Source organism: Cyrtonyx montezumae, unplaced genomic scaffold (genome assembly GCF_038088225.1).
Source record: "Cyrtonyx montezumae isolate F1298 unplaced genomic scaffold, pur_monq_1.0 scaffold_8, whole genome shotgun sequence".
Classification (NCBI taxonomy): Eukaryota; Metazoa; Chordata; class Aves; order Galliformes; family Odontophoridae; genus Cyrtonyx; species Cyrtonyx montezumae.
In genome coordinates this window covers 32054067-32197667 of record NW_027072089.1, presented here as the reverse complement: position 1 = coordinate 32197667, position 143601 = coordinate 32054067, and the positions used below count along the sequence as shown (strand labels likewise).

General features: G+C 42.0%; 4 protein-coding genes and 1 non-coding gene across 9 annotated transcripts in view; 2 read left to right on the top strand and 3 right to left on the bottom strand.

Moving 5' to 3' along the window:
• The window catches only part of VXN (vexin), a 14109-nt gene extending 2275 nt beyond the window's left edge, over window positions 1-11834 (top strand). The window contains exons 2-6 of the mRNA XM_065753310.1: window positions 876-931; window positions 6159-6309; window positions 10192-10256; window positions 11394-11476; window positions 11648-11834. Of these exons, the coding sequence (XP_065609382.1) occupies window positions 876-931; window positions 6159-6309; window positions 10192-10256; window positions 11394-11476; window positions 11648-11834 (542 nt within the window). The remainder of the gene's footprint in view (window positions 1-875; window positions 932-6158; window positions 6310-10191; window positions 10257-11393; window positions 11477-11647) is intronic.
• An 11201-nt stretch (window positions 11835-23035) lies between these two features.
• Window positions 23036-45824, bottom strand: MYBL1 (MYB proto-oncogene like 1). Of its 2 annotated transcripts, none has more exons than XM_065751906.1 (16): window positions 45454-45824; window positions 42207-42309; window positions 42015-42086; window positions 39101-39193; window positions 37895-38115; window positions 36022-36211; window positions 35723-35797; window positions 34136-34240; window positions 33212-33445; window positions 32531-32899; window positions 31972-32114; window positions 31442-31556; window positions 29639-29755; window positions 29448-29552; window positions 27450-27629; window positions 23036-25688 (listed from the first exon to the last, which is right to left on the bottom strand). In XM_065751906.1, exons 1-16 carry the CDS (start codon window positions 45651-45653, stop codon window positions 25560-25562), a joined length of 2451 nt encoding a protein of 816 aa, XP_065607978.1. In that variant the 5' UTR covers window positions 45654-45824; the 3' UTR covers window positions 23036-25559. The 2 variants fall into 2 exon arrangements, with proteins under 2 accessions (XP_065607978.1, XP_065607979.1); XM_065751907.1 differs by having other exon boundaries at window positions 31442-31535.
• A 434-nt stretch (window positions 45825-46258) lies between these two features.
• Window positions 46259-46348, bottom strand: TRNAY-GUA (transfer RNA tyrosine (anticodon GUA)). The gene is given in 2 exon segments: window positions 46259-46294; window positions 46312-46348. It is a non-coding gene; the product is annotated as a tRNA-Tyr (tRNA).
• Window positions 46349-58170: 11822 nt separating this feature from the next.
• VCPIP1 (valosin containing protein interacting protein 1) lies at window positions 58171-74366 on the bottom strand. Its single transcript, XM_065752982.1, has 3 exons — window positions 71612-74366; window positions 65907-65993; window positions 58171-63315 (listed from the first exon to the last, which is right to left on the bottom strand). Exons 1-3 carry the CDS (start codon window positions 74304-74306, stop codon window positions 62447-62449), a joined length of 3651 nt encoding a protein of 1216 aa, XP_065609054.1. The 5' UTR covers window positions 74307-74366; the 3' UTR covers window positions 58171-62446.
• Window positions 74367-88766: 14400 nt separating this feature from the next.
• SGK3 (serum/glucocorticoid regulated kinase family member 3) lies at window positions 88767-142525 on the top strand. Of its 4 annotated transcripts, none has more exons than XM_065751916.1 (18): window positions 88767-88858; window positions 112454-112549; window positions 116798-117002; window positions 120965-121048; window positions 122425-122497; window positions 124929-125004; window positions 130181-130268; window positions 130667-130716; window positions 131963-132020; window positions 132666-132749; window positions 132839-132970; window positions 135113-135225; window positions 135444-135480; window positions 135594-135680; window positions 136719-136814; window positions 137557-137712; window positions 140244-140333; window positions 141101-142525. In XM_065751916.1, the coding sequence occupies exons 3-18, from the start codon at window positions 116925-116927 to the stop codon at window positions 141269-141271; spliced, it is 1473 nt and encodes a 490-aa protein (XP_065607988.1). In that variant the 5' UTR covers window positions 88767-88858; window positions 112454-112549; window positions 116798-116924; the 3' UTR covers window positions 141272-142525. The 4 variants fall into 4 exon arrangements, with proteins under 4 accessions (XP_065607988.1, XP_065607986.1, XP_065607987.1 ...); XM_065751915.1 differs by lacking the exon at window positions 88767-88858 and adding an exon at window positions 110299-110383; XM_065751914.1 differs by lacking the exon at window positions 112454-112549.
• Window positions 142526-143601: the final 1076 nt, after the last annotated feature.

The following is a 143601-nucleotide window of genomic DNA, read 5'->3' as shown; positions in this document are numbered from 1 at the left end:
ATCAATCTGGAAGAATCTTTAATCAGTCTTTGAAATGACCAGAAATGACTATCCAGAACCAATCACTGCAGTGTGAGTGCACTGTCCAGTCAGAAGCCTGGGTTATGATCCTGGTATCTCATGTGTCTTGTGGCTAATCTTTCCATTTTGCCTGGGATTTTGGTGTCTTCATGGGTTTAAGAAACAATGTTGAGAAAAAAACTTCAAGGAAAATGCCTCGTAAAGTTAAAGAACGGGATAAGTAATTCTGTGAAGTGAAAAAAATGAGTGAATGAAGTGCAAATGTTGTGACTTTGACATAGTGCAGTAAATCTGGAATGAAGCAGTCTGCAATTATTGGAAGTCTGTATCTAGATAAAATGGTGGGCCACTCCAAAGTTAATGCAGATACTAGGCACGGTCTAAGCTGACTGGATGGAAAAGAAGCTTTCTGCCAAAGACCTCCCATCCTAAACATGTCAGCAGAACACAAGGCCACAACCTCAGGTAGGAAATGGCAGATTCCTCCTGGAAACCCACAGGAGAAGCACAGAAACTTTGAGAAAGCTGTCTACTAGCTGTCTTCAGCCCTCACTTTTTCTATGCCCCCCAGCACAGACTTCATGGGAGCTAATAGAAAAACCAACATACCCATGTGCAGGGCCTCCAGGCAAGTGCCAAACACCAGCATCCTCTCTGGAGGCTCTCTCCCAGTGCATTCCCTCCTGCAGCAGGGCAGGAAAGTCTGCCTGAGGTGAGGGTCTGCTACTGGTCTCCCAGCACCACAAAACAGCAAGATCTTCACCAGCATCTTCAATGGGCACTACTACGGAGTGCTACTTGAGTTTGTCCACCTCTACCCACCCCTGACCACATTTCTGTTGTTCTTTTCACAGCATGTAGTCCTGCCCGGAGGAGAGCCAAAAGTGCACATCACGTCCTGACAAAGAGCGTAAGGATAACTTCTCTCCCTCTCTTTTGTTTTCATTCTAGTTGGTTAAGCTTATCCTTCAAAATGCTATGGAGAAATGGGAAGCAGACCTTTCAGGGCAAAGAAACGCACCAGCACCTGGCATGGGGAGTGGGGTGTAAAATAGAAAAGGCAGCTCCTGTACATCTACAGATGATTCAGTCTGTACTTACAGATTGTCACACGAGCACTTTGAAACTCTTAAAAAAATAAGGTCTTTGTGCAGAGCTAGTCAAAATGAATACAGCTTATCAACACTGGTCATCTGAGGGACTCACAGACTTAGTTCTTATCCACAAAGCACTAATAACACTGCCAGAGGGACAGCAAGCAAACTGTAGCAATGCATACACAATCAAGGAGCCAGTATCACACAGGGAACGTGGGAGGAAAACACCATATGATAGGCTGTAACCTCCTCCCAGAGAAATGGCTCTGAGAGAGCCACAGGAGGATGCTTGCTCCTTGACAGTGGTGGCAAAGGGTTAACCTGGCACACACGCTGCATGTGGTCCTCTCCTCTCTCTCTAACCCACCACACAGCACAGTGCTCTCTCTTGTCTCAGGAATGAAAACAGCTGAATATTTCCCACAGCCCTCTACCATGCTATCCCAGCATTTTATTCTCCTTCTCAACTTTCCCTTTACTGAATGCTTCCTTTTAATAGGTTTGTAAATATTTTTGCCCTGATTACATTTTCTAGACATAATTATTAGGTGACAATAGCAACACTTAAGGAACTGAACAGTGAGAAAACATTCTCCAAATTTAGACAGTCATACACACAAGTTTGGTTCAAGTTTTCTTGTGTTCAGAGCCATTTTTTCCTCTTTAAATGCTTTTAGCCTACTCACAACCCATTCCATGATCCTTTTATCTCAGTTTTGTCTTACAAGGATGACAGCCACGCTTTCTCTTCCACATGCTAAAGCACTTCTTATAACCTTTGAGACCCTCCCATCAAAGTATTCTCCTCACAGACACATGTAGTTCTCCAGCCCTTTGTTGAAATGTCTTTCTCCATGGTCTTTCCCCTTCCCTGGTCCCATTTGTAGATACACTCCTCTTCACAGTCCACATTCCCTAATTTCCCTCTGGCACAGTAGGTTCCTCTGCTTATCACACTTACCTGTGCGCCAGGAAAAGCCTTGCCACATTCAATACCATCTCCTGGTTATTAAAGCAGATCACAGGATAATTCACAGAATGCCTGAAGTGAACTTCAGAAGAGTCAGCAACACATCTCTGGTGCCTGAGTGAAAAACACATGTATCTATTTTCTCAGTTTGCAAAAATCTTATTTTCATCACTCAATCTGAGGTTTCAAAATGACTCTTCATCCCAACAGAGGACAATATTCAGTGTCCTAATGTTGCTCAAAATAAGCCACTTTGACATACTCCTTTCTTTATGTGTTGTGTCCTCAATATATTTTGTCACATAATGTAAAACTAGCATAAGAATGCAAAAAAAGAACAATTCTGAACAAATAAAACAAAATGTTTAGATAACCACTCATATATATCTTTTTATTATTTTATTTTATTTAAGAAAATAAGTACTTTTCCAAACAAATGCCCAGATTTCTTCTAATCAGAACTTTCTCATAATCCCATTCAGGTGGAAATTTTTCAGCCAGTTCTCATCAAAATCCAGGACAGCCATAGGTCTGTTATGTTTAGAAAGTTCTCTCTGTCATGTGAGAGCCTCATGTATTTATTGGGTTGGATCAGTGTAGTATACTCACGAAAGTCTAAGAAAATAAGAAAGTCCCTGTTTTGTTGCAGCATTTCTATGTGATTTATTTTTTCCGTTGGGGCTTTCCTGACTTCAATTATAGATATCCTTTGATTGGCCCTTAGTCATCCCCATGCACACAGCATCCTATTAGCAGCAGTAGCACCAAGCCTAAGGAATGGTTTGCAGATCCAGCTAGACAAGGCTTGCAAACCAACAAATTTGCACAGTCAACTCTTTGCTGAGTGTGTTCTGGTTTTTCAGTGCTTACAGCTACTGTGCAATCATTCAGATAAATTGCACATACTGGCATATAGATGCCTGTGAGGAAATGGGGATTGCCAGTTTCTAGACCCACACTCAAGTAGCAGAATGATGATTTGTTTTTCACTTTTACTTTTGCACCTGCAGTCAGTGTTGTAGAAAGGCCTCAGCTAACCTGAGAGCTTCTGCTTTGGCGATTGCAGTGGACATAATGCTGATCCTGAGAAGGGCAAAAATAGCTAGCAATGTGGACATCTGCCAGACGGTTTGTTTTGTTTTTTTTTCCACAACAGAAATACTCAAGTGGTGTAGCATTAAGTGATTTAACATTCGGATGACTGACACTGGGAGGTAACTTCCGCAACATTTGAAAATCCATCCCAAGAGCACAGTCTTGTGGAGAAGGAGGAAAGAGAAGGGGGAAACACCTTCTTTTTAAAAACTATTTCACCAGTATTGCTATTTGCAGTCCCTATTGTCCTATTAAGAGTTATTCCCAATGACAGTGGATCCTTCCTTTTTATTTCCTTCCATTCTTATCCTCTAAATCAATGTCTGGAACTTTAAAACCACTCTTGATGTCAGTACAGGAATGCTCTGCAGAAAACTGACAAATACCTCTATGTATCCTTGTGCTACCATATTAAAAATGAGATTAGCATTAGCCCATCAGAAAGAGCCTAACTCCAAAAATATGTCATTTCCTGCACTAATAATAAAATAATCTCATTGTTCAGCCTCTAAACCTCTAATTTTACCCAGATTGAGATGATTAATTGTCACCTTTCTGAGGCTTTGATTCCAGGAGTACTGATGGGGTTGCTGGAGCAGCCTCTGCAATGGAAAATAAAAAGATGTTTTATTGAGTTCTGAATTCAGAGTAAGCATCCTGCGAACAGAATGAACAAGCTGAGTGACTTACAGATTTAAATCGATAATTATTTTAAGAGTATTTCACTAATTCTGCAGGGTTCAGATGACTCTGCTATCCACACAAGATTTGAACTTCCTGGTACATTTAGAAAAGAAAAGTGACTTCCCACTGATCCTTCTGCCTTACCCCAGGTACCCTAGAGAAATGTCAGCTCTACTTTAGATCAAAACTGTGCTGCAGCAGGTTTAGATTCCTGACCCAGATAAGTCTTAATGTATTACAGTAATGTGTGAAGTGGTCAAAGTCACGGTGAAGTCTTGACTTAGGAGATAAGAAACTCCCAAACTGTACTACAGCCAAATGCTGCAAACAAACACGCTAACTGAAGCTGTGCTGTGGAGATGGGGCTGCTGTCGGTGACTGTAGTGGCAAAAGGCATTGAAACTTGCTGGAAGGTGGGTGGTATGTAACAAGAGGCCTTGAGAGCATAGATAATGTGCCTAAATGATTCCTGCAAGCAGCGGAGTTCAAACTAAATGTTATCCTTTGCAATGCACAGGCAGATTGCTAAGTTTCAAGTCAGTGGTAGTTTATGCTGATCAAATAAGCCACTTTCAGGATTAGAGGATACTGCCTCCAGCATCCTACTTACCAAAAGTGCCCTTTCCATGATCATGCAAAAGAGTGAAGCTCATGTTTTGGTAGGAGAGGGCTGCATTGTTTTTTTGCCATGCACCAATAAGACAGCGTGAGCAAGAGTACTGCCATGTGTTTCCAGAGTTGGTGGGAAAGCTGAGCTTTGCAGCACTCCTTGAAAGCCAGAAGAGCCTTGTTTCATACAGCAGCCCCTACAGCAGTGGGGCTGTCATGAAAACCCCCCGCTGGTCATGGCCACATCGTTCCTGTAATGAGGACAGGTGCCTCCACTGCAGTCACTGTGGTGGCAGAGGGATGCCCCTGCTAAGTGACTCACAGCTTTGGCAGTGCAGTGGGCTGCTGAGCCAGGTCCCAGCAGAGGAGCTGTACAGGGAGCTCTTGGAGTTCCTGCAGGCGCAGGCCTCCCACCACCAGCCTCCCCCTCCTTCCTGAGAGACCGACAGGGGTGTGTGGCATTGCCAGATTCATGGTCAGGAGAGCTGGGCCCACCTCTAGCACATGTTTATCTTCAAGGACACCAGCGGTGCCTTAGGCTTTAACTTCACATTGGGCACATCCCTAAGTAGCTTACAGAGAAAGCACTGCGTTAGGCCGTGTGCCAAGATCCACTGAACTGAAAGAAAACTCCTCTTAGGGCTCAGATTAGGCTTTGGTTACCTCACCACACCTTTCCAGCAGCATTTTTGCCTGCTGCTGGGCCCTTCCTGCTCCTTGTCCTGCCGGTTGGTAGGACCTACATATGTTTCCAGGCTGCCAACCACACATGGAATCAAAAAGTTAAACATCATCGGCCTTGAGCAATTTTTCCTATTTTGGGAAGTATCTGTTTGCATGAGTTTTTAAATCTGCCTGAAAATTCATGCACAGAATATGGCAGATTAACAGTAAACCGAATTCAAACTTCTTTAAAGAAAAAGAACCATTTTATGAATACAAGGTGACATAATGGAATGCAGTTTTGTTTTTATCTCAAATGAATGTTAGAAGGCAGACCAATAGATGGAATAAGGCCTTTTCTGTGTCAGTAGCAGGCTGGGAGATTTGCTGGTCTAAGCCATCCTAAAACGAAATAACTGTGTTTATACATAAAACAAGTATAGGGCAACTGTCAAGCATCATGTGCACGTCTAATAGCAATCAATCTGATGGTTTGCCATGCACCTTGTTTCCTCACTGCTTTGGATCTTTGCCTGCTTAACTTCTCTGAGTGACAGCAGCAGATCTTCAGAGAAGAATGTAAAAAATAAAGTTTGAAACTCTTTCTCTGCTGCCAGGACATTAATCTTCTTGAGACAACTGTTCCTGGACCATCCTGGATAACAGTCACCAGTGTGTCCATCTGCTTGATGACTACCCTGTTTTCCTTAAGATACATTAGCTCTGGCCAGCCCCATTTGTTACCCATGGCACTGCACTCAACAATGTAGGAAAGTATCTGTCTTTGTTCAGACTCATTTTCAGAAATGCTGTTCAAGTTACATAGAGCCTAATGTTCACATACACACACCCGGTGAGTCCCACTCAGCAACCCCCCCTCAAGTAGATTGGAAAGCAGTCAGAAGAGCAAGCATCGTGCTGCTCTCACCTGGGGTTGCTTCAGGTGACTTTAACAATGACAGTTTGGTGGCCCACTCCCTGGCCAGCTGTAATGTGATGGCTTTGCATCTTCACCACAGGTGGTAGCGGTGTCTGACTGTCGACCCCACCAGCCAGACAAGCTACAGCCCCACCACGGTGACCTCTTCCAGGTGCTCTACAGAGAAGAAGAGGTGCGCAGCTTGGGCCGCCTGCAGGGCGGGCAGCAGGGACCCTGCAGCCCCAAGCACGGTAAGTCCTCAGTGATGGCTTTGCTGTCTCCATTGCTTCAGAACAATTTGAGATATTGCAGTCTCCTGGTCTGCATCAAACCAGAATTGTTATGTACATAGAAAATATCTCCCAGCTTAAAACTCTCAGAGGAATTTATGAGTTGAAGACTATGGCGTTGCAGAGCTCTGCTCCCTGCAAAAGCAAGCTAATAAAGCAGTGCTTGCTTTATTCAGAAGCATAAATACACCTTTCCAAGAGCTGACAGTACTGTAGAGATGATAGATTGCTTATAACTGGGCTTGCCTGACTCATCTTTTTATTTAAGATCCCTGTTCAAGTACTTAAAATTTGCCAAAATGTAATCATTTGAGATGAATTTTTAGATTCTGTATGTCAGTCGCAGACATGATTTTGTTTTTTTCAACCAGAACCCATTCAACATATTCTTGAGAACCTGTGAAAGAAAAAATAGAATTTGCCAGTGTAAAACCAAGGAAATGAATAAACATAAGCAGGCTGCTTGTTCGGTTGGTTCAAAGCTGTGGTGTTATGCTTGGAAGGAGGAAACTCAAGCAAGGACATGGAGTTTGGCATGGGATGGCCTTTTAATCAAAACTACACCTTTTGTTCTCCCATGCAAAACCACCCAGATGCAATTAAGCATAGAGACATAGGAAGTTTATTTATTAGAAGTTGCCAAATATGTAGAACAGATTCTACTATGAATGAGCATGGTTGCACAACAATAATAAGCTGCTGTCTTGCTTGTAAGGCACCTGATCTGAACACAGAGTGGACAAGAGCAGGGCCTGTGCTACTGGGAAGGGACAAACTGAGCTTGGGACCATGGGGAAAGACCTGAAACCAGAGACAAAGCCCAGACGTATCTGAACAACAACTTGGGGCTGAGGAGGAATGGAGGAGCAGCAGGTGGCAGAGAGGCACTGGGGGACAAAGAAGTCATCTGTTGTGAGGGGAAGCAATAGGGAAAAGGTGACAGATAGGCACTGATGGGAGAAAGGATGTAGTAAACAAAAAATAAAAGTGAAAAATCAAGGAAACAGTTCTCATAACAGGAGAAAGTCAAGTGACTGGGCAAAGAAAATGGGATACCAAATGCAATTATAGTTAAGTTAGATTGGGTTCAGCAAAAGAGATCTGAGAACAAAAGAGAGGCAAAGGGGTTTGCTGGAGGAGTGGAGGAAGAAAGCAGGTAGCACAGGACAGGACAATTTCATCAGGAGCATCCTATAAGGCTCCACCAGGGCCCTCTAAGCTTATGTAGCATAACATTGTTTGTACGATGCCAGCCCAGAAGGTACTCAGGGAACTTGGCAGGGAATCTCCAGGATCCCATAATAGCTCCTTAAGCTCTGTCCATCCCTGTCTCAGTGATGCTGATACAGCTGACATATCCTGTTTTCTGAGCGCCCATTTCACAATTCTGATGTTGACACGCAGGAGTGCTCATTTCTAGCTGCCAAAAAAGCTGTATGGAAGAAGTGCTGCATCTCACAAAAGTCTTCTGAAAGCCTCATCCTAGGAATTTCTAATCTTAAACTCAGTGCTTTCTGTTTCCCCAGTACAACCTTCTGTACTCCAGGACGCAATGAAACTGTTTATCTCAAAGGCTAGATCTTTGGTGGATAAAATAACTGTGGTTCAGTTCTTGTTATCCATAACTCTTGATTGCTTGGCTTTACAAATTCAGTGTTTTAAGGAAATCAGAAGTGTTTGCAAATATTTATATGAGAATTAAAATAGCCCTTTGCAATGGTGTGCTACAGCTTCTGGTTTCAGTTTGCATTGTACTAACAAATGCCTTCACAGAGCATGAGGTACCATGAAAGAGTCTGGGAAGGTTTCTTTCTGCAGCTGTTTCTCAACAGTTGGAGAGCCAGCATAATGTGATATATAGCAATATATAAATATTTGTCCCAAGATATGTCCCGTTTCCATTGATTTCTATATAAATGTGATCTCTACATAAATCTCACCTCTCAAAAGCAATCGGCAACATCTCTACTGGAAATGGTTCCATCCTAGTTATTCTCCATGCATGTTTCATAGGCAGTTGTTGAATATTAAGGAGACTTCAGACTTAGTGAAGTTCAAATTGAAATCCAGGTTATAGTGCTAACAGTTACTTTTTCACAGCAAGTAAGAAATGCACAAATAGTACAGATGAGAACATCAGCATGATTATTGCTAGCATTAGAAACATCATACAAATACAAAAGCAAAAGAACACTCCATTCTAGCATGCAGGAAGCCTAGTGTAGAAGACCAGAACAATAAACTCCTACTAGCACACAAAGCTGCACTTTGATTCACAGGGTTATAGATTAAATTTCTATTTATGTGTATACATGCATTTGTTCTACAGGGAACAAATAGTTTTGTACAGGTACTCATCTTGGAAATACAGAACAAAGTCAGAGTAAAAGATGCAGAAATCCCTGGTCCCATGCTTGAATACCCACAGCACCTGCTGGAAGTGGCATTCACAGTGCACCCCACCACCACTGTCCCAACGTGCACTTACCAAACAGAAGCCACAAGGCCTTACTTTTGCTTAAATATTTTGCAGAACTTGGCCAGAACATTTTTCTGGATCTAATAAAGAAATAAATGCTGAAGGGAAGAATCAGATAATATAAAACAAACAAAAAGCTGGAGCACTGATGCCTGGAGCCACTTTCTGAATACTGTTAGTACTTAATACACAAGATGAGAGGAAGCAATTGAATTAAAATTTGACGTGAGGGATACAGTTAGGTACCTAATGGAATTACTGGTGAGGGACAGTGGGAGGAGAAAGGTTAGCTAAGATATTTATCACAGTCAACTATTGCCCCCAGAAGGACAAGATAATTCTGACTGTTAAGTCTTGCTGGGGACAGTGCTATAAGTAGCATCTCTATTATTTCTGATGCTTCCAGCCATTGTTTATACTCCACTGGTAACAGCAGATGTGAATCTTGTTGCATTGTCTGTCTCGGTGAATCCTGGTGTGAATCCATCTAAATCCCCACTCTTCTTTTACTTGAATATTAGTTTTAAAAAGGAGCAGATAACTCAAAATGGCCAGGAACAGAAAGAAGGGAAAAGAAGCAATCCACATTCCTGCAGCCACATGGGAGGATTTGGCTCCATGAGAATAAATCTGGAATCCCTCCTTCATTTATTTCCTTGGCACAACTAGCAGGAATGGCAGTGAGCATTTCCACATGGATAAGTTCTTGGCTGAGCACTCACTCTAACAGCAAGCTAACCTCTGGGCCTGAGGACAGCAGAGACGTCCCACCCAGACACAGGCAGACAGAGAGGTTAAAATCCTTCCCTGCTGGATGTAACACCCTGCTGTCTATGACTCCTTGGATCAGTCCAAAATGGAGAATGACTCCCTGCTCCTACACAGGACAGACCTGGCAGGGAGCTCCACAGAGCACAAAAACTGCATTAGCTGATGGTCACCTGCAAAGGAGCAGCAGTTGGGCCTGCCCTTCTCGTGTGTATGCACACTTTAAATATATATAAGTGTATACATTTGCGTACACATACACACACACACGTATATAGTGTTAGCAGCAGGGAGGGGCCTCCAATTGGCCTAAGGACAGTTCCTTGTCTCATATGAAAAGTCTATGGGCAACTAAATGATCTTCTGTAATTACTAAGCAGTTTCAATATCACTCATTTTGACATCATAGCATATGATCAAAAAAAAAGACAATTTTTGCCCCTTTGGTCATAATCAAATCTGGTTGGACTATAACCTGAATCATGGCTGTTTTCATACTTGTCCTAAGCACATGGAAGGACGCTTTTATTCTTTTAATACCAGCTGTGCCAATGGGATACTTACACTGATAATACCCTGTTTCTTATGTTTGACAGTGGGAATAACTGAACGAGAGACATACAAACCCTGTAATCACAATCAGTCAAATGGGAAACCTCTGGTAAGTAAATATAGCAAGATGAAATACCACTGTCTGATGCATCTTAAAGCCTAGCACCTGCTAACACATCCCACAGTAACAGTGTGTTGGTGTCAGCACTTGCAGGTTTCCCAGTCTTCTTTACAGCTGTGAGCGGTGACTGATGCCAAGAACTGCACAGCTGGGGCAGGACAGCTGCCCCATGGGATGGGAGAGGGCAGGTTGCCTTGCTGCATGCCTAGCAACCTGCAAGACCTGGGAGGAATCAGCCTCCTGCTTCTCAGGGAATCTCAGAAACTGGGAAAACATGGATTTCTAAGATGGAGCAAGTGTCAAATAATTCATACTCTGCAGAATGTAATGCTGAAAAGATGAACAGATCAATTGAATACATCAATGGGAAAATCATCATACAAAATCTGAAAATTTGTTTCTTAGTAGTGACAAAATGTTTTGGCTCAGAATGACTCAGATTGAGTAAAAGACTTTCCTCCCCTCATCTATTTATTTATTTAGATTTTCAAGCAGAAAATTGTCTTTTGAAAAGTTTCTAACCAACTACTTGGATGGTTACAATATATGAGGTAGCCTGTAGCTGGGCTGTGCTGGAGGAAAATGGCCGTTCAATATTGAAGGATGGTCAAAATTAACAGCATTCAGTGTAATGAAACTAACTGTAGCTAACAACAATTAGCCTAGTTAAATTTCAAAGGGTGTTTGCAACAGTAATTTCAAATACCTCCAGATCCTGGAACGCTTAGCACACCAAAAAGTATCCAGTTCAGTAAGTAACATTCCTTACAGCTCCAGAAATGGTGAAAGCTGGGAAAGCTGCTTTCTGTCCAGCCTCAGTACCCTGTACAAAAGCCTTAGTTCCTCAGGAACTTAGGCATAAAAAACAAGGAATGAAATGCTCTGCAAAACTCTCACTTTATTTTGTTAAGAGAAATGCATGCTCATACAGGCACTGTGCTGAAGCTAGGGTGACCATTCATGTGAGCAGTGTTTGTGTGGACAAGGGTACAGCAGTCAGGACCTAACTTTTGTTCTCTTGCTAAGAGGTGTACAGTATTCATTCATTTTTGTAAAAAACAGCCTCTTTCCTCAGACTAACCTCAGGTTTCCACTCACCAGTGCTGTTGCTTTTCCCTCCAGCAGCCTCCATCATCGCTAGCCCTCCCCATCACAGCAAAGCCAGCTCTCACAGGCTCAACCATGGATGACCACCCGCTCGCAGAAGAGTGAGTCCCGTGCCATTTTCTCTCTAAAACATAATTAAGAAACGGTTTGACCATAGTGTAGATGCATGTCATCAGTAGATGTTTAACTCAGAAATGGATCTAGGTGATTCACAGTGTCACAGGGACAGTGATAAATGCTTTATGTCAGCACTCCTGTGCTTTATTTGCCAGCCGTAGGCAGCGCCTGAGGAAGATGGCAGAGTACGACCTGACCGTGACAACGGGAGCAGAAGCTTCTCTGCCACTGACAGGAGGGAGCCTGTATGGGACACCCAGCTTGCTGAGGAAGATGTGGATGAAGCACAAGAAGAAGTCAGAGTATCTGGGGGCAACAAACAGTGCCTTTGAGGCAGACTGACAAGTCTCAGCATCCCTCAGAAAGGCAGAAGTTCCTTTAGCCAGGACAAGGTGCTCTAGGATTGATGAAGGAACAGACACGGCATAGTTTCCCCCAGGAAAAGTATATCCTTTTCATTACTTGATGCCATTGCCTCAGAATGGTAGGAGAAAGGCTAATTAAGGTAAAAATGGTGAGTATGATGCAACATATTAGCCTTTCTTTGTTGCGATACACTAGAAACCCAAATATCCCACTAGATTCACATCTTGACTCAGCTATGCTGAAACTACTGCTGACCTATTGTATGCGTCCAGTCTGAATCAGCTCAGACACACAAGAGAAGCCAACCAAGATGTTGGTGTGCTTCTGCAAGGTTACAGTTCTCTTTTGTTATTGCGTGCCATTAAGTGCCGGGGCTTTGTTCATTGTGTACCACTTTTGTCCTCCTTCCCACCTTTTGTATCCTCTCTTCAGAGATATGAGATAAAAAACACATCTTATGATGTGTTCAGTGCTAAACATCTTTTTCCCTCAGTTGTGATGTTTCAAGGCAGGAGTAAAAGACAAAGAAATTTAAAAGAATGGGTGAGTCAGAACTTTTGCAAATAGACATTTACCAAACTTACCTACGTGGCCAGAGATTGGTGTCTTAGTGTCCTACCAGATCAAACTATGAGCAACTGAATAACCTCAAGAAATACCATAGAACACATATACTAAGTCAGCAACTTACAGTCTGTCTGTGTGGCACAGAGTATTTCTTAAAGTGCACTAATGACAGTAGAAAACACATAAATGATGCAACTAGACAATTACATGTGAAATATCTGCTTATAGGATTTCACCAATACTACAGACAATATTATATTAGCCAGGAACAATATTCGTCCCATATGAGTGCTCCCCTGCACTTACAGTATGGGATTGTGGTTTGCCTAAGCCTACAGAGCAGCAGATTTCAGGAGGGATCCACAGCCAGGGGCCACCAAATCTGGGCAGGAGAGAAAGGCTGCAAAAGCAACCAGGTCCATTGGCTTTGGGTGTGTAGTATGGAGAAGCACACAGGAAAGGTTCACAGCTTGACAACCTAAGAAAGGAAAGTCTATGTGATGTGAAAGCGACTGCAGCAGGGTTGGCACTTAGCTTGCTCTAGAGACAGCACATGCCCCCAGCAGGGATATGCAGGAAAAGGCATTGGGACAGGCTAAAAGACCCTGTTTAAAAACATACTATGGCTTATCGTGCTGACAGAGCCATCTCCAATCTATCAGTCTAGAGGTTGCCAAGAGGAGTGAGGAATCAGACCTTCATAAAATACTTCAGCTGCCCATCAGACAGCACCATGGCTATAAGTCACACTGCCTCTCTCCTTCCTCCTTCTTATCAAAAGCAGAAGCCCTGCTCTGGCCCAGAAGCCTGACAGAGACAGCCCAGAGCAGTGAGCTCCTCTCCTGCTTTCTTTCACCTTCCTGGGAGCAGGGCAGCACACAGCTCCTCCTGAACTACACCCTCTCACAGAGGCTCACCTCACCTTTACTTTGGAGCCTGACCCCAATGCCCCTGTACTGCACTGCGTAATCCTGCCAACATCAAATCCTCCACAGCTGAACAGAGCTGCAGCCATCCCCAAAATTTTCCTGAAATGTCTTTTACAAACATCACCAACCATGCTGCCCCTGCCCCCTGAATCCCTGTAGGCACCTGCTATTTTTTATGTGAATCAAGTAAATTCAGTGGGACTACTCACTTGCACAGCAGTGCAGGCACCTAAGGAGTAGAGAAGATGGTAATAACTGTGTTGAGTTATTCCCTAAGCAAAGCAAAAATAAAAAAGCAGACAGAGGGAAGTGTCCATCTGCCGTATTTGGGGTAATTACGACTGAGCATTTGTGATACCTACCTGTGTAGTTAATGTGACCTGAAAAGCATAGTCCAGGGCAGCAAGAATTTTGTCTATTGAGAATTGTATCCTACTAGTTCATTCTGTTAATCAATAGCTTTAAGTAGTATAATGATGGAGAGATACCTGATATTTCTACATCACATTTGCTGTATCTTGACATGTGTATTTATGGTTTCCTTATTTATTTAATTTATAATTTGGGTCTGCAAGCAAAGGAAAGATTTTACAGAACATAATTTCTCTGTGTTGCAGGAACTGTATTGTAGTAGATACTATTTTATTGATTCAAATAAAATATGCCCTGTTCATACAAAACAAAATACCAGTACTGTGGTGACATATGTGTCTCAGTGACTTTTAGGAAGGATTCAGCGGGACATAAAGGCAGGTTTTGTGATGCTGAAGAACATGCACAACTGATGGCAAAGAGTACAAACTTTATTCCCACAAAGGAAGAGACCAAAATGTCAGGAGTTAGACATTACATGCAGAACAACTTCTTTGTGGTAAGGGTGACAGAGCACTGGAACAGGCTCCCCAGAGAGGTTGTGGAGTCTCCTTCTCTGGAGAGCACAAAGAGAGATGCTCCTCAAGGGTAATTAAGGCTCTAGTAGAAACTAATACCAAGTGCTCTCTATTTTCAGTCCTACCAATTGATAGCAAATTCACTCAACTCACCTCAAACAGAGCACAGCCTTTGGAAATCATACACTGAACCATGGAAAGCACAAGGCCCAACATGAGATAGGTGGAACAGAGACACTGGAGCGCAGGCTGAAAGAGCTGACTCAAGCCTGTGAAGGGAAGGACTTCAAGAAACTGTTGGGATAGAAAATATATGGGATTGGCATCCTTTACTAATCTGGAATTTGGATGCCCCGTGCTTTAGAAGAGGCCTAATCTCCTCAGCTTCCATAAGGAGGCACAATGCTGCTGGTACTTTGGTTATACACAGCACCTACACTTACAATTACCAAGACAGGTGTGTGTTCTTGATAAGCACCTGCAAAGAGCTCATCACACTATTTCTGCAGGTGGTGCTGGAACAGCCTGGCTTCTGCTGGGAATCCTACTGAGAATGCCTGATGCTTGGTCAGCTCATAAAAACAGCAGCACGAGCAGGGCATACGGATGGGCATGGGATGTGGGTGGACAATGTCATTTCCAGATGAACCCGTACAGGAAATGATGCTGGATGAGCTGCAGCACACCATCAGAAAAATGTGAAACAGTGATCACAGCACAAGCAAACCATGCCATTGTGCCCAGTGACAGAAAGGCAGCTTACTGCAGCTCAGGGCACAGCTGCTGCCACTGCCTGCACATGCGCGTTGTCACACTTCATAACATCTATGGGAGGATGCATTTTTCAGACACGTTTCTTGTTGTTTCATAGTTTTTCTTTTTCCCCAAGAAAAGAGACAAAAAGAGTTTTTCTTTTTCCCCAAGAGAGACAAACTGGGACACAGACACGACCGAAATAGCATGAGGATAGCCTGCTACGTTTAGCATCACACTTGCAGTAATTTGTGTTTTATTTCCAAAAATAGTTCCTGATTTCTACTCACCACTTCAAAAACATCTTTGTGACAGAGCTACTCCTTAAAATATCCATCAGTTATTTGCATACCACTTCATTTAAATAAACTGTAGTGAAAGCTAGGCTATTACATACAGCAATCCTTACCGATGCATAAAAAATCTCAGATATGCTTTGCTTGCCTTCCTTCCCCTTTTGCTTTCACTCTACAGATCGTATAGCAAAGGGATTCATCAGAAGTGCCACTCGCAGACATCTTTGTTCAGGGGAATAACACACACTTTTCACAGAAAATGCCTTTAAATCGAACACTGGCGTCTGCATGACGGATTTCACATCTTGGAGTTACCCAGCCAGAAGGGTTACGACATCATGACTCGCACGCCAACGAAAATAGAACAAGTCAGATTTCATATTTCTCAGATGAAATCCCAGCTCACAGAGCTCTATGCAAACTCCATAAATGATACAGATGCCAAATAACCATGCATATTTTATGAGAGCTTTTCAAAATCTCAACACAAACCCTGCATATATTCACAAGTGAGCAGCACAACTCTATAATATTGAATTTTCTTTGTTTTTCTTCTCAAGTGTCAGAACTATAATTTAAATGAATGGCTACACAGATTTGCTAAAATGAAATCAGAGTTTAGAGTTTAGAAGGAAAAGAGAGGTGAATGTTTAATCAAGTTAGTTGAAGGCCCAGAAGAATAAAACAAACAGCTGAGCTCAAACAAGGACAAATCAGCGTGAACCGGACACCCTTCTTTTCAGCACCCACGTTGGCTCCCCCCCCAGAAAGGAAACATTTTCAGCAGCCTTACAAACAAGACTGATGCAGAAGTAGACAAGAGGCCCCGACACCCCACGGGTGCCAGCCTGGGCCAGGCACTCTGCACACGGGGCCCATCCTCTCACCCGCAGACCCACCTGCCTCACAGCTTACCCTGTTTTATTTTAGACCAACATTTTCCTACTTGCACAGCTTTGCATAGTGGTGAAATCGCAAAAGGCAGTGTGCAGTCAGTTTGCCTGATGCTCCCCTTTTTGTGAGGGGCGTGCACTGGACCATAAAGCAGAAGAGACATGCAAAAGGCCCTGCAATGTGCTTGCTCCTTCCCTGTGCAACTGAGCAGGCACTGTTGGGTAAAGCCAGCCCTGTGCGCAGTCATACCCGTGTGGGTGCACTCGTGCTGAGAGCTGACGCTGCAAAACCCTGCGCTGCAGAGTCTGCTGCTGCTGCTCAGTGCCAGGGAGAGCAAGGCGGAGGTCAGGAAGCAACGATGCTGTCATCAAAGCAGTTGTCCCAGCAACAAGGGCAGTCAAACAAAACAAAATTACGAAGCAAAAGCTGCCTCAGTCTCAGGGTACTTCAGCACAGAAGTTCAGCGCTAATCATAGCAAGGCAACTGTCAGATGGCACAATGTCCTGCAACGGATTTCTTTTGGAGTAAATATGGTCTTTCCAGTGAAAACTGCAGCTCTGCTTCTCTATAACTCCTGCCCAGAGTCCTGTTAACACTGGATATCTGGCATTTGTCCCCATAAGCTAGGATGAAAGTAGATTTACCAACCTCATTAGATGCAAGATGGTGAAAGATTTGTTTATGATGAACCCTTAATAAAGATGGTGTCGATTCATGCTCTGGCTCTTTCAATGCTTTTATATGAGATGGTGACACTTAATATCAAAGCTTTATTTTTAATAACTGCGTGGGAACTGTTGGATCACGGCCTGAACCACTGATTGATCACCTGAGGTGAGCATTGAGGCAGTCACAGGAGCACAGGTGAAGGCAATGTACCTGTGTGACTGGAAGGGGTGGAGTCTGACTCCATCTTCTCCTAGACCCCATTTAAGTGCTGAACATAAGTGGGGAAGGATCTCCTGGAGATTGCTTCTTTGGAGTTTCCTACTGTGAGCTTAGAACACAGGCGAGCATTTTCCTTAATTTTACAATAATCTAACTGTACCATCTGTAAAATGTCTCAGCTACAATACTATTTGGCATTATTCATTCCATTAACCATACAGTAGCTTATGTCACGCATAGAAATGTCAAGCTATTTAGCTGACGGCAGCATGTTTGAGGTGGGTAATCTCATTAGAGGAAGAGATACAAGTATAGTGGGAAGGAGAAAAAATAATAAGCAATGGGCAGTGGAGATGCACAGAGGCCACGTGGTATGTCAGGAGATGCCTTTTCTCTCTTAAGGATGTAAAACAAACCCCTCCAGTGTGACTGAGGACTCCCCAGGCCGCATGTTACAAAGCGGTTACAGTCTGATTGCTGCCGCACCAGCACCTGCATTGTCCCACCCCATCCTGCCTGCCAGCCAGGGCATAGGCCATCCACTCAGGACCCATTGATGACCATTAATAATAGATGGAGAAAAGGCAGATTCAAAATCCCAAGCAAAAATGCTTACACAAAGTTGCTGGTGCCCGGTGCCTGGACACAGCCGGAATATAACCATGGGCAGTATTAATTAAAAAAAGCCATCTGCAACTTTCTGTGAATACAGTGGTTTTGGAGGAGCCTTAAGATGACTCGGATACATCCTTCCTCCAGGGTCTGATGTGCAAAGGAGCCGCACCCTCTGCTTTCCAATATTCTTTTCTACGCATCAGAATAAAGCGTTTAAGAGAAGTCTGGAGTGAAGCTAGAGATAAATGAGGCCTCATTGTAAGTTAGTTCAGATGGTTACAGTGGTCACTTTTTGTCCCTAGAAACCTCAGGCATCAGGTTGGCAACCAGAAACCCTTCACAAGTTCTCCCATAGGCCCCACAACAGAGGGAAAACTCGCAGTTCTGCTCTTGTGTATCTACTTATGCAGTGCTGGTTTAAGCAGAGTGTTTTGGAAAGCAGCACATGCACAAACCCTGTCACAGCAGGTGCACCCTGAGCGATCCTATCACCCAACCACCATCACCAACTGCAAATATCATTACTGTATTTCTCTCCATTTACTACAGGAAAGCAGGCTGATGTCCATCCAGTCAGAGCAGACACACACACCTGTCAAGTTGTACTGCACTTTGGTAACCAGCACACTCATGGAGGTCCTGAAATAAAATGGTGCAGCGCTGGAGGCCAGGTAAAAACCAAGCTCCCAGGCCCTTATTGTGTTACATTTAAGTGGCTTTAGACAGCAAATTGGAATGTGATACATGGGTGGACAAACCAACCTTGGGCCTGAGCCCTTCCGTGTTCTGTTCATGTCACCCCCTATGGGCTGGGACCCCTCACTTTTTTCACTTACCTCAGGCCTAAATAGAGGATTCAGCATCAGTCTATTATTCGATGAAAAGGGTTGGGCTTTGAGGGGAAGATGAGGCATCTCCGCAGCAATGCAGTCCTGAGCCGCAATGTGACTGGCAGCCAACCTGCCCAATGCAGGCTGGTGCCACAGAGCCAAGCTTTCCAGGTGGCCCTAGGCAGCAGACCCTGGGGTCTGCTTCACTGCTTTGCAGCCCTCACATTGCTGAAGCAAGTCAACAGCTTTATTCACGTTCAGCAGAGTCTATTCTGAGGCTATTAACAGAAGAAACACTGAGGCCCAAAACCCACACTGCAACACAATCACTTCCATTCCCCTACCTCCCTTTGCTAATCTAAACCTCGCAACAAGCACTACCTACAAGCGTTCAGTTCTGAGACATAAGCTAGAACAACACGTATCTCCTATACACTCTCTCCAAGTTCTCAACATAAAAAGAAGTGAAAGGAGAAAATGATACCAGGGACAACACAGCATACTTACATCCAGCCACCACCTGAGCCTAGTGGGTCTGCATACATAGATTTGGATTCAAACCTAAGAACCTTTCTCCCGGACAGGCAGATCCATGCCCTTGCAGCTACCACCACTTTGGAGCTATAAAGAGACCCCAGCACTTAAGTGTGTCACTAATCTTGCCCATTTAACTCTGCAGATTTAAATTAATATTATCCTCTTCTCCCATCCTGTTATAATGAAACCTTGCATGCTTATAGTGATTTTTCTTCAGCTTCTTGTATTATTTTAATTCCTGACTACTTAAGCTTAAGCAACTCTGCAGCACAGGCCTTTGCTATGAATGCTGACTGTCTCCAGGAGTCTGAGTGAGGCAGATGCAGAGGACCAGGAGTGCTAAAGGCTGATGGAGCCACTGCTGAACCAAGTTGCTGCCAGGGCTAGGTACACGGGAACAGAAGTGTGCTCACTGCAGAGCCTAGCACCAAAACACAGGGAACTGAGCAGGATCAGACACCGCTGAGGTTGTGGGTGCTGGCTCCCTGGTTGCCCTTCCAGCCCTGTTCCACTCCCCTTTCAGTGGCAAGCACCAGGTGGAAAATCACTGAGAAAACCACTGACCACACCATCGTGTCTGCCAAGAGCTAGACTCTGCCTCTGGACCCATTCGCCCACCCGAGCATCATTTCCAGCTCTGGCAGCTCAGCCCTACACTGCAGTAACTCTGCTGCAGCACAGGCAGCATCCCAGCCTCCCCAAAAACATGACCCCAATCAACCCCAGACCCCTCTTACATTTTTCTCCAGCCCATCAGACAACAGCAGTGGAGCAAGTAAAGCATTTTACAGGTTTGCCCAATGCAATTATCCACACGCTGTCAGCGGAGGGGCTGCATAGTCAGCCTCAGCTGGGTGCAGCTAAGCAGATTTGTGCAGGCTGACAAAACTCCTTACAGGCTGGTGTCCACAACCAGAGGATGAAGCAGTGAGGGCCCACTGCAGCGCTTGCTGCCCCAGAGCCGCTCTCAGCCCAGCATTCCAGGTTCCCTGCAGGGCAGTTTGGGGAGGGATGGGCAGCTCCTACCCGTGGGTTCCCTCACTGGGGGAAGATGAGGGCTCGCCTCTTGACAGGCCTGCGCTGCAGGCCGCCTTCCCGTTTGCTTTGCCAGGCAGCGAGGCCTTCGTGCCAGCACTGCGGGCCGGTATTTGCCAAGTGCGCGCCACAGAACAGCACTGCTTGCTGCCGGCCAAGTGGAAATGCTTGCGCACTGCTCGGTGCCAGCGAGGGCACAAAGGGAGCACAAACTCGGCACACAGAGGACGCTCCATGCCCAACCCCTGCTTGCTCCCTGAGGAGACCGCTCTAAAGAGAGCTTGTGTGAGCAACAAAAAGGGAAAGAGAAAGCTCTCCCCTTCCCGCCAAAAATTATGCAGCAGCAGGTCCGCGGAGTGTCTGCCAGATGACCCGCTTGTCACACTCATAATTGCTTCCCATCTGGTGTCTGGCGTACACAAAGCCTGGCCGCCCGCCAGCGCAGGGGCGAGGCACAGCCTGGCCTACTTGTGCTGCTGCAGGCCGTGCAGACACCGGCTCGCTCCGTATGGCTGCGGACAAGATGGCATTCACTTGTAAATCGTGGGCAGAGGGTTGAGGGGCTGCTCTGCTCTGCCCAGCACCCAGGGGCTGCCAGGCTGTGCCCGTGGGCAGGCACACGGGGCACGGCCCTGCTCACGCCACCTCAAGATGGTACGTGCACAGCTCACTCTGTGTAGCACCTGCAGAGATCTTTGAGTCACTTTGCTTATGAGCACGTTCTTTCAGTGACCAGTTTTCTCTGTTGCCTATTGGGTTTTAGTGTCTCCTCTTTCCATCTGTTCTGCAGTCAGAAGGCATAAAAAAGCAGGAATCAGGGAAACAATACCGGGGACTGCATATAAAAAATTCCATAAGAGGCAGGAGCAGGTACAGAAATCCTTTTGCAGTAGCAATTGTACCTAGGGGTCATGCAATCTAACAGCAGCTGATGCTAGAGAAGTCTATCCAGTTCCACACCTCAGTGAAAACACAAACAGCAGCAAAGCAGAAGACAAATGAAATTAAAGCAAGCAACCAATGCAAGTTAATACTGAAAGGTGGCATATTGCACATCTCTAACTTCAAACACAAACAAAAGCTGTGGCACTGAAGTTTCTTTATAATCACTAAGGTGAACTACCGTGGGTATGAGCACTCAGATGTTAACTTTATATTAAGTGAACATAATGTATACATTCCAAAGCTGTTTCTAGCACATGATGCTAGCAGAACTACAAGGATCCTATTCTCCCCCAGCTGCAGGGCAAGAGTCCAACCCACTGAAGGGTTAGACTGGCATTCTCCAGGGGAAGCCACACAGACCAGCAAGCTGCAGCTCCAAGGACCACTCTTTTGGCTCATCTGGCACAGGAACAATAACCCACAGCTCCCTAATGAAAGTGAGCATTTAAGCCTGCAATGCTTAAGCTTATCCGAAGTCTAGTGTTAGAAGTTATTAGCATGCTTACTGCCTGTATACACCTAACTTTTGTCTGAATGTTCACCGCAAAACTAAATGCTAGAATAAATTTAATTTTTGGAGTATTTGTTGTTCATACTGTGTTGGACCTTGCAGCTGCGGTCATGCCAGTATTGAGTGCTGGAAGTCTTATTTCATGAAGCCTGATTCCCTTACAGTGTTGCATCAGAACTGTTTTGGTACAGCTCAAGTGGAGTTATTCTTGTGTACAACCAGACTAATAGCAGTAGGAACCGGGCTTGTTTGTGCTAATCAATTCCTTAAAGACCACTTCTTCTAAATAAAACCACACCTTTGAGTAAAGCTCCTCCCAGAGGATCTTTGTATAGTCAAATGTAGGGTTGTAGATTACTCCGTGTTTGGCTTTCTGGTAGCCTGGCTCTCGTTTCTTCCACTGATCAAAGCTGTCACAGGAAAAACAGATTAGCCAGCCACATCAATGGAGAATCTTCTTCTCATCTACCTGTGCTTCACCCCAGTTTCTGGCAGCCACAAGAGCATAATCTACCCACCTCAATGTCTCAAGCAATGGGATACACAACTTCACGCATAGAAACGTGGAAGGTCTGCAGGATATTCATGCAGCTATCACAGCCACAACCCCAGCAAAGCCCCAGTTAAAGAGAGCATTTGCTATAACAGCTTAAAAATAGATGTTGCAAATTACGAGGACATTGAAAAGGCTTGTCTTACCTACCTTTTTCCTTGAAAAGAGCCTTATTTTAACTTATCATTGATACTTTGTCTCAAAATCAGGAAAGGCAATGTTTATATACCACCTGTTGAATGTCCATGTCTCTAGCAAGAGAAAATAGTCTTTCAGTTTAGCAAGTACTTATATTTAAAAAAAAGTCATTCTATACAACTTAGTCTTGCTTTTAACTCCCAAGACCAAAATGCATACACTAAAAACATCAATTCTATTACATAAATGATAGGAATGCAAAAAAAAGATTTAACAATCGTCTTTATTGCTCTAACTGCCTCCTCTGTGTAAATATCTGTGTTGAAATCTTGAAAGACAAATAAGCATTAACCAAATACAGGGAGTCTTACACGCAGCCTGGGTTGAAGTATGTAATGCCAGGAGACTCAGTCTTGCAGTGTAACCTGTTGTAGTAGGCGTGGCTGGGATATGGGGAAGTTATGGGACAGGACCTTCCCTGCTCTGAGGTTGATTAATGATGCATGCTTAGGAGCACAGACGATGGTAGATGTATGTATATCAGGAGCTGCCATGCCTTATTAAACACTCTTTTGCCATTTTCTACACAACCATATTGGTGTCTGTGATGGCAGTGGCCCTAGCATGGTGAGATCGCTAGCCCCAACGGTCCAAACTGCAAGAACAGAATCAACAGTAACCCATGGGTACATATGATCCCTGTTTCTCTGTACCCAACCCAGCATCACGTGCACACATAGATGTTGCTTTAAACAGCACTAAATGTTTAGGCTCTCAAACAAAAGGGGCATACAGTAAACTGGTATGTAGATGCTTTATTTCTGACATTAATATGGTCTGTCTGGTATGTGAGATTCTCTTACATAGAAGATTGTAGTACAACAAAAAGTAAGATAAACAAGGTGTCTGTTGTACAGTATGTTGAAACTTAAAACAAACAAAAATAAAAGGAGTAATATGTATTTAGTTTTCATGCAAGTTTGGCTGCTGCATGTGGTCTACCTATAAACTGAAAAAAATGCAAATGCACACAACATTCAAAAAATAAAAGATGCCTGACATCAAAGATTAAAACCTTCTTGCTAAAGAAACAAAATAGGAGTTAACTAGACGATCCAACCAATACCAAACCAAATTAATACTACTTATAAACCTATGCTGAGACTCAGAATAGGGAGCTTTTTTGATACCATTTCTACTGAAATATATCATCCAAATTCTGGATATTCATTCTCTGTACAGATGTTACTTAATCCTTGGTGAATTAAAAGCAGTCTCCAGCATAAAAGCTTTTATTAAATCCGCTGTGGTAACGTACAACTAAATCCAGTACTGCCAAGAATTCAAAATGCATCCTTTTGGATCTCACTGGTGAGGAGTAATCTTGGCATGATGGATCTTTTTGCAATCCCATTAGTTCTAGGATTCCACCCCCCACCCTCGTCCTCCTCTTTAAAATTTTGGTCTGAATTAAAAACAGCTAAAAAAGTTTATGCCTACACTACTATCACAGCCAGGTGAATATTTAATATTTAAAATAAAAGAACTCTTAAAAATAAGGATTGTATAAGCTCTGAGATGTTTAAACAAGATAAATAACCAATTACTTTCTTTGTGTCAACTCGTCACGTGTTAAAATTCTCCACCAATAAATAACCCTCTACCATCTTTGATATTAAAAATGATAGGAATACTTTCCACGCCCTGCATAGTACTGGTTGATCTCAAAGTTAACTAGAGAACCTGACAACATTTGTGTTATTTTACGTACAGTGCATATGATGCTCGCTCTTTCCATCTCTCATAGCAGCAAGCCGATTCTGCCACCATCTGTAGCAGCACACCCGGGAGTGGAGAGGAAGAGTGTCTGAATTATAAATAGCTAAAACTACAGTGTATAATTCTATTTACCTGTCAGTATTTGCTGATAACACACCACTGCCATTTGCTAGAAATTAACTACATAAAAATTTCTACAACAAAACCAAGTGAAAACATTCCTTCAAAAAAGAAAAAGATAAAATAAGTGCAAATACCTAAAATAGGCAACTAAAGCAACTGTTGTGACCTGTATACCTTTAAATAAGGACCAAGGTTTCGTAAATAAGAGAATGTTCTTTGCTCTTCAAACATTTAGTAAGTATATAATGGTCAAACTTAAGTGCAGATACAACTGTTTTGAGATCCAAGGTGCCAAGTTTCTTTAAAATAAGAATAATAATAAGGTATAAAATGCATTAGTTTTTAGTTCCTATGCAGGACAAAGTACTTCTGGATCACATATAGGACCCTAGCCTTCTTTTCTAAATATATTAAAACAAGGTATGAGAAGAGTTGATGTATATTGCAGGTATACCTTGTAACTATTTTGTAGACCAACATGATTTAAGGGGTATAGTGCAATCTTTATGTAGATGTAACATTCAGTATAGATTTGTATGCTTCAGCTCTGTAATTCTTCTGCTATACCATACTTTAAGGTCAAAGGTTTAAACTTGTCCTCTTTGTTTCAGCTGTTTTAACAGGAAACAACGTTGGCTTCTAGACAACCTGCATACATATAAATATCTACATTTAAGCTTTAAAATGAAAATAAATTATAAAAAGACTCCTTTCCAATTTACAAGTTTTTCCCTGTCACTACACACTGTACAATACATTCAACAATCATCTCATTTTGAGATTTATGAAGAAAATACTGATGCTTTACACTAAAACCTAATTCACCCCTCTCTGCCTACTTCTTAGTACCATTTGCAAATAAATATATTTAACACTGTAGTTAATTTCACTGTTTTGCAGCATACCAAAAAATTAGTAGTGCAACTTTCTATCCTTCCTTTATACAACTCTCCATTGTGTTTCTTTACATACTAGGAAAATGCTACATAAGCAGAAGCACATTCAGTCATTTATGTTGTTCATTCAGAAACCATTAACGATCTATGAATCTACTCCATACACTAGCAGAAAAAAGCAATGCAAGTCAAAAAATAAATATGAAAAATAGACTTAAAAATGTATGTTCAGTACATACTGCAATGCTCTTAGCCTTTCTTTACAGTATTTAAGGGTGTTACATTTTTAATATTTAAGAAATCATTGCAGAACTGTTTGTACTATCCCTTTGTAGAGAATACAGGAGTTTCATGTCTGTTCTTTGTCAGTCAAGAGAAGAAAGGAAGCGTTAAGGTCACCTAAAGGCTTTCCTTAGCAGACAGTCTCAAAGTAAAGACTTAATTCACAAGTATTGTGCTGGCATCCCCTTCAACATCAAATCCATTTCAATAAAAGAGATGGTTGTCAGTTGCAGTGACCATCACAGTATCAGAGTCCTCGAAGAGTTGTTGGTAGCTGTGTATGCATTCAGATACCTTCTTGCTTGCTCAGTCATGATAAGCTGGTCTTCCGTTCTTCCATAAACAACAGCTTCCCATTCGTAATTTGGCTGCATAAAATAAAATTCAGTTTAAAAGATTCTTCTTTAAAGAAAAATATTTCTTCTTTAGAATTAAGCAAATCTCAAACAGCCTTCTAGAGTAGTAATAAATTATGAAATTCCAGCAATACTGTATTTTACAGGGAAGGACCCTATTCTGTAAGACAATACCTAACATCTGCGACAAAGCTCCTTCATCCTCCCATAAATCCAGCTCACCAGCAGTGCATCTGTGTTACATTTTCAAGTTATAACATACCAAAAAATGCTCTTAAAAACAGATTAGTTCAGCAATTGAAACCTAAAAGGGTAGTTAATTAAGTTGTCTTTTTTAATATCTTATCCTTTAAATATGCTAAGCTCAACAAGAAGCAAAAAGCATTATTGACAGCTGTCTGGGTGACATCAAGGAAGGCAAAAGAGTTTGGCAGCTGAAAAAAGTACTGTAAAGGACTTAATTGAACCAAACTGACAGCTGTGCAAGAACAGCCAGACATCTAGGGGATATTTTAGAAATGGTAAAGGCATTAGAAGCAAAAATAATGAATGTAAGTCCTGCTCATTCCGTCAAGTAAATCCTGCACATTTACATGAGTCACTGAATCTTAAACTGATTTGTAGTAGCTCAAAACCAGAACTGACACTAGCAGACCGTAGCATAAGGAAGAATACAAGATTCTCATTTGTGCAGCAGGGAGAAAAACTCATTTAAAATCACAGAGAAAATCAGCCATTTGAATTTCTCTATGAATGTAGCATGACTTGATTGATGGAAGGGCCCCATGATTAGAAGAACTGGTAAATGGAATTTCTGTGGGGAGGGAAAGAAAAGAGAAAGATGTTTCAGTGAGAATAAGGGTGAGCATGGTATGACTAAGTCCCCTTTCAGGCATTCTGAAGCGTGTAGTTCTCAGCCAGAGAGATAAACTGACCTTTAGTACAATTCACAGCATTTAATAATTCTTTTTTTGGATAGCACAATTATGCGAGGTGTGTTCTTTTTCATCATTAAAGAAGATCAGAAAACAATACTGTTGTCTTTGTACTTTAAAGGACATCACTGTTACAATGATTAAGTGAAAAATGGAAGGCTCCAAGTGCCCTGTCTTCCTATATGTTAGCTTTTAGAATTTATTCAGATAAGTAGATGTTCTGAGAGAAAAACTATACATTAAATTCTATGTGACAAAACTATAGGTGCCAAATCAGGTCAAAGAGAATCTTTCCCGAAACCTGGTGGTCAAAATACACACACAAACTAGGTTCCACTGTCTGAACTAATTAACAGTTTTATCAGTATGGAAAATATAGGATTGTACAGGAACAGGCTCATTGCAAGAACAATCACCAAACAGAACCCGTGGATTAATTCTGCTTATCACATCCCCCTGAAGTATGAACACTGGACAAATCAAGAAACTTAAGAGCAATGGAGATTTAGTTTGCAACAAGTCAGTGCTGCAAGTTTTCCTAGTGCTTGACTTCTTCAAACCTGCCTTCTAAGTCCCTGCTCTCCTGGTTTTACACTGGAAACACATTTAGACACTCAGTTTAAACATCTGGATTGTATTTAAAGAACTTAGGTATGAATAAACACTTTGTGGACATATGACTGACTTACGAATAATAAGGATAATGGAAACTCTGACCAAAATTAGAAAGCTCAATAGAACAATTCCAGACAGACATTAGAACAAGACAGAAACAAAGAAAAAAGAATTTAATAGTTAACCTGCTAACCAAACTAAGAAAAATACTTTGAAACCAGACCTGAAGAGATTTCTCCAGTTTGGCATTTTTTGAAGAACAGGTATTCAGTTTCTTCTTAATTACTGCATTTGCTTTGTTTGATGAATTTGCATCTTGGTTTTCTGATGTCAAGTTAAATCTGTTGTCATGTATTTCCAACAATGGTACCATTAACAAAGATGTTGTATATGCATTTTCTGACTATAAATAAAAAAAAAGATAGGGAACATAAATAGTAATCAGTGCTTCATAAAAATAATATTCTACTGCTGTGATCAGAGGAGTCAAAGGGCCTTCTCAAAGAGCAAATAGTCAAAGAAGCAATTTTCACATCCCTTACCAAATTCAGCTCTATCTGTGCCTTGGCTTTCCAGATCTTATCTTTACACATGCAGACAGCGTCCCTATATTCTTCCCAGGCTTCACAACCCTGCCTCCACTCCCTGCACACTTCTCTCTTTTCCCTTAGTTTAAGCTGCAGGTCCTTGCTCAGCCATGCTGGTCACCCGCCTCCTCTGCTCAATTTCTTGTGCTGCCATATTAGTATCAAGGGAAGAACTGCTTTAAGAACTGCAACAAGCACTGGATTGGCCACTGCACGAGTTCTACGTGCTAATAGAATTTTCAGAAATAAAATCCAGCGTTACTACAGCAAAGCAGAAGAAAGGTATATGGCAGTTTTAGAGAATAAAAAGTATCTGTTTGCTTACAAAAATACCCCATTAAAATGTGTTAAACTACCTTTGTGGATTCATTTTACCCTTGGACTTTACTCCTGGCTGACGTCCCTACAGAACCACAATTTCCACCAAAGATTTTTATATCACCAGCATCTCTCCTAGGAAAGTGTAGTTTCTCCTAGGAAATGTGTCTCCTATTGCACCAGGACCTGTCTGTCACTGGAAAGGAAGAAAAGCTATTCCTTCCAGTCTGCTGTAGCAATACATAAATGGTGCATCTCATTTTTAGCTTAATAACCCGACCATAAGTGATGGAAAATACAGCATTCCATAACAAGTCTTTATGAAAAGAGCACTGAGGATTTTGTTTCTGTTTTGAACAACTGCAGCTCTGAGCGATGCTCACGGTAAGACAGGTTGCTTTTGGAGAAGCAGGGAATTTCCACTAGGTGGCGGAGCACCCAAGGCCTAATAGATACAAAGGCTTGTGGTGGGGTCTGAGGCATTTAAGAAAGGAATTTAGAAAACTAGCTACATTAAACAGAAGGGGGTATGACTTAAGCACATGGGGTTTTTTTCAGGTTCTTAAACATGGCTTAAAACCTGATCAAGATTCATAGACACTTATTCCAAGAATTAAACACCCGTGTGCATTATTTTAATATAAATATTAGAATAAAGTTTTCCCACAAACTAAAAAACTAATGATTAATTTATTTAGTCATTCAATTGTAATAATATTAGGCTACTTTTTTAAAGGAATCCGGGACCAAGACAGTCTCATCTCTGAACTTTCAATGTCTTGATTGCTGAGGAAGAAGTATTCAAATTGTTTCAAGAAGACAAATGTCACCAACTTCATTTCCTACATGGAGGATATTTCATATTATATTATATTTCCTATTATGTGAAATGGGAAAAGGAAAACCATGGTGCCTAGCATGCAAGTAGGTATTCTCACATCACATCTACCAGAATGCCTAGCATGCAAAACACAGCTGTAAACGTCATCTATTTGGTTTACAGAGAGCTTCAGTGTGCCATATGTGCTAAAGTTCACAGTTAACCAGCATGGAAAGCAGCTCTGCTACAACACACTTCTAAGCATCCACACCATTCCCCCTAGTCAAAATTTCCTGCTTCTGTTCCTTGAATGCCTGAAAGGAAGAATTAACCAACAGAACCCCAATATTTAAGTACTGCTTAAGTACTTTAAGTAATAGTTCAAACTGAAAGTGATTTTTACTTCATAGATTGATGAATCTAAACTCAAACCAATCTCTTTTAGCTGACACAGTGAACAACATTCAATTCCACCTGCATTAATATTAATACCCACCTGTACATCCAGACCATTGTCTTCTGTGAAGAGCTGGACACCAAGCTCTTCTTTTTCCCATGTATCAAGGGCCAGTGATTTTCTGACTTTTTTAGAAGAATTGTGCTGCAACAAATGTTTTGCAGAGAAAGACTATAAAATGTTATTTAAAAGCCATTATTGCCTAGCTGAAATTATTATTATGAAGTTACCTCCTGCTTGCAGCTTTTATACACAGAGTCATCTTCCTCCTTCTGAAATATATCTGTTCCAGTTTCCTCTTTCAAAACTTCCCTGATGTCTTCCTCCAAGAAGGCAAGTGGTTGTGACTAAGTTAATTAAAAATTAGATTAGAAAATACAGGAAGTCTATTAGCTGCTAGCTTTTACACCACATTTTACTTTTGCAGAATAAGAAATCTTGAGAAATGCAACAGATGAAGGATCTAAGCTATTGTTACAAACTAAGGATCACCGTTTCAAGGCTATTCGAGTTACTCCATGTTATTTCTATCCAGAAAAAAACACCTACCTGCACACAGTGCCTCAAAACAAACAAAAACAACCCACCTAGTTACTCAGCATTGAAGAAGACATGCAAACTATTTGTTCACATTTTTAGCACTAGCTATCCATTGACAAAAGGGATACAAATTCCTTATGTGTACTGAACACATACAAATACAGGTATATATACACATGTACGGACAAAAACGTGCTAAAAACTGTACTATTAAAGTATGGCTCTTGTTAGGAAAGGAATTTATATTAGTTCTAATACAAATCTTTGAATAAGACATCAATAGTTCTAAGTACAGTACAGAATTTCACAGAAGCCATACAGATGGCTCCTTTGTGTACCAACAGGAGAAGAATTCCCTTAAGCCTTCAACATTTGATTTTGAACAGGAGGTTAACAGTGGACAGAAACAGTCATGCCAAACCGCCCCATTTGCATAGTGAGAGACTGTGAATCTATAGGGTAACACAGATGGTGCCAAGCCCTGTGGCAAAGTCTGAGCTACCTTCTGTGTTTGTAAAAAAAAAAAAAAGTAGTCAATATACATTGGCTGGAATTTTTTCAGAACTTGAAAAGCATGTCTACTGAATTCCAAAAGTTATTATGCATTAACATACCTAAGCTAGGTTAAGAAAGAAGCAAAAATTGGATTACTATAAAAAAAAAAAAAACATTATTCATAATCAGCCAAAAATAGTCTTCTGTCACTGCCAGAAGAATCAAAGGAGTCATGAATTGATAAATTAAAGTGTTGTTTTTTGGATGACGAAAACTCCAGGCTTCATTCAGGTAAACTCCTAAGAAGGGTACAGCACTTCTAAGCATCTTCCCATCCAAAAGAGCTCAGAATACTAGCATGCTGTGATAAACATCAAGTTTCAGTCCTAACAGTGTTGAAAAACCAAAACCAGAAAACAACTTAGCTCTTACATGGTTCAGAAGATCTAAAGATAGTGCACTTTTTCAAGTTAAATGTGAATATTTCTTAAAATAAAGAAGTTGTTCACATTCATCTGCACCAGATTGCTCTTGCTAGGTTATCTGACAAGCAAACTGACATCCATTCACTCTCTCACTTAGGATTCTTCTTTTTGAAAACCAGAATGCTAAAGAATTAAAACTAAATTCTCAGACAATGATGTTACCACCTAGTAGGAGGCACAACGTTAACACAGCTGCACCAGTTTAAACTGACAAACATACAGGCAATGTTTTAGTCTCAGTCAGTATTTCTTGAAGATATATTACAGATACTGAACATCATTCAAAAAAGGCAGTGCCTCCATACTGCACTGAAGGTCTACAGTTTGTCCAACATAAAACATCTGCAATATTTCACCTACATCCTAGCAATTCTGTAGGATAATGCTGAAATTCAGTGAAACATTAGCATTGTTAAAACAGGCTAAGATCACACTAGGGCTTACAATGTTTAAAAAAAAAAAAGGAGCATTTATAATTTAAATAACAAGAACACAAATTACATCACCACATACCGTAAGTTTGAGAGGGCCATACTTTTTCTCCTGAGCGGCCAGAGCATTTTTAAAAGGAGTTGGTGTCCTTGGTGTTGAACTCAACAGAGATCTTCTAATCGTGGGAGTCTGAAAACTATTAAACATATAAAATTGTTCACATGTGCTTAAATATTTTACTTTATCAACAATAATTTCATAAAATGAATCTACAAGCCATTTTTAAATTCCTTAATTCACACTATAGATACCACCACCGTTAATCATTAAGTATTGCAATCACAATAACATTACTCTAGCTATATACAAAAATTATAAATTAATTTTGTTCTACATTTAAAAAAAGGAAAAAATAACTGAGTACAAGTCTAACTTGTCTAACTGCTAGGTTAAATAGAAAGCCAATTTATGTTAGCATACAAATATTGACATGTTGTGGTTTCTAAAACTCACCCATAGCATGTATATGGGTAGAATAATTTCTCAACATTTAGAAAAAAACTTGCTTTTATTTAAGCAACACCAACAGATGCTTAATGTAATAACCCTACCCCGCATTTTCCTTCTGAGCTTTTGGTGTCGTTTCCTTGTGTAGAGAAGTCGTAATAAGAACTTTCTGCCCACAGATTGGCGTTGATGTAAATGCAGGATTTTCAAGGTTAAATTGTTCATTTCCAGAGCGAGTGTTGAAAAACTAAGCAAACGATAAAAGGATCACTGTATCAAGCACTAAAAATCTGTATGTGTATCAGAAGAGTTTTCACTGAGAAGCCCCAATAAACTGGGCTTTTGCCATATTTATCACTGAAGCTTCTTCAGTTTAGTAATTCCTGTTGCTTGTTTATGCTAGGGACAATAGGTCTTTATCTACAATTGCTTGCATGTGTAAGGGTGATCTGAGCTGCAAGTCCGCCACTAAAATAGTCTTCAAAACAAAGGAACTGTTATTTAAAAGTTTTCTTGATAGATCTACCCTGAAACACATGTTTTAAGAAGTCTTTGGACATGTTTGTTTAGGCTGTGCTTTACTCCTTGGGAAGAAAGTATTTGCAATTCAGTACCCAGCCACCACAGCCCTCCAAGTTTAGCTGTGTTTATATTTAAACTCACCTGTGATGGAGAAAATGGTAGTGTTTTCACCGGTGTGTGCTTTAGTGCAACACTGATGGCATCATTGCACACGCCATCATTCAGTTCATTAACTGGTGATTGCCCAACACGCAATCTCTTCCTCTTCCTTAGGATAGCAGGTGAAGTCCTATATTTAGTTAAATTTGGAGTAGATGGAAAAACCGCTTCTTCCTCACCACTGACGCTGCTGTGTTTTTTGCCATCAAGCATGACACTGACATTAAACTGGCACTCTGCAGCCCGTTCATTGTGTTGAACCTGCATTAATTTTAATGGAGCTGGCTTGACAGGAGATGCAATAGCCTCTGAAAGGTCAAAACTGGTGACATCACTCCAAGCTACAGGATCCTATAAGACAAGATGAAAAACGCCAAAGTACTAGCAGGTTTATCTAAGATTATTTCACAACAGCTAAACCAATCTTAAAACTCTCTTCCCTCACTATTTATGAAATGAAAAGTTACACTGCCTGTACCTTACACACAATACTGAAACAACATATTTTAAAACAAGCAATAAAACAAATCGCTTAGCATGAGAGAAACTACGGACAAGGGCAGCATAAGGTAATTTCAGAAATATTTTATACTAATTAAGCTCTGATGTTGTGAAATGAATCGTTTAGTTTTCCTTTTAAAAATAGCATGAATACTGACTTACGGATTCAATGAGATCTAGCGTCTCTGCAAATTCAGGAATGGTTTGTAGAGATGATAACACTGAATTTGCTTCCACTGCCAAATACTTAGTGGGTGAATTCTGCTGAACAGATGTGCCCTGGGTCTCATCCACGCTGTAGAACTCGCTTGTTTGTTCCCCAAGGCTATTTAGTGTATTAGGTACACAGTCTTCCATAACAAAACTTCCAGACCAGCTAGGTAGGCTTCCAACCTGCTAAAAAGTTTGAAAAAAAATTTTGAGCATATTCAGCTTTGAAGCTGAACAAAATCATAGTTAAAAATTGAACCAGAGGTTCATCTGTAATCTAAATTAGTGAACAGTAAGGTTGGGTTTCTTAAGTACCCGACATCACTCCCAGCCCTTTGTTCTTGAGGAAACGTCTATCACCTACAAGCTTCCCACACGTAATTTAAGTTCATGAAAGTTTTGTACAGTGCAAATTGATATACTGCTGTCCTAAATGTGGACATTAAGTAGTGCAAACACATGCAAAAGTTTGACAAATATAATACACAGGACTAGAGGTAATCTTTTGAAGTTAAATAGGTCAAATCCAATACATCTTTCACTATTCTCTGTCAAACAGTTGATTGACATTGCTGATCTACAAAACTGAATTGCAGTGATATGAACAAGCACACGCTAACTTTTGATGAGGGTTAAAATCATAGCTCTCAAAGGAATGGCTGTCCAATTGCAGGGCATATTTCTAGTGTTTCTACAGTTTAGAATGTTGTATTTTGCCTCAACTCAATACATAGACTTTCTTTTATAACAGATAGACAACTTCACTTTTTAAAAGGTCAGATAAAAAAATACAAATCCAAACATTCGTGACTGAATTTCTGAAGATTAATCTCAGTGAAGTACATTAAAATATCTATAGAAATGTACAGTCCTTACAGGTGATAAATGTTTTCTTCTGATTTCATTCTCTGTTGACATGAGCAGCAATTCAAGTTCCTTTATTTTCTTTTCTTTGTCAGGGTCATCATCAACAAATGATGGCTGAAAAATTTAAGAAAGAAGCCGTTACTATTTTCCACTTCTACCACCCCTCCACAGTAAGGATTCCACGCTATACTTCAGCTACATTTTTACCAGCAACCTGCTGGAACAAAGCTGTTCCAGCTGAATCACATTTGGTAATGCCATTTTCATGTGTGAGCAAAACAAGCCCAGCAATTAACAGAAGGATCTGACATTATAGAATACAAACTACTATTCTAATATGCTTTCTGAGATAATCTATAAATGCTAAATATAACACTTTTAAACTAAAAGTCACTCCGTTCCATCTTACACAAAGGCATCAATGTTGGTACCTTTGCAGATGTGTTTGTGTTTTCATGCATTTCCTAATTTTGAATAATTTGGTTTTCCTTACTGCATAAGAAAGCATTTCAAATCAACATTTGCTGATCAAGTATCTAGACATTCAGAAACTATCAGAAATGAAAATGTCTTGGAGCTATTTGCTTGTTTGTTTAAAAAAAATGCTTAAAACTTTCTAACAATGCTACAAATAGGCAGCAAGAATATACACCACAAGTTTCAAAACTAGTTATACTTCCCAGTTTAGGGAGGACTTAGAGGAGCAAAAAATATCTTTAAACATTACTTTATAGTACAATCCAGCGTCAGAGGCGACATGAAGCTTTGTTATGATTTGTATTTCTACACTGAGAGCAGCAAAGAAAATTCCATGTGAAGCAAATCAACCGCACAAGGAAACTTAAGATTAGGTACAGAGTTCTGCAGGATGACCTTAACGCACCTACCACAAGCAAAATATTTTTTCCCAGTGTCAAAATTATTGTTTCACTCATTTAAAATTCACAAAATTCTTCCAGGAAGTTTAGTGATAAGCCCAGTTCACAGAATAGAAAGGGTTGGAAAGGCCCTCTGGAGATTATCTAGTCTAATCTATATATTCTGCAATACAAGAGCAATTTCAAACACATTTGAAGTTAACCAGTATAACAAGCATAAAGATACATTAGTCATTGGTTGTGCTCTTTTTTTTTTGTTTGTTTTATACTTCACATTTTCTCAATACTTTGGTATTTAGAATGCTGCAAAACATCACCTTCAACTAATTGACAAATCCTGTCTTGAAATCTCACAGGAGCCAGGTAATTCTAAGAAATTATAATTTCAACCTAAATATTTAGCTAATAGTAAGATTTAAGTCATGCTTTTTTCAGAAGCGAGCACTGAACTATCTTCTTAGGCACTTCACTGTCACCTTATAGAGCTCTCACAAAGAAAGAGATTAAAGCAAACAAGCTCACTTTTACAACTGGTATCTATAGAGACAGCTCCTTTTTTCCTACCAATCAAATCAGAAGATCTACTTACAGAGGAACATACATGAATGAAGATGAATGATAAAGGCTTAGAGACAGTTTGAAGTTACATGTTTACTCCTTGTTTCACAGTTTAATACATAGTATGCTCTCTTCACTTACAAAACTGTTAGCAGTTTACCTGAACTAAGTTAGCAGATGCAGAAGTATACTCCATATAGCTGCCTTCTGGTGAAGCATACTGGTACAATGGAACCTAAAAGACACAAATCATTTTAAATTCCCTTTAAAAAGTAAGTCTATACAATTAGTTCCATTTTACCGTACATAAAATATTTACTATAGTTTAGAAATCCTAGCTTACTATAACATCACAAAAATATCTAATAGACCTTCACTCTCACAGATGAGTTTCTACTTCTAAACCCAATATATGATTCTAAACTGCGAAACACTAGTTATTCTGAATTTAGAACTTACATGTGTCTGAACAGGGACGTAAAATTGATTCTGAGCATGCAAGTTTTCCATAGTCAAACAAGGTTTTTGCTGAAGTTTAGAGGAGCCAGTTATCTCAGAACTAGACTTTGTATCATGTTGTAAATATCCTTCCTGTTCCACCTTTCTCCGCATTGTTGAATTCCAGTGATTTTTAATTGAATTGTCAGTCCTAAAATGAAAGTGTACAACAATAACTGGTTTCCATATCTCAGAACGTTTAAGATACAACACTGTTCACAGGGTCTGTGCATGCAGGTTAATCCAAGGCCACAAATCCAGAAAGCTCTAGTAACTTTGATTGGAAGCTCTATTACCAGTGTTAGGTTTTCTTGAAAGAATTACCAGAAAGCTGCTCCTTCCAAAACTGCCTTCTACTTATTAGTTCAAGGCTGCAGGATATTACAAGTAGCAAAAGAGTAGGTTTTGTTTCTGGTACTTATCATAGGTGAGAACCTTTTTTCTTGGATATTTGGACCAACTTCCCTCACTAGAACATCTACCCCATGCTACTGAATTTGCAGAGCTTCAAGCTGAGACACTTAGCCTACTGCCCTGCAGTGTATACTACCCACAGTGCTCTTACCATTCAAACTCATTTTTTCCCAAAAATGACAGCATGCATTCACAGCTCTAACGCTCACGTACGCAGCTCTGTGGAAGAATGTACCAGTGTCTCATGGTGCCACCCATTATAAGAAAGCAGGCGTGGACAAAGACCAATACCTACTGCCACTCCTATGGGAAGGAAAGGCCCACAGCTTGACAAGCATGATGAAAGCCCTCAATACTAGGCAAAAGTTGAGGATGAATGCATTAGTCTTAAAAACCAGCATCATTACTACCAGCATTAAAGAGGTGCACATAAATAGAACTGGCTTTAAGTACTATCCTTCACTTGAGCTCAACTCCAGGAGGTATTCCTCCTTTTGCACTAGCATTAGACTCTCCCCCCATTTCCCAGGTCTATCTATCTTCAGCAATGAGTCCCATCTGTGTCCTTAACAAATTCACCTTCCCTGCCTGCAGTGCTATTCAGATTGAATGCAATCCTATTCCTCCTAATGATTTCCTGAATTTTGTGATTTCAGTGCATAAACGAAGTGTCAAAACTTCTAAACACACTATGAAGGACTCATTCCCCCAGCGTAACAGGTGCTGACGTTCCCTACACACAGTTAGAAAGTTACTTCTTGAACACACATGCTACATTTGGAGAGGGAAGCTTAACACTGAATTATTGTCAGTACAAGGCTAAAATTTTATTTCACTGAACTTCATATATGAAGATTTTTTTTCTACAAGCATATAAGTTGGCAATCACACATGAAAGATAAGATCAATATATACAATTCATTCTTAACTTCAAGATCAACAAGCTTTGCACTGCACAGTTCCTAAGCCTGGACTCAGGCTCTAACCTTCCCCCTTTCTTTTATTTTTCAATTTTTTTATTTCAAAAGTGTCCTGTTTTTGTGCAACATTTTGTTTTGAACAGAAGAAAAAACACTTTGATATTAAGTCATAAGATGTTAAGGCATTCTTCCACTGTTACTTGCAGGTACTCCCTTCAGTTCTGCAAAATCTTTTGTGTTTTTTTGAAATTAGAAGAATTAAGTGGCCAGGAGGATTCTGAAAGAAGCTGCAGGGTGCTAGAGGTCCTTCTCCAAATTTCCTGGCTTTTTAAGAATACATAACCATATGCAAAAACCTTAAATGATAAACCTATATCTCGATAAGTAGTGTGATATGTAACAAGTTTTGGCAGATGAACTCTGACTAGCAAATCATATCAAAAAGCATTTTGTAGCAACTGCTTTCCGTAGTGCAATAGCTAACATAAATAGTGTTGTACCTTCCAGGAAGAAGCTTTGCAATTTCAGCCCATCGGTTTCCTAAGCGCTTGTGAGCTTCATAGATTATTCTGTCTTCTTCTTCTGTCCATGAAGACTTCTTAACCTCAGGGTTGAGATGGTTATGCCATCTCTCTCTGCATTGCTTGCCTATTCTTCCTTTGAGGTGTTTTGCAATTAAAGACCAGCGCTTCGGACCATACTTTTGAACTAATTCAATAACCTGGAACACAAATGGAAAGTATGTTATAATTCCAAATGCAAACTTCCCCTAACCAAAAAAAAAACCCAACACAGGTGAACTCGTTTCAGAAAAGGATTATAATAGTCAATAAGCTAAGACAGAAAACCCAAGGAAATAGACAGTGACATGGCTTTTCAAGAATTTTTAATTACTTATGAACTTTAGGGTTTAGAAGATTAGTACATATGATGGAAGTAGATGTTCAGAAACTACAGAATGCCCATCATCCACTGCATAAACTGCTACTGGGAAAGTTGAAAAAGGAAACTGTGGTCATGCCTGGTTCAACTTTTTTCAAAAGCATTAGCATGAAAAATAAATCACTCCCAACCTTTCTACAGTCTTTTGGTTGTGTTGCTTAGTTTGAAAATACATTTGAAACTTTCCCTTAAAAAGACTGATGAAAACTGTTAAATCGTGGATTAGGCAGGTCATATTCAGAATTTGATAAATACTAGTTTTAAAAAGCAGGAATAAGTAGGAAATTTAAAATACAGTATGTGAAAGCTGGAAGTACATCTCCATAAGGGCAGTCTGTATTCTGCAGGTAAGAAGCTGCAACAGAAGTGTGGAAAAGGAATCCAACACAGCATTATTAGCTTTAATAGCAGAGCACAAAATAATTCCCCTCAGCCCCGTTCCCTTTAAGTCTGGTGGGTTTGAGAAACAGAAATGAGACCTTTCATGCCATAGAGATCTCTTCTGTACAGTGGGCTAGAGTTCAGCCAGCAATTTGGGCAAAGGAAAATGAAAAACTTGAGTAGACCATACATTCTCTCTGCCTAAGAGCAGCTGCATTTTTTTTCCTTCTCAAACAGCGTAGTGCAATGTAATTCACTGTCACATGATATAAGTTTGAGACATCATGCGTGGGTATGAAGCCTAAGAAAGTGGTAGACACTCTTAGCAGCCATGTGTTAATTTTATTACAGTAAAAAAGTACAGCATCATTAGTTCTCATTACCCTCTGATCTTCCTCTTTAGTCCAAGGACCTTTAATCAGTTCGGGGTTTAGTACTTTCTGCCATCGATGCTGGCACTGAAAATCTGAACGATTCTGAAATGAAAGCCAGTGCATTTGTTGAACTCAAATAAGACAAACATTAGTTAGCCAGAATTATGAGCTTATCTCAAATTTAAATAAAAATCTTAAGTTTTATTTTTATGTCTTCCCTTATTATTTCTTCCATATGCTTGCAAGAACTATTCCACAGCTAAAAAAAAATCAACAACAAAAATGCAACTTTACACAAAGTTCTGACCTGATTACAATGGTCTTATTTGGTATCTTGAGTTAACAACTTGATTTCCTTTAAAGAAAAATTTTATTTCATCCTCAGTACTCCACATCTTTTCTCACCTTTAAGCAACTTACATGCTTTTGACAATAATGTTTCTTTCCCTATATAAATTATTGATACAAGAAATACTTTTTCGTTCAAGAAAACATTTTTCTAAGTCTCAAACGTATGTATTCTTAGTTCTTTACTACAGCATTAAGGGAAAGAGGTTTAGATCAAGTCTAGCTAACACACTTATTAAACAACATGGCTTTTTCTGATCAGGACAGATGGTGCTTTTCTGTAACTTCACTAAGGATCTTTTGAAATACTGTTCCCATTTATGAAAGAGAAGTTTTCACTTCACCTCCTAAAAAGCACCTGTAAGAAAATTTGGGATTATCAAGGGGCTGGCCAGATCTCTAGAAATATACAGATAAGAGTCTGATCCAGTACAATATAGTACCATTCCTTTTATGATGCTAGGACACAGTAATTTTATGCCTTCAGAGCAAGCTGCTGGAGAGCAAGTACTGATTTCAAGGCATTACCATGCTAACTAAAAGTTAAACAAGAGGCAGTTTGCAAGACCACGAAAGGCACAATTACATCTAAAATTACCATAATAATTTCAAGTTAATCACAAATAGAGATTGTAGGTTTAAAAGCACACTGGAATTAATTATTATAAACATATCATTTGCCAGCAAACATGATCCGTAAAAGATAGATCTTCAATAGATGCAAGTTGTTCCCATTTTCAGTGGGGGAAAAATTTTTAAGCTGGAGCTTTGTAGCATTCTTACCTTCAGTTTCTGAAATCGTGATATTTGGAGCAGAGAAGCAAGGCATGGCGAGATAAAACAAAGTCATTTCAGGTCTGCTTTAGCCACAGTAAGTTGAGGGAGAACAAACACAAGTTGCATTCCCTCCCCCTTGAGGGTCACCTTCCAGCATTCTTCACTTTTTCGGGCAGAATAGAGGGGACGGTTTATTTATGTCCAGCCCAAAAATGAAAGAGTTCTAAAAACACGCTGGTAACTCAAGATACAGTTGGTCTTCCTCTCTAAAGAGCATCAGTAACAAAGTGCTACTCATGCCAACCCCTATTATTTGGCTTTGTAATATGAACACAGCAACAGGTTGCCTGGAGAGGCTGTGGAGTCTGTCCATGGAGATACTTAAGACCTGACTGGATACAATCAGTCAGGGCTGGCTGCCCAGGACCTGCCCAAGCAGGGGACCCAGATCAGATGATCCAACCTCAGTAGTTCTCATCTGGGCAGCCAGACCCTCTGTGTACATTTCCCACAATAGTTGGGGAATCTTTTTTTCAGCCTCACTTGGGCACAGCTAAACAACAGCTTTCTGTCTCAAGAAGCATTTGTTTTCAGCTGCAATACTTTTCATGAAATCAGAACATTAGATAAATGCAAGTCCATGCTACACTTACAGATAAGTATAAAAAAAATGGCATCAGCATTTGATATTGTCTCTATCTTCTGCCTTTCACTCATTTCTTGGTAGCAGACAACATATGTAAGAAACAGTGACTTGCTTTTATGCTTCTTAAATTTACAAGCCTTAAAGTTTATAAGCTTATAAGCTCAAGATCTTTGCTGAGAAAAAAATAGTTTTTATGCAGTGTGCTTCTACATACTATGAGAAGAAAGAAATGTTACAGTACTTAGAGTTCAAGTTTACTTTTACCTATTCACACTGGAATTTCATGTAACCATACCATCCCACTCAATATGACAGGAACCAAAAGCAGGGTTTTAATTTTTAGATTTCTAACTTTTAAACACTCTGTACCACTTCTTGGTTGTGACTTCAGCCTTCATAAATTCTATGTTTTTAAATTATGCATTTTAACAACATTTAATCAGAACAGAAAGAACCATCATCTGTTTTGTTGCAGGCATTTTCTACTAGTGCAGCTCATACAGCTGAGGAGTCATTTAGCAATTGAATTGACAGCTCCTTTACTCATTCCTGTTAACCACCAGAACAGAACACTGAAAAATTATAGTAGTAAACTTTCAAGAAATGTGATAAGGTTCCATTCGTAGCAAATGAAGATATCACTTAGTAGAGAGATTTATATTTATTATGGCAGCTGACACTCCTGTAAAAACAGCAATGAATAATAAAAACAAACATACAAATACCATATCCTAAAGAGTTAGAGAATCAATCCCACTCCTATGAAGTGATCTATCAGGTGCAGTCCACTTTCCTACCTGCTTCAGAAGCAAATAGGGAACTGTAGATGCAATCGTCAAAAGGGACAAAACCCATGGAAAATTAGAATATATTATATAATGAAAGCAAGCACCAAGTATGGATTTAAATGATTTTTTTTTGTTATTGTTGTTTTTTAATTAATGCCTTAAGTCATTTCAGTTCATCATTCAAGTTCATCTGAGCTCAAAGCGTCCCGATATCTGAGCTGGAATTCAAGTCCAAATTACGAGCATCCATTAAAACATATACATTAGGCTTTTCTGGCTTGTTTCACCTCAACTCCAAACTGTTTACGATCAAAGTAAATAAAGACCAGAAGGGAACTTAAGCAAAACAAAAAATTCAACTTACTTGTAGATGACTAGCAATGAAAGCCCAATCATGTGTACCATTCTGTTCCACCAGCTTCTTTAGCTTTTCATCCTGTTAAGACAATCTCAGCCAATAAGAATTATGAGCTATCCCAATACTAAAGAATAACACATTTCAATATCTATCCTAAACACTGAATAGGAATGACATGAATGCAGGAAAAAAAATCACCTCATCACGTGTCCATTTCACCCTGTTACATATCTTCTTCAGACTTCTTTGCTGTGAGATTTCATAGTCATGATCTGCATATTGAAAGTCCTCATCTTCTTCACTGCAGAATACAGGAGAGTAAAGAAGATTAAGACAACTCTGAATAATCATTTGTAGTTTTCTCCATAATCATTGCGTATCCTAACATAATGCATGAAGTTCTTGTGAACACAATATCTGCCTCCAGCAGCAACTTCACTATGTCAAAGGAACAGAATTAGTTTAAATTTCCAGGCCATACAACAGGATACAGATAATCCATTCCAAAGGAAGATGCCAAAGTTTGAAGCAACAGCTGTTAAGATTGTCATTTTGTAACACGTTTGTGGATCTCTATTTTAGAAAAAATAAAATGAAGAGGATCACTAGTCTGAGAAGATACATTCATGTTCCACCTCCATAATGCCTACAACACAATAAAGATGCCAAAGAATTCAGGGTCAGCCTGAGTTTTTAAGCAGTCTCCTGACTTGCGCATCGCCTCAGTGTTACAGTAATTAGTTACAAATCACGGCTTTGAAGACAGAAACATTGCAGCAAGAAATCAGTAGGGTGTATGCGCTGACCCCCGAGGGTAGGAGTCAAAGGGGCGGGAAAGCAGGTAACGTTTGCTGCTCCATGTAGGTCATGCTCCATCTACTGGACAAATACATACTTCACAGCCTTGACAAACAAAGCCTTTCAAATACGAAGCACAGGGAAACGCTTCATGGAAACAACACTTCAACTCACACGTCAGTGATTCATGAGACAGTGCAAATCTAAACAAGTGAGGAAATCTAGGCCTAGCAGCAGGAAGGGCAGCTCCTCTGCGTTAGTTACGGCAAAGACACAGAGGGGACTCCCATCCAGTTATACAGCCTTAATTACAGCCAGCTCCACACTGCATTTTAAGTTTCACCCATTTCACTATCAGTATAAAAGCACAGCATCACAAGTTCACATTCAGAACTAAGTTTATCTTCTCAATCTAGAGGATTCTTCCCCCCTACCCCACCCCAAACAAAGGTAAATAAATCTCCTCTCAGAAATGAAGCAAATCTGCTGGTGTCAGAAGAAATATTAGCTGGTAGAGCTCTAAATTGTTTTCCAGAGCTTACAGTTCACCCACACAGCCCGCAGACCAGCCAAGTGTGTCTATCAGTTATTTCACACAAAGTGAATACCTTCTCTGCACTGCTTACCTGAAAGCGTTAGTACAGGATAGGACGTGCCCAACTTCTGCTCTGGCTTTGCATGTAATGCTGCTTCTACACCCTACACTGTATCCTTCAGGATTTTCCCTACTTAACACTGTGAGGCGGGCTGTATTAAAACTTTGTGCAAACAATAAAGCACAAGACAGCTTGTCTAAAGATTAATATCCTTATTCACACCTCTTGAATAAAAAGCTGGAAATCTATATTAAAAAAAAAAAACAACTGCAAGAGTTCTCCATTAATTATCTTAGGACTTAAAAAAGTTTGGGAACACAAACAACAAGATCAACCTCTCATCTTTTTCCCACAGGCTCTTGACCAACTTCAGGAGCATATCTTGGTATTATAATCCTATTTTGTACCGAGTACACCATACAATCTACTTATAACCAAAGATTTGGCCTTGCAGATTTGCCCATTGTCAACATCACCTCCCTACTCAAACGCTGCACAACAACCTGATTCAAGAACTGAGCCTCAGGTTTATGAAAAAACATACAGATTTGAAAATAATTAAAATGTGATAAAAAAAATGGAGCCGGGGCAGTTGGAAGCCTTACACCCACAGCTCTGAAGCCAGTGCACTCTGCAGGCAGTGAGCTCATCTGCACCTGGCTCAGCACAAGGAACTCCTGCATCATTGGTCTCATGCTGAACGGGATACAGGATTATAAAACTGACACAAAGGGATGTTTGGGACTGCTCCCCTTCCAATTGGGAACAAACGATTTCTCAAAGAAGTTAAGACTGTTCACCTGATAACTCATGGCAGCTGTGAGCATGAACTTAAACAAGGCATGGGTGGAACACATTCACCAAGTTCCATCAAAGAAGTAAACTGGAACAATGAAGTGTTCTGTGAGCTATGTGCAAGCTGTCTTTAAACACTGCTTACCTTGAGTTTTCCTTCACTTTGTAATTCTAAGTTGAGAAAACGATAAAAATACTTCCCAATGCAAAAATAAATAAAAAAATAAAAGAACACCAACCAAAGAGTCAAGTATAGTTTAAGAAAACTACACTTTAATTCCGTTTGGTGCAAAACTATAATAGTTTCTTTTCACACCACACTTCAACTAATTACCTTGAAAGTGCCTTATGGGAACTCAGAACTACACCAGTTGAGTCTGGGCTTTATCATCACCATTCACTGCCACAGTGCTCCTCTGGAGCTACACATCTTTAACCAGAGGTTCCTCTGCTACCACAGCTAGTTTTATTTTCTGCCGTGACATCAAAGCCCTTCATGCTCTTCACAGAGTACAAGCTGAAGCTTTGTAAAGATGAAACTACAGTTTGCAGGAGTGCAGACGAAGGTACCTTGTTACAGAACGCACGCTACAAGCAACAAAAACACTCCCTTAGCTGGCTCCTGCAGACCTGAGCCTCTGCCAGCCTTCAGCACGCCTCTGTTCCTTACACAAGCACTCCAAAGTATCACTTTCTCGGTTTAGCTGCGGCTTTTCGGAAGAAAAGCATCTGCCAAATAAATTATCTGCGACTTTGAGAGCGGCACTAGCTCTACGGGAGCACCGCAGCAGCCCCGGGCAGCACGCGCACTGGCGTTGCTCACTGAGCATCCCTTCCTTTCTCGGTCCCCATTCTTCTTTTATGTCGTTTTATCACTTCACAAAGCGGCTTTCTACTTAGGACAGGAGCAATAAAGCACTTCTACCAGACCCACGTTTGAATTCAAAGTGAAGACACACCCATCTCCGTATCAGTTAGCAACAAACTTATCAGGGCCATCTGGGATCTCTGCAGAAGCCCCCGAGGAAGGCTCTCCCTCAGGAAGGCTTCAGGCTGCGAGAAAACACCCAAGGACGCTTTCCGCCCGAGCAGAAGGGGATACCCGCCGGAGCAGCGCCCAGCGGGGCCGTGCGGAGTGGGGTGGGGGGGGTTAGCAGGCAGCGGGCACCTGCGCGGCGCGGGGCGGGGAGGGGGCGGCACCGGGCACGGAAGGGAGAGGGGAGGCGGGGACCGGGCCGGGCCGCTCGTTCACTCACCTGCGCGGTGCGTTGGCCATCCTCGGGGCGCAGCATAGGGGGGGCCGCCAGGGCAGCGGAGCGCCCCAGCCCACGCCCGAGCACCCCGTCCCGCAGCCGCCGAGCTCGGGCAGGGCGGGGAGAGAAGAGGGGCGGCCGCGGCCGAAGGGGGCTTCGAGTTCCTGGGACGGTTCCCTCCTGCCCGCGGAACTCCGCGGCATCCGCGACGCGCTGCCGGCCGCCCTCAGCCCCGGCCCGGCCCGGGGGCGTCAGCCATGGCTCGGCCGGGCCCTGACGGCGAGGACGGGCTGCGCACCGGCCCCGATCCCGCCCGCCGCCCCCCTCCTGTCACTACCGCCCTGAGCCGCCGCCGCCGCCCGGCCTCGCTTGGCTTGGCTTGGCTTCACCTCAGCCTGCCCGGCCCGCCTGCCGCCGCAGCCAGCCGCCTGCTTCTTCCCTCCCCCCCCGGCGGCGCCGGTTACGCCGCCGCGCTCGCGGCGGGCTAGGTCGGCGCTGCCGAATCTCGCGCCCAGCCTCCTTCCCGAGCCACCGTTTGAATCTGCGCAGGCGGACTGCCGCCCCATTGGCTGCCGCCGCCGCACGCGACACGGGCGGGGCTGGGGGGAGGTGGGGCCGCGAGAAGCCTCGCGCCGGCGGGGGGAGGGAGGAGCGAGCAACGGCGGGGAGACGCGTAACGGTGCCTATCCTAACGCCCGCCGCTCGTGAGTAGGGCCGGTGCGGCCCCGCGGGGCAGCGGAGGTGGTTACCGCTCTCTAGAGGAAAAAAAAAAAAAACGGCTGCGGCCTTGCGGCGCAAAAACTAAGCCTCCTTCGAGCCGGAATCGAACCAGCGACCTAAGGATTCCCGCGGGCTGCGCCTCTACAGTCCTCCGCTCTACCAGCTGAGCTATCGAAGGGAACTGACAGCTGCGGCCGTTCCGTCCCTCATGGCTTTGCGACGCGGCGGGACGTGGCCTGCAGTATTCGTTGTCTTTGTGGAGATGGGTTCTGGGTCAGGCTGCAGTCAAACCGCTTTTGAGGAGCAGTTCGTCATTTATTATTTTTACTGTTATTACTTAAGAGCGCTTTTCACACACCACATGAGAAGCAGTTGCCACTCGAAACCCAAAAGCCACGCAGTACCACACGTACACACGAAGGTTGTGTGGGGATCTCAGTGCTTTCCCACCCATGCTTTCTTCTGGCACACACAGCCCAAAGCCATGAAAATTCTTAAGTCTCTGACCCCACAGGATTCCCCAAGTGTGCAGTGTTGCTACAGGCAGGGACACACCTGCACAGCAGGCACTGCTCACTTGGAGGGAATCACTCACCAAAACAAACTCCTGCACCCCAAAACACAGGGTTACAACACCCCCAGGGCTGACTGCTCCTGCAGGCACCCAGGTCTCGCAGGCCTAGCAAGAAGAGGTCACTGAGTTCTACAAAACCTCTGGTGCTCGCATGTCCGCGTGCTGCAAAGGACCCTGGGCACCTCCTGCAGGAGGGGCTGTGGGGCCAGAAAAGCCCTTTGTCCTCCTCCTAAAGTTGTGTGGGGGCAAAACAGACGTATGTTGGTTCTTCTTTTTATTATCACTATTCCAAGAGCAAGTAAAAATGCAGACAGCAGTGTCTGTTCCTAGAGAGGAAGCAGTGAGGTGCCCACTTCCAAGGCCTCCCCTCTGCTGCTGGCTGTTGATGGATCAAGGTAGGGATACAGGAGCAGCCCTTGGCAGCCCTGTGTGGAGCACCATCTCCACACCAAGTACAAGGACAACCCTCTACCCTCCCGTTTTTTCCTCCTCTGAAACAGTGATGCCCTGTGGTTACACATGCACTTGAGAGAACTGAGAAATGCGGGTTCAATCATACCCAGCCATCCCACTTGTTGGGTGGCTGCTCTAACCACTACCCAATTATATATTAAAAAAGGAAGCACCCCAAACATCTCACCACATCCTCTTGTGGCTGCATTAAAAAAAAAAAAAACATGAACTCTGCATAGCTTTTAGGAGAAATGAGCATTAAAGGTGTTAAGGCTCTGGGTTGGGAGTTACTGAGCCGACAAAGGACGAAGCATCTTACTGCAACGAGAAGAGTATTCTCAGAGTTGGCATTTGAAGATACTTGTCAGTGGTGTTTGCTCGGTTCCTGAATGTTTATTGTAGGGCCCTATCATCAGTATTTTTCCTTTATTAATTTTGGTGTGCTTTTTGCTTTAGTGGTCAAAACGAGTCATCAGAACAGCACATGGTTTTCTATTTCAAACACCTTCATCTCAACTTCAGAAGCAGGTTCACCAGCTGAAAACTGCTACACAGCTCAAGAGAGGAAAGTCTTCCCAAGCCACATTGCAGAATAATCTGCGCATTTTCTAGATATTCCCTTACACAAAAGTCTTAAGATTCAATTTATTTTCAGAATATGCTGCGATTTATTTTTCAGAATATGATGCGTATGGAGCCTAGATGCACGCACACAGCCACATGCTACGTCCCTCCTTTCGGGTGGGGAGGTGGCTCGTGAGAAGCCTTGGCTTGCAGCGCCCCCTGCACACGCACACCAGAACCTCAGTCCTCGGCACATCCCATAATAAACCTCTGGGGAAATGACAAAAAGCAAACAAGAAACTAACATACATTACAAACCTGCTCTCACGAGGGTGAAGTTATATCACTGCATCTTTCACAGAAAAAAAAAAAAAGAAAAGAAAAATAAGATTCTGATCTTCTGTTTTGCAAGAGGTCTTTGCTTGCTTCTTTCTATATGGGTGTTCAGCACAACCCACATTCACTGCAATTTGCTTTTAATATCCAGAGATGACAACACAGCAGGCTTACCCAAATCAAAACTGTGACAAAAGCTGTAATTAAATAAAAAAGAAAAAAAAAGAAAAAAAAAGAAAAAAAGAACAAAGATCACCTTGCCTGGAACAGGATTTGTGTCATCAGCATCACACAGCGTGAAATGTCACTTTTTAATATCCATGTATGTTTAATTCAAAGTCAAAGGAGCCTGAAATGAAAATATTGTTGTTAAAGTACATAGCTTGTATATTACCATACTAAATACATATGTTCTCAATTTGTAGGAAATAAATCCAAATGGAAGCACGAGCTGAGTCAAACTACTAAATTAGTAAGTACTGACAGTCCTGCTGGTAAAACATGTGTATATATACATAAACACCGTATGTTATGGCACCCAGTAGACACTCTTCTTGGAGTACCTCAGTAAGCAAATATGCATATCACATAAAATATATTTTTAATTTTGTTTGTATTATTGTCTTGTGTGAGAGGGTCTAATATTTTGCAGTTTCTTGTACTCATACATGACCCACAAAAAGAGAGGATGGAGATGCATCCATAAGAAAGAAGATACAGACTGGTACTTTGTCTCTACAGTGAGATAAAGAGCATTTCCCCCACATGCCACCATTTTAATGGACTCTCTGGGCTATCACTGTGCACAAGCCATCAGGCACAGCCTCCACAGATTTCTGGCAGGACACTCCCCAGTTTGCAGTATCTGAGTCCCATTCTGCAAGACCTGCTTTATATCTTTACTTCCCTACATTATCACAAAGAAAAGGTTCATTCCAACCTAGACCTGACAAACAAGACCAAATTTAAAGACACTGTTGCAGGTTCAGTTTTGAAGTATGAAGCGAATTACAATCATCACTGCATGCTCATTGGTTGGTGCATATACTTTCAGTGCCACCTTACCACTTTCCCATTGCCTGAGTTAGTGGGGTCTCCTGACAAACCAACACCAAACATCACTGGAACCACCTGTTGGTATTTAGATTCTGCTTGCTGTTTCTTGTTTGTTGGTTGAGTGGTTTTGTAGCAGCAGCGGGCATCCCAATTCGGAAGATAGGGCACACATACTTACTCTAACCCAGATGATCTGCTAAGATGAAGTCTTCAGAAAGACTCCACAACAATCCTGTAATTTGCTCTGTTATTCATGCCTTTTTGCTAAGCTTTCTGCTGAACTGCAGGAAAATATCGCTTATACTTCATACACAAATATTATGCATTAATTATGCCTCTGATCAAGAGCACATCAGGGGTCGCTCCTGCAGGGTAATAGGTCCCTTTCTGTGCAGTGCTGATGCTTCAAAAAAATTTCACCAAAAAGTTAAAATAGTTAAAAGTTAAAATAAAAGGTAAAAAAATAATAATAAAAAAACCAACAAAAACAGACTATTAGGGAATATATTAAGCTCATCTCTATATTACTGAGCTCATTTGTCACTGCTCCAGTTCTGTGACAGTTTCATCTATTTCCTGGGAGAGCCTTTAATGAATTAAAAAAAAAATTACCAGTCATGATTCTGTTTCAAAGGTTCACAGAGTTGAAATGATGGAGAGACTCTGAAGCAATGTGCACAAGTTTGCAATTATTTGTTGCTACCCTCCTCGAAATCTCATTGTGAACTCAGGCAGACAGTTAAACATTTATCTGGACAGATAAGCAATACAAGGAAACTACTGCCCAGAAGGCACAGGGCTTATTATCACTGTCAGAAAGTTAAAAACAATCAGTGCATGATCTGCCTGTAGGTTGTTCAGAAACCTTACCATGGAGGAAGTTGGAGTTTTTGGAGAGGTGATTCTCTGCACAGACAGAGAGCAAGACACACAGCTGACTTCCTGCTGTGAGAGCTTCAACTTTTGAATCCAGAAAAATTCCTACAAGGTAAACCCAGGAATTTAGGTTTTTGAGCTGTGAAAACAAAAAGGCTTATTTCCTCAGTAAAGTTTCCTATCTCACAAGCAACTGCTGCCAATCCCATAGAATTTAGGTCTCTAAAGGAAAAGAAACGTGATTGCTAACATCAAGATGAAGGGTGCTATAGATGAACTTACAGCTTTTTACCAAATGGTTTTAGTAGTTTTCAGTGCCTTATAATCTCAAGAGTATAATCTTTAGAGATCTACAATGGCAAAAAAACAGAACCAAATCCACAGGCATCCATCAGGACTTGAGCTCAGCTACTACACTTTGCCTAGGTTTGATCTCACAGCACTACTCATTCAGCAACAAAGATGATCTTGACTGCACTGTCCCTGTGGGGGCTGAACTTGTTTCCCATGTGTGGAGAAATTCCTGGGGAAGAACAGGAAGATGTTTACTAAATACCGCTCAGTATCAGAGATTCTGAAGGGCAATATTCTCTTTGTAGCTGCTGAAAATGATCTGCTTTCGTTGAAATTTTCTCTGAATGTCCCTCACATGTGACAAGTGACAAGTCTTGCAGGAACAGCCACTGCTCACAAGAATGAAGCTTTGAGTGCTTTTGACTCAATCTATTTATATTCTCTTTCAGAGAGGGGAAGAAGTGCTAATGCCTCTGCCTGCCAATTAGCCTGCGTTCTGCTGATCACCACACAGGAGAATTGTATGTACTTCGTGATTTTGTGAATTTTGCTTTACTATATTGACAGGTTTATATCACTTACACCAGTGTAGGGAGGGTGTAAATGTAGGAAATAAAGGCTACTATATCACAAAAATATTGAAATAATTGAGTATATATGGATATGCTTAGAATTTATACTGCGACAGTTATGTATCATTTCAGAGCACAAAAACCCATTCTCTTGCACATTCCCCAAACAACATGTATCTGTTTCTCAAGGAGGCTGTATGAATGCTCTAACAATTTTGAAGTCGGCTTTGGGTCAAGGAGCCTGGAATTAAGGAAAACAAAACCTATCACCTCTCAGAAAACAATAGCAGTTTCCAAGTACGGGAGATCAGTGAAGCAAGTCCAGCAGTATAGCCCTTCCAGAGACCTACATGGGAATCTGCTCAGAGATCTAGTTATTTACCATAGAATAACTGTCCTTCTCAGAGACAGTGCTACATTTTCTATCTCACCAGCTGTTCTGTATCCTTGCTTCTGGCAATCCTCAGCTATCCCTGGCTTGATAAAAAACTGAGGTCATGCTGAGTTCGTGCCTGTCTTTTGCACAGAGCATGAGGAAATTATACACACATGCCTGATAGACACCATCATTTAGAAACCAGGTCCTAAGCCTCACCTCACCTGCTTATACAGGAGCAGTGGCAGCTACTCTGACATTATACCTCTGAAGAGACAAATTTCTGGTTAGCAACCACTTTACATACAGTTCCAATGTCATGGGTAATCATTTATGCAAAGCACTGTATAGGCAAACATTACTACTTAGTGGTTTAAAGTGGAACAGCATTGAATCAGTCAAATGGAAAAAAAAAACATTCCCAGTTTTACACTCATACATTACTTGTGATCTTGCCATCAAACTTTCCCTGTAAAAAATAATGACAATGCTGCAAGATTAGATTACAACATCAGCCTTGGTTAATAGGCCTTACTAATTTCTCAATTGCCACTTGTTTATTTTGGAAATCAGGGAAAGGCTATTTTACTAGTTATGGTCAGTGTGTTTAAAAAGAGAGAGGGGGAAAGAGAGTGGGGGGGCAGAGAGAGAGAGAAAGAAAAAGAGAGAAAGAGAGAAAGAGAGAGAGAAAGAGAGAAAGAGAGAAAGAGAAAAAAAGAAAGAAAGAAAGAAGAAAGAAAGAAAGAAAGAAAGAAAGAAAGAAAGAAAGAAAGAAAGAAAGAAAGAAAGAAAGAAAGAAAGAAAGAAAGAAAGAAAGAAAGAAAGAAAGAAAGAAAGAAAGAAAGAAAGAAAGAAAGAAAGAAAGAAAGAAAGAAAGAAAGAAAGAAAGAAAGAAAGAAAGAAAGAAAGAAAGAAAGAAAGAAAGAAAGAAAAGGAAGGAGGGAGGGAGGAAGGTAGAAGGAAGGAAAGAGATGTAATTATTTCACAGGTATGCATGCAACTTTGGAGATTGAAGAGTCCCTTTGAAGCCAGTTGTTAATCAGGTATTAGCAGTACACATTTTCCCTTGCTGTTTTGGTATTATGCTCTAGAAAGTCATCACTATGAGTGCAGGAGAAGCCAATGTATTCCTTAGATCAAGGACCGAGACCATGGTTCACCAATACCATGAGCACCATTAGAACAGTTGGTTCTAATGCTTTGTGAAGTAGATGGAGGCAGATTGAGCCAACCAAATGGTCACATGAGCAGGCAGTAATCAAGCAAGCAGTAGGTGTGCCTCAGAAGCAGCCTGAGCTAGATTCAAGCACACAGCCTAAATTCTGTGATGTCTTGGTGCTGAAGAAGGAAACAATGGCTCGACTTTCTACCCTCTCAAAATAAAATCTTTAAGAAGAGGATATTATTCTGATCTCCTACCTTCCAAATTAACTACAAGACTCTTTCCCACTCCTAACACTAATTACAGGATAACAGGAGCCAAGGAGGCAAATCTCCAAATATCACAGCTGGTAATGCCAGAGGTGCTGACCTCTACTCCTTGCAAAACTGCACTTGATCTTTTGTTCCAACACAATAAAGTTCCAATGTCCTGTCTAATTCCAGCAGGAGGAAAGGAGGGAAAGTAGCAAGTGATTAGAATTGTACAAGTCTGTACGTTTCCATGCTGGCTTCACTGTTGCAGCCTGTTTTGTGTCTGTGAAAGGTCCTCAGTGACAGTGAACAAATGTATACATTTGTACAATGATATTGAGAGTATGGCAGTTTCAAATATTAGCACCTCATGTTTAGGGCTGGAATGATCCAAAATGTAAAGAATGAGTTTCAGAGTAGAAAAAGGATAATAGTTTCCTTTCCTTCTTTCCTTTCCTTTCCTTTCCTTTCCTTTCCTTTCCTTTCCTTTCCTTTCCTTTCCTTTCCTTTCCTTTCCTTTCCTTTCCTTTCCTTTCCTTTCCTTTCCTTTCCTTTCCTTTCCTTTCCTTTCCTTTCCTTTCCTTTCCTTTCCTTTCCTTTCCTTTCCTTTCCTTTCCTTTCCTTTCCTTTCCTTTCCTTTCCTTTCCTTTCCTTTCCTTTCCTTTCCTTTCCTTTCCTTTCCTTTCCTTTCCTTTCCTTTCCTTTCCTTTCCTTTCCTTTCCTTTCCTTTCCTTTCCTTTCCTTTCCTTTCCTTTCCTTTCCTTTTCTATTTTTTAATCTACTGGCTTATGACAGACCAGGGATAGTTTGGAAACTTTGAATGAAGAAGGGAATGGGGTGGCTTGACTGCCTTCAAATATGGGGAAGAAAAAAATCTGTTAATGAATATGGCAGAGTGAAGGGGTTAAGGTTAGGAGAAGCAGAGACAGTAAAGAGATAAATACTAATGTTTAGCTTCCTCCATTGTATCATGTCTTGAATTTTTTTATTTTGAAAGAAGAAGGTACTCTTCACCATTATTTTCCTCATCTCTCCTGCAGTCTGCAACAATGACTACTATTCCCAGCATTTCTCTTGGGAAGTCTTATTTTAAGAAAGACATAGTGGCAGGGGGAAGAGTAGTTAGTATTCCTGCGAGCACAGTGTTCTCTCACAGGACTTGGAGATGTACTGAGAACTACTTAAGCAGATTTAAGCATGTAAATAGTTATGAAATAACTTCTTTTCAAACATTACAATTTTAAGTTCTGCCTTTGTCTTTTCAGTCTTTTGGCTTCTCTCTTACTGCCACAAATTATTGCATTGTGGCAACAGCTGGCTAGGCCTCAACCCTACTCTTCCATTAGGTAGAAAATCATTTATTTGGCATCTTCATCTCCTAAGAGAACAGAAAGGTGGACATCAAGGAAATCACCAGATTTCGATTCAGCCACAACAGCTTCCCAATGTAATTGCCCTGCAAGTGAAACAACATGGAACACCCCTGCACTGCGGAACTGCAGGGTGATTTTTAGAACTGACAGATCTCTAGATAGCATCTTCCCTCTCCAAAAATGCACTCACAAACTTTCTACTTTCTTAGGAGCCTCCCTTCATTCCTTTCTGTCCCATATGTACGGATTTTGAAGTTCAACAAGATTTTAATTTCTGACAGTTTGTGTGAAATTGGATTATTACCACTCAATCTCTAAAAGCAGTGGTACTAAGTGAGACGATAAGCATAGGAAAATCTCTGTGATAAAAATTATTCAGTATTTAAGGTGCTCAAATAAAAACTGAAAAACAAACAAAAAAACCTCACAACATCAGAACTCAGAAAAATTCTTGGTCTGTGCAGGAATGCATATGAGAAAGAAAGGAAGCTCAGGATCAGGGGGTAGCATGGTTAAAGGACAAAGTATTTCTCTGTGTAAGAATGTGACTATCCAAAAGAAGTTTCATTTGAAATAAGATCTTGTATATAACATCAAATCTTATTCTGAAAGCTGCTTGAACCACAGCTCAGAGGGTTATAGGAAGTGACTTCATGCCTTTCATACAGCCAGGCTCTACATACAATTGGTTGTTAAGTGCCACATTGCCTACTAAACCTCCTTCTAATTTCTGGCTATTTCCTTGTACCTGCCATCTTTCTTTCTTTTTTTAATTTTCTTTTTTTTTTTTAATGTATTGAATACAAGTTTCCAGCCAGCACAGACCTACAACAGATCTGCAGGACTGCTTTAGAAGTGAAATTAGATTAGCTACCAGCAAGACAACCCTCTAAAAATATTTCCAGAAGAAAACAAAATTAGGTAGTCTTAAAGAAAAACAGGTGGATAAAGGCCAAATATGATTTGTGCAGCTACGTCATAATCATCAAATTAATGCCTTTAATTAACAGAACAGAGAATAGTCTCTTCTGAAGCCTCCATCAGTTACTGCAACAGAGGTAATGCTTACACTGAAGTCTCTGAAAATTTGAATAAACATTCAGAATGACCCAGCATCATCAGTTTAAGGGCTGCTCACAACATCAGAGGTGGATGGTGGTGGCATGGTAGAAGAAGCTGAACCTTCCCACCGCCATTCCATTCCATTCTGCTGCCCTGTGACAAAATGGCGTCTGACATGGAAGCGCGTGTGAAGCAGAGTTGTGTCATTGAATTCCCCCGTGCAAAAAAAAAAAAAATGGCACCCACTGACATTCACTGGAGCTTGCTGAGCATTAATGAAGACCAAAAGGTGAACACGAGCACAGTGAGAAGGTGGGTGTTGTGTTTCAGCAGCGGCGACAAAGGATCACCCTCTACTGGTGCAGATTTTCACCAGCACAGCATGTAGCCTCTTGTTAGTCACCGGCAAAAATGCGTAGATAACAGCAGTGACTGCACTGAAAAATAGGTGAGAATTTGTTCTATCAAATAGTGTTATTGTACTCCTTGTAGCTGTTGTAGTCTCCATGGAAATGAATAAATAGCAATTGGCTGACAGGTCAGGCCCAAAGGGCGTTAGTAAATGGGGGTGCATCAGGCTGGCAGCCAGCCACTAGTGGAGTTCCTTGGGGCTCAATTTTAGGGCCAGTTCTCTTTAATGTTTTCATAAATTACTTGGATGTAGGACTAGTAGTTGTTTTGAGCAAGTTTGTTGTTGATACTAAATCAGGAGGAGCTGCTGACTCCACCAAAGGTGGAGATGCCACACACAGAGATCTAGACAAATTAGAGAGCTGGGCAACGGCCAGCATGAATTTTAACAAGAACAAGTACAGGATTCTGCCCCTAGGAAGGAGGAACCCTGTCTATACATCTAGACTGGGGGATGAGGTGCTGGAGAGCAGCCCCACTCTGAAAGGGTTCTGGGTACGTTGGTAGACAGTAAGATGAACATGAGTTTGCACAGGCAGCCAGGAAAGCCAATCATATCCAGGGTACATTAAGTACACCATTGCCAGCCAGGTGAGAGAAGAGATTGATCCCCTCTATACCGCATTGGTGTGGCCTCACTGTATGTAGGTTTGGGCACCACAGTGCAAACAGAACTATTACAGAGTGTCCAAATGGGAGTTATAAAGATGGTGAAGAGTCTAGAGGGGAAGAGGTATGAGGCGTGGCTGAAGTCCCTTGGTTTGTTCAGTCCAGAACAGAGGGGACTGAAGGGAGTCCTCACAGCACCCACAGCTCCTCATGGGGCGGGGGCAGGGGAGGCAAAGGGACAGTGCTGATCACTGCTCTCTCGTGACAGTGACAAGACCTAAGGGGACAGCCTGGAACTTCAACAAGGAGGGTTCAAGCTGGGTAACAAGGTTCTTCATCAGAAGGTGCTCAGGCACCAGAACAGGTTCTTCAGGGCAGTAGACATGGCCCAAGCTGTCAAGAGTTCAAGAAGAATTTGGCCAATGCTCTCAGACATACAGTCTGATTTTTGGGTGGTCCTGTGTGAATCCAGGAGTTGGACTCAATGACAGTTATAGGTCCCTTCCACTTCCGGATATCCTATGATTCTATGAAATAGAATTACTTTCAGAGCTACCCATTTAATTCAAATACCAGCTCTGAGACTCAGGTTTCTGCAACGGCTGCATTGCCATCAAGTTCATTATGGATTCAAGCATTACTACTTTTCTTCACCTATCATAAGAAAATAAACACTTCAAACATCACAAATCAGTAGAAGCCAAGATGTATTCCAGCCTCAATAAAATGAACTCCACGACAAGCAAGGCAACGGTTTCTATTAACTCTTTCAGTCAAAATAAGTTTGAAGTGACTCTCCATCATACCCAGAACACTTCATACTTCACTGACACTCTACACTTGCTGATGAACATCCAAGATCAAGTCTCATCCTGATCCTATGGAAAAAATCAGTTGTGAGGGTCTTGTTCTGGCAAGAAGATGATGCTTTGCAGCCAGATATTTAGATTAGATTTGCTATATACATATGGGAAGCTGAAGGAGGGGGAGAAAAAAATCAAGAGCTGTAATCTAAAAAAGTTTAGATATGCATTGATTAATAAAATAAATAAAATGAAAAGCATTTTAAAGCATTCTTGATTGCTTCATACAGTATGGTTTGGGTTTAGACTACAAATTCTGCATTAAAAAGATAAATAACTGACTAGCTTTGCATCAGGCATTTAAGCCTTTAAAATACAAATCTTTTAAAGGATAATTATCCATTTTTCGTGATAGGACACACAACCAAAATGACCTCAGTACATTGAAATCCATCACTTTAAAGAACATTTTAATGCTATCTCATTTGGAATTAAGGTCTTTCAATAAGTACAGGAAGAAGCAGCCCAAGTTTCACAGATGGATTATAAGGCTTCTTCGTAGGCTCGAAAGATATAATTACAGCCAATTTTTTTTTTTGAAACAAAATGGCATATTTAGCTAGTGGAATAAGAAGAGAGATAATTTAAGTAGTTGTCAATGTGTTCCTCTGCAAGTACTGCCAAATTTTGAAAAGCCTGGTTCTTCCAATTATACCATTCACATTGATATAATACATGCACGTCTTTCAATTGTGGTTTAAAATATATTTTGAGCAGTGTTTCAAACCATGCACGGCAGCATTTGTTCAGCATTTCCCTGCACCTCCTTGTTGGTGACAAACTGGTAGAAGGTTCAGATTTTGCTCTCAAATATATAAAAATCTGCTTGTAGACGTCTCTCGAATTCAAAGGTCCCATGTGTTTGATGAAATATTTAGGATGGGTGTGTGAAGTCTGGAAAGCTTTCCATAGTTACTCTTTCAAAAATCCTTTTGAGCAGAAACGTAACCAAAGCATGACGGATGGCGGGAGCTTACCTTACCAGTGTTTGTACCAGTTTTTCAACCTCCGTACCGGTACTCATGTGTGCAAGGAGAAATCAATTTATACGTAGAATGAGAAAGATAAAGTAATTGCAACTCACTCATTTTGTAGCCAAATCAGTGTTAATTAAACAGGCTAACGTGAGAAAGGCTAGATAAAAGCTGCATCTTATAAAGCCAAAGCAAATGTTTTAACTTACAGTTTTAATATAGCAATCAAAGGAAATTCCAAATACTGTACAGTGAAGTGTAATATAATACACTATATACTGTTATAATACACTATTGTTACATTACAAATAAAAAAATCAAATATAATTAGTACAGCGATCACAAATGAAACAGAACCAAAGTATGCTGGATAACAGCCAGTGCTGTGAAGATGGTAGAATTTCTATGCTAGTTTCTTTTTAATTCCACATGTAAAGCACTTACTGTTTAAAAAGATTTGTTTGCTAAATATATACACTATTAATACTTATTTATACATATTAAATAGCATTCCCTCCTAAAAGTGCACTCTTTCATTTCTTGACAATAATCCCCATTAAACAAAATAATTCTGAAAATACCACTCATTCCAACCTTTTATTGCTCAACCGCAGGTGTAAGGGCTCAGAGGGAATCCTGCACTCTAAGCATCATAAAGCAGCTTCTTCAAGTTTAAGAAGTTAATCTGATATTCACAAGCAAATCAAAGGAATCGCTTCCTATTTTGGTGCTGTTGGCTGTTTGTTTGGGGTTTTTTTTTTTCCTTTTATTGTTTTATACAGAGGGGTTAAATTCACGTTATTTTTAAAACAGCGTGTAACTTCTGCTCTTTTAAAAATGGGAGCCAAACAAATGCAGAGGTATCAGTGGGATCTTCTTAAAACGTTCTTTTCTGATCCCTTACATTTCAGCCTGAGCATACCTCTCCGGCCCATAAGCGTACTATGAATTTTATTAAGTGACATTTCCACAAGAAACTGAGAAAGCAGCAATGAACCCTGCTGACCTCGGGACAGCGATAATGGATTCTGCTTCTTCAAAGATTTGTGATTAAATATTTTCATTTTGAAAGCATGCCCGCTGTACACGTGTGGGGCTGTGCCTCTGGGAAGCTGCTACAGCGTTCTGTTGGAGACCACGTCCAGTTCACGCTGTGTATATTGCAACCAAAAACACACATTGCTGTTTTGCGTCCGTAACGCTGAAGACATCCCAAACCTATTTATGTAATCTCATCTGAGAACTTGCCGCTTCTTTTCCCTTCACTGAGATTCAAGTAATTCTCAGTGAAACAGGAGGATCAAAAATCAACCTTCCTAACTAAGGCATGTTAAGTAGTAAGAAACTCGTGTTTGCCTCCAAAGCCGATTCGTTCTCCTGGGGTTTCCCATGTGGGTTTTGATTTGTGCTTTTGGGTGGTGGGGTTGTTGTACTGGGCCTGTATTTTCAGTAGGCATCTCTCACTTAGCTTACACCTACTAAGCCATAGCAAATTTAAAAACTTTCAAGTAATTTAAGTCTTCTTTGTCACGAGACACTGCATTAAAAGGTGGTTGGCCCCTAGACAAGAAAGTAACCAAGGCAAGCACTCAAAGAGAACGTAGAGCCACAGGCTAATCCAGAGGCAATAGAGTAGCAAGAAGTTGGGCTGGTTGCTTTCTGATGCTGTTGTTCAGGAGAAAGGTGTACGTTTCAAATCATTTCAGAAGCCCCGTTCACAGGGGGCTTCACATCCACAGTGAGTCGACACCTTCCCTGCCCTCACACCCCACCACGGTTTTCCTGACTCTCACAGGGAAGTTAACAAGCACGTGGGTGCTTGTAATACAGGCACACTGATTTATTTCAAATTATAACTGCATCCACTGGTAGCAATTAAATGAAACATCTGTTCAAATTTACACTTCAGTGTTCTTTATTTCACTTCTCCTGTACAGTTACACATCTTGCCAGCACGTAGATGAAGCTTAGCCTTACTTGAGAGTATCAAAAGCCATCTTTCTCAAAAACACTAATATTTAAATGCGTGAGAAAGCTATGTGAAATAAGAACACTGCACCAAAAAACGCACAATCCTACATGACACCAAAAGAGTTCACATCAGCAGATATTGTAATTTTGACACCATTTTACCATTCCCTTGTGAGACCATTTTGTTTTAGGAACTGGAGAATTCCGATCTACATGAGATTAGTGGATCCCAGAGATGACAGTAAGTGCGAGTCAAACAGAGCTATTATCTGTGTCTATTTCTATTTAGTTAAGATTGAAAATATCAAATTACTGCTGAAATGGGAAGCGTGTCAAAATCAAACCAAGCCTTCCTCTTTACACAGTAAAAGGCACACAAACTTCTGCACTCCTACCACAAAGGCATTAAAGTAAGCACCTTTCCTCGGAATAAGGATGATGTGCAATAAATACTTCAATTCATTTCAAAATTAAAATTCTCTCATATACAGTGCTCGTTATCTTTTTTAGCTGAGGAAGATTTTTCTAAAGGAAAAGTTAAAAGTGTCAAAGTGATAGCCATCTTCTCTAAAATGCTGAAGATTCGGGTGACTCCTTCCCCTCGGCCCCTCCTCACTTAAGCTCCTTCCCAGGAACGTGCCACTGCTAGGCTTCTCTACGCCTCACTGTGACAAAGCACAATCCTCTGCTCAACACCTTATATGCACAGCCTTCAGACAGCTACACTGATTCATGGCAGACTAAATGTTTTCAGAAGTCATGGCGAGCTTCCAGCTGCTGCATGCTCATCCTGTTTCTCATTGAATAAGCGCTGCCAGTTAATCAGTGCATGAGCAAGGTCAGTTCTGGTGTGCCAGATTACTTGGTACATTTCAAGTTGCCAAGTCACCAACTTACAGATATGAGGCCTTCAATTTTTTCACACATTTGTGAAAATGCGATTCTCCTATTTTACCTATAAGCAGTGAACTAGATTGCTACGTATGCACTCCCCCTGCGTGAGAAGTTAGTCGAGGGAGGAACTCCAATTTACTTTGACAAAATGGGGGCTAACCTTTGAGTGGTTAATTTTTTTCCACATACAAAACTAAATCCTCGTGGGGCACTTCAGCACACTAATGCTCTGAACGGTTTAAGTGACTAGAAATGTAAAAAGTGGAGACTTTTCTGAATACAAACATATACAACACAAACATTTGTGAACGGGTAAAAACCCACGTGTGCACAAACACTGACTTCAGTATTTAGATGCTCTTAATTCCATTGAAGCTGTATTAACATCTTTCATCCATTCAATGTTATTCTACCATTAGAAGAAGCAACAATAGTGCACTTAAATATGACCATGAAGATAGGAAGCAAAGTGCAATATCAGATAAACATTCCATCCTTAGGGAGCAAGCACAACGGCTCCTACTCAAACATTAGCACTGCAGGTCTGATGAACACACTACTTAAGTGGATACCAGCTAGAACGCTACGGATGCAGGGAAATCTGCATCACAACCTGAAGCCGGTAGAGGTGGGTAATCTTTATAGCCAAAGAAACAACATGTATTCCTTGTTACATCCTTTGTTGCCACTGAGTAAACAGTGAGCTTCCATAAGCTCAACTACTAGCAAGCACTTGAGGAAAACGTGTTTTAGAGAGTTGTTCCTTCCAATAAATCACTAATTTGCTCTGAAGAGGACAGCTATTATTGGCTCCTTCTCTCCTGTTGTTGCATTTAAAGTTGTAAAACATCTGCACCAGCTCAGCATTTGGGAGGAAATAAAACACGAGCATCCAAACGGTTGCGTTGGCTCAGGCAGCCGTGTATAACCACACCACGTAAACTTTATCTTCACCGTACACTTTTCTAACTTGCTTCAACTGACATATGCAGAAATGAAAACTCACTACATTTACACTCATCCCAAGATTTCTGACAAGTGTATACAGCTGTATGAATGAAAATGCTTTTACATCTGAGGAAGTGCCAGTACAATTAATTAATGTATACGCCACATTGTAAAACTTAAGATAATTTTAGTTTCAATTGCTCTCTGAATTTTATCTGTAGTTGATGCTTACAGTGTATTTCTGAGCAGTAGTAAGTACCTGGGACAGGATTAACCTTGTCAACTTTCTAGTTTTGCCTGGTTTAGCCTTTCCAGTAGCCTCAACTAGCACGGTAAGAATCTCGCATGGGCTTCAATTTTAAGACTTACATGGAATTAAAAATTACAAAGAACTTTCAATAACCCACATTACAGCAGATATTCATCTCAGTGCATTTCCTAATAACTAATTTACAGGTAACAGAGCCAGCCTGGGTAGCAGTATGGTAATATTAAAAGCTATTGCCGATCACACACTTGCTTATCATGCACTGAATAAGATGATATAATTTTTTGACATACATACAAGATTTAATAACTAATCGCTTTGAGTGGCCCAGCCAATAAACATTACATTTGAACAGTAATTTCTTCTACCCTTATTAGCTTTTTAACCTATCAAGAGTGATCCATTGGCTCAGTTACGTTAGTAATTCCTGCATCTTGACTATCCATCTCCTCAAGCTCCTCAACAGAATTTCCCTTGTGTGCTTTAGACCTCGCAGGGAAAGTTGTTCCCACAGAATTCACCATGTTATCATCAGCTGACTCAGTATTCAAGTGTTCAGTACCACCTGGTGCAGAAAACGGTTCAGGCAAGCCAGCCTGAAAGCTCCCAGTTTTAGCAGTTGAACTCACTGCCTCTACTTTTCTTTGAGATACATCAACTGATGCTGACTGCTCTGTATTCTGATCCCGCAAATGTCTATCCATTGAAGCCTGAATAGAAGAGACCATTTCCTGCAACTTTTTTCTCTGTGCCTCAATCAAAGTGGGGTCGAGCTGCCTGCTGTCTCTCATTGTCACAACTCCAGGAGCTATTCGGATCAGCTCACTCTTACCAGAAGCAGCTGGGAATACAGAAGGCTCAATTTTAGCAGGACTGAAGTCCGTTTCTGTGCTATGCTTTCTTAAAAGTGGTGTCTCCCTGGCTCTTTGATCATGTTGTTGACTACTAGATGCAGTTCCTAGGGAATGGCCCTTTCCTTGAAATGCAGTTATGTTATGTAGCTGTTCAGATTTCTTTTTCACTACTCCACCACTACCCAGCTTCAGCATTCCGTGAGATGGACTTGCTTCCCTGCTCCGTGAAGTAGCTTCAGCTCGCACTTGACTTAAGGCCTCTTTAACCAAGTCTTCAACATCAGGACCCACAGGGAAGTGCCCAGCAGCATCCACACACAGCTCTAATCGATCTTCTGCTGCATTGTACACAAAGTTTTTACCAGGCAGATGTGGAAAAGTACAGTGCTTGCCATCAACCAAACCTAGAAAGATTAAAAAAAGAAGTTATTCAAAACACTTTCGTAAGGAGTGCTCATAACACACAGCAATTACCACATTTAAAACTACTGCATCCACACCACACAAAACAAACTTTTTGCTGCTGAGGAAAACCAATTACCATATGATGTCGCTCTTCACAGTGCTGCTGCTTTCTGTGCCGATTCGAATGAACTGACAGGATTGTAGTACTACTAAGTAAAATAACTAGCTCAGTAGGAACTGCAGCTCTAATGCAACAGAAGTTGAAGAAACAGCTTGAGCCAAAAACCATAACCACCCAAAGCTCTCCCCTGTGACCCCTCCAGAAAAACCCCCAAACCCACCTACAGGAAACATCCAAAGAGAATGCTTCTGGGGAAGTATTGTTTAAGATCCCCTTCGTACTGGTTAAAACAGCAGGGTTTGGTGTGTACAACTACAATTAAACCTCAACAAGTTGGTATTCTTTATTTTGTACCTTCTCAGAGAGAAAGTGTTGCTAAATAAACAACAAAGCTTCAAGCATTCTACACTCAGTAGTCCTAGAGATTTAAAGTATTAACCTTTACAAAACAAACATGAGACTTAGTATTTTGTTTCATTATTCTGCTTATATTTTGACAGATATGCTAAAATTGAGAGTCACTAGGAACATTTCAGTTCTGAAACTGCTGTCTCAAACAAAAAATAAATCAGTTTTCCAACTTTTTGATCACAAAAAAAAAAACCCAAAACAAGGAATTGCACAGATTAGAAAACGTCAACAAAACCCTTCTTCTACATTATCTAAAATGCAGTCAAAACAAGTATTCTAAGCATCAATAAAAAGGTTGCTCAAATAATATGAAATGTTTTTGAACAGTTTTTATGCTGATTAACCAAATGACCCGTCCCACTCTGCCCCCAGGGCTTCCAGTACACATATTCCTCCAGCTGCAGAGAATCTACAGATATTTTCTTTATTTCAAGAACTTCAGACAGAGCTCCTGTGCTTGCATGTCTGTGGGAACTGACAGCCAATCAGCTAAAACACACTACAGAGCAAACTTTAACTCCCATCACCTATGTTAGCCTGAAAAACAAAATTGAACTACATCAATTTATCAACTCAATCTTCACTTGCGAAAGAAAGTGCTACAGGAATGTCCACGATCAACCTTGAAAACCAAATGAGATCTCAAACAAGATCTGCTAAATCAAATGTGATCGTACCCATGCTAGATGAACAGCTCTGCTCCAAATATTCATTATAATAGTTGCATTACTGCAATAACTAAAACATTACAAATATGTAAGGAGCTTCTTTATGTGGAAAAAAAAGTTGCACAGTTCATTGCTTGATGTGGAAATTAAGTTGTTTATAAAAATGTTAAAATCATGCAAGTACGTTAATGCTGAAATTATAGTTCTCCCTTCCAAGCTGTTAGCAGTACAAGATACCTGAACAAACAGAAATGCAGTAACAAATGCGGAATGTCACCTCCCATGGCCTTAGTTCTTACAACGTCAGGTGGCAAAAATAACTTTTAAGCCAGGCATTTTCTGTGAGTTAATGACTAGCTGGGTTAACATCTCTTGCATTTGTTTCAGGCTCTCAGCTCCAGCTCATCATTAATCAGTCCAGAATGCCCTTTCCATCGGGCACCGTTTAAGCTAAGTCACTTGCCACAACCAATATAAAGCCTTTACTGTACAAGCAGAGTAAAAGGAAGAAAACTAAACCAAAGCAGATCTGCTGTAAGATGCCTGCATGCCCATTCTATTTCTCAGACTAGCAACTCAGCGAGATGTAGCACGCAGTGAGTACGTGACATGTTTTAATTACTGCAAACACAAATGATGTGATAAAACACTAGTTTCTAGAAATAATCAAGGTTAAGTTGATAAAACTGCACAGGTTCAGTAGGAAAGCAGAAAAGAAAGCTTTATAATAGATGAAACCACAACAGCCAAGCTACAAATGCAAAGACATCAACAAGAAAATAAACTTCAAATGAAAGAAAGAACTCAATAGTACGTGCTTTGCAAAGAATCAGGTGTTATTCTTTGTAGGTAGCATTTTTATAGCCATCTCAAACCTAATATACTCAGTACTTGAATTGCTTGCTACGTTATTCCACACATAGCCCAAGATGCAGTATTTATCAACACAAGAGGATGGGTAGCTTTCCTTTTGAACAGCAACTTCGGGAATACAAAAAACAAATGCAACCAACCACTTCAAAGATGCACTAACCACCTAAGAAGCATACAAAAAAGATGAACTCCTTGTTCAGCAAGTGTTTAAATATGTAATAGGAACAGTCTCTATGATTTTCTCTTGTTCTTTCATCTTTCCAGTTGACTTGCTGAAGTTATTTGCACAAGTCAGTAACTTTAAATGGAGATGCATGGTATAGAGACAATTTCAGAACAAGATATTTAAGTTGAATCAACTAAGTTTAATCTGATTCCCCAGACATACAAGACAGTGCATAAGGAGTCTTGCAATACTATGACAATTAAAGATGTACTGTGCCAATAAATAGCAATATACAATGTTAAAGGTTTGAAAACAGACAAACAAAGGGATAAAAACAAACACAAAAAATACCTGTGGTTTTCTTCATTATGCTGTAGAATACTCCGCCCGGCTGAAACAACTGAGGAAGCCCCTTTGCATAGGACCAAACATCTTCTCCTGTAAAAGTCAGACACAATCATCAGAATTAAATGCTCCTATTTTAACATTATAGGCAATGGCCGACACATTTGTTGTAACTGCTCAAGTTAAAAGCTGAATCCTCACTCTTAAATGCAATTAAGAGTTTGAATTCTTACTGCAGTTTATAAAACAGGAACCCAGGACACCGAGCAGCTTCCAGGAAAACCACAATCTGCAGTCAAACCTCTTATGTTCCAGTACAAAGGTTCCCAAACTTGATCTGATCCAAGCTGCAGCGCCTGGCTCTTTGCCTGGCTGTGAACTCAAGTCTCCACTCCCCTCCTATCCTATTCTTCATGCTAGAAAATGACTAACACTCTTCCAAAATGCAAGTACACATCCTTGCATGCCACTTGTGTACCCCTACACCTTTCCCAAAGCCACGTCTCCATCCCATAGCTGCTGCACAGATGTCACCCTGCAGCTGCAGCACCAGCTCCACACAGGCAGCCGGGTGGGAGCTGCGGCCGTGCTCTTCTGGACACCTACAAGTGAAACAGCAATTTTGGGACCCAAAAGCCCCGTAGAAGTTTTCAAAGACACGAGAAATGGCATTGAAATGTGACAACTTTCAATACTGCTGGAATTTTAACAACAAGAAAAAAAAGAACAAGAATAAAATGCAATAAAAACACCCTAGAATATTGAGAGATGTAAAAAAAGAACAAGAATAAAATGCAATAAAAACACCCTAGAATATTGAGAGATGTAAACGGAGCAATTTGGCTGTGATGACAACAGCAGTGACCTGACAGAGCACCTAATAAATGAGGTAAGAGCTGCATTTTAGCCTCATTTTGCCCTCCTCATTTTGCTAACCATTCACCTGCCTTGCAGAAGCGACACGTGGTGCAGTGACAAAGAAGAGCAAATAAAAGTAAGTCCCATTGTCCTGATGCAGAGAAATTCAACGACATTCATCCACTCAAAAATGCTTTTCCTCATTTCATATCAAACCTTCTGGGAACATATTGAGACACTTGAAAGAGAAATTACACCCTTTGGTAGGCATTAAGTTCTCAGTAACCGTTTGCTTCGGTTTTCTATTAAAACAGGAGAACTAAATAACATACTACAATAAGTTAGGTGGGTGCACTTACTGCATGGAATACTGATAGCTGCAAGGTGTGAGGATGCAAAATATCATCCATAAGAACTTCTTTGCTTGTTGTTAAGGGCAAAACAGAAGTTATTAATGATAGCTTACTTGTGCTGAATGTACTGAGTGAAGCCTTCCTTCCCTTTTGTTCACTGCATGTCCTGTGAGGTTCCTGCAGGCAATGTGCCAGCCACCACCTGAGGTAAGAGGCCAGGGGACCACCGTGGCAGCAGCACTAAGCACTGCCCTGTGCTTCAAAAGCTGTCACATCACTGCCCGACGTCCCCAGCTCCCTTCCCTGCCAGGCAGGGCCTCCTGTGTGCTCCCTGCTCACTGTGTGTCCACTTGTGCCACTCTCCTCTCTAATTCCAAGTATTACTCAAGACCACGTTCCCTACTAAAAGGGACAGCACACCTTTCTGCTTTCCCTGTAGGTATTTTATACAAAGGTGCCCTACACAATCTGCTTCATCATAAATGTATTCCATTAGAGCACACGCATGCTGTTTCATTCCATTCATTCACACATCAAGCTCAGAGATTCACCGACTAAACACTAAAAGGACAGACTGATCCGGTCAGACATCCACTTCCCAGAAAGAGCACACAGAAAACAAACCACCTGCTACTTCCTCACTTCCCCTGACCTACTAAGAAGGTGCCTTATCTCCTGACCTTATCCTGACAACTCTCGTCGCTGGACTTGCTCATGAATTTAAAGCTACTCCCAAGCTCTCACTGACCTCGCTAAAAACAACTCAAGGGAGTATTCTCCTGTCCTCCTCACTACTGCCACGGTTTCCCTCTTTTTCATACAGCTGCACAGAGGGAGGGAAATCACTGCTGAGAATACATTTTCCTACTTTTCGCTATTTCAAAAGAGGCTCACTGCTATCCTGCATCCCCGTTCTCATTCACATTTGGAAACGAACATCTCTATGTGCAATGGCTCCACACAACTGCAAGCTGTGACTCTTTGCTTTCCCCTCAAGGAGCAGCAACCTGAAGTCTTCCTTCTGTCAGTTTAAAAACTGCACACGGGAACCAAAATAGCCACTACACTGATAAGCAGTAAAACAGTTTTCAGCCTGCTGAAGCTTGGGGAAGCCACAGCCAGCAGCCACAGCAGCTGACTCTATCTGCACACTGCTGTGCTGCTGCATTTAGCAATCTGCTTTTACTTTAGGCTCCCACAAGGCTTTCAGTAAAGGCCCAGTTCTACCAACTAGTGGCAATCATTCTCCAAGGAGGAATGATACCCATGTGCTCCGGGAAGGCTTTTCCAAGCCTTGCACCAGAGCAGCACCACTGTTTAGACAGCCTTTTATGCAACACTAACAAGGAGTACACGCAGGAAAGCATGGAGAGAAGGGCTCATGAAACAAAAGCAGCAGCCACTGAAAGAAACACAAAACCCTACGCTGTTTTGATAAGAGATCTCAGATTGGAACACCAAAAATAACCAAAGCAATTGCAACTAGACTTTCCCAGACTCGAGTAGCTGCTGGGTAGGACTGAACGGGACTGTGTTTGAGGTCTATGCATTTTTTTCCCGGTTGAGTTTCACTGTTTGTTTTGGTTTTGTCTACGACACAAGATGCTTACAGGCCACAAGTTCAGCTGGGAGATCATGTAGATTACAAACTCCCTCCAGACACTGCGTTTAGCAGAGATGCTGTTCTCCACTCTATTCTCACTGCACTACATGCTCCCTCAGGCCAGAATTCAGCCCCACAGCACAAGGAATGGTGACAAAGGAAGCATACTCAACTCACCAGCATGCCCCACAAACTGCTTGGAGAAGTGGGTGCCCACTAAGCTCTGTGAGTCGGTGCCCAAAGCCATCACTTTGCACAGCAGAGGAGACACACAGGAGTGCAAAGCAAACCAAAAGCTCAGGTGGTAAGCACAGGGTACAGGGAGCCACAGCTGGCTCTAAAACAGGCTGTTTAATTCCAAGCAAATCCTGGTATCCATTTAAACCTGGTTATTCGGATTTCACGTGCACTGACAGATTTATCAACGCAAAAACAACTGACCAAAATAGATCCAAATTTGGCTTGCACATACTCAGAGTGGTTTTGCATTGATGTAACTATATCTGTTTCTAATATGTTTTAACTATGTTAATGCGGAATTAAAATCCCCATAGCAATTTCCTTGAAGAACTGTCTATTTTGAGCTAAACAAAAACAGGGGAGACAGCTTAAAAACAAACAAACAAACAAAAACCCCTCATGATTAATATGGTAAATAGTCCAGAAATTACAGTATCTAATTTCCCAAAGCTCATTTTCAAATTATATGCATAAAAATAAAATGGCAAGGTTTAAAATTTTAATGAGTTGGCTAGCTGAGACCAGAAAGGAAAAATCCTAGTAACTCAAATAGGGAAGAAAAATCAATTCAGCCTCTGTATGGAATCATAACTTTCAAACATCCAGAATGAGTAGCTACAGAACTCAGAATACAAACTTTCACTATGAGCATTGGGCAGGGGACAGGGAGACAAAAGAAGTTTGTCCAATCCAATGCTAGTTCAATAGCATCTCTCCTCTGCACGTTCTAATCTGACCAAGTTAGACAAACCCTTAACAAAAACAAGTCACAGCAGGAGCATGCATGATATGCTGACTCCCAAAGCTTTGAAGCAACATTCTTCAACAGTGCAAAAGCACAACTGAGGAACGGTGGGGTTTCTTGTCCCACAGAGGCTGACTACAGCAGCTGAGGAACTGGCACCTGAACCCTAATATGAACGTGTTAACGACTTCGAGTTTTTAAAGCTTGTCTCTCACCTGCAAAAGAACGATGGGAAGTAATCGTCTGCCTGGATCTTTTCCACAAGTGGTGCTGAAGGAAAATGATGCCCTGATGTGCAAAGTGACTGAATAAAAATAGCATCTTACTCAACAGCCACACACATTGTTACTAATAGCTGCTCTACGGTTTGCTGCCACTTCTAGTTGTAAATGCAACACGGATACAGTCAGGGAAGTGGGAAGTAAACTCCATTCTAACCTGTGCTTCCCGAGCAAAATCCCCCAGCAATGACAGCCAGAGACAAAAACTGACACTTGAATACAACATCAGCTCGCAGTTTATAGACTAACATATTAAAAAAAAAATATCAAGACACCTTCCTGCTGAAGTCACTAAGATATTTTTAAGGCACCTCAGAGCTCTTTGTAAGCCAACTACTGCAATTTCAAGATTATTTCCTGGGAACAGGAGAACACTCTAAGCTTCATTTTCAAATCAAGAAACCCAACCTAACCCTCTCTTGCACTTTGGAATGGCAGCACAGACGTCAGTGGGATGAGGTGCTGAGTGGCTCAGCATGCTTTCTCTTGCCAGAGGTATGGGAGGGACTAAGCAGGCTTGAAAAAAAAAAAATCAAAGTTCTGCATTACAAACTTCTGACATGACACTCTGTGATTATGCCATGGTTTTGTTCCTAAGACATCACGTGCTTTAGCCACACCAAATCCCTCCAGCAGAAGAGAAGTCTTCCACTCAAACAACTGCAACAAATGTTACTGTTCGACTCGTTTAGACAGTCAAACGGTAATTATTGTTCTGCTTCCTGCTACTAAACAGCAAGAACAGCTCAACTTAATAAAGAAAAGTCATTTCAAAATAGCACACTCATACATGCTGGGGATGAAATAAAGAATAAAAGCAAGCCCAAGAAAAGCTGCCTTTTGTCAGTCACCACATTAAAACATTTAGTTATCCAGGGAGCCTGGCACACAAACGAAGGCCCAAATCTCCTGAGCCCAAACAGGAAAATAAAACCACAGGCAACCAGGAGTTCATTTGTTCTGAATGATTAACAGCCATGTGTGAGAATGACAATTTATAAGCATAGCTTTGCTGCCCCACATCTACATTTGGGATTCAAATATGCATTTAACTACTTTCAGTTGCTCCTCTGCTTGCATTCTGAAATCATATGTTTCACGGTTCCTTAGAAAGCCCAGATCTTGATGCAGAATTTGTACATCAGCTACAAGAGAAAATGTTGTACTGAGTTGCTTAAACAAATACAACTCCGTGTGGGAAGAAATGCTACGACTTTTTATCCCAGAAAGGTGAGAACTGAGTCCTCAAACTTCCAATGAGCAGACAGGCAACATCCCATTCTCACTCCTGCTCTGATTTCCTGTAACCTGAAGGAGAGCGAGCGTGCAGCTCACACACGCACATCTCAGATGCGTGCTTTACAGACCCTGGAAAAACAAACAGAGGGACAGCCAGAAGAGGAAACAGACCAACTCCTGAACAGTCATTTTACAAGAGGATTTCATAGCAAAGAACAACTACCTCACATGCATGTTCTAAGTCACAACACTAAAAAAACAAAATAACCGGTGGCACATTAACTATTGTTCCTGTAAGACGAATAAATTAGATATGTGTAATACTACTTTGTAAGACTGTTATTTTCTACTTAAAAAAACAACTTCAAAATACAACTGGAAGCCAGCCTTACCCATCAGCGTTGCTAGAAGACACAGAGAGTACATCTCCTTATCAACTTGCTCCTGCAGCTCCTTGGATGAGATTTTACCGGTCACTGCCACATCGTCGTGTTTCACGGCATGGGCTGAGTGTGCAGCAGCAGGCTGGCTGCTCTCCCCCTTACCTTTCAGGATTTCTATAGCAATTCTGTCACCGTGCTGCAAAGGCACAGGTTCATTTTCCATGCCTTCTTTGGGAGGCAAAAGCTCTTTAGGAGGAAAGCCATAGCGAATACACTGCAAGTAGGGAGGAATATTAAACTCCCGAGCTATGCTTTCCTGTAGTTCCAAGAAAGTGGTAGTGCACTTCAGGGTAAGCATGGACTGCCTCCCGTCATTTGTTGTTATTCGGATCTTCTTTTCTTTCGTAGAGGTTGGTGAATATGGGGTTTTTGTTGGTGTAGCAGGTGCAGACGATGGCCCCTCACGAACAGCCCCCGGGGACACAGTCCTCGGTTGCCCTTTGTGCTCTTGTTTTATTTTTTCACTTTTCCGTTTCTGCATCACAGAGGCCTGGTCTGCAATGTTCTGCTGAATAGTTCTTTCAGTTTTGCTCATGTTTAACTCCTCCTTGTGCAAAGTTTTTGTCTTCTGCCCAGTCAGAATAATTTTGGTTGGTAGTTGCGACTCCGACTCCTGTCCTTGCTGCACCTCCCCAGCTCTTTGGGCGTGAGCACCATCGATATTTACAGGGGTATAATCATCAGGGTTCTTTTTGGCAGTTTGATGCAGTATCGTGTTGACAACTTTCTGAACAAGAATCTCACTACCAAACTCACCAGGGAAGTGTTTGGTGACAAGCTTCATGGCTACATCGTACACGTTGCTGTTCAAAGAGGTGTCACTTTCGTACTGAAACCAATAGACCGTCTCTCTTACCACTCTTCCACTCCACTCGAGAGTAATGGGAAACGCTTCGGGGAGGTTATCGTACTCTTTACCTTCCCAATAGTGCTTGAATCCACAGCCACACTTGCCACCTGTAGATCTAGTGTTAGTTCTGTCCCCATCCAAATAGGAAACAGAGCCATCTTCTCGGACACGACGCACTAGGTTACTGTGACACCAGTTACACGTAGTCAAACTACTCAGGCTGTAGTCTGGTACCAGCACATCCTTCGCAGGGCTGTAAGAACACACCAAATTGTTCAGGGGAAAGCTGTAATTTTTGTCAGGCCGCAGCTGACCGTGGGTATTTTTTGCCAGGTTATACAACTTTCCCCCCGGAGCCAACCACTCTGGAGGCACGTGATGCTCTGAAAGGGCTCCGCACATCAGGCACCTGTGAAGGCGGTTGTCCATCACTGCTTTTTTGGCAGCTGCCGTGACTTCTTCGGGCTGGACTCCTATCACCCCAGTCCTTCTGTAGAAATACTGATGCACATCAGCTACGAGACTGGGGTGAATACCGTGTTTACTCATGAACACCTCCTCCATTGCAGCAACCAGCCTCATCAAGTACTTATCTTGCAGGCTTCTGTCTCCTCCAATAACACAACCACCGTCCTCCTCTAACTTGATGTATTTTTTGATGAGGTCTTGCGGAACTCCCCAGGCTTTAGGCAGGAGCTTCCGAGGCAGTTTAGGTAAAGCAGCACCTTTTATTCCAACCAGAGGAATATAATGGTTACGTCCCGAACTACTCCAAGCGATGCAGATCGGCTTGTTCAACATGCCATCTTTCCCCATACATTTTTCTAGGGGTACCAGGCCAGGGAGGAATGTTGCTGAATAATCTCCGGAGCTCCGCATTCCGCTCAGTGAGTCTAACAGGATGATAGGCCGGTGAAGCACGTTGGCCAGGCCAAAGATGTGAATATTCCTAAGGCCCATGGGCACACCTTCCGGGGGAACAAACAATGGGTCGCACTCATTGATGATGTCCTCCCACTCGGCTACATCGATAAAATCGTGGAAGAGCGCCTTGTAGTGACTCAGGTTCTCCTCAAAATGCTTCTTCAGGTTCTCTCGCAGAGCGTGCCAGAACAGTTCCCTGCCCACGAGCGCCCGCGAGACCGCGTGGACCAGACAGTGGCCGTCTCCATCCACGTGGACGGGAATGAGGCACTCCTGGCTGTTGTTGGCCTTCTTGATGTCTTCCAGAGTGTCATGCAGGTAGATGAGGCTGCCGGAGCGGTCCTTGCCGTAGCCGACGGTCTCGACGTGCTCGGGCTCGATGAGGAAGGCGCGGTCCCCCAGCAGGGAGCAGTCGAAGATGTCGCCCTGGTTCATCTCGGTGAGGAGCTTGGCCTTGCCCGTCTGCTTGTCCATGCCGTAGCGGGCCAGGATGGGGGCCAGCAGCTTGCAGTGGTAGTTGGACAGGCCCAGCACCTTGACGAGCTCGGCGTTCCTGCGGGGCGGCCCGGCGCCGCTGACGCCCAGCAGCGCGTTCCGCAGCAGGTTGTGCAGCACCAGGTCGGGGTCCGTCACCTCCTCCACCGCCAGCAGCTGCCGCTGCTCGTGCCGCTGCCCGCAGTCCGTGCACTCGATGCTGCCGGCGCCCTGCGGCCCGTGGGCCGGGAAGAACAGCCGCGCCTGGCATTTGGGGTCGGGGCAGGTGCCCGAGAAGATGCGCCGCTCCCGCTTCTTGGCCGCGGCCGGAGGCGGCGGCGGCGGCTGCCGCTGAGGAGACGGCGGCGGCGGCGGCTGCTGCCGGGGCTGGGACATCGCTCCGCTCCGGCCGGGCTCGCCCCACCCGCGCTCCTCCGCCTCACAGGCTCATCCCCTCCTCCCGGGCTGCCGGCCGGCGCCTGACGGATGCCGGAACCGACGGCCGGCCGCGGAGCCCCATCCACCAAGCGCCCTGCCCCTGCCGCTGCCGCCGCCGCCCCGCCCGCCAACGCGGAAGCCACCGGCACCGCCGCTCGCCGCCGCCGCTCCGCCGTTGCCCGTAACGCAACGGCCTCTCTCACTTCCACGCCGACGGCGCAGGCGCGGCACCGCGCGGACGTCGGGAGCTGTAGTCGTCCCTGGTGCCGCGGCCCCGCGCGCGGACGGCGCGCGGACTACGAGGACCGCCGTGCAGCGCGGCGGGGCGGGGCGGGCCGCAGCCGGGTGTGCCGCCCCGCGGGGCTGCTGGGAACGGTAGTCTCCCCCGGGTGGGCCGCGGAGCTCGGGGTCGCGCCTCGAGAGGTTTCGGGGTGCTTGTGTCACTGCCCCGGGCGGAGCGGGGGGGAGAGCAGGCTGCTGGGACGGGGCTTGGGGCTTGAGATCACCCAGCGCTTATTGCGATGGGCTGAACGCACACAGCGTAGTAATGATGCGGTTTATTGCCTGTGACTAACGGAGCGGAGTGCTGAGAACTGAAAGCAAACTAAAAGCGCCTTCCTGCCCTTTCACCCTGTTCTGCTTCCACCCTCTGAGCAGAGAGGGAAAATGGGGACAGCTCATTACTCCGTGGTCACTCTCGGCTGCTGCCCTGTGTGGGTCCCTCCCACGGGATGCCATCCTTCCCCAGCTGATCCACTGTGTGCTTCCCGCAGGTTGCAGCTGTCCCAGCACTGCTCCAGCACAGGGCCCCACGGCTCCTGCCAGGGCTCTCCATGGGCTGTGACTCCTTCAGCCGTGTGTGCTGCTGTCCCGTGGGCAATTCCGTGGCTGCACATGGAGCTGTGCCCCGCATGGTGCCCATGGGCTACAGGGGTACAGTCTGCTCCACTGTGGGCCTCTCCTGGGCTGTGGGGAACTTCCACTGCATGCCTGGAGCACCTCCTGCCCTCCTTCTGTGCTGACCTTGATGGCTGCAAGGCTTTTTCTCTCACATTTCTCGCTCTCTTCCACCTGCTGTTACCCAGCAGTGTTTTCCTTCCTTAAGTCTGGTCTCAGAGCACATCCAGCATTGCTCATGGCTCAGCTCTGGCAGCAGTGGGTCCCTTCTGGAGCAGCTGGAGCTGGCTCTGATCTGACATGGGGCGGTGCTGGGCTCTGCTCATGGAGGCCATCCCTGCAGCCTCACCACTACCAAAATCTTGCTATGTAAACCCAATATAGGCGGTGAGTCCCAAGGCCTTTCCAGCTGTGGAGGCTTCCAGCAAGCATCTCTGGAGCTGCCTGTTCCCCTCAGCCAAAGCCTGTGCAGCCACGGCAGGCAGACGCTGCCCTGCACCTGGGCTGTGTGAGGCAGGAGAGCCAGGGTTGATGGGGTAGCACTGGTCCCACTGTTCACCTTGAGGCTGCCAGGGTTCCCTCCCCACAGTGGTGTTTGCTGTCCCCACAGCTAGGCCGTGCCCTGCCCCAGGGGTGAGCAGAGGACACAGAGGTGTGGCTCAGCTGTTGGCCACTGATAGCATCCAGGCAAGACATGGGAGGCCTCAGGGTGAGGCATTAGCAGCAGATCCTCCTGCTGACGTCACCTCACTGATAAGGAGGGAGCATGGCTGGTACAGTCCTTATCTGCAGTAGCCATCTGAAATGACACTGCTTAGGCTGGGAGACAAGTAGCAAGACAGCAGAAAGGGACCTGGGCTGCTGATGACAGCAGCTTGGTGTGAGCCAGCAGCATGCTCTGTCAGCCATGAGGGCAAACCACATTTTGGGGTGCATTAAGCACAGCATAGCCAGCCAGCTGAAAGAGGTGATTGTCCCACTCTATTTAGCATTGGTGTGGCCTGGCCTGGAATATTGTGTGCAGTTCTGTTTTCTCCTATATAAAAAAAAAGGATGTTAAGGTCCTTGACAGTATCCAGAGGAGGACAACAAAGCCAGTAACAGTCCTGAAGGCATGTCCTCAGGGGAGGCTGAGGGCATTGTGTTGCACAGGCAGGAGGATAGGAGGCCTCACTGCTCTCTGCTGCTCCCTGAGTGGGGAAGCAGAGGGAGGTGCCAGGCTCTGCTCCTGGGAACTGATGGCAGTGTAGGAATGCTCAGAGCTGTGCCAGGAGAGCATCAGACCGGGCGTTAGGAATCATTTCTTTACCGAGGGTGCTCAAGCAGTGGAACGGGCTTCCTAGAGAGGTGTTGATGCCCCACACTTGCCAGTGTTGGAGAGGCATTTGAACAAAGCCCTTAATAATATGCTTCAGCTTCTGTTTAGCCCTGAAATGGTCAAGCCATTTGACTCTTTGTAGATTCCTTCCAACTGAACTATTCTATTCTATTTAAAGTTTCTGACAAAAATCAAAGGAAAAAGCATTCACAACTTCCAGCCTAATTACTGCAGCTGGCAGCACATCCATGCAAAGATCTCAAGAGGGGTTACTTTGGGCTTTTAAGTTCCTGAAATGGATTTATCCTTTAATAAAAGAAAACAAAAGTGGAAATTCTGCAAGACAGGATAGCATCTCACTAAGTTTGCCAAACTCAACAACATTGCCAAGCACCAGAGCTGCCCAACCCTACAAATAAAAGGATGAGAATGACTGCTCCCTTCCTCCTCTGTCACCTCAGTGCTGCAAAGCAGACAGCTGATGAACATCCCAGAGGTTTGGTTCTTCTGTTTTAAAATCAGTCAGAATAGAAATAACAAAAAAATGTGTTTTGCTTGCACTTCCCAATGCAAACAGTGGGTTTCACTTTCATTAATCCATGAAAAGTAATTTATGCAACAGACAGGTAGATTACAAGTATATGGATGATTAATGCATACAGAAGAATTCTGTTTGCTGCTTTATCAGAGGCTTTAAGATAAAAAATGTCTCCAGGCCTGGTCCTGTGACAAGCCGAGCACTTCTACCTTCCAGCCAAGTCAGTGGAGCTGAGCATGTTATCCCCTCTCAGCTGCAATAATTTGTCAAGCATAGGAAATATATATATGGGTGTAAAGATATATATTCCACTATAATCTGTTTTCTGATGTTTCAAAATCTGGGACAGGCTTGAAGAGGAGCAGGTGAAATTTATGAGACATTTTCATTCTTGCCTGCTACTAAATCTTATTTATGTGCGTGACAGTAGGGTGCAGCATCACAAACTACATAATCCTGCCATGTGCATTGTGCCTGGGGATAAATCAGCAGTCTGTGCTCATTCACTCCATAGCCCTCCCTTCGTAAGAAACAGGAATACAGAGGCAAATAGGGAAGCTTCTGTCCACTACGAAGCCGTATGTGAGCCATGCAGAATAAAGATCATTCAGCGAGTGTCAGATGGTGACAATCCTGTTGTGACCCTGCCCCCAGTTTGAGGGAGTGTCTAAGAGCTTTTCTGTAACATCAGCAGCCTCTGGAGCAATCAATTTCTTCACAAATGGCAAAAAGACACTTTGTAATTGATTACTATTATTTGCTATTAAATAATAGGTAGCAATCCAGTGAAATAATTAGTTTTTATTGTCAAAACTGTCAAAAGTTTTGATGTTTTATTTATTCTCCAACCAGATGTTGTTTTTTTATGAAAGTGCCTGATAAATTATGACTGTGAAGTCAGAAGGATTACTCCTTCTTGCTCCCTACATTAACTTTGATGACAAATGGCATTTAATAGAGAAATCCAGGTTTTATGGTGATAGATTAATGCTGTCTGTAAGCATTCTAGCTATACACAGACTTATCATCAAGATCGACTGGCCAACTGATTTCTGCAGCTATAAATTTCATCACAGAATCTTTGATAAAAATAACAATGTTTTGGCATGCTAATGATTTATACAAATTAAATAGAAATGTAATTACAAGTTGTATATGCTGTATCTGGTGAACAGGTTAGAGAAGTTGTGTATCATAGGGCTGAGTACACGTTATGGAAGTATCTAAACCTTTGAGTGGTCTTAGAGGAAAGCTCAGGAAAGACAGTATCTGTCACATTAGCTATCCTCTGGAAGTGTAGCACTGAGTCCTATCAGAGATAACAGCAACAACCACAGCATTTTCACAGGCAAAGTGAACAGGAGCATCACAGTCAGAAGGAGGAGGATCACTTTCAGATCTATCATATGTCTGATGATCACCATTATCACAAAGTTGAAACTATTTACGATGGCTCAGAAGGGCCATTACTTCAACAACAGGATATATCTGAACCCATGGTGCTTTGCAGATGATTTGCACTGCCAGCAACAATATCCAGGCAACCATTTCAGGTTGAGGATGCAAGATCTAAATGTTAAGTCTGATCTTCACCCAGGCTGTTTTCTCTCTTCCTCATCCTTCACCCTCAGGAAGGGCTTATCCCTAGAGGGAAGCAATTACTTCTTGTTTCTCTGTGAGCCTTTAGAAGAGCACTGGCAGAAGTGTCCTGTGAAGGGGTTTCTAGCTAAATAGAAATAAAAGGTTTGGGCATGTGCCAAGGATGATGATGAACTAGAGGATGCTCTGTTTTGTCAAGAAGTGAAAATTATCATCAGCCGTCAACTACAACTGTGTACAAAATGGGGTGCTCTCCATACCCTGTGTTATGGATAGAGGACAGCTAACAGTCTGGTGCTACCTCACTACACGGAGCAGCCACAAACCCCTCATTTTTACCATTCCCTTTAAGCCAATCCTGCATTCCAAACCCGGACCACCTGTACTTTGCTGTCATTTCCTGTGGCAGGTGTTACCAACAACCAGAGCATAAGCAGCCAAGTTTACTTCAACATGCCAAGAGTGTGCCGCAGCCCGGGCCCACATCTTTGAAAGGTGCAGCCGAGCACAGAGCTCCAGAAAGACAAGAATCACCTGTGAGCAGCCTCAGGTCAGCCTTCATCAAGGTTTGGGGTAATTGGTGCCAAGCTGATTGTGGTTAGAAACAGCATCTGACTTTTTGTGTGGGACTGGGTCAGTAAAACCTGACCTGGATTCATCCAACACAGCATCCCCCATATCCCTCTTTTACAGCCTCCTGATGGCTTCCAAACTTAAAAACTCTTCTTCTGTGCTTCTACCTGGCCACAGCTTGAGCTGCTGCCATTGCAACGGGTTCTGGCTCTCCTGCACTAGTAGGTGCACCTACTAGTGGCTGTGGCATTCCTGTGTACAGGCCAAATCTGGGCTGCTCAAAACGAGGCAGGTATGTGTTAGCAAAAAAAACAAGCACAAAAACAACATGCCAAAAGGAAGTACGAGGCAAACATTCTAATTCTATTGCTAATTACGGCTACCCAAATTACTCATTAAAGGCTTTGCTCATGCAAAGTCAACATCGCCGGTGTTTGTGCAGGTACAGCCTGGCCCAGTTGGAGCAAGGCTCCAGCTGCCTCCTTCCTTTCCTGCCTGTTCAGAGCAGGAACAACCTCTGCATGCAAGACAAGCTGCTCAATGGCTGCTCTGTTTTGCTCATTTGCTTTTCTTCTTTCTTTTTTGAACCTAGGTTTTTCTTTTGCTTCTTGGATCAAAATCTGGTTCCTAGGCCCCATCTTGCAAGCCAATCTAATTGATTTCACACACAAACTCCTTTGCAAAATTAGGGCTCTGCATTTTTTATCCTGAATTATCTCTTTGAGACTCAGTGCTAGCATTAAAGGAGACAATTAACTAAATTGATTCATCAGAACTGGCAGTGTCCTGCAACCGTCAATAGAAATTGATCTTTAGGGCAGTCAGCCATTACAAAAGAGAAGAATGTAAGTGTTATTAGCTTAGATGTGTAACCCGATTACACAGAAATCTCAATGGCACTTACTGTGAATATTTATCTGCTTTCCACAGCACTCTGTCAAATACAAATTGACAGCATTAGTTATAATGGTGCAATCCCATTATACTAAAAGATAAATGCCTGAAAATAAAATAGGTTGAGCAAGTAACACACTCACTGCCATATTGATTTGTATATTATTCACAGGGCCTGCACAGTCACTGAACTCAGCAGCTGTTAAAGGTTTACTTCAGTCTCTGTGTGTCCTGATCATGTGCCTGCTCCTTAGTGAAATTCTTTGGAAATGCTCAGTTTAGAAGAGTCCTATGAGCAGGCATATCCACTACAGAAGAATTAGCAAGCCAAGGATGTAAATGAAAGGCACATGCTTCCTACAGAGCACACAGGGCACTGACACTGACTTGTGGTTGTGCTTAAACTTGGAAGAGAGAACTCAAGCAACAAATGATGGGAGGGGATCAGCTGGATGGAAACAAAGAAACAAAACCACTCTCTTCCCATATTTCTCCAGAGGATTTTAACCTAGATGTTATTACAGATGAAATATAAACTAGAGGTACCCTTCGGACTGGTTTATTGCACTTACCTTTAGCAGTTCATAGGTGCAGACACTCTTACTGCCAGCAGCAATAGCTGGCAATAAAAGGTATATTATAGATAGATAGAAATAGGCATTTCAAAAGGTTCTTAGTCCACTTTACATGTCTACAGCTCTTAAAAGAAAAAAAAGGAAAAAAAAAAAGGAAGGTTTGCAAAAACAAAGAAATATAACTCTCCTGAGTAGGATTTGCTTAGAGGAGAAACTTTGCTTGAATCTAAGGCCATTCACAGTAACAAAGAAGATGTATTGCCTGTTGAAAAATCACACCCCTTTGGCCTTTGGGAAGTATTCATAGAATCTTTTGAGTTGGAAGGGATTTTTAAAAGCTGTCTAGTCCAACTCCCCTGCAATGAGCAGGGACACCTACAGCTACATCAGGTTGCTCAGAGCCCTACGCAGCCTGACCCTTAATGTCTCCAAGGACAGGGCATCCACCACTTCTGGATGTCAGGGGAAGTTCTTCACAGAGAGAGTGGTAAGATGCTGGAACAGGCTGCCCAGAGGGGCTGTGGATGCTCCATCTCTGGAGGTGTTCAAGACCAGGTTGGATGGGGCCCTGGGCAGCCTGGTCTAGTACCAGATCTGGAGGTTGGTGGATCTGCCTGCAGCAGGGACTTGCAACTTGATGATCCCTGGGGTCCCTTCCAACCCAAGCCATTATAATGATTCTATGATTTTCTCCAGTCAACCTGTTCCAGTGTCTCACTACCCTTATTGTAAAAACACTTCTTCCTCATATACAGCCTAAATTTCACTTTTTTTTTTTTGTTTGTTTGTTTGAAACCCTTCCCCCTTGTCCTTCACTACAGACCTTGCTGAAGATTCTGTCTCCTTCCTTCTTCTGCCCCCTTTAAATACTGAAAGGCCACTATCAGATCTCCAGGGCCTTCTCTTCTCCAGGCTGAACAGCCCCAGCTCTCAGCCTGTCCTCATAGGGGGATGTCCCATCCCTTGGATCATTTTTGTGACCCTCCTCTGGATGTGCTCCAACAGGTCTGTGTCACTCATATTGAGGACACCACACCTGGACACAGTACTCCAGGTGAAGCCTCACTAGCCCAGAGCAGAGGGGCAGAATTACCTCCTTCAACCTGCTTGCCATATTTCTTTGAATGCAGCTCAGGATATGATGGGCTTTCTGGGCTGTGAGGGCACATCATTTGCTCGTGTCCAGCTTGCCACATAAAACTGTGGATAGCATTTATGCCTTTAAGCGCAACGCTGGCAGCCTGAAGCCAAAACCACATGCCATTAACCACGTGGGACAGGGCTGAAATTCTCTCGCGTGCTCCTTTGCTGGGCTCAGTTCTGGCAGTAGGTGTCAGTAGCAGCTCGCCAAGGAGCCCTCTGGTGCCAGAAGTGCTGCTGAGCAGATGATGTGTGAGGGCTGTAGGGTACAACTGCAATATCATTCTGTTACCTTTTACCATACTACTTTAATCAAAAACAAAACAGAGTCCGAGTGCTGAACATCCCAGATGACTGCAGGCAACTGAGCCAATGAGCGAGACACACTGCAGGTGAAGCTTTGCTCTCATGCTAAGGTTCATTCACACAGCAGAAGGAATAGGGTTGTGCACAAGGCACACATCAGTATCACTGCTTGTTGATGAACACTGTACACTGAGAATGTGAGTGACTGCTCTGAGGTCCAGAATGCAGTGGGAAATCTACTCAGACAACAACAAAGCAGGAGTGAAGAGAAAGCAAAGCAAAGGTCTCACTATGGTCCTGACTGAGTAAGGAAGACACAGTGGCTGTAAATTTAAGGGGAGGATTTCAAATTAAATCATGCTAAGATCCTTCATTATCACCAAATTGATTTCCCACATTAAAAGATACCTTCTGGTAAATGGGTGCAGTGGGAGGAAGTTGGCTAAAAGGCAGAAAGTTTGGGAGATACACTGTTGATACAGAAGACATCCTATAGGGAAAACTCTAAATTTGACTCTGAGCAAATCCACATAGATGAAAAGAAGTGACAGCTATTTTACCTGGATATTCATAAATTGTGTTGTCCTCTCACATGACACTTTATAATCAAGCTAGCAAAGAATGCACAGATTGCATACTGCTGTCCTAGCTCGAAAAGCTATGGTTATAGCACACTTATGTAACTGCTCTGAGCAGCTGGTCAGCACCAAACTGCAAAAGCCTACAAAATGAGGTTATGCAGGCATCTGTCCTCGGTCTGCTCATCAGCTACGTGCAAGATTATATTTATTAAACTTGGGGGACGCACTAAGCTAGAACAAGTCGCAAGCACTTAGAGGAAGAAATTTATAGTTCATCGTGATCTCGAAGAGCTGTAAACAAGTCTGGAAATCAGTGGATACAATGTTTTAGTCCCACTTAGAATCACAAGAGAAAAGAATGCATTTATCAGAACCATTTTTCAGAAAGGATCGGTGTGTGCAGTGAATCATGCACTGATCATGAGTCAGTCGTGTCATATCGTTACAGAAAAGCAGTATCTTTTAAAGAATGAATACAAGTGTTGCAGGTGAGATAATATGATAACACAAAGGCACTTGCAGCGAGGGCAGTGTGTGTTGGTGCCTCATTTCAAGGAGCGTGTGAATTAGCAGGACCTGGATGGACAAAAACGAGAATTTGAGAAAAAGAGGCTGAGAGCTTATCTTCTTGTATGTGGGTCAGCAGAGCTGAGAGTTTCAGCTGGTTTTATAACAACTTGCAGATCAAAGAATATTTGGATTGAAGCCAGCTACCCATCCCCAGAACGTTATTCCCTGTTCAGCCCTTAAAGCTCTTCCCTGGCACTCTGATATGTTAATGTCCGTGAAGGAAAAATGTGATGAAAAGTATCAAGCCCCAGTCTCACACACACGGAGAAGCAATGGGGTAGGAGTGGAGGAAGGAGATGCACGTGGGCACTCTGGTACAGGGACACGGCCAAAGCAGCTTCCTGTGAGCCCCTGCCACCTCCTCTCCTTTTTGCAGGCATTTTTACTGCAGCTGCCCAAGTAGGATGGAGAAATAAATAGAGGATAAGTAAGTGTGCCCCAAACCTTGCCTTTCAAGTCTCGATGTAGCAGAGACCACGGACAGTTTTCCCAAATAACCCTTTAAAATCTTACTCTCTGATAATAATCTGAAGTACGGACTGGTATTTCTAACATTGGCTCAACATTACATTACGTTGCCTTAATCCCCACCCTTAATATTGTGTCTCAGCCACTTTGTAGGACCCCGAACACATCCAATAGCAGCTTCCTCCCAGCATGTATGCAGAAAGATTTCTTCTTAACTCCCAGTAGTTCCCACCAGCAAAGCCACTACCTCAGATGTGGCAGCTACTGGTGCTGGAAACATGCTCTGCCCAGAGCACATCTATATGCAATGCAGTCAGAACTCTGGGGCACCTACTCTATTCTTCCTGTTGGGGCTGAAAAAGTGTCTGTGTTAATGAAGAATAGTAAGCAACATCTCTTCTGCTTTATGCATATACAAAGAAGATTTTATACATACAAACTCTATTAACTCCTCCACTTCTCTTAAAAATTGGTAACTCAGATTCCTTATAGTTTTCTACACTTGCCAATTCAGGACTCCTCTTCTCTACTTTTAAAGACTTTTATACCCTAATTCCAATCTTAAGAACATCACCTCCATTAACTTGTGATGGGTTTTGAGATTTATTTCTGGGAAGACTATTGCCTCATCCTTCCTGATAAGTCATGGGAAACATCTGACACGGGGACTTTCTTGTTCCCCAAAACAACAACCACAGCTGGAATGAAAATGAAAAGGGGAACAACAACAACAAAACCTCCACTTTATTGAATAAATTTGTTTTATAAGTGAGATGGTTTCTTAAGTTGAAAATTTGGTAAATTAACTCAATTTTTCTTCTTAGATATTTTCATTTTAATCACTATAACATAATAATTAAGGAGGTGATAAATTAGACACCCTAAGTAAAACCTTGAGGTTTACTTTTGCTTCTTAAGGTACTGTTATAAATGTGAATGGAGATTAAATATTAATGGAGCAGGAAAAAATGCAGAATTTTTTATTATTTTCAAGGATTTTTACTACAAATGTAAAGAATATAAAGTCTTCCATTACTGTAGTTAATTCTGCTTGCAGAGGTTGAATGTTACATGCTGTAGCAAATGCATTTAGTGTGCCAAATAGCTCAAAGCAAGGGGAATTCTGAATGCAAACAAAGGGTTCTACTTCGTATGCAAAAATTAAACAGGCTTGTGGTGTGAATGGGTGAACTCTAAAGTTTGTCCAGTAACAAAAACTGCAGAGCAATGGAAACTCTGATCTAACTAACCCAGAATGTAACAGGGAACTCACTCAGATGTCCAAGAGTAGCACGATATGCCTCTGCAGCTGCAAAAGGGAATATGATGAAAGAATATAACTAAAACTCCAACTTTTTGGAAGAAAGAAGAGAAAAGAACTACTATTTAGGCTGTAGATCCCATGCTTAATAGCTTACAGCTTGCCATTTCAGGAGAAGAACTGTACCTAATGCACTGAAAGCTGCTTCTGGCTAGATACTACACTAGGTGCTTGCACAACCTGAAGTGCTGCCCTCAAGTATGGCAGTCCCTTCATCCTCTCAGTTCATTGTTATTCGCCATGTCTCAGGCTTAGACTGATAATGACTGTTAATTAACAACAGCCAGGACTTGGAAACATGTCTGTTTCTACACTTGGGAGATTGGGCAGCCCACCCCAATACTTCCATCTCTGCGGGAGATTCAAATTCTGCAAAATCTGATCTAGATTTGCTCATAACGCTGGCAAGTTGGAAAATGAAAGCATTCAGTGAGATAGGAAGTATAACCAAATGGAACCAGCGTAGAGCAGTGGCTATGGGAAGGGCAACTTTGCCCTTCTGCTCTTGTCTACGTGTGCTGCCTTGGGCATTGGCATGAAGATCTGATGGCAGTGCTTTGGAGAGGAGGATTTTCCCTTGGAAGCACAATGGAGTTAGACAAGGATCTCCAGGGGAGATCTCACAACTAGATTCCAGGAGTTCACTAAAGCATCTAAATGCTTCCTTTTATGCAATATGCACATTAAAATGACCATGTTTACCTTACCTAAGGAAAGCAAATTCAATACCTTTACCTCATTAATAATACCACGCATATTAGAAATATTAATTATTAGCTAGCTCCCTGAAGACAAATTTTACTATTCCTGCGGGTGCTCAGGGCTGACAAAAGATGGGAATTTGTGTGCCTGAAGACAGGAACCTCATGATGAACGCAGATTTAGTGCAAGTGAATGCCATGTCACAGTGAGCTTTTCTTATGACATGTAATTGCTGATTTAATTCCTTGATGTACGCAGCATAATCTTCCTTAAGTGTGGTTGAGGGGGATCAAACCAGCTTCAGCATGTATCGTCCGGTCTGCTGAACAGCCCTTGGTGGAAGTTCACCTCTTGTAACCTGCTTTCTGCTCCCTATTGTAAAACCTTCTTATTTTCTTTTATTCCATTTGTCCTTGGTTTCTGACTGTTTTTCTCCAGGCTTTTGCTAGAAAGTTCACTGCAAGTCTACACCAACTAACAGCTCCTTTGTCTTTGCAATGTTTTCTTCTCAAGTTCAGCCTGTGCTACTGCACAGCTTCTTGGTGTGGGAGGCAGAGTAGGATGTATGGAGGCAGAGTTGCTATGGAGAAAGAGGAGCAGAGGGAAGGAAGGTGGTGGTATGCAAATAGGTGAGGTGACAAAGAATGAAAGCAGGGATAGCAAGCAGGCAGAAGCAGTGGTGACCTCATGAGGCACATTTCCCCCATCTTGGTGGCTTGGTATCTCAGAGAGAGGTGGAGGACACATCATCTCTACAGATACAAAGGGTCTGTCCTCAGTCTGTGTTCCAGACTGCCGATGTTGTTCTGCATTAAAGCAGTTTGCCACAGTCACCTGACTTCTCCCCATTTTCTCTTTCAGACTGGCTGGTGCCTCTAGGTGAGCTGTTCAGACACTGACCTGAATGTAGTTGAACTAATCGACCCATCTGCAAAGGTTTGTGCAAGAAAACAAATGACAGAGCAAACAGAGGACAGAACAGCTGCAGCAGGTTTTTGTGTCTCAGTGCTTCCTATTACAGATGGAGTGGAATTAGGAACCTTGAGTGTGTACTTATGTCCTCACAGGGGAATACCAGAGCAAAAGAAAAACATGCTGTTCTTACAGCTCAGTTACAATGAAGAAAACACTGACTGTAATGGCAAGTATTTGCTGTCTTTGCTCTTTTATTTTTAAGAAGATTTTACCTTACATGAAATTGGCTCATAGTGAGGGGAACTAGCTAAGGCTCTCACTGACAGCCAGGCCTTGTGCTGGGGCTGCGGGGCAGCAATGCAGAGAAATGCAGCTCAGAAATGAGAATGAATTCACACACCAGCAAGGGTTCCTCTCACCAGCATGGCCATGGTCCGTGCTGGGAACTTCTTTCCAAACCTGATTTCCCTCTTTAAAACAATCCCGAAAAAAGTCTTGCGTACAGCTGCACTATAAACAGTTGCACGTGGAAGATGGATCTATACTGCAAACATGTGTGGAAGATGGATCAAGGACACCCAAAGGTGCTGCTGCGTGTATGCAAGACTTACCAGAAGTAGGTTACAACCAAGATTGGAATTACTTCAGCATTCTATGAAAAAGGATGTAAAGAATCTGACAGCTTTTCACAGTTGTGATATTTTGGATCCTCACACAGTTTTAAAGAAGCTATCTGTCAGAAAGAGAAATGTTCAAGCCAACATGAATTGTTGAATGAGCTTGAGGTTCTGATTCCAGCAAATGGCGGTAGGCTAAAGAACAGACAAAGATCAGAAGTGAATTATAGCTATGTCACACAACTGGGCAGGATGATAAGCTAAAGCAGCATTCTGAAGAGAGTGTCAGCAAAATCCTTAAACTAAGTGGGCTAAAGGAATGTTGCATGAAGTTGTACCACCTTGGCATCTTGGCTCTGCTGTTTCATGAACTGTGTGTCGTCTGGCTGCACATTTCTACCTCGTTCCTTTGCTTGCCTGGAAGAAGGGAAGGAAGGGACTTTCCGAAGCGTACTGTAAGGTGTTGAAGGCTATCATAACATAATAGGGCTGCTCCAAAAGCAATGTGTGCTATTTTATGATGCTGGCCCATGAAGTCAGAGCTGATCCTTCCCCTCTACTGTGCCCCGGTGAGGCCTCACCTGAAGTGAGGGCTCCTCGGTACAAAAACGACAGGGATCTCCTTGAAAGAGAAGCCATCAAAGCAAACAAAAAAGCAAAGCGTTGCCAGAAACGTGTGGAGGAGACGCTTCAAGCGCCTCCCGCTGAGATCGGCAGGCCGTGCCCTTCAGGCCCGGTGGGAAGGGCTCTCAAAGGCCGCCCAAGGGCACGGTCCCGCTGCCGAGGCCGCCAGAGGCCGCGGCGCTTCCATGCGGCGCTTCCATGCGGCGCCTGCGGGGAGGGTCCGCCCCGCCGCTCCCCGTGGCCGCCAGGGGCCGCTGGGCTGCGCGTCCCGGCCTGACCCCGCGGCGTGGCGGGGAGGCGGCGGCACCGCCCGCCCCGAAGGGGGCCGTGGGGTCGCTCCGCCGGCGGCAGTCCGGAGAGCGACGGCACGTCGGGGCGGGAAGGAGCGAGCCGAGAGCGGGGCGGTAGGTGCGGGCCGGGCGGGCGCGGCCGGCGGCGCGGGGGGAGATCCGCCGCTCGGCGCGGGCGGTTGGTGCAGCCCGGGGCTGCGCGAGGGATGAGTGACATCTGCGCTTCTGAGCGAGCGGCGCTTTCGGGCTCCGCGGGGGAAAGCGAACCGATCCCCGGAGTCCGGAGCTCATCCTGGCGGGAGCGGGGCAGCGCGCTGCGGGCGGCGACGGGAAAACTTCCTTCCCTTCCCCTTCCCTTTCCCCTTCCATCATAATGACGGATACTGTATTTTTAAAACATAACTTGTGAAGTCATTCCACATTTCACATTCTACATTTATTTATTTATTTATTTATCCATCCCCCCCCCCCCCCCCCATTTCAGCTCTGTGCTGTACCATCCCGGACTGGCCGGGCTCCGGAGCCCTGATTCTGCTGGCTGACACCACTGCTTAAACCCATAGGAGTGATTCCAGGATGGAGGTGAGGGAGGATTTGGGGAGGGGGCAAAGAGCGCGGATACACGGTTGTAGGCTGCAAAAACGGTTACCGGGCTGTGTGTTCCTCTCTGCTGAGTGCTGCAGCCTCTTCAGTGCGTGCTTTGAGTGCTGAAATAGCGTTTATATGTGGATTGGGCACTCAAAGTAGGTGCTGACAGCCCTTCTGTTTAAATGTCTCTCAAATTAATCTGTTAAAGTCTGTACTGTTATCTTAAAAGAGGATGAAATATTCCTTGAGGAGTGAGGTGCTGGCACAGGCTGCCCAGGGAAGCTGAGATGCCCCATCCTTGTAGATGCTCAGGTCCAAGCTGGACGCCCTGGGGCCCTGGGCAGCTGAGCTGGTGGGGGACAACCAGCCCACAGCAGGGGGCTGGAATTGGGTTGGCTTTGAGGTCCCTTCCAACCCAAACCATTGTGCAACTTAGGAGAATGAGAACTGTCATGACTGGTACCTACGAGATACTCAGGTTACTGCAGGGCTTGTGGAGTGCTGGATTTGTTCTGAGGGGATCCTTTACTTCAGTGATCAGCAGCAAATAGGAATTGCTGCTTCTCATTATTGCCCACCTGTGTTTGGATGTCATGGATGGCTTTGTGAGAAGCCTCTCAGGCTGGATGCTCACATCTCATGGAGAAGAGGACCCACAAGGGATGCGAGTTGGGCGGATTCTGGCCCATTCTGCTGTGATCTGCATATGAAGTAACACATTGCAGGGTTCAAGCTTTCAGTAATTCAAGCTTTACTTTAAAATTCCCAGTCAAAGTACTTGTCTGTTCTTTTTTTTTTTTTTTTGAGTTGCTTCAAGTTAGTCCATGAGTAGGTGGATAATTCTGCTGTAATGTATGCATTTAAAGTAGTGATTGCTGGTTTTTAATATTCAGAATTGTCTCAATCTAAGCATCTGGATTGGCTGCCAGCCTCCAGAGCTAACTTGATCCAGCAACAAGACATATCCATAGAATATGCAGAATTCCAAAAATAAAGTATTATTAAATAGAACATCACAGGTATTGGCACATAAAAAGAGGTGCATGGCAACTCTTTTCTCTCTGGGATCCAGGATTTATGATGGAAATCATCTGTCATTTCATAATGTCATGCATGCTAATTGCAGGTTCAGGCTAATCATCACTGTATAAGAGTGCATGTCAAATCTTATTTTTCCTCCCATCTATAGAATGAGCTTCTAAAGCTCTGATCTTGCAGCCACATCCATACAGCAGCACTTTGCCCAGGTTGCTCTTGCATGCGTCCCAGATCATTTTCCAGATGGTTTCAATTTCAGCAGTTGCATGTGAGCAGTAGGGCATTTTTGTCCCATGGATATGAGATGTTTCACACAGAGATGCCCAGCATATCTGCATGTAAATTAAGATCAGATTGCACGTATTCGTATCTGTAAATGAATATTTATTTTTGGCTGTCTAATTTAAAAAGATGTTGTTTTTAAGCTGTTTTGCTGCCATTTGCTCTCAAATGCAAAGTCACTGCTGGCTTTGTACCTTCATTTTTGGACACTCATAAGCCGTTAAAGACTTAAACTGCTGTGATATTTTTCTTTTCTGTAGACCAAAGAACTAGAAAACAGCATAAGTAACCTACATGCTTCTGTAGGCAGAGCTGTAGTAAAGCAATATGTTGTTTTTATTTGAAGTTAGCACCTCACATGTTTATATTGAAGTTTCATTTTGTTTTAGCTTAAGCAGTATCCATCTGCTAACATAACCTGTGAAGCAAACACGCTTTCCAAAGTAGAACTGAAGGACTTGAGAATGCTGCAGGAGTGCTTTAAAACATCTTCATTGAGTTTGTCCTTGCACTCCTGTTTCTCAAACACAGTCTATCCAAGTCTTCCAAGCTTTATAACACAGTGTCTGCCTGATTCCAGAAGTGTCTGAGGTGTAGAACATCTCCCTTCTTGATCAGGAAGTTCTTAAGTGCTCCACTGGGAGCTGCTGTGGTTCAGCATCAAAGCTCTGAGGAGATAAGAAACTGGGACTCCTGGGAAGCATGCTGTAAACACTCACACTGATAGGATCAGTTGTTTAGGTGTTGTCTTGTGGGTTTTTTTTTTTGTGGAACATGGCCTTTCTATAGGTGGTGGTGGTGGCGGCTGGATGGCTGGTAGTTCTGCTAGTCAGAACACTGGGTCCTGCTTCCTGTGCCCAAAAGGCTCAAACCCACATCTCCCCCACCTCCAAAGCTGCTTCTTGGACTGAAGGAGCTGAAAGGGAGGCAAATTACTGCTCCAGAGGTTAACTTGGGCCATTGCATGGAGGGTGCTACAAGCTGCCACAGCCTGAAGTGGGGAGAACCAGTAGGAACCTGGCTCTTGCAGCACTGGGTGTGGTGCCTTTGGTGTAGCTTTGGAGGATGAGTGCTAGCCTGTCACCTCTTAGGCAGGTATTTAGTCCTGTCATACTGACCTCATACACGGATTGGGGTATCTACAACCTGACCTGTAACTGTGTTCAGAATCATCTTCCACAATCTTTAGCATAGGAAGTAACAGGAAGATAAAAGGTTATACCTTCGCACAATCTTTTCACTTCAGTCTTTAAGGCAAAAAACATATAAACATTATGGTTGGAAAAGAACTCTGAGATCATCTTGTCCAATCATCAACCCGTCACCACCATGCCCACTAACCCATGTCCCTTAGTGCTACATCTGCATGACTCTGGATCACCCCCAGGGACAGTGACTCCACCACCTCTCTGAGCAGGCTGTTCCAATGCCTCACCACTCTTACAGAGAAGACATATTTTCCTAGTATGCAACCTGAACCTCCCCTGGTGCAACTTAAGGCCATTTCATCTAATCATTTTGCTGTTATGTGGGAGAAGAGGCTGACCCCTGACTCGCCACAACCTCCTTTCAGGTAGCTGTAGTGAGCTATAAGGTCTCTCCTGAATCTCCTCCAGACTAAACAACCCCAGTTCCCTCAACCACTCCCCATAAGTCCTTTGCTCAGACTCCTCACCAGGTTGGTTGCCTTTCTCTGGACATGCTCCAGGGGCTCAATGTCTTTCTTGCAGTGAGGGGCCTAAAACTGAGAGTACTTGAGGTGCAGCCTCACCAGTGCTGAGTACGGAAGGATGATGACTTCCCTGCTCCTGCTGGCTTCACTATTTTGGAGATAAGCCAGGATGCTGTTGGCCTTCTTGTCCACCTGAACACACTGCTGGCTCATGTTCTGCTGGCTGTCAGCAAGCACTCCCAAATCCTTTTTATCATCTGACAAGGAGGGGTAAATTCCTCTTTCAGTGATACTTGAGATGCTTTGTTTTGCTAGCACTGTATTTCTTTGCTTTGGAGAAGGAAAGCACCTGTCTGTTGGGGGAGGTGTGGATAAGAAAGATTGGTGTATATGTTTATTTTAAAGTTTCTTTATTCAAAGAAACACCATGTCTTTTTGTTGGCTGTCTAACCGTGAGGATGACTGGCAATCTGCTAGTGCTAACTGCCTTGCCAGATCCTATAGCAACGTACTGCCACTGTAAGAAGGTTGTATAACTTTATAGACTGTTATATTTCTCGTGGAGAAAAGTAAATCAAAGGGAGATTGGCTTCCGACACTCCATGATATGATGCTTAAGAGGAGGGAGGTCTCCGCTGAGAAACAAGGTGACGCACTGCAGCTGTTTTGCTGCCACTTGCTCTTCTGGTTCCTAGAATCATTTCTCTTTCAGTAGTACCTCTCCATCTCTTGTTTATTGTAGTGAAAAACTGAGGATGTAAACTGCTTTGCTGTGTTTTAAAACAAAAAATATTTTGAAACAGGTTTCAGACAGGGGAATGCTTTTCCTTTGATTCTGGATTCAGTGTTGGTAACTCTGTAGGTACATCAGAATGGATTAGTAATGCACTTGCAAATATGTATATATGACTGTTGCACCTCATATCTCAGCATTGAACTGCCACAGAATTGAAGTTACTTCCAAGTATTTATCTAAATCATATGGGATGTAAAATCTGTTATCTAAATATATGCAAACTGTGTGCCAGATTTTTAGGTATTGCACCTTTTCTGTTTGCTGCTAAGACACCAGTTGGGCACAGTTCTTACTTTTCAGAAACTACCTTTCACAGCTTGGCATTGTTAACGTTTGATGAAAGTGTAGTTTTAATGAGAAGTTGTGTTTGGGGGACTTGTGAGCTTTGTTGTTCTGTGATACTGTTGTACTAGAGTGACATTTCTGAATTCCAGCAGGAAGATGCACTGAAGGAGAAGTGCTGCTTAGGGCTACAAGTGTTAAGATTGTGCAGCTATTTGGGTCAGAAGGAATCCTGGGATGTGCAACACCTGCTCAGAGTTCAGGCAAGCTTGCTCAGTGGTCTCTGGCTGGATTTTGAAAACCTCCAGAAACAAACTCCACAGCAAAGAGCCTGACTTCTTGGTAACCTTGTCCAACAGAGGCTGCCATTGGGTTCCCATGAAGTCTGAGGCTAAACCCCGTAGGAGAAGGGCTGCAGCCCTTGACCATCCATCTTTGGAGATCTTTCATTCCCCATGTAGTTTCTGCTTAAGTGGAGGAATGTTGGACTGATGTACAGAATCCGCAGTAGTGTAAAAGAACAACTGTGTATTTCAACCATGATAGTCATAATTGAGACCTTTTTAGTAGCATCCTAGCGTTTGGTTTTTATGAACTGGGATCACTATCACACCCTTAAATATGTTTCATACTAAGTTCAGTAAATAAGAAAGGACTGAACATTCAGAAGATGAATTCTTGACTTAAATGCTCTGGAATTTCCAGTTTATGTGTTTTGCTTTAAAATTTGAAGCATAAAATAGGGATAGGAGGTAATTAAAAACAATTTTTTTTGGATGAGCATTAATACCTTACAAAAGAAAGATGCATTCAGTCTAGATGTTTAGAACAGCGCTGAAAGCTTTTAGAGTACCTCAGAAATAAGAACTACCTGGCAAAAACACCCAGCCTGTCAAGTGCCTGAAGACAAGCACAGCAAGGACCTGTGCTTCCTTGCTGCAAGGTAGTAGCCATGTGCCTTGATTATATTTTAAATGTTTAGTGTTTGCCTTGGAATTGCTGGGTCTAACAACTCTTTTCTGTCCTTCTGTGCTCAGAGCCCCTATTGGAAACATATTTGGTTTCCCTATAAGGAGACCACAAAGCTGCCCCTTTGTAGCATCCCTTGAAAAATCATGTTATGCTTGGACCAGTGACAGAGAAAATGAGCGATTACATGGCTCTGTCAGGAGAGTGTGCTTGACATACTCATAAATTGTCAAACCTCTTAGTATGGAGTGTTTGTGTCGAGAAAAATGGTGCAATTTCTGATGATGTTTTATATCTTGTTCATGTGTACCCATATTATATGTAACTCAAAAGGCGTGCGTTAAATAGATTGGTTTAACTTTACTTTTCTGAATTTTTTGGTGGTTGACTGCCTTCTTGGTGCTCTTTTCATGTTAACTAATATGTTACGTGGTGGATGAATAGGATTCTTTATAGAATTATCTAAAATGAGGCACTGGTTTATTTGAAAACAAAGGGTTTCTTTAGAGCTAAGTTTAAGCTGGCATTGCCATGAATCCTAGAATTATTCTACATTTAAATGAGAGAACAGTGATGCACTTGTACTTGTGCCTTGAACAGCACGGAGCTGTTGACCAGAGACTTAGAGGCTGCTAAGCAAATCTTTCTAGGTTCGTTTGCTGAAATTTCCAAGTCTACTTTTCACTTCATAAGCTGATAATGAAAAGCAAAGGTAAAAAGATACTGTATCTTGCAGTAATCAATTAATGTGGAGGTATGCGATTGTTCTGTGCTGTGAATTTAAAAAGCATAGAATCCCAAGTAATCTGTAGCAATTTGAATGTGTACTTTTTCTGTTTTGGTTTGGGGTGTGTGGGATGTAGTGTATAGCAGCTAAACAATACCTCACTTGTTTATAAAAAAGCCTGGGAAGGAGCAGCAAGAAAGAAGAAAATATTTACAATAGTTTTCTACCCAATTAAAACCAGAAGGCAGACTGAAAAGGAGAGAGCTCATCTACCACCCACACCAATTAAAAGTAAGTTTTGCTGCCTGGATTTTAATTTACACATCCAAGGCAATGTAAATATAAAGTAGAAGCTTGACTTAACCTCACCAATTCAGAACACCTTCAGATTTATGATGCACTTGGTTTTGGTTGTGGCATCTGGCTGTTTAAGCACATTTTATGTGAATTGACAGGGACTATTTGAAACTCATGAACAGCCTTAAAATGTTGAACTTGTGGAGTGCTTCACCAGAATGTGTAATTGATGCCTGTTTTGCAAGCATTGCTCTGCAACATGTGCTGGCTGGGATCCTCAAGATACTCACACGTCTGCTGCTCTCAGCCCTTTTTCCTGTTTAATTATCTGGGAATAAAACCAGAATTCTGTAGCTTCTGTCAAGTATTAAAAGGTATCTAGAATTTCTGTGTGAACATTTTAATTGTATTTGCTGATAGGAATCGAGGTTGTTGGTTTTTTTCCCATGTTTCATGTGTATTTGCTTCTGAAGAACTGAAATAGAGGTGGAAGAAGGAACAGCATAGCACTTGCAGGGTTTTACTCAGAAATGAAAGAGCGAAGTTGTCAACACGTGCCAAAATCAGTTTGATGTTTTATGTTGGAGCATCGCTTGAAATGACCTGAAAGCAATATTATCATCAACCACCCAGTCAAAGTTAGGATAATTACATTGTGAATCGTGCTGTATGTGATGAGCAGAGGTTAAGAAACCAACCATTCTTTGATAAGGAATGTGTACGTGCTAAATATTTCCACAGGTGTGCTGGAAGCTCCTTTGCTGCAGAGCAACTGCCTTGTAAGGCACAGAGGTTGGCCTTATGCCCCTGAACATGGAGCTGCTTTTCAGTGTCAGTTGCACGCTCTCAGACATATGCACAATTTTACCCTTAGGGGGAAAAAAAAAAAATTGCATCATGCTAACAAGAAATTAGGAACTGGCGATGAGAAACTGGAACAATCTTTGTCATTGGGGACTGCTTTATGACTTGGGAACTGGAAGAGATTGATGGCTTGGCTGTTAGGCCTTCTGCTTTTTTGCTTTTTTGTGTGCAATGTATACAATTCAGAAAGCCCCAAGACATAGGTCTTAATTTATATTGTTGGGGGTGGGGGTGAGAAAGAAGCTCCGTCATTGTTTGCTGCAGTTTGTATGCACACCTTCCAAAGACACTCACATGTCACATCAGGTGTCAGTGGTCAGTATGCATTCTTGTATCAGTGCCTGGTGCCTGAGCTCTTTCTTGATGGTGTCACTCTGGCATGTTGCTGCAAAGAGCTTACACCGTCCTGGTGGCTGAGACAAGTCGTGCAGCTCTGGGCTGCCACAGTTGATCTGTCCTGCTTTGCTCTCTGCCACACAGATGCCACTGCTGGTCCCAACACTCACAGTTTGGCGTGGGGTGAACCTCCATCATTCACAGAACATTGCTTCCAGCTGTACTTTTGAAGTCTCAAGAGGCCATCTAAAATATCTGTGCCCCAAAGGTGAAATCTGTCTTTTGTTAGGTGTTTTATCTCAGCTCTTTCTAAAGGTCTTGTGGAATTTCTTCAGTGCCTCACTACCCTCCCTTACTTGCTTGTGGTGGTGGGTTTGGTTTTTTGTTTTTGTTTGTAATGTTCTTACCTCTCCTCCTCCAGTGTCTAACCTGAACCTTTACTGTGCTTGTTTTAAGCTCATTAGGACTCGTCCTATCCATGCTTGATTGAGGAAGAGACAATTCCCTTCTTGTAGTAGTATTTTAAAATAGCAGCCATCGCTTACAGGGTTTTCCCCTGTCCTAACAACCAGCTTGTCCAAGATCCCACCCCTAGGTCCTATTTTTAGGGTTTTTTTTGCACTCCCATTGCTGTTCCCTAGACCCTTTCTGGTGCATCCACAGCTCTCCTAGCTATTCAGATAGGAACAGAGATAGATAGGTGGAAGGATATTTTTAAGTTGAGCCGATAATGGTGGCATTGTTGCACTCTCAATGCTTTTTTCGGTAGCTTGCAACAACGTTTGCTGCTCTTAGAACAACTTGGCGTTTGTCTCTTGTGATCCACTGTAGCCTACAGCTGTGTTGCTTCTCATCTTGTCTGTATTTGCCGTTTCCTGCCTGAGGGAAGTATCTTGTATGTGACATTTCACTCTGTCCTTCCAAATTAACACTCTTATCCTGACATTTGTATATTTAACCTTTGTTTCTCACATCCTAAACGATTAATTCTCCCCTCATCTATAGTTTGATTGTTGAAATACCTGGAGGCAGTTTCAAAGCCTTACTAAAGGAAAGACGTGATGTGTGCTTTCTCTTCTACCTATCTGGAAGACCTGTCAGAGGAAGTTAACAGTGTGATTTAGCAAATCTCTTTTGGCTGCTCGTTAAGCTTAAGGTGCTGCTAATTCATTTGTTCTGGACTTTTTAATTTTTTTTCTGGGAATTTGACATTAAACTGACTAACTGGCTCTGTAATTTCATTCTAACTATGGTGGGTGATATGTTTTCCCTTCACCAGTTTTTTCATATATTGCATTACTTACCCTTCATGAGTGACCTGTAACCGAGCTACAGCCTAGAAGGAAATTCATCATTCAGTTTCTGAATCTCTAATTTCCCTAATATTCTTACCTGGTTTTTGATGTTGCTGTTTTGTTTACTTGTTTGTTTTCTCCACTGTATGCACACATGTGCACATGCTTCTTCAAGATGTAGGGCTGCAAGGTTTCTCTTGCTCTTAAGGTAAAGTTATATGGACAGTAATGATTATTTGTTGCTACATTTTTTAATTTGCATTATAACTTTATCTTAACCATGTTGATTTTTGTAGTTATGTACTCATGCAAATGTAATACTTATTGCCAGCAATTTGACCAGCTTTCCACATCCTGCATCTGCCATGAGCTGCTCAGAGATCTCCAGACACAAGACCTAGACAAAGAATTCTCTTACTACAACTTCTGTCCTTTGTTTTTATAGGGCACAAGGTCAGATTATCCTGTTCTATTGTTCCTTTAAGGAAACTGTTGCTTTTTTTTTCTCTTTTAGTAATTTCTCTTGTGAGGTGTACTCTAAGCATGTTGACGTTGGCCTTCATTACATGTAAGAGCTCCCTCCCTTGCATTCCATTTCATGAGTTTTAGTTTGTCTTCTGAATTGGTTGATCTCCATTTGCACAGCAACAAATTTACTGATCTTCTGCTTTCTGTATTTCCTTCATTTTTTAATATAAAAAATAGCTAATTTTGAAATAAAGAAGTCTCGCTTTAAAGCACGAGAGAGCTTCACACCAATTCTGAGGCCTTTCTTCCTGATACCATGCAAATATCAAGATAATCACATGTTATTAGATTCCTGTTGTAGCTTCTTCTGTTCTGTTTCCAACTTGTTAAATGTTCGATCATTCAGTTTGAGATCCCAGGTAGCAGATGCTGCCAGATATTTCAAAATAGCCTAATCACTGTTCAAACTGACTACAGCCCTACTTACATAGGCAGCTGGTTCCTGCAGTGCTTCAGAGCTGCAGGCCACAGTCCCGTGTTGTCCATCACTATTCTTCAATACCACTGGATTTACTGAAGTGGGAAACATCACTCTGAAAATGAAATGAAGTGTGAGTGTGCTTTCAGAGGGACTGTGTGTCCACAACTCCAGCTGGCAACCTGCACCCATCTATGGTAGATTCAGAATGCCTTCCACACACTGATCATCCCACCAAGCAGGGTTGCTGAATCTAAGCTTTTCAAACCATAGATTTAGGCACAAGATTTGGATCCGTTGCTTGTTTTACAGCTGCAGTGTGAGAGGAATCCACTTCTGTTAATATCTCCATCCAAATGAAACGGAGGTTTGGATACTTTTCATACCCCTTCCTATCATTGGGTAGGAGATTTAGAAGTTTTAGCAAACTAATTCCCTGAGCATATTGATGAATGCCTTTAGACACTCTTAAGGAGCTGCAGTATCACTGGGGTTGGTGAGTGAGTGGTCTCCCCAGAATCTGTATGGGAACTGACCGTTCTGCTGTTGCTCAGCTGGTGCACGAATGAGCTATCACTGCTAGGGCTGGGATGCCTTCAGGAGAAAGTAGGACACGCAGTTCTTTGTTCGAAATGGACCAGTTGGGGATTTCTTTTCCTAGCTCAATAAAAAGGCAGTCTTGAGCGAATAATCTTACTCAGCTGTGGCATAATGACTAAGATCTCATGGGATTACAAAGACATAAGGTCTGTTCCTCGTTCTACTGGAAAACCTTTCCACGAGCTTTGGTTGAATCTTTTAGCATGTGTTGCAGGTACTTTTATATTGCTATTCCTATGGTTTCAAATGCAGTAGCTCTTAATTTTATTGCTCCCTGGAATCTGAACAGGCTTGGCCAAGAAAACAGTGCTATAGGCAAAGAAAATGCTACTTAGTCCTGATCAGAGCTGGGATATTATTTACTTTCCATAGCCAATATTATAGATTTTATTCTATATTCTGACTTCCTTGCAAATCTGTGCTATATTCTATGCCACTGTGCTACAGAACTGACCACAAACCAGCTCAGACCCCTTTCCTTTTTAAGACTCTTCAGTAAATTGACTGCTTAACTTTTCAGGTCTCGGCAGATTATGTAGCAGTAGTTGAGAACTTTCTTCTAAAATGTAAATACAGATCCTGTGGTTTATTTGTTCAGAAGATACCAACAAGCATTCTCTGACATAACTTCTTCTTCTTTTAGTAAACCCACACCCTGGGTGGTATATGCATGCCTCTATATCCACTTTTTTTCTTTTCCCCTGCAGAACAACATAGTGAAAAATACTTGGAGATTTATATAGCAAACGAGTGGGAGTTCTGCATGTTCCCATGTCTGCTCCCTCCCTGACACCACAGGAAGCCCAGGGCTGTGCTCTCATCTTTCCTAGGCACACAATAACATGAAAATATAATCCCATATAAATTCAATAACTAATCCTCATATCTCCATGTTTTCATACTCCCAAAAATTCTAGCATCCACACAGGTATAACTTGTACCTGCCTACCATGATGGATGTGTTAGTGCATTCAAGTTTGTGTTTTTGTGGAATGTCCAGAATTTCTGTCCCCTTGGCATTAGCTTAATGCTTTTTGTATGTTCTCTTTTTGTCTCCCTCAGCTTCTGGTCTTTTTGTTAATTGATAGAAACTCTGCTACCACTCCACGATCCAATAAAAGTGCTAAACTGTTCCAGCTTATGTGATTTGAGAGGTCCCTCCCATAAACAAGATTTTAAAATCTGGTACCTAGTTTAACAATGCAGGTTCACAGTGAATGCAATAAAATGTGTATGAAAAGCTTTATTGAGCAGTTACATATGTAGAAACACAGGAGCCAGGAATCAGCATTACAAACAGCCATGTTGCTTGCTCTGACTTTCAAAGAATTAGCTGTTTTTTTCCTTCATTCTTCAGCATTTCTCTTCTCAAAATCAGACTTTTTTTTTGTAGGAGTGAAAAACTGACAGTGCTGTGTTTACTGGTTTTGAAGACTCATCTGAATCAGTAGAATCATTAATGGAGGCAGATGGAATTATCCACGATTACCCAGACTTTATTTCAATGGAGAGGGAAGCAAGGGTAATACAGAGCATGTGTTTAGGAGGAGGTGTGGTAAGAGGCCCAGAGCAGACAGGCAGACTGAGGGGACAGGGAAGTGTTAGGAAGGAAATTGCATCGTGGTTTCATAGGTTATTCCAGTGTATTTCAACTGATTCAAATGGAGGGATATATAAAGATGAACAATGAGACAGTATTTCTGAAGTGGGTATTTTGAAGGGCTGTTGTTTGCAGCGCTTTATATAAATGAAAAGTGCATTTGAATCAGAAGCAATTTGGTGTAGTAATCTCCTAGTGACTCATCCCAAACTTGAATGGAAGCAGAGCGAGTGTCACAGATAGATGTTTGAGCACTGACATGGTACCTGCCTCAGAATGAAGTTATATTTTCATCAGTTAAATCAAGAGTGGAAGACATTAGCACTCCCCTCCAACACCACTCTCATTAGCTTTGCTTGGCACTGTGCATATTCCAGTGTAGCCGTCCTCGCCAACACTGCCATTTCATCCCAATGGAGATTGATTTTTGGTAGATGGAACGTTGTGCAGATGACCAACAACTCCCGTACTTTACTCTAAATGCAGTAGCAGTATATTTACTGAATGCTTCTGTTCATGAGATGTACAACATCTTCAGTTCTCATGGCTTCTGGAACAAAATTGTTCCTGTGCTTAATAGGAAGATTTATGAAAACGTTTAATGAATCAAGTTGACAGAAAGTAAGATTGCCAGGTAATTACAAAACTTTGGCATTTTGTTCTTTTGTGTTCTTACGCAAGCTTGAAATTGTTCTGTCGTCTACAAAAATTACTTTAATTTGTGCAGCGCTGTTGAAGAACGTTGCATTTGGAGTAGGACACGTTCTCGTGTCTTACAGAAGGAAAACAGAGTTGTTTAGATTTGTGTGCAGGAACACCTTCCTGCAAAACACTTGACTACTTCGAATGATGAATGCAGGAAAATACAATGCATTTTAAGTAATTTGCTTCTTATTGTCCCTTTAAAATAACTGTAGGAAAATGTCAGCAGATAAAATTATCCTGCTTCATATTCACGTTCCATGCAGTAACCTCCCATACCTTTCCTTGTTCCCTCTGTTCTTTACCACCCAACACCATAATAGCTAACATCCAAAAAATTGCTGACCTGAAAGATTAAATGCTGACATTTGCCCTTTAAAAACTTCATTACAGTGGTCTTGACTTAATGTCAAGATTAGGGGGATTTACATAACTTTTAGCTGTGCTTCATACTCAGATCTAGTTTTTCTCTGGATGAACAGTGTGTATTTAACTGGTTCTGCTAGATTGCCATGATATTTCTTATGAAAAGAAAGATAGATTGCTTAGTAGAGTCCGAAAGTTGATAATCTGTCTTCTGCCCTAGTTTGTTCTTGGACATTATCCTGTACTGTATTGGTTTTACCCAGTCTAGGAGGACAGAACATATGCACCTTTATATAAATCTATCACTTCCTAGTTCAGACTCATGTAAACACATCTTCCTGTGGAGAAGGACTTGGGGGTCCTGGAGGATGAGAAGCTGGACCTGAGCCAGCAGTGCATGATTACAGCCCAGAGGGCCAACTGTATGTAATGCAGCAACTGGGCTGCATTAAAAAAGGGGTGGCCAGCAGGGAGAGGGAGGTGATTGTCCCCCTCTACTCAGCTCTTGTGAGGCCCCATCTGGAGTACTGCATCCAGGCCTGGGGTCCCCAGCACAAGAAAGATGGAGAGCTCTTGGAATGGGTCCAGAGGAGGGCCACTGAAATGATCAGAGGGCTGGAGCACCTCTCCTATGAGGAAAGGTTGAGGGAGCTGGGCTTGTTTAGCTTGGAGAAGGCTCTGAGGAGATCTCATTGTGGCCTTCCAGTATTTGAAGAGAGCGTATCAGCAGGAAGGGGAATGACTGTTTACATGGTTTGATGGCAACAGAAAAACTGTTTTAAACTAAGACAGGGGAGACATAGGTTAGATGTTAGGAGGAATTTTTTCACATAGATGGTGGTGATGCACTGGAACAGGTTGCCCAGAGGTGGTGGATGCCCCATCCCTGCAGGCATTCAAGACAAAGCTGGATGTGGCTCTGGGCAGCCTGGCCTAGTCGTTGGTGACCCTGACTATGGCGGGGGGGTTGAAACTAGCTGATTTTTGAGGTCCTTTTCAACCTAGGCCATTCTATGATTCTATGGTAAAACGCTGACCCAAAACTCCGAGGACTGAAGAAGAGAGTGCTTGGAGAACAAACAGACAAACAAACAAGCAAAAAACAAGCTAGACTCTGTAGTTAGTAGGTGGAAATATATATTGTCTGTGGACTGGTAGTAGGCTGGACATCAGGTGAACATGAGGAAATGGCTAGGTAAACATGTAAACAAAGTAAGAACAGAAAATATTTTACTTTACAACATTTCCCTTTTACCTCTGTCCTTTTTGGATGGAGATGCAGCTTCCTGCTTTGATACAGGGTCTTTTAAATTGTTGCTGTCAGTTTTCTACTCTTGAATTGGCATGGATCAGTGCTGTAGCATCTTTTGTTTGCAGTTTGTGAAGATATTAATAGAATAGTAAATCCAAATCTGGTCTATTTTTTAATCTTAGGATGCCTTTTAAGCACTGCTATTTTGGAAAAAGGCTGTAAACAAATGAGAATAGGAAAACAGCTGTCAAATGAGAAGGCCAGTGATACATCCTTCCTATCATCAGGGTCAAGCTTCCGAACCCTTCTGTCTCTCTACTTATGTTCTAAGGCTCAATGCACGAGGAACAGAGAATAGCTGGCGAAAGGAGACTCATAGTGAACCTTCCTGATCTCTTGCCAACTAGTGAAGATATTCACCGTGAAGAGGATGGAAAAGCAAATAGGAAAAAACAAAACAAAACAAAACACCCACCCTTGTTTAATTTCATTTGAATAGAATACTTGGACAGAGGAACAACCAATAAATATCTTGAAAAAGCAAATACAGTGGTTGTGTTCTCGTTCATCTCTATGATTTGGGGAAGAATTCTTGACATTCTGGATAGACCCCACCTACATAACATTGTGTGCCAAAGCATTTGTTTACCAAAGCGTGTTTGTTCACCCAAGCCTGTATTTGCAATTCTAGTTGAACGTGCTGTAGCTGGGATTCGGGAGGCTGAATTAAGAAACATCCATACAAAATTACTACTTTGAGAGCTTTTTTTATTATACTTAGCTTAGCTTTAGCATACCTTCCTGCAGACTGCTCAGATCTTGGGCGTACTCAGCTAGCTGACCTGTTTTATGAAACTTTTTATAAGCTGAACACCGAAGAGTCTATGTTAAGAACAAATGCAGGTCTTATCGTGCTGTGAGCTGGGAGGAGGTTTTTTTTAGCAACTAGTGCTGGTACTTCAAGAGGTATATTGGATAACTTCAGCTTCAAAGCATTCAGCAGCACAGTAATTGATTACTGTGATGCATGCACATCTATTGAAGCTTGCCCCAGAACTTGCTAGTGCATACCTGCAAGCTGTATCTTTGACACATGAAGAACTTAATTTGCATGGATTTGTAAAGCAACCTGTTATCTTGGGTATGTTGTTGTATATGGGTGGTTGTTATTTTTTTTTTTGCTTGGTTTTGTTTTTGTAGAACTCTGTAGGACTTAAAGTCAGGTCCAGTGCTCTTCTTTTGCTCATACACTTGGAACCTCTGTAAATCCTCTGCAAAACTTCCATGTAAGCGAATGCCTCGAGGCAGTATTGACAATGCTCATCTCCAAGATAAGCTCGAGTAAATTAGGCTATCTGTAGTTAAGGGCCTTTTCCAACCTAAGCGATTCTGTGTCTCTATCTGGAGTTCAGTATTCATGCCATTATCCTCCTCCTGATAGATGAACTTGTTGTAGAGATTTTGTTCTGGTACCTGTTCTGCACTGCTCACTTCTGTGAGTGAAGGCAGCAAAAGAGATCTGGTCTCAGAGGGCTATTTCGATAGCAGTGAGCATATTTAGGTACTGGTATATATCCACACACCCGTGGTTAGCAGGGCACTGTCTGGTTGGTGTCTGCTGGTGGAGAGTGAGTGAGTGGAGAGCCCCCCACTCACTCACTGGGGGCTTAGAGTCTGAAGCACGCCTTGTAAGGCAGCTTCATGCACTGCACTGCTCACTTGAGGTGCTTTGTGTTGCAAGTAATTTTTAGAAACTAATCATCAGAGTTGTTTGTGTTATAACAGAATACATTGTTCAGTTTGCCTTAACTGAAAAAGTAGTCCAAAGTGACTGAAGCTGCAATAATAATACATTCTGGTTATGTATGAGGAAGTCTATGTAGAGCACAAGGAGAGGAGAACGGGTGCTCATATCTTAAAGGCAAATATTGCACTGCCTGATGACTGCTTTTTATCTTGAAATTCCACCATGCCTTTATGCATGTTCTGCCCCAATCTGCTTGCCTATATCAGACTGCCCAGAGGTCTGCTAGTTATAGCACCATGCTGTAGAAAATGAATTTTCCCGAGGAGATTTATAAAAATATACTCAGGATTTTGGTCATATAACAGAATGTAAAAAACTAGAACTCCTGTATAAAAGGATAAAAAGGATAACTTATGGCCTTATTTGTCTCCATATTTTCATTTTATTTTCCATCCTTTAAAATCCTTTCTAATGCTTGTGACAGCAACTTGGTTTGCACGTATGTATGTTCTCTAATAATAGTTTATTTGGATAAAATATGAAGCTGATTATGATATGGTGTGGATTATAGGTTGGTATCAGATTCCTGAGGTACCTGACTTTCCTGGTGGAATGAATCTTGCAGGTTTCCTCCCCCACCACTCAGCCCACCATGTTGCATTTTCTGTCACAGTGTGGAGATAGCTGCTGAGCTTATAAACTCCCTTTTCCATGGGGGATTTGCCCATAGTTGTTGCCTGAAACAGATCTCTTTTCATTTTGATGGGCTGTGTGGAACGTAACCGAACTTGAAGCATACGAAGAGCAGCCACATACCCTGGCTTGTATGCAGCTCTGAATATGGTGATCACTGCCTTTCAGGGAATTGAAATTCCTTAAAGCTCAGTAAGATCTGAAACTCAAAATTGGCTTTTGGTGGAGGGAAGGGAGATACCTTTGGGTCAAGTCACTTTTGCTTCATGAGGTATAAGGGCTGTGTTTAGACTGAGATGAAACGTGTAAAAAGTGCCACAAGTCCAATTTTTCTCCAGAGATGTTCTCTCTCCTCCTATAGAGGAGATATCAGGACAGCATGTGATCTGTTTGCATTGATTTGGAGTAGAGAAGTAAGGGTGGCCATTCAGTGCAGACTACAGATGTTTAGAAGTCCCACAGAGGTCCACTCAATGTTCAGATTGATGCTGTTGCTTCTAGGAAGGACCAGACATGCTACATCTGCACTGCATCATTGATAAATGTGAATGTCAAGGCACTGAGGGTGTCACTGAACTCTTTGTTACGGAACCTTTGTGCATGACTGGGAGCAGCTGTTGTTTTCTACAGTTACTCCTGCTCACAGAAACAGGGGGCTTTTGACAGTGTCTTCTTGGGGTGTAAAGGCACTGTTGAAGAGACTGAGAGCTTCAAGTATTTTTAACAAAAAATGTAATTAGTCTGAAGAGCACTAGCAGGAAGTTTCCTTTACCAAGGTGGCAACAGCCTACATGGCATACATGTTCCCCTAACTGCCTTTGGTATCATTCAGCCACACTTGTTTTTCTTTATTAGTGACACTGCTGTTTTTGGCACAGTGCTTGCTTGTGTTCTTGTGTACCAGCATTCATTTCTATCATGCTCATCACTTGATTTAATCCTTTTTTTTTTTCAAGCTTCTGTGAATAATTTCTTTGATCTAGTGCTGCTGTCATCATTCCTTTAGTCCATGTTATGCAGGCTCTGTGATGTCTGTGAAATGATGCAATTTAGTACTGTTTTCCTCCAGTTATCCCTTGCCTTGTTTAGCAGTGTTATGCTAAGTGTGGTTCCATTCTGCTTGGGATGTCCACCGGCCTCTGTGCCCCACAGCACTCTTGTTGTAATGCAGGGATCATCTTCTTGTCTGGAGCTCTGGTCAGCTCACTGTAAATGTCATTCAGGATTGGGAAGCCTCCTTTCCTTGCAAGTTTTTAGCTTTGTTGAGGTAATACTGACTCTTTCAGTAGCTCTTACTGAGGTGTCTTGTGTTCCTTTTGGGTGGTGAATTGGTTTGTGTGGGAGCAGAGGCTGAAGCATATTACTACAAGTCGGTCTCTTAAGTATCCATTCAATTCCTCCAAAGTGAAAGACTGTCTCTGAAATCTGAAGACATTTTGTGGTTGATTGAGATTATGAAAAAAATAGGAAAAAAACATTTCTCCTACAGAGCTCAAGTTAAACTGAGCCATTATTCAGACTCCTCTAATAGGCACAGGCATGCAACTATGAAAATGAGCTAAATGAAAGCTATTAATATGCATACATCCATTAAGTGTTACAAAACCAGCTTCGGTAAAGAACAGTTACCTGGTGACACTGTTATTTGCACATGCATTGCGGAGTGTAAATCAGACTTTTTTTTTCCATAGTCTTAACTGAGAGCTAAGAGTTGGCTTTCAGCCAAATCACTTTCCCACTGAGGGAGTTTTCTTGTTTGATTTTGTCCTCAACAGCCCATGTTTTCTGGTAATCTTGTGTACCTAGGGAGTCTCTCAGAAGATTTTTTTCTCCAGTAGGTGAGTCTTGGGTGTCATGATTTGCAGCACTGAGTGTCGGGTCCCAACTGGCGCAGTCCCAAGCTTCTTAAAAGTCCAGTTCCTAAGCAAGCAGTGCAGATGGGTATGGATTAATCAGATGAATCTGAAACAGAGACTGGGAAGCAGAGTGAGTGTAACTGATAAGAATGATAGAAAAGGGCAGATATCTGTCTTCATATGTTTTATGGGGACTTTGTGGCAGTCACAATCCTGTAGCTCCAGTTGGGTTCTTGGATTAAAATCATTTGGCAAACACAGTTAGGTACAATGGCTAGCAGTTGTTTCCTAAGAAGTGTCTAAGTTTGGGGCTTTATAGACTAAAGTCGGCCAGTAATTACTTAAAAGTGGACTTTGTGGCAGTGTTGCATTTGTGCATTTTGGTGGGCTTTATACAGATGTGAATTTGGTTTAATTGGAGCTGCTGGTATGCGAGATATCATCACAGAAAAGTTCAATCCCAGACATCAGCTCAACTTAGTGTCCAAAACTGACTACTAATTGTCTTTCTAGGGGGACATGGAGTTTGTGCTATCAGGATAGCAAGCTGAGTGTGAAAATGCTTGAAGCTGACAGTGAGGTGGTTATTTCAAGGTATCAGTCAATTGACCCACAATGTTTTAACAGCAATAAAAAATACTGACCTACACTTCTCCAGTGATTCTGCTTGTTGTGTAAATACTTGAATCTAAGTACCGCAGAATATACATATGGAACAGTGCTTATTAAGGAACGCTGTGGCTGTGTTTAAACAAGTTTTCTCCATTCCTGTTTGACTTTGTCTTACAGTGTTTTTGTTTATACTGCCTGTTCTAGACCTCTGAAAATTAAGACTCCTGATCTTTGGTCAGCAACACAGATTTTCATACCAATTTAGGGACATTTTAAAAGCAGTTTTTACTTTACACTGAATAGTTAATATTATAGTGCTGCCTGTTTGTACTGGGCTTGGAGAAATCCAAGTGGGTTGAAACAGATCCTTCCTTTTTCTTTCCTTTTTTTTCCTCTCCCCTCACCCAGCCACTGGCAGTCTTCAACAGAAACTTAGTTTGGAAGAAGCACATAGGTTTGTAACATTCCTCAGAAGCCAGGTGCTACAGAGTAGTTGGTGGAGGCTAGATTGTGTACATTACTTGCCAGGGAAACGTAAATGGGGAATGCTGGGGAGATGCCGTGAATAAAAAGCATCAGAGTGAGTGCTGACTTGTTAAGTTCACTTAAAGGCAAGTTTAGCTCTGTGGTTTTATACCACCAGCTATCCCAGAACAAATCGTCATTAGAGTACTAAACTTTAAAAGCTCATCAAAGAAATCTATAAATTATGGTTACTTTAAATTTCAGGATCTTAGCAGTGTTTTGTATGGTGTGATGCAATATATAGATACAATTGGTGTGGAATTCATTCTGGCAAATTGCAGTTTAGGGATGCATACCACACTGCTGCTCTGTAATTACTTAGGCTGAGGCCAGCTCCGTAGTGAGAACTACGATGTACATACAGAAAATTAAACAGATGACAGACCAGTCTTCAGAGAGTTTTTAGCTGCAAGAAAGGACAAATTTCTGTCTTCATTCAAAGCTTTTGGGCTCAGACTGTGAGGTCAGGTGGGCAGAGTTAAACTACCCCTGGGCCAGGGTCCTCTGCTCTCCCACCCTGAGGCCCCTCTACTGTAAATCAGTATGTCTCCACTCGGTGGCCCTGCTGATGAGTGAATGATTAACCAAAACCTATCAACTGGATTTGGGCACTGCTTAATGACTTGAAAATAACTCCTGCATGCAGATTAGCTGATTAAATTATTTGCCAGAGAGTTACTTGTTACTGACTGAAGTTCAAATCCTTCTCTTCTGGGATTGGAACAAAACGTACCAGCACATTTTCTTAAAAACTACCAACGAGTGCAAGGCAGATACCTCAACAGAAGGCTGCTGCTGCCTTGTGTCCCGATCTAGCAGCACCTGCCCCAAACGATGAAATTCCCAAACTGGAAAAGGGCAGGCTAAGATGGGAGAATTCCTCATGCCTTCCTGGGAGGGCCCTGTAAAAATGGCAGGCTGCAATCCAGTTGACTTGCAGCCTGTGTGCGCACAGTCACAACACGCTCACCAGAACGCTGACGTATTTCAAACCACACCAGGCTGCTTTGCTGGTTGGTGTGCAGAGAGTTCTTGGACGACTGTCAGCATGTGACGGTGTGATTGTGTAGAAACTCTCACAGCTCAGAAACCGGATCTCCTCAGCTGGGATTCGCCAAGGACATGCTGATACCTGTGACTGCGTCAAGGAACTTCGCAGTGTCTCATCTGGTCTGCGTGTGAGTCCTGTGAAGACATGCTTGCAGAACGCAGGGCTTTTCCACCAAGCACCAGTAGAACAGTTCGCTGAGGAGGGCTTGGGGCACCTGGATGCAGTGATGTGCACCTGCACCATAGCAGTTGAAAAGCAAAGAATCATTCTGAAGTCCGCAGAATCACTTCAGGTATTTACACAGCAGAGGATGAAACGTCGTAATCGCTTCTTCAAACTTGGATGTTACACTTTGTGTTGGATGTTTGCCTCTTCAGCTTTGTGTGCGGTGAATGGATGTGCGTTTAGGGTGTGCAGCTCTTGCGCATTACACAACTGATGGCCATTCATGGTTAGAGGCTGAACGTGCACAGGTGTCTCTGCGGACTCCTGGCAGCCCTGAACACAAGGGCCCGTTCAACCAAAGTGGAAGCGATGCTGCCACCGAAACAGAGTATTTCTGGAACGCGTATTTTTATTAACTTCCTTACGGCCACACTCCGCTCTTACCAACTCCGACGTGTAGCCGGAGCGCTGCCCCAGCGTACCCTGCAGCTCCGCAGCCTACAGAAGCGCTTCCCTGCAGAGCCTCCGCCTGAGGCCAGCCCCGTCCCGCGGAGGCCGCCGGGCAGCCCCGCCCGGGCCGTGTCCCGGCGCCGCGGGGGCGGAGGGGAGCGGCCGTGGGCGGGCAGGGGGCGGCCCGCCTCACTTCGCCGCCCGGGGCCGGGAGCGGGAGCGGGGCGGGCGGAGCTCTGCCGCCCGCGGCCGGCGCGAGGGCCGCACGTGCGGGCTGTGAGAGCTGCCCGTCCCAGGTGAAGCCCTCCCCGCTCCGCTTGGTTTCTGTTAGCGTGCGTGTTTGGGTTTTATCTTTTTCCGCCGTTGGATCCGTTGGCTGAGGACGAGCCCGAGAAGGTGAGCGGCTCGCGGGGGAGGGCTCCGTGCTGCCGGCCCGCGCCGTTCTCACCCCGCGGCGCTGCGGGGAGCGGCGGGTCGGGCTCCGCGAGGGCTGTAGTTGTGAGCAGGCTAATGAACGAGGCGCTCATAACGGACGTTCTGACAGCTTGTTTTGATACCGAAGTGAATGCGTCTTCTGTAAGAGCTGTTAGCGATGTGGAGCTGCCCCGAAGGATCCTGCGGGTCCCGCAGGGCTGCCGCTGCGCTCTGTGCCGCCCTTCGTGCGCCGCCCTCACCGTGTCTCTTAGTGAGCGCGGTGCGAACTAATGGTGAAGAGGGGAGGTGTGTGTACGTGGAGGACTGCTTTCCTGAAGACGCTTGAGAGTTCAGGAAAAAATGTTCCGAGCTTTTGGAAAGCGTTTTGGAAAGTTCCCTGCTAATGTTGTCAGGGCAGCCTCGGTGCGTGGCATTTGCAGTAATTCAGTTAAGGAGCACGGACCCCTTCATTCCTCTGAAGGCATTTAGAGGTGCTTCTTTGGGTCAGAAGTACCCGTGTTTAACTTCATAAGCGGTGTTGTTTTACCGCCCTGACACTTCAAGGCTGAGGCATCCCCTGTGGTTATAGGGAGATGATGAATTGCCTTAAAATTGTTTTCCAGCCTTAATTTCCCCCTTTGATTGTAAATTACAGCCTTGCCACATCATAACGTTACTGCACTGAGCTCTGTTGCACATGCATAAACCAGTGTGCAAATTCAGAAATTTGTGCTCTCCAATTGGAGCACCTTGATGCTCTGTGCAGCTCCAGAACATGAGGTCAGTGTGTGTGTTTATTTGTAGGAGTGTGTAAACTGCCCTTGCAAAATGGATGTAAAACGCGAGAGGTAATTGCATGAGGAATCTAGCAGCAGTGAACTGCGTGTGTAATTCAGGTGCTACAAGCTCTTTCTCTGCTGTCTGTCATTGTTCTGCTGCTTAAACTGTTGCCTTTTCCCCGTCCCATGGTCGTGTGGTTCTGGCAGTCGTGAGTTCTGCTCAGAACCGTAGCTCGGGTTTGCATCCTTCATTATTTTTTAAAAGTCTGGTATGTTGTGTTGTGTGGATTTTTTTGTCAGTGTCAGTACATAAACCCCAGTAACTTTCTCCTTCCTGGATGCACAGCAACAAGGTAAATCTGAAACAAAGGTGAATCCGGGTCTATTCGTGTAGTGAAATGGGAACAGTTGGTGACTCCAAGGTCATGTAAAAATAACAAAAACAAAAACAAAGGGCAGTACATCTGGAACTGAGATTTGGGTTCCTCCAGCTTAATTTTCCACAACAGGGACAACGTGAGGCTGGGATTATTTGCTGTGTGTTTACTGAAGCCTGACTGCCCTCTTATGTAGAGCCGAATAAGTTGCAAGCAGCTGGTATCAAGTGTGTGCAACACTTCTGGGAAGCAGCTTGTGCTGCTGCTGCTGCTGCACCTTCTGGTCTACACTGTCCTTAGGCATCTGCCCTTAACTGTAATTGGACCTGGTGTGTAGGAAGGCTGAGGAAGCATGCCAAAAATGTGCAGGTAGCATGTGTAATGCAAGCTTGGGTCTTGCTTGATCTGCTGTTGCTGTAAGTCAGTCACCATCTGAGGCACTGTGACCTTTCTGGAAGCTGCAGACAAAGGCTAAAGATTAAATTAGTATATGCCCATGTGCAGATTAGAAGCCATCTTTTATTGGCAGTAGTTGTGCTTAAGGCCCATTCTATTACTCAGGGATTGCTTACCACAGCAAAGAACCTGCGTCCTGTCATGTAATAAACAGGAATGCAAGTAGATCCAGTCTGAGCCACTGAACTTATTTTCTGTGTAGAATATTTATTTCACATATGCATTATACACTGTATGTTTATAAACGTAAATATAAATATATATTTGTATGGATGAGGTACGTATATTAACTTACTGGAGCTTATTTTGGGAGGTGGGGCAGAGAGAAGGCATGTGTTTACTGCAGTTGGGTGTTGGGAAGTAGAAGAACTTGAGGAAAAGGGCTACTGCTTTCGTTCCCTTGGTTCAGTTTTCAGTTCACTGCTTCTTTCTACTTGTAGAAACGAACAGCAGGTAGAATTGGACTTTGCCCAAATGGCTGTGGAGTAGTGGTTTGCTCTTCATGCTGGTGCTACTGAGGATTTTTAACAAGCAAGGTAGGTGCTGGGTGTGTAAACAGGGAGCAGCCTTTCTTTCCGTCATACCAATGGCTCATTTAAAGGAGGGTTTTGTGATAAGACAGGGATTGGAGAGAATATTTTGGTTAGTTTTCTCCTTTTTCATCACTTCTAATTTCTGGAGGTCTGCACTGATATCTAGTGTTTTCATATCAAAGCGGTGTGTGTGTATATGTGAAAGGGTGGCCTGTTTGCAGCTTGTTTCCTTCAGAGCCAGATTATTCAACAGCTTCTGGGCATCCATCTCTCCTTACAGAAGAACAGTGATCTGTGTTTTGCTTTTGAATCTTCTATTGTGATTCCTGCTGTCCCTGTCTTTCCTCCCCTTGTGTTTCAGCATTGAATTATGGATAGCTTGTATCTTGTTTCCTGGTGACAAGTGGTTGGGTCACTCCCTTTCATTATACAGAACAGAGAACAAGTTGGCTTTCTCAAAATATGTGTAAGGTCCTTTGATACATAAAGCTGATGTCAAGGTGTTAGTGGAGAAGGCTGAGGAGGTGATGAAAAGTGTGCCAGACGTAGTGCTCTTTAAAGTAAGAGGACATCAAATAATGTCGATAGCAAATAATAGGGCTGTCTTCTGTGCCTTTGTTCTGGTTTCCCTAAGTTTGTTCTGTAGCTGGAATTGCACTCAGGTGGGATTTTCAGCAGCTGGTTTTACTTGTGACTCAGCCCTAGAGTAACTTTTTCCAGGTGCGTTATTAGTGTGTGGGGGAAATGCCTGTTCTGTTCTGGTAGATGAGTATGGATCCTGGTGAGTCTTCCAATTATGCTTGCAGAAAGACTGGCTTTGAGGCTTTTTAACTGTTCACTCTGCTTCCCTTGTATTACTTGGAGTGAATATAATAGCTGATTTATTCCAGCCTTAGTCATAGGCACTTAGGGCAATTTGACTACAGCTATGAAGGCAGTGGGTGCTTCCTAACCAAGTTGTGGTAGAGATTGACTCATGAGCTCAAAGAGCAAGGACCTTTGCTTATGCACTGTCTTCAGGTTATTCTCATTTAGAAATATTAAACATTCTGGTTAAACTTCAGAAATATTTTATAATATATTTGGAGCCTACCTTACTAAGGAGTTGAGAAGAGGTTGCTGGATATCACTGTACTCCATAGTGTTTGCCTGTTACGTATAACTGTAATGGGGTTGCACAAAGTGCTTTGTTGTGAGGCATTCAGAAAATTCTTCATTTGTGTGACTAGACTTACGTATGTTCATATGGAGTCAGTTTTGCTATTGCCATGCTCACTTCACCAGGGGCAAGAGTCAGCCTGAAATTTGGCATTGTTGTGGCTTCCTACAGGAAGCAGTGAAAATATTGCTTGCTTCTGGACAGCTGCAGTGGAGAGAATGGGAGTGGAGCTGTTGGTTAGGCTTGAAATCTTGCCAGGAGGATGCGTGACTTCTGTTCCCCCATCTGACTGTGCCTTCCTTTTTTCCAGACGTTGGTACTGCAGTGACTTGAAAGTTTTAGCTCGTCAGTTGTTTTTAATGGCATTGATCTCAGTGTTAATGTCCTTCATTGCCTGTGTGCTCTTTATCTAGCACCCAAGTATGTTTTTAGGGCATTTATTTTACAGCCTGTCTCTCACTTTTTTTTAAGAGCTGCTCCTCCTTTCTGCTTGCTGCCAGCAGTGAGGCCAGGGTTTGCTTGTTCTTAGCTACAGAAAAGCTATAAGCAGAGGCAGGGACTTCTCACCTGACAGCGTCTATTGCGTTCACTCATATCTGGCAACCTTCAAGACACTGAGACTTGTGCTTTTGAAGCAGTGTGTGAGAATGCTGTCTCTTTGCTCTTCATGACTTCATGTAGTCATCACGGCTCTAGTGGCTTTACCTACTGCTAAAAATTCAACATGGACTAGGTTAAGGTAAACCTGCCTCTAGCTCTCCAGGCAGACCTGCAGTTCTGACAGAAGTACTTCAGAGCTAATGTGCTTGCGACAAATAGAGTTTAAAGAAAGCTGTTATCTTCTGGAGTGTAACGGCCCAACTGATAATGCGTTTATTCCAACTTTAGGATTCCACATAGCATTGGTGACCGAGGCACAATACAGAGGAGATGCCTCGGGGAAGGAAAAGAATCCCAGTTGGGGACCTTCCAGGCAGCTTAAAGAAGCATGAACATTGCAATTTCAACTTGTCAGATGATTTTTTTTTTCTCCCCAGCAAGTTGAATAAACTCTTCCTGAATTAATCTGTGTGACACTTCCTCCTTTTGTTTCCCTTAGAACTTTGAGTTTCGGATCTGGAATAAAGCTCAGTCTGCTAAGCAATGTTCTTTGTGCTCCAGCTTTTAATCTGTAATACTCCTTGTGTGTTGGTGGAACTTTGACACCAAGAATCAAAAGTGAAAGGGATCAGAGAGGTGCAGCCTGTGTTGTGAGAGTGAATGTGTGCATGCTAGGAATGAATGTCAGTTTACAGGAGGATAAAGGCACTGAATAATATTAGTCAGGGAAGTCTTAATTCTTGTTAAAGCTTTGCTGTTTTCTTTCTGTGATGAGCAGGAAGGCAGTTCCTTGATGCTGTATGTGAAGTGGCTGAAGATTGACATAAGTGTTCAGTGAAGTGTAAGTTTAGTGAATTGCTGACTGAAAGCAGCACCCATTGACTATTTCAGTGGGCCTCTTAGTGCTGGTGAAGAGCACTGTTGACCTTTAGATCTTAATTTTTGTGTGTGGAAATGGGTGAAGAATAGTCTTAAGGAAGTGCTAGTGTGAAAAGGGAACTGTACCTTGTTGTAATAAGGGTTTTAACAGTGACTTGCCAAAGGAATGGAGAAACCAAGTTGGAACTTCAGGTCATTGACTGAGATGTAGTGCAATAAATAGGGGAAGGAAAACACTTCAACCCTATAATTGCCAAATCAGTAAAGAACAAAACGCTTGAAGTGACTGCAGATGTAACGAAGAGTAATTCTCTGGTTATGTTGCAGTATGGGTGATCTATGACTCAGCTCTGATTGCAGTAGTTTCAAATACTCCTTTTTGTTTAAAGTCACCGTATTGAACTTCCAAAATTACTTCATTTTAAATTTCTACAGGAGGAATAATAGAGTGAAAGTTATACTTGGGGAGATGATCTGGCTTTTGAGAACAAGAAAATAGACTGACTGTGATTAGCAGGGTATCTTTTCTCTGAATTCCAGGGGCTTCATCCTTCTTGCCAACATAAATATGGGTGTCTCTCTAATAGCAGAATTACATCAGATTAGCTTGTGTTTTTGAAAGTTTATGGCATGAAATACGCAGTCCGCTTTAATACCTCCCTGTTTTAAGAAAACAGGGAGTTAAATGTTGAACTTTTTCCTCTGGGTGTTTTGAAGAGAACAGCGGTCTCCTCTTACTGAAAAAAAAAAAAAAAAAAGCCAAACTTCTCTTATGTTTGTAACTCTGACATGCAGTGTTCTAAAAGCTGAGCCATGCTCACTGACAGCACACTTGAGGTGGCTGTGTGGGCCTGAGAAGGGCTTGTAGGTATTTCAGTGGTGTTCTGTGGCACTCCTGAGGTTCCTGTTACTTTAAGTGTGCTCTGGTAAGCAATTGGCTTGTGCTTGCTGCCAGGTGGGAATAGTGTTCCCCACTCAGTAGGGGAACACCCAGTTAGGACTGAGTGCTCTGGCCTTCTGCCTTTCTCAGGTCCTGAAAGGACGTGGACTGCTCTGCTGACAGTAACAAACACCTTACTGTTCTGCTAAACACAGGCTATGCCAGGTAGAGGGTAGGTATTCAGGCATGTGATGCTACCTGTGTCCTCTGAAGTTCACATGAAAAGTTCACATTATCTTCTGATGTCATCTTTGATCTCTGATGTGATAATTAAATCCACTCAGCCTGTTGTGACAAATCTGAAAAGCCCTCTGGTGTGGCCTCGTGCAGTCAAAAATACTTGGTTTTGAAAGAAACCCGTCAGTGACCTTTCTCAGCTGATACCTAGTTATTATTTCTCTTGGTTCTGTCTTCATTCCTTCGAGCGGACCCCAGATCTGTGTCCAGAATGCATACAAGAGGCTTTTGTGTCACACTGAAGTCCTCAGAGAACATGAGCTATTTCAGTGAACTGACAAAGGACCAAAGGCACGAAAACTTGCAAAATCTTGTGTGTCTGTGTGCTTGCATAGTAAAGCGCATTTCCTGTGAGGAAAAGTTCTTGTCACACAGGTTCTAGCACTGCGAGCTCAGTGTTCCTGGACTTAATTTTCCTTTTTATGTTCGCTTTAAGGTTACATGATGGAATTCACATTTTCTCAAGAAGAGTTGCATATCTTAGATCAATACAGCTGAAGATACCTTCTGATTGCAACACCCGAGCACAGCCCTGTAACAAATTTGTTAGAAGAACGCATACAATGGATCTCAAAGAAAGCTGCCCAAGCGTTAGCATTCCCAGCTCTGATGAACACAGAGAGAAGAAGAAAAGGTTTACTGTAAGTAAATGAGTATAAGCACTGTAGGCAAATGCGTAGGTTATTTCTACTTGGAAGTGTTACTTGTTTTCAGTGGTGAGCTTGTTTCTATTTTCAAGGGGTTTACAGAAATCTGTCCACTTGCTCTTGTGAGTACTGGCCATAGTCCAGTGTGAGAAGCTGTGAATGTTTTACAGTTCCTAACTACTTTCTGCAAAAACAATTTGGCTTCGCAAATTTCTGATACTCCCCCTCCACCCACCCCCAAATAGCAATGCTTTCTCATATAAAATATGGACGTTTTCAAATGTGGGTATAACATTTTATTGCCAAATCAAATTAAGATTCGGCATTCTTCTTTACAAGATAAGTGTTTTCATTAAAAATAAAGGTATACAAAATATTTGTGAAATTGCCATTCTTTTTAGGTGTCATGTCGTGATATTTTGAGCGTAAAAAAAAAACGGTAAACCATCACATTTTGAAAGACCATTTCTCAGCCTTCCTTCCTGTTTTTCCAGTTATAACGCTTATGAGTTTTTTCCTATCCTGTTCCCATTTCCACTCCTTGTCATTCCCCTCCCTTTCTTTTTCGGTCTCCCAGTTTGACCTTCTTTCCGTAAATAGTCTTCCCATTCTGTGGAGAAATACTCACAGGCTGAAAAACAAAGTTTTTTGCACTTGTTTGTATACAAGGACGGTATAATAATCCTTCATTTAAAAAGCTCAGACTGTTTCATTGCTCTTGTGCAACTTCCTCTAAGCTTATTCTGTCTCTCTCCGAATTAGTCACTCTTCAGAAGTGGAGTGTAAATACACTTAGACTCAACCACTGCCTGAAGAATATAACAAAACAAAGATTTACTTAATTATTTGTCTTCCTCCCCACCTCTTTTCCTCAGTGAAGAATGATATTCAAGTCTTCAAGTATGTCAGAGTGTAATTTGAAGCATAAATGTGCTGGTAAAAGGAACAAGAGAACATTACTAATACTTCGAATGTGTGTGAAACTCAAATGAGCAAATAAAAATGAAAGCCTAAACTTGAGCAAAACAAGCTTGTTTTATTGCCTCAGTCTTGGCAATCCTGCAGTTAAAAAAGTCTCAGTGTGGTACATCTGTGGAACGTACTAGTATTTAGATTTCCTTGTCATTTTACCTAGATTTGTGTGACAGCCTTAGCTACTCAAAGGCACTTTATCTGGGCATGCCCTTTAGAAGGCTGTGCCAGCAATACTAGGAAATATCAGAAATTGGGCGTAGTGAGAAGGAGGAAAAAATAAAAATCCAGCCCAGCTTGTATTTTGTGGGGGTGTGCCTTGTCTTGGCATTTTCTGCTTTCTGCATCAAGGAATAATTATCAGCATGACAGGGGCTCCTTTCAACATCGAAGCTTTGGACTATTGCTTTGTGTGTTGTAGGATTTGATGACAGAAGTGAGGGTCATGCTAAACTTTGTGGTAGGAACACTGAATTCCAGAGCATGTCTGTCAGTGCTTTCACTTTGCTTCTTCTTTTGTAGCTGTGTTGTAATGACTGGAGCCTGTCAGTTCTGCTTTTGGATGGGAGTGAGGGAGGGGTGAGGGGAACACTTAGTTCTGAGCAACTTCGTGGTAGGTCATAGCTGACTGCTTCTCATGGCAAAGTCTATACAAACTGGGTAAGGTGAAATAAAGGTTTAGGGTGAAAGAAAACATGAAGTCTTTCCTAACCTTTGTCATCTTAAAGTGATTGCTTTGTATAAACTTTACCAATTTATCAGTTACAGTGCATGTCACTGCTGCTTCTATTAAGGAGACTATTTGAGAATCTTAGTGATCTGAATAGAAGTGGTAATTTGTAGCTCAAACCTTACTGTGGCGCCTTCATGTTGGCACAGAAAGGACACAAGTATGCACATTTTAGCATAGACTAGCTCTCATCCTAACTGAAGCATTTTTAGAAAGTCATGTCTCTGTTGAATCCTTATTCTGATAAATGAGTAAACGTTTCAGTTTGGTCTTTGCAAATGAGCTCTTAGTTCCTCCTGAGCATCTGCATAACCTTTTAATTGAGCGTTCAATTTTTTATAAATGCTACCTGTATTTTATATGTTTATTACCTTCTTTTGGGAGAGTGAGATGGGGAAGGGAACTAATAATAATTTCACGTTTGCATTTTTTTGATGTTCTGGCCATGAAACTTTTCTGCTTCCACTCAATTCCTGGCAGCCAGCCTCTTTGTGTATCCTCTTGTTCACTGTCATTCATTCTTTTTTTTTTTTTTCCCCTGAAGATTCAACATTCATTTTCATTTTAAAAAAGAGGCCTAAATGCATACTTCCTTTGGACTACACAAATGCTGTGTTAATTGTTATTTGTTCCTTACTTTATAGTGGCCTGCTTTCTTTTGCCTGTGTTGACTAGTTGTGTGCTGGATTCTTTGCTTTTATCCCTATGTTATTTAATACTTAAGGCATCAAATTGTATTTCCTGACCTCTTCTCTTGTCTTCCCCAGTCATAACACAGACTCACTAAGAAATCATCATTTTTCTGATGAAATCTGGAAACTTTTCTCAGATTTGTAACTAAGAAGGTACAGCTTCGTGAGGACTGTGGGTTTTATGTCTTTTTTTTTAACTATAATTAGTTTCCTTTTCCAATGCTTGCTCTCTTGAAACTGGGAAATGTATATCCTACCATTGTACGTATTTTTGTTAAATAAAAATATTCAGTCTGGGAGTGTAAGCTACCAAAACAGAATTGAAACTCCTTGATTTCAGTGATATCTTCCCTGAGAAAATCCCATTGAGAAATAGCTGGTTGCTGTCCAGTCTGGATCTGGGAAGACAGTTTATGATGATGGCTGTGATGGTGATGTTTTCAGGGGTTTTGTTTTCTCTCCTGTTGTTTTTTGGGGTTTTTTTTGAAAGTATTACTTATCCACAGATTACAGGTCTTGGATCTTTTCTGTTTTCTAGGAGTTGCTGAGGACAAGTTTTGCTTGAGGCTTAATTCAATTTGAAAATGTTATTATCTTAGCAACTCACTCTTTATGGATGGTGGTGGTTGTTTTTTCTTTCCTCTTGCCTGTCTAGAGTAAGTCAGGATAAGTGTAGCTGGTAGTAGTAATAGAGCCTGAAGGCATGGAAACGTAGGGTGAGCTGCTGATGCAGGACAGAAGGGAAGGAGGCCACCAGAGCATCAGCCTGGTTTTCTAGGTCAGGAATTGGCAGCTTTCTCCTTGTTTGTTTGCTGTGTCCATCTTTTCCCTGAAGAAAAGCTGGGCTCTTTCTGGAAACGAAAGAAAATGGGGAAGGAAGATGAACTGCTTGCTTTAGCGGGAAACGTCTTACTAAGAGATAGGAGTTCTAGCTGTTAAGTAGGCTTATGAATCCAGGAATCCCAGTTTGCCTAGTTACTAGAGTCCTCTGCTGTCATGGGATTTGAATGGCCAGAATTTTGAAGCAGGTTCCAGCTACTCCTCCCTTGACCCCAGAACTGTATTATGTAACCTGCATTTCAACTGCAACAGTTTTGTTTTTTTTTTCCCTTGAAGAATTCATAGAATGATTTCAACTGAATTTAGAATTGTCCAAGTTCCCAACCATCTGCTAGGATCCTGAATATAACTTGCATTTAAGACATTGCAAGGGATTTTTTATTCCCGTCTTCTTTATACAGTATGTGCTTGCTCCCCAAGTTTCAATGAAGGCAGTGTGCAGTGTTTAAATGCTTTTTCCTCATTGATATTTGCTATTAGCTTTTATTTTTTTTCAGGTGCCAGGTAAGCAAAAGTCATTTCTAAAAGCAGCCAGACTTTCTTGATTGCTCTCTTAATCCTTTGCATTGATGATTGATGTTTATGACTACTGTAAGAAATGTGTGGCTCAACCAGTATGTTTACACAATAAATTTAACAAGCTGGCCTTACTTTCACTCAAGGATTGAATCTGGGAGGTTGTGTGGAACTGTTGACGTTAACTTGTATTTATATTATTGTAGGTTTACAAAGTGTTGGTCTCGGTCGGCAGAAATGAATGGTTTGTCTTCAGACGGTATGCAGAGTTTGATAAACTCTACAATACGGTAAGCACGACGCAGGGTATGGCATTGTGCCAGGGCAGCACAGAGTGACACTTGTTTCCAGGGTTAAGTTTTTAAGTTAATTCCCTCATTTAGGAGTTTGAGTCAGCATTCGATGACTGTAGGAGCCTGTTTAAAGAAAATGATGGTGTTGGGTTGGGTTTTTTTTGTTTTTTTTTTAATGTTTGAGTTCAGAATTCAAATAAACCCAGTCAGTTCCTTTGCCAAGGATCATTGAGTAGTGAGGGATATTTCCAATTACCCAATTGCCAAAACATGCAAAGTGTGTATTTGTATAAGGAATTGGTTGGGTGGTTACGGCCAAGGGATTGTAGTTGATGCTTCATGCCCAGATGAAGGCCAGTGACGTGTTGTCCTTCAGGGTCAGTCCTGGGACCAGTGCTCTTCAGCATTTTATCAGTGACATAGACAGCAGGATCAAGAGTACCCTCAGCAAGTTTGCTGATTCAAGCTGAGTGGTGCCATTGGCACAATAGAAGGAAGGGGATGCCATCCAGAGGGACTAGGACAGGCTTCAGAAGTTGGCCCTTGAGAACCTAATGGGATTCAACAAGGCCAAGTGCAAGGTGTGGCACCTTGCTCAGGGCAATCCTATATACATAGATGGAAAAGCTATCTCAAGGGGTACTTCTTCCTGTCTAAGAACTTGGGATCCTAGGGGGCAAAAAGCTGGACGTGAGCCAGCAGTGTGCAGCCAGGTAGGCCAGCTGTATCCTGGCTAGCAGGGCAAGGGAGGTGATTATCCCCCTCTACTCTGCCCTTATAGTACTCTAGATGAGGCCTCACGTTCAGGCCTGAGTTTCCCTACACTAGAATGATGTTGAGCTGTTGAATCAGGTCCAGAGGAGAGCCATGAAAGTTATCAGAGTGCTGGAGCACCTCTCTTGAAAAAAGGTTGAAGGAGCTGGGCTTGTTCAGCTTGAAGAAGGCTCTGGGGAGACTTCACTGTGTCCTTCCAGACTTGAGGGGAGCTTATAGACAGGAGAAAAAGAGACTTTTTAGACTGTGATAGAGACAGGACATGAGGGAATGGTTTGAAATTAAAAGAGAGGAGTTAATTGGACTAGATAATCCAGAAGGAAACTTTTTACTCAGAGGATAGTGAGGCAGTGGCACAGGCTGCCCAGAGAAGCTGAGATTGCCCCATCCCTGGAGACATTCAAGGCCAGGTTGGATAGGGCCCTGGGCACCCTGAGCTGTTGAGTGGCAGCCCTGCACACAGCAGGTAGGTTGGAACTAGATCATCATTAATGTCCCCTCCAACCCAGTCTGTTCTGTGATTCTGTAGTTATGATTGTGATGGTAAAAATTACTGCAGAAGTCTAAGCATAGTTTCATTTTGTGTGTTATATTTTCAGCTAAAGAAGCAGTTTCCCACTATGAACCTGAAGATTCCAGCTAAGAGAATATTTGGAGATAATTTTGATCCTGGTAAGTTATTATCTTGTTTCTTGTTTTATCAGTCAAAATTTGAGGCTTGATCTGTTGCAGTGTATAGGAAGCTATCTTAGATGAATATTACAGCAATCCTCGAACCAATGACTAAACCAAAGGTTAGTCATACTTGAGTAAAGAACAGGAACTAGTGTAGGTTGGTATTCTTCTTTGCAATTTTGAACAAACTGTTGCTTAATGGAACAATATCTCTTTTGTACTGAGTGCTGCAGTTCCTCCTGGCCGTGTCGTACTCAGAATTGTGAGAGATTCTTCTAAACATATGCCCACTGAACTTTAAATTGGCTTTTGTGACTTTTCTTCCTGCTAAAAATTTAAGCAACTAAGGAATTTATCCTTGAAGAATTTTGAACTTTGTATTGAAATGTGCTTTCTTGCACAGTTTAGATGAAAACAGACCTCTTCCTGTTGTTGTTACAAATATGGAAGCCTATTTTGATAATATCACTGTGTGATCCAGTTAGGACTGATAAGACCCAATTAAACCTGCCCTGCCCACATCCAGATATTAATGGAAAATCACTTTTAAAAGTGCATTGAATTGATGTAAGTGGGACTGTGGATGAATAAATACAGGCAAATGGACAGGCCAGGCCTTTGCTCTGTGTGTTTATATCCTCAATTCAGACCTTTTCATTGAGGGATTTTCCTGATGGTCATTGGGATCCTCCCTCTACTGACTTATTGATATGGTCAGCCCATGTTTGTAGTTTTACATCCTCCTGTACTTGTTTTAGGTTTCATATTCTTTTTTGCTAAGTACCAATGGATCCTGGGATGATCTGAGAGATGCTGACCTTCTTTGGCACTTGTTTGAAAGAACTCTTAAATCAAACATCTTGGTTTTTAGAAGTTATTGTTAATCATCCTGATCTTGACACAAAGCTTTTTTTTTTTCTATTAAAATAATCACATTCAGTTACTCAGGTTTGCTTTCCTCTGTTGGCTTCTGGGGAAGACTTATTGTATTAGTTTGTCTTCTTTCATTTTATCCAGCCTTGAGGCTTTGGAACTAGCTGAGGACTTAGTGTCAAGCTTTCTCGTCTTTTCAACAACCAAGCACTCAATTGGATTTCTTGGATTCAGATCTAGGAAACTGGAGTTTAAATGGGGAGGTGGGGGCAGAGGGAAGATGAAAACTTTATTAAAATTATATACGTAAAACACAATCCTCAGACTTATTTTAAATTTCCATCAAATATTCTGTAATCCTGAGAGCATGAGAAAATAGTTCTTAAGATTTTTCTTGCTGCAGGGCAGGGTGATGCTCATTTAAATAATTCTTGATCTTAATGCTAATTTACTAGAACTTTGATGTAATGTTTCTGCTTTCTTCTGAAATAAGGTATATTTTATAGCTTTGGGAAGATATTTTAATTTTGTCAGTCTGTTCTTGTACGTGCAACGTGGGCATTCATTATTGTACTACTGCATTATAGTTATAAGCATAGTAGAGTGAAACTGAAATATGCCTTTCCCAAGGTCTACTAAAAATACTATCATAACATATGTTATCATCTAAAGCCTCAATTTTTATTGTCATCTAGGTTATTTCAAAATTAATCCAATTTTAACTTTAAAAACAGAGCAGAGGGAGATAATAGAAACTTAGAATACAGAACAAAAAAATGACAGCGTGAATTTGAGCAGATTTGAGGCAGATGCTTTTTCTTCATCAGTGTGGATAAGCTTCTAGTCTTAGAGTGATTAACTGCACTGAGCATCCACCACGTTTAAGTAGCTGATGCTGGTGACTCACATAAAATCTTAATGCAGATTCACCCTCCTGTTCTGGGAGATTATTTAATATCCTGATTCAGGTTTATGTTCCCGAAACAACATATTTCTATTAATAATTAAAGTTCTTGTGGCTTTTTTTTCTGAATATTGTAAGTTTATTCATTTAACATTAGAGATTATGTCCAAGATGGAAAGAGAAGTATTTTACCTAATTATTTGTAATGGTTACATCTGAGTGCTTGCTGGATGATTGTGCAACTTTCCCATTTTCATTTATTATGGAAATATGCTGTTTGGTGGGACTGTTCCTGTGAAAACATGATTTGTGTGACAGTTTTGCCTGTGGCTTTTTTCCAAGAGAAATCAGGACCTGGAGGGCTCACCCACGCACAGAAGGCTGCAGGAGTTAGCGTGCTGTGGTTGCACGTTGCTCTTGGAGTGCTTTGTAATTCACCTGTCTTATTACACTTTAAAGTAGTGCTGCAGAGAACCTGAAACATGTTCTCTCACTTCACCTGAATGTTCTTAAACTTGTGATTTTCATGTTAAATCAGTCCTGTTCTCACTTGGCTGTTATCCATCAACATTCTAAGATATCTTAAGCTTGAAGATGAGTCCCGTTCATTAGCTGACTGATCATTCCTAATAAATCTTTTTTTTTTTTCAGATTTTATTAAACAGAGAAGAGCAGGACTGAATGAATTCATTCAAAACTTAGTTAGACAGCCAGAGCTATGCAACCAGTAAGTAGTTTTTCTGTTTTAAAAGAACTATCTTAAACATTGTGAGGTGTCGAATAGAAAATCATAAATTAAGTACTTCTGACTAGAAAATTTATTTTACCTGTCAGTGCTTCTAAGTATAATAAATAATCTTTAATATATATGTTCTTTCCTTCCTTTCAGAGGCTGAAGAGCAGTGTAAGATGTTTTTTTTCTCAGAACCAATCTAGAAATAGTTTTGCAATTAACTGATTTTAGTTCAAGGGGTGCTGGTTGCGGTGTAAACTCTCTTCCTCTAAGGCAAACATTTGTTCTGCTGATAGCTTTACTGTTAGAGAACTCTGTCACTTGGTACTGTGTTGTCCTTGTAGGAGTGACTCCCTGTATCCTTTTCTGGTCTTCTTTAACATCTTCAGTGGTGATGTGGATGAAGGGATAGAGTGCATCCTCAGCAAGTCTGCTGATGATACACAACTGGGAGGAGGGGCTGCCACACCAGAAGGCTGTGCTGCCAATTGAGATATGGAGAGTTGGGCAGAGAGGAACCTGATGATGTTTAACAAGGGCAAGTTAGGGGCTGACTTTCTGGAAAGGAGCTCTGCCAAGAAGGACCTGCATGTCCAGGTGGACAACAGGTTGGCCATGAGCCAGCAGTGTGCCCTTGTGGTGACCAAGAAGGCCAATGACATCCTGGGGTGTATAAAAAGAGCGTGGCCAGCAGGTCTAGGGAGGTGATCCTCCCCCTCTACTCTGTCCCAGTGAGACCACATCTGGAGTGCCGTGTCCAGTTCTGGGCTTCCCAGTTCAAAAAAGACAGGGAGCTTCTAGAGAGAGTCCAGCAGAGGGCCACAAAGATGATGAGGGGCCTGGAGCATCTCCTGAATGAGGAAAGGCTGAGAGAGCTGGGACTGCTCAGCCTGGAGAAGAAAAGACTGAGAGGAAATCACAGTGCTTATAAATATCTGAAGGGTGAGATGGGGCCAGGCTCTTTTCAGTGGCGCCCTGCAACAGAACAAAGAGCAATGAGCACAAACTGGAGCACAAGAAGCTCCATACAAAAGTAAGGAAGAACTTTATTGTAAGGATGACAGAGTGCTGGAACAGGCTGCCCAGAGGGATTATGGAGTCTCCTCTGGAGATATTCAAGGCACATCTGGATGTGTTCCCTGTGCAACCCATTGTAGGGAGCCTACTTTGAGTAGGGGGGTTGGAGTAGATGATCCCCAGAACTCCTTTCCAACCTCTGTGATTCTGTTATTTTTGTTGGAGCAGTTCACATGTGTACTGCAGGACTTGTTTTAAGCATGTTAACCGAGTAGCTTGGTCACCTTCCTTTGTTGACTTGGGACAAGCAAGCTACTTGCCTGAAGCATATGAATAAGATTCCATGTTAACTCTTTTGTCAGAAGACCTGTATGAGTGATAACCTCCATCAGTGCAGTGGTGATGAGGTGGTGATACATTATAAATAGCTTCTCCATGTTACAAATTTGGAGAAGTGCACTTGTGTGAACTGATTTTGATGGTAAACCTCTGTTTCCTTTCTGTTTTAGTCTAGACCTAATCAATTTACGATAAAGCCATGCAGCTTTACGTTGCTCGAATTAATAAATCAACAACATTCTATTTCTGGCTTTTGTGGTGACTTTCTTTAGTACATATGCTTAGTTTAATTATCCTATCAGTACAACACATGAAACTGTCCATTTCCCACAGGAAAAAAATTCCAGAGAATACTGCTGCAGTTTGAAGTCTGCAGTCAGGTTTTATTTTCCAGCAGACAAACTATTTAATATCTGTTACGTTGACGTATGTACTTCCTTTCTTCTTTGGAAGAAAAAAAGACACATATACCATCACTGTGAAGAGTGGAAAAAAACTTTTGAAACAAAGGCTTTATGGCGAAATAGTTTTCCACTAAAGGAAATACTGTGAGTTTTGTAGTTGTAGCACTGATCTCTGGGAAAGAATAGAATACATTTCTAAATAACCAAGTGTTGAAAGCTGATCTGTTTTGTTAAATTATTGAAAAGATTCAGATGTTCTTTTTTTAATTTAGCACAGCTCTGTCATCAGTATGTCCAAATACCAAATATTGTCTCACAACACTGTATATTAGTTCTCCAAAGGTAAAGCCATATTCCTATACACATCACAGATTACAACTAATGATGCTAATAATTATATAATCTGTTGTCTTTTCTATGTGCAGATAAATACGAGCAGTAAAGGAATACCAAAGCTTGATGACTTTGAGTGTCTTGGCACAACCTGCTAGAAACTACTTCAGGAGTATGTGGTGACTGAGTCTTCACAGATAGCCCACATACATGCTTTCTTAAACTGTTTTGCTTTAATAATAAATTTGGTATTAGGTAAAATAACTCACAGAAGTTTAGTGATGTACAAGGGAGACTAAAAGGGCTGTATGCTCTTGGAGAAATGTGAGGGAGCTCATCTTCCACTAAATCTTTAATCATTAAAACAGGTATTGGGATTTTATACTTTCTAATTCCTGCCTGGGAAAACTGTTTCAATAAAAGCTGAAGAAGGGTTCATGGAGGCTTCTCACTTCTGGAAGGGAAGGCACTTGAATGTCTCAATTGAAAAACAGGAATGTCAGATTCATGTGTAATGAACAAATTCATTAAAAAAACAAATTCATGGTGGTAATACTTACATTTTTGTCTGAGGCAGGCCACTCTGACATGTTTTGTTTTTCTTTCAGTGGACTTTGTTCTTGGGTCTTGTTTGTTACATAGTGTATCAAAACTAAACCTTTCTGCTCCATAATAAACCTGGCAAAAACTGGAAGTCCACTAGAGTGGATAGAGAGACCCTGTAGTGGCTGCTGAAGGGTTTCCCTGCAATCCCTGTCAGGTGGAATACTGGGTTGGGTTGATCTTTGTCTTACACTGCATTGGGAATTAAATGGGACAGCTTCAAGCTGTGTTTGCAAATACAACTGTGTTTGTTAGTGAACTTGCTCTCGTGGATGGAATGCAGAGCGTGCAAACCGAACAAAATCTCAGAGGGGATGGAGATCTGATAGCACCTTCCCCTTGATGACTGATGCCCTGGACAGGAGCTGGTAATTTGTGGATTACGAGTGCCGTGTCACCCCAGAATCACTGAGTGACTTTCTAGATTGGGTTGCTCTCCCTCTCCAATGTAGGTCTTCACTGAAAAGATAATGCGTTTGATTATCTAGCAGAACATGTGCACAGATGCACTTTATGCATGGTTTATGTGGGAAGGCCAGCATAGGACTAGTGCCACAGAGAGGACTGTATTTAGGTGGAGCTTAGGACCCCTGTGGATTTTTTTGTATAAACAAGATTTGTCCAGTCCATCATAGAAGTCTTGGAAAAACAGCTTACTGGTTAAAAAATAGACAGTGTGCTCTGAACATCCCTCCTACGCTGTTTTCTTTATCCATTTAATTTGATACGTGAGATTATTTTAAGAACAGTTTCAATGTATTAATTCAAAGTATTCTAAAACACAACTCATGAGCTGCTGGTCACCCTGCGATCTTGGTGAAGAAATGGGTCCATTAGACTTCATTTTAATCACTACTTTTTTTCAGCCTTCCACGACTCCTAAAATTACAGATGTGAACTATGTAACATTGATCAGTTGTACCTCTGGCTGCTCCGTATTGCAGGAATTGCTGAGTACCCCAAAACTGTTCAGCAGCCTTTCCCTGTGAACTCATTTTTTTTTTTTTCTGCTCTGAATTCACTCATGGACGAAGTTACTATAGTAACTATTTGAGATGTATTGCAACATGCCCTACTTAATCAGCCACTTGTCCAAAATAATGAATGCAGAAAGGTAATTAAGGTCAAGTTTTGGAACTCTGTATCTAGTGAAAAATGTGAACTGAAACTTTTTTTTCTCATTTTATGATATCCAGAGGTTCTGAAACTTCAGTTGTTGTCTGATAGGTCAACATTACTGTAATTTTCAAACCAGTTATTTACTCATCCTAGGACTAAGGATACAAAACATACCCTGAAATAGATTGGAATTTGGAGTTCGTGTAAGATTGGGAAAAATAAGCTGAACTGGTTGTGAAATTGTGTGAACGGTCTCATTCCTGAACAGCTAATGGTAACTGAAATTGGATTCCAACCATATAGGGTTTAGGAATGCAGATGGAGGCTTACGTGGTGTATGGTGTGAGTTAGGTTCCCGAACTCAATACGAAATACATTATCTGGAGAAGTGTCAAAACTAACTGAACTCGCCCTTGTGATCCTTGCTTTACAGAAGTGTGGAGGGTAAAGTAGGCTGAAAGGAGCAAAAGAAGTATATCTGCTTCTGATATAAAGACTACCCTGCGTTGTTGCCCTAAAAGGGCACCTTCAAGATAAGGTGTGGGGTTTTGTTGTTGTTCTGAGGCCTTGTTTTTTTCTTGTAATGAATACCTCATGCAGAGTTTCCCAACTGCAGCTGACCTGAGAGCTTTTGAGAAAAAAGCTCTGAAATTTAAGTGAAATTTCTTCCTGAGTAAGCCATCTGCCTTTTAGTGAACTTTAAAGGCTCAACTCATCTCTTAAAGCTGTATAGAGCTGTAAGTGACACCCATTTAGGAATTAATTTTGCCTCACCCTGTGTACTCTGGAAATCTTACAGTCTCTCTTACTGATTTCTGAAGTAGAGTGGAAAGATTTCTTGCATTACTTGCCATGCCCAGTCAGAGTGCATTGAGATTTCAAATCCATGATGTTCCACTTAAAAGCAGATGGGGACAAGAATATTACTACCACTTACCTCTTGGGACATGCATTTCTTGATCTTTAAGAGTTTTTTATTTTCGTTTTGAGCGTGTTGAAAGAAAACTTGTGGTTGCTGGCCAGTTGGAACTGATGCTTTGGATAGGGTTTTTTTTTTTTTAATAATCATTTTTAATGCAGTTCTACTGAGCGTTCCCTCATTAAGTCTTCACATGCATATATTTTAACATTTCAAATTTTTACCAGTTGAAAAAAAAACAACCTTAAACGTAGCATACTCAGCAATCGAGCTGTGTTTCTTTGAAAGTGTTTCTTACACAGTCCTTAATTACTGAGTGTAAAACGTAGTGATTAGTGACTCTGTTCATGTCAATGCCATTGCTCTTTCTATGATTCTGGCTGAAAATCATGCAAGTTATTGGTTTCCTAATGCATTTAACTGTGCTTCTTTCTAGCCCAGATGTCAGAGCATTTCTTCAGATGGATAACCCAAAACACCAGTCAGATCCATCTGAAGATGAAGATGAAAGGAGTAATCAGAAGGTAATAAAACATAGAACAGTCTTCTAAATTTTAGCTACTTGACAGCAGTCTTAAGTGTATTACATACAGAAGATTACCAGTTGGTTTTGCAATAAATCTCTCCTGTGATCTTTTAAACAAAACCGTTCTGCTGCGGGCTGTAAGATGTTTTGCTGTCTAGTATAAACTGCAGAGAGAAGTAATCCTGATTGTGAGCTTTGTCTTGCTTCTTCCCCACTTGCTGTGAGTGGAAGAGGCACAGAATGAGTTATATTTTAGCTGTCACAGTTTTTTCAGTCTCCTCAAACACTCTTGATTGAAAAAGGAGTCTTTCTAGGAAGGCAGAATTGCTATAATTAAATTTGCTTCCTCTCATTTACTTCATACTTTACTTTTTTTCTATTTGTTTCTTCCAACAGTTAAATTCTACCTCACCGAATATCAACTTGGGACCATCTGGAAATCCTCAGTAGGTTTTTCAATTAACTACGAACTGAAAAATTAGACTGGGTATAATTGCTATTAGTATGAAGAGTGCTTTGAATATGTGGCTTTACTTTTTATTTTCTCTGCTCGGAAGGAAGCATGACACCTAATCCTGTGTTCAGTAAACAGACTCTCATAAGACATTTTCCTTTTCACATTCAGGTTTTGTTAGTCTGCTGCCCTTTTACTTGAGAATGCTATGGCGAAAAAAAACCTCAGCAAAACAAAACAAAAAAACAGCAAAACAACCCTCTCTCTTTTGGAATGGTCCCACAGCTGTTAGGAATGTGAAACATTCTGAAAGCAAGTTTGTTTTAATGCATGCCAAAGGAGTGGCTTAACTTGTTGATATTACAAACTTCATCACTGCAGTTACAACTTGCTTCTCTGGTGTATGCTTCTGTAAACTATTTTCTCAGATCTCTATCTGTGCTTTTTTTCATCTGAGAGATGACACCTACTCTGATTTCTCTTTCCTCTCAGATTTTTTTCTGGGTTAACCAGGAGGAAATGCTGAACAGATTGCAGTGAGAAATGAGATTGTAGGAGTACTTCCTTTGAGGGGCAATAAATGAAGAGGTGTGTGACATAACTGTTGTTTCAGTGGAGGAAAAGATAATTGTTTTGCTGACAATAATGCCTCTAGACTGTACTTAGGAAAAAGTGAGGGAATTAGTGGAAATTACTGAAAGTAGTGGTGACTTGTCAAATGGAAAAACTGGATTATGCAAATAACACACACAGAAGAGGAAGGTGTTAGGGCCTCTCTCCTGTTACTCTAAATTGGGGAAGCAATGGATGGAAGAAGGATGGGATGAGGAAAGATGGAATGAATGACAAACTTCTTCCTTCCATCACGTAAGCTTCGGAATCCAATTGGATGTCTGCAAATGGGAGATAAGCTTCAGGAAAAGAAGACTTAAAAATTAGAAGAGTCTAGAGTCTCTAGAGGAGAAAAGAATAGTCTTGTTCATCCTCTACGTCTTAAAATCAGAACAATGCAATGAATTCAAATGCTGCAGCTCTGTCACTTTTTTTCTGGAGGAAAGTGGAATTGCAAAATGAAGGGCAGCTTTGCAGAAGTCCAGTTGTTGATTAGAATGAAGAATTAAGAAGGGTACTGACAGACTCTTCACCTTACAGTTGAAGGGCTTCGCCAGGCTTCTGTACAGCTATGGAGCTTGTAATTTTTACCCAAATGACCTATCTTCTTCCTAAATATCTTTCAGTGCTAAGCCAACGGACTTTGATTTCCTGAAAGTTATTGGGAAAGGCAGCTTTGGCAAGGTGAGCTTTCTAATGGCTATGACTGGCTGTTGTGCAGTGCTGCCAGCTGGTGCCTCATGTTGTGGCTGAAAGCATTGCCAGAGGCTTTGAAAGTGGTGTCATTCTAGGATGGCACATAAACTCACATACTGGATTCCTGTTGCTACTTCTCCATAGCCCTGCCATTGTTTTTTTCCTGGTGTAGTACTTGTTACCTGCCTTCTTTGCTTGTTGGGATTGAAAAATTAGTGTTTCCCTTCCTCATTTAGAGCAGTAGGGATCCTCTTTTTCCCCCGGGGAGGAAGGGAGGTACCCCTGTGCTTATGCAGCTGGAGTACAAACCCTGTGTTTTCCTTTGTTTGTATGGTCTGCCTTCTGAAGCCTGGTGCTATGGAGCAGGGCAGGCAGCATCATCAAAACAGTACTAACACTGAAAAGTGACTGATACTGATACTCCCCAAAGAGATGCATTTAGTTTTCATATAGACAGACTGTGCTAAACTGTAGGATCACTCTATTAGCAACTGGCCGTATTGAAAACAAAGAGACTATGTATACATGTGAATGTACAACATTAATAATTTTCAGTTATGCCGAGAATAATAAACTATCAGTGGAATGTGATCTACAGCAATCACATTTGTTCATTTGTTTTGAATTTCACAGGTTCTTCTTGCAAAAAGAAAACTGGATGGGAAATATTATGCTGTCAAAGTGCTGCAGAAAAAAATTGTTCTTAACAGGAAAGAGGTACAAAGAAAGGCACTTTCTTCGCACGCTTTTTTCCCTTGATTACAAAATTGCATCTGTTTACTTACTGATCCTTTACTTCCTTGCAGCAAAAACATATCATGGCAGAACGTAACGTGCTTCTGAAAAATGTGAAACATCCATTTTTAGTTGGGTTACATTACTCATTCCAAACAACAGAAAAGCTTTACTTTGTCCTGGATTTTGTTAACGGAGGAGAGGTATGTGGTGATTCTGTTTGGATTTGTGTCTGTTTATTCCGCAGTTCTGTTATTCTGCAGGAGGAACAAAATGATCCTTTACAATGGGCTGCGATCAATCTTCTCCCAAGTTTTGAAAATCCTCTTACTTAATCTCCAGCGATGCTGTTCCTGCAGACTTCCATAGCTAGGCAGACCTTGCTCCTCTTCTTATCAACAGCTTTAGCCCAGAATTAATTTTCAGTTGTCAGATGTAAATACTGTCTCTTTGGCAGTTACCTAAATCGATCTGTTGTTAATTAATCATATGTTGATATTTTTCAGCATGTAGAATTCTTTTCCTTTTTCATCTGCATTACCTGAGGTGTTTGTATTTCAAAAGTGCAAGGAAGGGAAGAAGTAAACAGACAACTGGTTGTATTGCTATGACTTTATTGGGGATCTTGGGATATTTCAGTGCTTTGCATGATCTAATTGGGTACTGCTGAATAGCCTTATTCTCGTGATTCTTTGGAGTGATGCTATGGAGTATGAGGAGTCCGTGAGTAATGTAAGGGAAAACTTGAAAAAGAAATTGAGAAAGTCTTTCAGTACTTGAATACAATGTTCTGGAGCAGTTTACCTTTAGCTAGGGCCGTGTTGCTTTTCAGAGTAACCAATACTTTCAGGAGTGCTCACGAAACTCATGGTTGAATAGCTACTAAATATGATAAGGGTATAAAATGTTGCTTTTATTTCTTCAGAAGGTGTTATTATACACTAACAATACCTGGACCTGTCTAGCAAAAGAGATGTGATTGAAGATCACAAAACATAGTGAACAATGATTGTGTGCAAGTAGCTTTTTGGCATAAGTGCTTTAAAGGGAAGCTGTCTTCACATGCTATATTCCCAATTTAGTAGCATTTCTGTAAAATACACACCTTTTCAAAAGATCTTAAAAAACATTCTTACAGAAGGATCAAAGAGAAGGACACAACATACTGTTGTAGATAATAAAACTAGTTACTGACAGAGGACAGGAGAAAAAAAGCTAGAATTCAGATTAGTTTGTTTCAGCATACCTCAGGGTTTCCTATTATGTCCCTGCAGCTGAATATACTCAGACAGGAATAAAGCACGTTGAGTAAACCTGGTGAGGTATAAACTGAGGTATATCTTGGTTGATATTCATAAGGACTACTTGGCAGCATTCATGATGATCCTAGAGCTGAGATTCTGACTCCTTTTCAGTGCTGGAGTCTGCACTTGATAGGCCTTTCTCTAGTCCTGTGTACTGTCATCTTATTTGAAGAGCATGATCAAACTCCCAAGTTTGCTCTGCTCTGCTTCATTTAGCGTTCTCCCAGGCAAACTAAAACAGAGCTCAAAACAGTTTTCTAAGTTGAATTAAGCACTTGGAAGATTTTGGTGGCTTGTTATGTTCCAAACTTTGCAGGCAGAAAACAGAGAATTGCAGTTTTTGTTTTTAATTGAATGTATAGTACAGTTTCATATGTGTATGATTGAATCTTTGGATAGACTTGTGTGTATGCTCAAATTGTTCAAAGCCTGAAGACTCTCTGTAGTTGAGAACGTTCATGGATCAGCGGTCTGGAACATATATCTCCTTAAATAATCTCAGAATAAGGCACTTTTTATACAAAACTTTGAACACAAGGTTACTCAGAAATGAAAGATTACTTATTTGGCACCTGACTATTAGAAGACTGTCTGTACACTGTTGTAGATGCCCCATCACCACTGGTGTTTAAGGCCAGGTTGGGTGGGGCCCTGGACAATCTGATCTAGTACTTGATCTGGCAACTGGCAAACCCTGTCTGTGGTGGGAGGTGATTGGAACTTGATCCTCGAGGTCCCTTCCAACCCAAGCCGTTCTGTGATCTTGCAAAATTGAATCTTGCCACTCTCAGTTAATACGGTTTTCTCTAGTTCTTTTTGACTAGTCTTGCTTTGAAGGGAATATCCTTGTAAGTAAGTTGCCTGTGCGTTTCTAAGTTGTAAAAGAGAAAAGGAAGTGAGTGAAGGAATGTTGTCAATTTTATTTCATTTTACATTCTTAAAATTGTAGGCAGCTAAATAGAATTACTGTTAAAATTACACCATTTTAACTTGGTTTTGTCTATGATTTTTTTTCTTATTTACTACTTTGCATATTTACAGCTGTTCTTTCATTTACAAAGAGAACGTTCCTTTCCTGAGCACAGAGCCAGATTTTATGCTGCTGAAATAGCCAGTGCACTGGGATACTTGCACTCCATAAATATAGTGTACAGGTAAGTTTCTAAGTGTATTCTTGTCCTGTGGAAGTTCAAAATAGGACAAAGTAATATGTAAAAACTAATGCATGAAATAATCTCATGGGAAATTTGAACAAAATGTTTTCTCCAAAAACTTAAAGCTTCATTTCAGCTGAAAAATCAGTCATTGCCTTTGAAGCTTTTGTGTTGGTGACTGCTGTTTTGAATTAATACAATTATTTTCTTTTTAATAGGGATTTAAAACCAGAAAACATTCTCCTAGATTCACTAGTAAGTAAGGAACATTATCTTTGATTTTAAATGTCCTCTGGCAAAACTGACACTTATGGATATGCAAATGTTGATCGTGATCTATTTTTTTTTAAACTCTGTTTCTCAAACAGGGTCATGTTGTATTGACAGACTTTGGACTTTGTAAAGAAGGGATTGCAAGTTCTGATACTACTGCAACGTTCTGTGGGACGCCGGAAGTACGTTGTCAACTTTGTCATCTTTTGGCTTATAACTAACTGGTTGTTGAGTGTTATTAGTTATGTAAATGGAAGATCAAAAATGTATGTATTTATAGTTATGTATTGTTGGAGACAAATTCTTACAAGCTCTTCCTGAAACCAAAGACAAGTTCACTGCAGATTTATTCTTTGTACTGTTTACTAATATTCAGTATCTCCTACTTAATTACCCACATCCTCAAACTCATCTCTACCATCTTCCCTCTTCCCAGTCCTTTTTGCATTCTGTTTCTTCCTGTGTGTCTGACTAGACATAAGACAGATGGCTTGTGGAACAGCTGTAATGGATTTGCCAATGGGAATCTATTTACTATATCCTGCCATTAATTTTTAGTAAGTTTAGAAGCACTTAGTATCTTTGAGACATGGACAGATTTTGGTATATGGGAGAAGCTTTGAACTTACTGTCTCTATTGTCTTTTTTTACTAAGAGAAACGGACTGGAAAACTCAGTCTGGAAGTCTTAAAAACGTATGAGATATTCACCTAGATGTCAAGAAACAGCAGCTTTGATATTTTGATAAAATATACTTTAAATTACAGGAAAGGCCTTCGAAAGCAGTGAAGTGTCGTAGTGTTTCTCAGTGATAGGCTTGCAGCAGAATTAACTGCTTTCCTTTTTTGAATACTGGAGGGGAGAATGTGTAGGTTTAGAATGGCATAATAGGTTTGGTGAGTAGCTGACTTGCTGGGGGGATGTTACCTCCACTACAGCACAGAAGCCTATCTGAACTAGAAAGCAAGTTTCATTACTGAGGCAGCAAAGTAGCTTGGCAAAAGCATTGCTTCAGTTGGCAGAAGAGCTGTCCTACCTTGTTAAATGACCAGATGGTAATGAAGGATTTGTTGAGGTCGTTGAAGGGCAAGATAGTCTCACAGTTGCAGTGAAACAACATAAAGTTAAACGTCATCTTCAGAAAATGTGATGAAGACCTGAAAACCTAGCTTTTATTATTGCCAGCCTAATACTCTACCTTTTTGTGTATTTGTTTTTAGTATCTTGCACCAGAAGTTATTAAAAAGCAGCCCTATGACAACACAGTAGACTGGTGGTGTCTTGGTGCAGTTCTTTATGAAATGCTTTATGGACTGGTATGTATTTAATATGGGTGGGAAAGTGCCATTAAGAATGCTAACTTTTTTCAGAGTACTGAAGTATTCTGCTTCAGTGGAGGAGTGGCTTGCCTTAACATAGCATCTGTTTTTCTCTTTGGGATTTTTCCATTGCCTCCAGATGTCTAAACTTCTGCTTTCCAGTGAACTGCTGGATATCTGCTGAAAATAAGCAGTGATAACTGAGGGAATGTCAAAGTAAATAGAATAAACAGTGAGAGTACCCAATAAATGAAAACATGCATTTTAGCTTGGGTCTTCCAGGATTTCTCCTAGTTCTTCTGCTTCTTGACATAACGTTAAAAGACAAAAAAACAAAAACAAAAAAAACCACCTTACTGTACTTCTTCTAGTCATTTGTAATCACTCCAATAATAATCTGAGTTCTTGATTTTTATATGCATCTGAACCTTAAGTAGGGAAATGGATTTGTTTGCCCGCTCTCATTCTTCCCAGGCAAGCTCAGTGGGAGATTTGAATCTTGGTGGCATCTGCAGTTACTTGGGAGTGTGAGAATATGTTATGGAAAGAGGTGGTGGCAGGGGAAGGTATCAAGCATGGAGACCTGGCTGTGTGAATGACTGAATTAGAAGTTAGCTGCGTGTAAGATTTCTTCCTTTGCTGCTAGTGGTTTGCTCCTTATAGAAGTGTTTGTTGATCCATACACACAAAACGAAATGTTGATGTAGCTTTGGATTAATGTATACCATTTGTATTTCAGCCTCCTTTTTACTGCCGTGATGTTGCTGAGATGTATGAGAATATTCTTCACAAGCCTCTGGTCTTGCGTCCAGGAATCAGTCTTACAGCCTGGTCTATTCTGGAGGAACTTTTGGAGAAAGATCGGCAAAGCAGACTTGGAGCAAGAGAAGATTTTGTATGTAATGTCCTAATTTATCAAGCCCTTCTTCATTTAAAGGGGCATGGATAAATTTGAATGCATCATACAAGTTTAATAGTAAGAGATAGGAAGTGCTTTTCAATATATCTGTCTCTGTTTTTTTTTTTTCAGTTTGTATTCTTTTAAGATACCGGTGGTGGTCGTCAAGTCCTAAAATATGTTTGGAATAGGAAGGAGATGATTGCTGTGGGATATAATATTTTTAGCTTGGCTGGAATCAAACTAGTCAGCAGGGAAACACAGTTCCTGGTATAGTAACCACTAAGGTGTACTAAGGTAGAGCTTTTCTAGTTAATCTAGGAAATAATCAAAAGAAGAGGCTATTTTCTGGTAACATCTGTTTAACAGACTGCATAAAAAGTGTTCCTCAAACACAGAGGAACACCGGTACTGTGCAAATAGCAGCATTTTCTTTTTTAGTTCAGACTTAAAATTGTAGTAAATATTTTCCCAGTATAACAGTGAATTTTATTTCATTTTGCTTGCAAAAAGGTATTGCTAGGAAGCACTGATGATTTCAGAAATTTACAGTGAGGAATAATCTAGAAAGATTTCACTTCCATCCATGAATAGCATGTCTTCTGTTTGCAGCCTTAATGTTAGGTGGCGTGTTGACCTTACTGTAGAATGGCTTAGGTTCAAAGAGACCTTAAAGACCATCCAGTTCCAACTTCATGGACAGGGTTGCCAGCCACTGGATCAGGCTGCCCAGGACTCTATCCAGCCTGGCCTTGAGCACTTCAAGGGTTGGTGCATCCATGAGCTGACTGGGCAACCTGCTTCAGTACCTCACCACTCAATGATTAAAAAGTTTCCTCCAAACATCTAAACTAAATCTCCTCTTTAAAGCCTTTTGTCCTATTGCTATCAGACAGTGTAAAAAAGTAGTTCCCCCTTCCGTTAATGAGCTCCCCTCAAATGCTAGAAGGCCACATGAGGACTCTGCAGAGCCTTCTGCAAGTTGAACAGCCTGTCTTTCTAGGGGAGGTGCTCCAGCCTTCTGTTCACATTCACAGCCCTCTGTCTGCAACTGTCCAACCAATTATTTATCCACTTCACATCCATATCTCGCCGATTTAGAGATAAAGGACATGGTGCAGGACCACATAAAAGGCCTTGCACAAGGCCAGGTAGACAACATCATTTGCTCTTCCTTTGTCTGTCATAGAGGTCACCAGCCAGTACCCCCTTGTAATTTATTGGTCAGGTGGGAGGGAGTGAATTCTCCTTTGCCTGTCTCTTCTGACCAGTGTAGCTGTAGAATCCTTTCTTGTTACTTTTTGCAACTCCTACCGAGTTCAGTTTCAAGTGTGGCTTTGGCTTTTCTGATGTCATCTCTGCGTGTTCAGGCAGCATCCCTGTATTCTTCTCAGGTCACATGTCCCTGCTTCCACACTCAGTGCATTTCCTTCTTTCCTCTCAGTTTGAACAGCAGGTCCTTGCTCAGCTGTGCCAGTTTCCTGCTGCTTCTGCATGATTTCTTATCCTGAGTGGGGATGGAGACCTCTTGTGCTCTCACAAAGGTGTCCTTACAAGAGTTGCCAGCTCTGTTCTGTTCCCATGTTCCTAAGGACAACTTCCCAGGGGATCCCGTCCAGAAATTCCTTAAGTAGCTGGAAGTTCACTCCCCTGAAGTTCAGAGCTGCTGCTCCCAGCTCATCTCTTTGCTCTTTGCCAGGCTTGTATTCACAAACTTGACCAGGGTGTTGCTGTTACAGCACAGACTGTCTCCAGTCTTAACCTCTTTAATGGTCTTCTCTACATCGGTGAGCACCAGATCCAGTAATGCTTTGCCTCCGTTTGGTCTGTCCGGTACCTGGAGCTGGAAGTTAGTGTCAGCAGACTTCAGGAATCTCCTGGATTCTTTGCAGCCCACTGTGTAGCTTTGCCAGCAGACATCTGAGTGGTTGAAATCCTCCACTGTGATGAAAGCCTGCAAGTGCTTGCAGCTCAAGTGAGAAAACCTGGTTGGCAGGCTCCCCTTGATCAGACTGCCTGTAGCAGACCCTGACCATCAGGTGTCCTTCATTGGTCTGGTCCTAATCTCAATCAGCAGGCTCTTACCCTGCTCATGCCTTTTTCCCAGAGGCAGCTCTTAAAGTAGATAGGGCATTATGCTTCTTCAGTGGGGAATATGACGAAAGGATGGTAGTATTCAGCCCAACTGTTTACTGCATGAGGTGTATTTTAGTGTTGTTTAAGCAGGCACTTCTCAGACAGTGATCTTTATAAAAATTCCCAACTTGAAGGGAGGAGCAGAAACACCAACAAAAAGTATTCTTGCCCTGTGGTTGATATTTAAGACTTAAAAGCAGCAAATAGGATTTTAAAAGAAAACTAGTTTGTAGAGGCAGGCTAACACATTTAATTCTTCTTGCTAGCTACAGCTTTTATTGCAAAATAAAGTGTAAATGGAGAACTTGACTTCCTTAGGTTTTGTTTGTGCATTTACTGTGATGCATGGGATGGATTTCTGAAACATCTGTAATTTCTATTCTTTACTGCAGCTTGAAATTCAAAAGCACCCTTTCTTTGAATCTCTCAGCTGGACTGACCTTCTTCAGAAGAAGATTCCACCACCATTTAATCCTAATGTGGTAGGTGCTGTTTTAGTTCTTAGCTGCCAAATTTCTGTCTGTGTGGCCTTCTCTATTTGGAAAGAACGTGTGTCTCAGAGTGGATGGGAACCTCTTAGTGCTGACTGCACTTCTGAGCAGTGACACTGTCTTTTTGACTTAAAAAAAATCACTCTGACGTAGCATTGTTTCCTCTGCTTTTTCCCCTCCAAGGACCAACTTTTTTTTTTTATGGTGTCTAAAGACCACAGAATTTACAGCCTCAATTAAATAAAATTGTTCAGATTACAAAAATCGTCATTTGTAAGCCTTAGTCGCAGCCCTACTCCTGTTCATCTTCCTGATGGTTTACATGTTTGACAAAGAAGCCTTTGCTGTCTTGTCTCTTCTCTCTGTAACTGAATGTTAACTGTGCTTTAGCTCTTAGGTCATAGGGTGACTTATGGCAGTAACTGTTGTTGCTTGAATGTAACAGTTTTATATTATTGATGGAAAAGAGAGAAAAAGAACTCTGTGTGGTTACGTGGTTATAATTTTAAGTTTTTTGCATCTAACAGTCACTTAAGAAAGAAACATTTCTTAGTATTTCTTACGTTTATTGCATCATAAATGTTGTGTAGCTTTTGACCTGACCTCCAGCCCAGAAGGAACAAGCAAGCTTTTAATAACTGCTTGCAGGGATGCTGTGGTAGGTTTCCTTAAGCTTTCTGTCCTTAAACAGGAAAGAGTAGTACAATTTTTGAAATACAGAATGAACATGACAAATGATGGATCTTTTGTTTTTCTAGGTCGGCCCGGATGATATTGGGAATTTTGATGCGGTGTTTACGGAAGAAATGGTCCCATACTCAGTTTGCATCTCTTCTGATTACAGCATTGTTAATGCCAGTGTCCTGGAGGCGGATGATGCGTTTGTTGGCTTTTCTTATGCACCACCTTCTGAAGATATGTTTTCCTAGGAAGTTAGAGGCCAGCACTGTTCTGGAAGTCTTGGGATGAACTGAAACACGATGAACACATCCCAAATTAGTGTAACTAGTGCCTCATTTTGTATATAGGTTTGAAACTTTTGAACAAACATTCTCTGCTGTATAGGAGGAATTTGGGTATTTTGAATGGCTTTCTTTGGGGTTTGAACTGTTTATTCCTGCTGTAGAAAATATTTTTAAAAAGACTTTAAATAACATTCTCTACATTTGCATTTTTTTTTTTTTTAAGCAAAAACACTGACTGTTCTCATCAGTCCCTTCAGGTTTACATTCGTACGTATCTAAGATAAGGCCGGCACAAACAGCAGCGTATTTAGTACATTTATAAATGCCTTTGTACCTATTTACAGTGACTTTGTGCTTGGATTGTAACTATGCAAATGATCTTTCGTATACCCCTGTTTAAAAGAGGTTGTTTGGTTGGTTTTGGTTTTTTTCCCCTGATATATTAGTTTGAACTTTGTTAACCTGTCAGCACTTAAATGAAGATTTAATTTAAGATTGAGGTGCTTGGGGGACTTCTGTAGAATGAAAAGCTGGGTATGTAAAACTAGATCGTCACTTTTGTGTATGCTGGAGTGCCTAGGTCACTGAACTGGATTATTTGAGGTAAGCAGGATTACTCAAAGCAAGGACAGAACAAATTATATCAATTTGGTAACTTTACTGATCGTGCATTCTGCCTTTTTTCCTCCCTGAGATAAACGTGTCTGTATTTCAACTTCATTAAAAATATTTTTGGTTAAAACTCTGCTTTTCCAAAGATATAATATGCAATAATCACTGCTACTTTGAAAGACTGCCTTGCTTTAGCCTTCCTACGGTGGATGGTGAGGGATCACACCAAATGTGAAGTCCTTTTCTCACTGATTTATATTGGGAAACACTAATATGTTCCAGATCACTTGTATTTCAACATGCATAGCTACTTTGTGGCCCATTTTGGACCATTTTTAAATCTTCACTTGATATTTGGAAGAAAAAAAAAGTAATGTAAATTGTGTTGATAATTTTAGAGATGTGAAAAGTTAGTATATTTCTCATTACGTACACATGTATGGAGAAACTGATCATTCTGATCAACCTCTGTATAAGGAAAACTTTTAACAATGCAAAAACTGCAGTGTGTGGTAGGTAGTAGTATTAGTATGTATATCACCTGTAAATAACTTTTTTTTTGTCTGTTACTTCATAATTGTTCTGTGTTTTGTTCTGTTTTTTTTGTTTGTTTTGTTTTGTTATTCATAAATGCATTCAGTTGAAAGCCTTTGTCTGAAAGAAGTTTGATAGGACACAGATGAGCAGCCAGATTCCTGAAGGAACTGGCTGATGTAGGCACTGAGCCACTCTCGATGATATTTGAGAAGTCATGGCGGCCAGGTGAAGTCCCCAGGGACTGGAAAGAAGTCAACATAGCACCCATTTTTAAGAAGAGTAGGAAGGATGACTTGGGGAACTGCCAGCCTGTCAGCCTCACCTCTGTACTGGGAAAGATCATGGAGGAAATCCTCCTGGAAGCCTTGCTAAGGCACATGGAAGACAGGGAGGTGATATGGGATAACCAGCATGGCTTCACTGAGTACAGGTTCTACTTGACCAATCTTGTCACTACTTCTTATGGCATAATTGTGACAGTGGACAAGGGAAGAGACAGTGAATATCGTCTGGGCTTCAGTGAGGCCTTTGACGTGGTGGCCCACAACATTTTTCTCTCCAAATTGGAAAGATATGGATTTGATGGGTGGACTTTGATGGTGAACTGGTTGTGAGATGGTATCTAGGCAGTTGTGGTCAATGGCTCAAACTCCAGATGGAGAGTGGTGACAATCAGTGCCCCACAGGCATCCGCGCTGGGACCGATGCTCTTTAACGCCTTCATCAATGACATGGACAGTGGAATCATGTGCATCCTTAGCAAGTTTGTGGATAACACCAATCTGTGTGGCGTGGTCATCGTGTCCGAGGGACAGGATGCCATCCAGAGAGGACCTAGACAGGCTCAAGCAGTGGACCCAGGTGAACCTCATGAGGTTCACTAAATCCATGTGCAAGGTCTTGAGACAACCCCCCACTACCAGTACAAGGTAGGGGATGTAAGCACAGCTCTGCTGAAAAGGGCTTTGGGGTTACTGGTCAATGGCAAGCTGGACATGAGCCAGCAATGTACCCTCACAGCCCAGAAAGTCAGCTACATCTGGGCTGTGTCCAACAAAGTGTGGCCTGCAGGTCCAGGGAAATGGTACAGTACAGTAGAGAGATGGGAAGGGGAGGAGATACTTCAGAAGTTGCAGTGTAGTATA

What these genes read in the sequence shown, in the direction of transcription:
- MYBL1 (XM_065751906.1), bottom strand. Translation starts at nt 45,653, where the DNA reads ATGCCGCGGAGTTCCGCGGGCAGGAGGGAACCGTCCCAGGAACTCGAA. An exon ending in TCATTGCTAGTCATCTACAA is followed by an intron (nt 39,194 to 42,014) that starts GTAAGTTGAATT and finishes CTTTCATTTCAG; the next exon opens with AATCGTTCAGATTTTCAGTG. An exon ending in CGCTAGATCTCATTGAATCC is followed by an intron (nt 32,900 to 33,211) that starts GTAAGTCAGTAT and finishes CTTGTCTTATAG; the next exon opens with GATCCTGTAGCTTGGAGTGA.
- VCPIP1 (XM_065752982.1), bottom strand. Translation starts at nt 74,306, where the DNA reads ATGTCCCAGCCCCGGCAGCAGCCGCCGCCGCCGCCGTCTCCTCAGCGG. An exon ending in TCTTCTAGCAACGCTGATGG is followed by an intron (nt 65,994 to 71,611) that starts GTAAGGCTGGCT and finishes TGACTTTTACAG; the next exon opens with GAGAAGATGTTTGGTCCTAT. An exon ending in CATAATGAAGAAAACCACAG is followed by an intron (nt 63,316 to 65,906) that starts GTATTTTTTGTG and finishes TAATCTTTCTAG; the next exon opens with GTTTGGTTGATGGCAAGCAC.
- SGK3 (XM_065751914.1), top strand. Translation starts at nt 116,925, where the DNA reads ATGGATCTCAAAGAAAGCTGCCCAAGCGTTAGCATTCCCAGCTCTGAT. An exon ending in ATGAAATGCTTTATGGACTG is followed by an intron (nt 136,815 to 137,556) that starts GTATGTATTTAA and finishes TTTGTATTTCAG; the next exon opens with CCTCCTTTTTACTGCCGTGA. An exon ending in TTGGAGCAAGAGAAGATTTT is followed by an intron (nt 137,713 to 140,243) that starts GTATGTAATGTC and finishes TCTTTACTGCAG; the next exon opens with CTTGAAATTCAAAAGCACCC.